Source organism: Sciurus carolinensis, chromosome X, assembly GCF_902686445.1.
Source record: "Sciurus carolinensis chromosome X, mSciCar1.2, whole genome shotgun sequence".
In the NCBI taxonomy this organism is placed as follows: domain Eukaryota; kingdom Metazoa; phylum Chordata; class Mammalia; order Rodentia; family Sciuridae; genus Sciurus; species Sciurus carolinensis.
Genome location: NC_062232.1, coordinates 118,681,174 through 118,825,352, shown reverse-complemented (window position 1 = coordinate 118,825,352; position 144,179 = coordinate 118,681,174). Strand labels below are relative to the sequence as shown.

Below are 144,179 nucleotides of genomic sequence, written 5' to 3'. Positions count from 1 at the left end.
TTGTTATTATTTTATCTCACACTTCTTCTTAGCACTTGTCTCGGTCATACTTTTATATTTTCTTCCTTGTCAAGTTCCATAAGAGCAAAGACTACACTTGTCTTCATTCATCATTCTGTTCTGGGTGGATGGCAGCCTGTAACACACTAGCCACTGAAGCCAGGTGTGGGAGCAACACCTGTAGGCCCAGCCACTTAGGAGGCTGAGGCAGGAGGATAACTTGAGTCCAGGAGTTTGAGGCCAGTCTGGGTAACACAGTGAGACAGCATCTTGAATGAATGAATGAATAAATGAATAAATGAACGAAAGTCTAAAACAATCACACATTCTCATCCAAATACCTCTGTAGTCCCATTCTGTCAAATCCAAGCTTAACAACCTTCCTTCCTTCCTTCCTTCCTTCCTTCCTTCCTTCCTTCCTTCCTTCCTTCCTTTCCTTCCTTCCTTCCTTCCCTTCTTCATCCATTAAATAGGCAGTTTTCTAGCTGGAGCAGCCTGATGAAGTCACTGATTCACACTTATCAAAGGGATGTTTGGTCACACCCTTAGTATTCTTTCCTGAATATGCTCTTTTTTTTTCAATTTTGATAGGCTGAGAATTTTTTGCATCTTTAAGTTTGGTTACCTTTTTGCTTAACACTTCTTTAAGTCATTTTTCTCTTCTTGCCTTTTATTAGAAGCAGTCAGGAGGAGCCAAGCCTCACCTTCAACACTTTGTTAAAAATAGCTTTAGCCAAGTATCTGATTTCCTTGCTTATAAGTTTTAGCTCCACACAAAACTAGAACATGAATACAAACCAGTCAACTTCTTTGCCACTTTTTAATAAGGCTTCTCTTTCTTCCAGTTTCCATAGCATTTTTTGTTTCCGAGTTCTCATCAGAATGACTTTTATTGTTCTTTATTTCCACCAACATTTTGTTAATGATTACTTAGGTATTTTCTATGAAGATTGAGGTTTTTCTCTACAGATTTCCTTTTTTCTATCTGCACTCTCAACAGAATTATTCTTCATTGTCTGTTCATGGCAATGTAGGATTTTTCTAGCCTGGTCTTCCAAATTCTTCTAGCCTCTACCCATAACTCAGTTTTAAAGCCAGGCCCATATTTGTAGGTTATCTGCTGTAACCACACCCCCACTTCCCAATACCAATTTCTGCCTTAGTCCATTTAGGCTATGACAAACTACCTTAGATTATTAGGTGGCTTTCTAAATAACGGTAATTTATTTCTTAAAGTTTGGAAGATTGGGAAGATCAAGATTAAAGTGCTTGCAGGTTTGGTGTCTGGTGAGGGCCCACCTGTGGTTCATAGATGACCATCTTACTGCATCCTCACATGGTAGAAGGTATAAAGGTACTTTCTAGAGTGCGGAAGGTATCTGAATTCTCTTTGGTAAGGGCACCAATCTTATGTATGAGGACTCCATCTGTGGGCCCTTATCACCCACCAAAGGCCCCAACTCCTGATACTATTAAACTGGAGGTGAGAATTTCAACATATGAATTCTGAAGATACACATTCAGTCTACGGCACTTTCACACTACAATCCCACGTGCATTTTATAAACCAGCTATCTCAAATTGTCAAAGATTGTCCCCATATGTACCTTTTGATTGCTAAGCCTCCATCTGGAATGCTTCCTCCCTGCCTGCTCCTCAATTGTCCCCATGCCTTTCTCACCATATCCACCTCTAGAAGTCCTACTTAGTCCCTATAGCCCAACTCAAACCATGCTTCCTTTTGCAGACCTCTCTAAATCTTGCTAGCCACCAGTCACCTTCCCAGTTTTCTTAGTCTCATTAGGCTCTACAACTCACAATTCTTCATACATATATGTTGTACATGTCTGTGGCTTTTTTTCCCCAGGCATTGGGGACTGAACTCAGGGCCTCACAGGATACACAAGTACTCTACCACTGAGTTACATTCCTAGACTGAGACCAGTATTTTTAAAGTATGTATCAGAATTACCTGGTGTTCAAATGTAGAATAAAATATATAGCTTTCATTAACATCTACTACATTAGAAAAAGTAGTCTGTGTATCAATTCTTAATCAGAATGAGAATAATGTTCTTGCCCTTCATCCCTGTAGCTTTTAATATCTGTACACTATATTTAATCATCTGAGCCCCTTGATTTCCTGACATTTCATTGATCTCAAATTAGATTTCCTGGAGCACTGTTCCAAATAAGTAACTTTAAAAATATAATGTAGAGTCTTATTAGTTGCTAACTATGCTGCTGGTTGCCACATGATTTTTCTGCACCTTCCTGAAAACTGGCTCTATATAAAGAATTTTCTTTCAATTTTGCCACATCTGTATAACTATTTAACCAACAGATTTTACACATCTTAGCCATAATGATATCAAGAAAATGTGACATAACAAATAAGAGACTTTTATTTATTTATTTATTCTGTTGTTATAGATGGACAGAATACCTTTATTTTATTTGTTTATTTTTATGTGGTGCTAAGGATCAATCCCAGTGCCTCACACATGCTAGGCAAGTGCTCTACCACTGAGCTAAAGCCCCAGTCCCAAGAGATTCTTAATCTTTAGTATTGAATAGATTCAAACACTCTAAATACAGATGTATTGGTTTGTACATGAGGTGTCCTCCCAAAGTTCCTGTGTTAATGCAGTAATGTTTGGAGGTAAAATTATTAGATTATGAGAGCTATAATCTAAACAGTCCATCCTGGTTTGAATGGACTGACTGGATGGTAACTAGGCTGGTAGAGCATAGCTGGAGGAGCTGGGCCACTGTGGGCATGCCCTGGAAGGATTCATCTTCCTTGTGACCCTTCTTGCCCACTTCCTGGCAACCATAAGCTGAACAGCTTTCCTCCATTATGCCCATCTGCTTTGATGTTCTGCCTTATGTTAGGCCCAAAGCAATGGAGTCAGTTAACAATGAACTGAGCCTCTGAAACCATGAGCTAAAATAAATTTTTTCTCCTCTAAGTTGTTCTCGTTGGATATTTTAGTCACAGTGATGAACAGCTGACTAACACAGAAATTGGTACCAAGAGGTGGGGTTGTTACTGAGACTAACCTGACTATATGGTTCAGAAATCTTTGGAGCTGGTTTGCAGGAAGAATTTGGAAAAATTTGGAGATAGAGACTGGAGAAGTCTTAGAATGTTGTAAGCAGATCTTCATGGGTGATTCCAGTAGGAGCTCTGAGGACCAGAATGCTGACAGTAAAGACTGGGCTCATGAGGTTTCAGGGAGGAGTGAGGTCTCTACTGGAACTCGAATAGAAACCACTCATGTTACATTCTCACAAAGAAATTGTCTACATTTTACCCATGACCTGAGACTTGGTGTGAAGCTGAATTCAAAAGTGATGACATAATTATTCTGGTAGAGGAAATTTCAAGGCACTATGGCACTCAGGAAGTGGCATGGATTTTGCTGGCATCTTTTAGCCAGGCTTACAATAAGAATCAGGATCAGAAAGCAGAGTTGAAGGATTTTTAAAACTTGGACTTTGACCAGAAAAGTGTAAATAAAATTGGGGCCAAAGAAGGTGTGATTGCTGAAGAGATCATAGCTACTAAAGAGAAGCTAAGTATTTTGCACAAAGACAACAGGAAAGATACCTTGAGGGCATCTCAGGAATCAGAAAAACCACACCCATCACAAGCTCAAGGATATAGAAGTTAAAACTCATTTAAGAGACCTTGGGGGCACCCTACTTGCACAGGGGTTCCTAGAATGCTATTTACCCGGGATTTGTTTCAACCATGCTCAGCTACTCAGGAACTCAGAAGCCACTGCAGTTATGGTCAAATAAATCCTGGCTATAGATGGTGGCAGACCTTGGCATCATCTGTGTGGCACTGGTTCTGCAGGAATATATGATGTTTGAGTTATGGGGTCCAGAGACTACCACTAACATTTCAAAGGAAGGTATGGGAAACCAGGCAATGTGTAGTAAGGTTGCAGTCCCTGTGGACAGTCTCTGAAAGGATGATACATGAAGCTGTGAAGGTGAAATTGGTATATCCATCATAGAGGGGAAAACCTAGCTAACGCTATAGATAATAGCATTCTTTTTTATATTTCTACTGTATTACATTTGGTCCTTAAAACATCCCTTTGATGCTGATAGAGGTACTATTATTCAGTTTTGTTTTTTGGTACCAGGGATTGAACACAGGGGTGCTTAATCACTGAGCCACATCCCCATCCCTTTTTTATATTTCATTTAGAGACAGGGTCTTGTTGAGTGCTTAGGGCCTTGCTAAGTTGCTCAGGTTGACTTTGAACTCACAATCCTCCTGCCTCAGCTACCCAGGTCGCTGGGATTACAGACATGGGCCACCACACCCAGTCTATTATTCAGTTTTATAGATGAAAACATGGGTTGTAGATAAGTCATGTGATTTCACCCAAAGCACACCATCAGAACCTAAACGCCCATCTTATGAAACCACAGTTCATTCTACTATATCAAGAGCCTTCCAACTTTGTGGAGTTCAACATTTATCCCTAATTTCTAACTATCCACCTATCCCCACCAACTCAAGACACCACTGATCACATACTGACAAACTGTGATCATTCCAATTCCCTATGAGTGCCTTTCAGTGAGATCACGTAGTACAGGTAGCACTTAATTAATATCCGTGCAAAGTCAGGCCAGCCTAGACTCCCAATTGGAAAAGGATGGCAGGGTACAAGTTTTAGTTAGATGCTAAGCCTACAGCTTTATTTCCATTCCTACAAAGGTGGCATGTATGAACCGTTACCTGTGAAGAAGATTACCACTGAAAGGGATGGTGCCTGATTATTTATTTATTGAAGATTATATGGTCCCATAAAACTTGGAGATTCCACCTGACAGCTCATTAACATTCAATACATTGGGATCCAAGATGGCGGACTAGAGGGTGACTGCATCTCCTGCCGCTCCAGAACCCAGGATTCAAGAAGGGGAGGCATTGAGAGACTCAGACCAACATAGAGCTGTGGGGTGAGTCTCTCCCACTGCGTGAAGCTCAGCCTGGGTGGCAGGCTCTGACAGGGGCAGCTTCTCGGAGCACAACAGGGCAGCTAGAGTCTTTCCCAAGCAGCCCTGCTTTCTCCAGCAGCAGGCTCAATCCACAGCCAGCTACTAGGAGGAGGCCTGCCCAATGAGAGCTTTTCCGCACACAACCAACCCCAAGCCCTGAACCCAACAGCGGGCCCCGGCCTATAGGCGGCTTCTCGGAGCAGGGCAGGGTAGCCGGAGACTTCCCCAAGCAGTCCTGCTCCCTCCAGCGGCAGGATCGATCCACAGCCAGCTTCTTGGAGCAGGCTGCCCAGTGAGAGCTTTTCCACACAGAGCCAACTCCAAGCCCCGGACCCAGAGGCAGGCACTGACTCACAGGCAGCTTCTGGGACCAGGGCAGGGCAGCCAGAGATTTCCCCAAGCAGCCCTGCTCCCTCCAGTGGCAGGTGGGGTTCACAGCCAGCTTCCTGGATCAGGCCTGCCCAGTGAGAGCCTTTCTGCACAGAGCCAACCCCAAGTCCTGAACCCAGCGGCGGGCCCCAGCTCACAGGCGGCTTCTGGGACCAAGGCAGGACAGGGAAAGGCTTTCCCCTAGCAGCCTGGCTCCCTCAGGCAGGGGTAGGCCCTGTCTATAGCCAGCTTCTAGGAGCAGGACCGCCCAGTGAGAGGATTTCCACGCAGAACCAGCCCCCAGCCCTGGACGGAGTAGTGGGCTAGGGGCAGCTTTCTTCGGAAGCACTGCATTATCAAGTTCCTCCAAGACTTCAGGCTACTGAAGGCTGGGAGGTGATATACTGGAAATCTACAGGGACACTATAAGCCAATAGAGGAAATCTGCAATATCTCAGAGTCCCACTGACAGCTGACCAATATGAGAAAACAAGGGAAGAAAATGTCCCAGACAAACCTAGACACTATATCAATAACACCCAATGACAGCACAGCAGAAGAAATGTCAGAAAGGGAGTTCAGAATGTGCATAATTAAAACAATCAGGGAAGCGAATGAGGAGACGAAAGAGCAAATGCAGGCATTGAAGGAGGAGATGAAAGAGCAAATGCAGGCATTAAATGATCACACCATCAACAGTTAAAAGAGCAAATACGGGAAGCAAAAGATCATTTCAATAAAGAGTTAGAGATGCTGGAAAAAAAAAACTGAAATACTTGAAATGAAGGAAAAAATGAACCAAGTTAAAAACTCCATAGAAAGCATAACCAATAGGATAGAACACCTGGAAGACAGAACCTCAGACATTGAAGACAAAATATTTAATCTTGAAAACAAAGTTGGCCAAACAGAGAAGATGGTAAGAAATCATGAACAGAATCTACAAGAATTATGGGATATCATGAAAAGGCCAAATTTAAAAATTATTGGGATGGAGGAAGGCTTAGAGAAACAAACCAAAGGAATAAACAATCTATTCAATGATATAATATCAGAAAATTTCCCAGATCTGAAGAATGAAATGGAAAACCAAGTACAAGAGGCTTATAGGACTCCAAATACACAAAATTACAACAGACCCACACCAAGGTACATTATAAAGAAAATACCTAACATACAAAATAAAGACAGAATTTTAAAGGCCACGAGAGAAAAGAATCAAATTACATTCAGGGGAGAACCAATAAGAATATCAGCAGATTTTTCAATCCAGACCCTAAAAGCTAGAAGGGCCTGGAACAACATTTACCAAGCCCTGAAAGAAAACAGACGCCAACCAAGAATCTTATACCCAGCAAAACTTACCTTCAAATTTGACGACGAAATAAGATCCTTCCATGATAAACAAAAGCTAAAGGAATTTACAAAAAGAAAGCCAGCATTACAGAACATTCTCAGCAAAATATTCCATGAGGAAGAGATGAAAAACAACGATGCAAATCAGCAACGGGAGGAACTAGCCTAAAGGAATAGCCAAATAAAGGAGAAACCAAATCATGTCAAAAAACAAAAATGAGTCAAATGACTGGGAATACAAGTCATATCACAATAATAACCCTGAATGTTAATGGCCTGAACTCATCAATCAAAAGACATAGACTGGCAGATTGGATTAAAAAGGAAAATCCAACAATATGCTGCCTGCAAGAGATTCATTTCATAGAAAGAGATACCCATAGACTAAAGGTGAAAGGATGGGGAAAAACATACCATGCACACGGACACAGCAAAAGAGCTAGAGTATCCATCCTCATTTCAGATAATGTGGCCCTCAAGCCAAAACTAGTTAGAAGGGATAAAGAAGGACATTACATACTGCTTAAGGGAAGCATAAATCAGCAAGACATAACAATCATAAATATCTATGCCCCGAACATTGGCTCATCCATGTACATCAAACAAATCCTTCTCATTTCCAGAAATCAAACAGACCACAACACAATAATACCAGGTGATTTTAACACACCTCTCTCACCACTGGATAGATCTTCCAAACAAAAATTGAATAAAGAAACCATAGATCACAATAACACAATCAACAATTTAGACTTAACAGACATTTATAGAATATACCATCCAACAAAGAACGAATACACTTTCTTCTCAGCAGTACATGGATCCTTCTCTAAAATAGACCATATTTTATGCCACAAAGCTACTGTTAGCAAACACAAGAAGATAAAGATACTATCTTGTACTCTATCAGATCATAATGGATTGAAATTAGAAATAAATGACAGAATAAAAAACAGAAACTTCTCCAATACCTGGAGATTAAATAATACACTATTATATGATGAATGGATAACAGACGACATCAGGAGGGAAATAAAAAAATTCTTAGAAGTAAACGAGAACAAAGACACATCATATCAAAATCTCTGGGACACTATGAAAGCAGTACTTAGAGGAAGATTTATTTCATGGGGTGCATTCAAAAAAAGAAGTAGAAATCAACAAATAAATGACTTAACACTACAGCTCAAAGCCCTAGAAAAAGAAGAGCAGACCAACACCAAAAGTAGTAGAAGACAGGAAATAGTTAAAATCAGAGCCGAAATCAACGAAATTGAAACAAAATAAACAATCGGAAAAATTAACAAAATAAATAGTTGGTTCTTTGAAAAAAATAAACAAAATTGACAAACCCTTAGCCACACTAACAAAGAGAAAGAGTGAGAAAACTCAAATTACTAAAATTCAGAATGAACAAGGAAATATCAAAACAGACAGGAGTGAAATACAAAAAATAATTAGAAGCTATTTCGAAAATCTATAGTCCAACAAAACAGAAAACCTCGAAGACATCAACAAGTTTCTAGAGACATATGAACTACCTAAACTGAACGAGGAGGACATACACAACTTAAATAAATCAATTTCAAGCAATGAAATAGAAGAGGTCATCAAAAGCCTACCAACAAAGAAAAGTCCGGGACCAGATGGGTTCTCAGCCGAGTTCTACAAAACTTTTAAAGAAGAGCTCATTCCAATATTCCTCAAAGTATTCCATGAAATAGAAGAGGAGGGAACCCTCCCAAACTCATTCTATGAAGCCAACATCACCCTGATACCTAAACCAGACAGAGACACATCGAGGAAAGAAAATTTCAGACCAATATCCCTAATGAACATCGATGCAAAAATTGTCAACAAAATTTTAGCAAATAATATACAAAAATATATTAAAAAGATAGTGCATCACGATCAAGCACGTTTTATCCCAGGGATACAAGGTTGGTTCAACATCTGGAAATCAATAAATGTCATTCACCATATCAACAGACTTAAAGTTAAGAATCACATGATTATTTCGATAGATGCAGAAAAAGCTTTCAATAAAATACAGATAACATACAGATAAAATAAAATTCAGATCACTAGAAAAAATAGGGATAGTGGGAACATTACTTAACATTGTAAAGGCCATCTACGCTAAGCCCATGGCCAATATCATTCTAAATGGTGAAAAACTGAAAGTATTCCTCCTAAAAACTGGAACAAGGCAGGGATGCCCTCTTTCACCACTTCTATTCAACATCGTCCTTGAAACTCTAGCCAGAGCAATTAGACAGACCAAGGAAATTAAAGGGATATGAATAGGAAAAGAAGAACTCAAACTATCCCGATTTGCTGATGATATGATTATATATTTAGAGGAACTAGGAAATTCCACCAGAAAACTTTTAGAACTCATAAGTGAATTCAGTAAAGTAGCAGGTTACAAGATCAATGCTCATAAATCCTATGCATTTTCATACATAAGTGACGAATTTTTAGAAAGAGAAGTTAGGAAAACTACCCCATTCACAATAGCCTCGAAAAAAATAAAATACTTGGGAATCAATCTCACAAAAGAGGTGAAAGACCTCTACAATGAGAACTACAGAACACTAAAGAAAGAAATTAAAGAAAACCTTAGAAGATGGAAAGATCTCCCATGTTCCTGGATAGGCAGAACTAATATTATCAAAATGGCCATACTACCAAAAGTGCTATACAGATTCAATGCAATTCCAATTAAAATTCCAATGACGTACCTTACAGAAATAGAGCAAGAAATTATGAAATTCATCTGGAAGAATAAGAAACCCAGAATCGCTAAAGCAATCCTTAGCAGAAAGAGTGAAGCAGGGGGTATCACAATACCAGATCTTCAACTCTACTACAAAGCAATAGTAACAAAAACAGCATGGTATTGGTACTAAAATAGACAGGTAGATCAATGGTACAGAATAGAGGATATGGACACAAACCCAAATAAATACAATTTTCTCATATTAGACAAAGGGGCCAAAAATATGCAATGGAGAAAGGATAGCCTCTTCAACAAATGGTGCTGGGAAAACTGGAAATCCATATGCAACAGAATGAAACTAAACCCGTATCTCTCACCCTGCACAAAACTCAACTCAAAATGGATCAAGGACCTGGGAATCAGACCAGAGACCCTGCATCTTATAGAAGAAAAAGTAGGTCCAAATCTTCAACCTACTTAGGCTTAGGATCAGATTTCCTTAACAGGACTCCCATAGCACAAGAAATAAAAGCAAGAATCAATAACTGGGATAGATTCAAACTAAAAAGCTTTCTCTCAGCAAAGGAAACTATCAGTAATGTGAAGAGAGAGCCTACAGAGTGGGAGAAAATCTTTCCCACTCATACTTCAGATAGAGCACTAATTTCCAGAATCTATAAAGAATTCAAAAACTCTACACCAAGAATACAAATTATCCAATCAACAAATGGGCTAAGGAAATGAACAGACACTTCACAGAAGAAGATGTACAAGCAATCAACAGATACATGAAAAAATGTTCAACATCTCTAGTAATAAGAGAAATGCAAATCAAAACTACCCCAAGATTCCATCTCACCCCAACTAGAATGGCGATTATCAAGAACACAAGCAACAATAGGTGTTGGCAAAGATGTGGGTAAAATGGTACACTCATACATTGCTGGTGGGGTTGCAAATTAGTGCTGCCACTCTGGAAAGCAGTGTGGAGTTTCCTTAGAAAACTTGGAATGGAACTACCATTTGACCCATCTATCCCACTCCTTGGCCTATACCCAAAGGACTTAAAATCAGCATACTACAGAGATACAGCCACATCAATGTTCATAGCTGCTCAATTCACCATAGCCAGATTGTGGAACCAACCTAGATGCCCTTCAGTTGATGAATGGATAAAGAAACTGTGGCATATATATAGAATGAATATTACTCTGCAATGAAGAGTGATAAAATTATGGCATTTGCAGGCAAATGGATGAAATTGGAGAATATCATGCTAAGTGAGATAAGCCAATCTCAAAAAACTAAAGGACGAATGATCTCGCTGATAAGCGGATGAGGACATATAATGGGGAGTGGGAGGGGTTAGTGTTAGGGTTAGGGTTAGGTTTAGGGTTAGTGATACGGAGGGTGGTAAGAATGGAGGAAGGAAGGACTGTGTAGAGGGAAAACAGGGTTGGGAGGGGTAGGGGAGAAGGGAAAAAAATAACAGAATGAATCAAACAACATTATCCTATGTAAATTTATGATTACACAAATGGTATGCTGTTACTCCATGTACAAACAGAGAAACAACATGTATCCCATTTGTTTACAATTAAAGAAAAGATAGAATTCTCATTCCTATATGAAGGAGACAGGTTGTTTGTAAAGAGGACATTTAATAAAACCCTTACCTATTAAAAAAAAAGATTCAATACATTAAGTATTCAAAAGGAAACCTTTCCTACTCTTTTTTATCCTAAACACAGTGACTAATACAGAGGGGTGGTGTCAAGTCAAGTAGGGGGACTTTTAAGAAAATTACCTTGGAAAGTCAGATGGTGGATCAGAGGCACCATACACTCACCTGTTTGTCTAAGACAGAATCAAAACAACACGTATGTAGCTGCATGTTTAGGTGGGGGACATAAGAAAGTGCTGGAATTCAATAGTAGAATGTCAGGTGCCAGATGAAATCTGGAAATATTAGGTAGTAGTATCAAATAGTAAGAGAAACAAAGTGCCCCAGTACTGAATGGTTGGTAGCTTGGTGGGACGGGGGGAGAAGTATTCCCTTAGTGGGGGCAGAGGTGCAAAAGAGAATCCTGGCAATCTCCCCAAGTACAGAATTCAGTATCTTGCAGAATATAGTCTACATGGACACAAGACCTGGGATCTGCATAGGGAGTTGAAGTTAGAGAAAAAGTTCTCTGTATTTTCCAGGACATTTATATGATGCCATAATTGGGAGCCATCTTGAGAAAGGTCCTACTGTTTAAGCTTGCTGCCTAAGAGACCAGAAGCCCATGCATTTGTCTATCTCCAAGACCCAGTGGTCTCTTCTCTACACTGGCTCAGCAGGTGCTGTGCCAGGAGATGGTTTTGGCCCAGGGTGTGGGGGAATGGCACAAACGCTCTGAGAACTCTATGTGGTTGGAAGTGCAGACCAAAGTGCAGAGGGAAAAAGTTGGTTCCTTTTAAAATCTGTGGTTCAGGAGATCTGGTATTAGAGCCCAGGGGAGAGAACAATTTTATGTAATTTTGTGTGGAATCAAATTTGAGCGTTCTGGGATCATGGGTAGTGGATTACACAGAACTTTCTACCCACCTCCCAGCACAGATCTTTGTGGTCCTGTGACCAAACCCTACACAGGCAGGAGCAGGAGGGTGCAGGGGCATGCCCCAGTATTTGTCCTGCTTTGACAGCAAGCAGCCAAGGGTACTTCAGGAAAACAACAACAAACTTTCCCCAGCAAGCTCAACATTCCATGCTAGCTCATTAACACACGACAGCATAGGCTTAGGCCCTGTCCTCAGGGCTCACAGACCAAGAGACTACAGAGAAAATCATTACCCAGTGAGTTCCACATTCTGCACTCATCCCAATGTGCAGGGCAACTAAGAGGAACTCTAAAAATCTTCAGCCACAACTCACTCCTGCCAGTCTCATGGTAAACACCACCAAAGAAAGCGTTTGGGGGTGAATAACACCTACCCATCGCTCTCTTTTATCTTTTCCTCCTTTTTGTCCTTTTTTTTTCTGAGGTACCAGGGATTGAACTCAGGGGCACTCGACCACTGAGCCACATCCCCAGTCCTATTTTGTATTTTATTTAGAGACAGGGTCTCACTAAGTTGCTTAGCAACTCACTTTTGCTGAGACTGGCTTTGAACTTGCCATTCTCCTGCCTCAGCCTCCTGAGCTGCTGGGATTACAGGCGGGCCACACTGCACCCAGCTTATCTGTTCTCTTTTTAATTGGTAGGTTTTTTTCTCTTTCACTTCTCTTCCTTTTTCACTTAAAAATTTTTCTCCTGCTTCCTTAACCCTTTTGTATCTTATTTTATTTTACATTTTCTTACCATTTCTTGTTTGTTGTTGTCATTACTAATGTTATTGTTTCTTATTTCTTTTTTTGTTTTTATTTTGTTATTCTATATGAATATATATATATATATATATATATTATTTTTTTTTTTTTACTTTTTTTCTCTTGTTGTTGATGCTACTGTTGTTTGATTGTTTTATCTTTTCCCTGTGTGCGTGAATGGAGCTGGGGATGAAGTCCAGGACACAGCACCCGCTGGGCAGATGCTGTGCCACTAAGCTATGCTCCCAGCCCCACTAAGAGGAATTGCACCTAGCTTCAGCCACACTCAGTCCTGCCTAAACCTTGGTGAATATGTCAACCTTCAAAAGAGAGGGTACCAAAGCCCAGGGCCAATGATACACCCATAAGTGGGCACAGATGAATGGGTCTGACATCCCATTGCCAGACAATGAATCCCACAGTAACAGCAAAGAGAAATAATATGACTTTTATGGACACCAAACTTATAAGGTCCTCAACATAAGCCACTCTCACACCCTATCAAATTGCACATTACTGACAAGACATAAAACACCAGGCAGTGCAACAGAGGTGCAGAGTGAGACCTAGCCGAAGCAGCCTCCAGAAAGGGTGTCCACAGAGTCACACACAGTTAATAAGCTGGGGTTTATTAGAAACAGAGTAGAGATGCTGAGGGCGGAGACTGAATGAGCCACCTCAGGGAGGTTGCCATAGGCCTTACAGAGTTGAGGTTTTAAAAACTGAACTTGGAAGCCCCCCCCCCCCCCGCCACCGGAACTGGAAGATGCAGATGCTGGCCGCAGGAAGTCCCGCTCCGTATGTCAGGATAAGGAAGACTCCTGGTACTCTGAGGAGTTAAAACCTTTGAAATTGCTGGAAGTGCAAACCTGTTGGAATATCTCTAGAGAGCATTAGGGCTTAGCTTCCTTCCTCCCCAGGTCAGTGTTAGAGCTGCTCAGTAATAGTTTCTTTTTGCCAGTTCTGAGAGTTTTCTATTATCTCCAATCCTGTGACCCACAGACTCCCTGCAAGTTACTGTCCTTTACTGTCCTTCCGCTATCCACCAGTTCACAGTTGACTAACCTATCTAACAACAGTGTCTAAACAGAGGATAAAAGCTTTAGGCCCTTCACCATAATTAGAAGAACCAATATCAGAACTGTTTCCAAGTAACAGAGCCAATACCAGGAGTGCCAACTGAAATCCCCATCACCTAACAGGGGCTGCTACTCCCACTGGAGAAGTAACCACAGGGGATGTACCTCAGATGCTCTGCTGTCTACAGCACACCTGCCAGAATTATAAGAGGGACCCTACTCCTGTACCTACAGAGAAAGTGGGTCCTGCAGGTTCCTATATGGTATACGCTAAGCCCTAAATCACCAAGTAGAGCAAAAGAAGTCACAGGATGAAGCCCAACTGGGATTAAATTCAACACTATGCAACAAACTGATACCTCAAGACACATCATTAAAGGAAGCCCATTTATCAGGAAGGGCCTCCCATTAAAGTGGAAGAGATGTCCATCTCTAAACACGTACAAATCTCTATACAGAAATTCAAGAAATATGAAAACAAGGCAATGTGACACTTCCTAAAGCTTATAATTTTATGTAACAAATTCTAAAAATATCAAAATGTATGACATGCCAAGTAAAGAACTCAAATGATTTTTTCAAAGTTGAATGAATTTCAAGAGAATAAAGATAAACCATTAATTGAATTAAAGGAAGACAATAGAGAACATGAATGAGACATCAAATAAAGAAAACATTTTTAAAAGAACCAAACAGAAACCTTGGAAATGAAAAGTCGAACAAATGAGATGAAAATCTCAGTAGAAAGTCTCACCAATAAACTAGATAAGCAGAAAAAAAGAATATCAGAGCTTCAAGATAAGTGTAACAGCTGAGTGTGGCAGCACACGCCTGTAATCCCAGCAGCTCAGGAGGCTGAGGCAGGCAAGTTCAAGGCCAGCCTCAGCAACTTAGTGAGACCCTGTCTCAAAATGAAAAAGCAAAATAAAAAAGGGCTGGGGAGGTGGTTCAGTGGTTAAGCACCTGTGGGTTCAATCCCCAGTACCAAAAAAGAAAAAGTGTGACAAAATATCATATCCTAAAAAAATAATGCAAGAATGAACAGAATACACAATCTCTGGGACACCCTTAAAAAAAACAAACTCATGCAAAAGTGTAACAGGTGAAGAAGCACTACAGGGCAAAGGCGGAGAAAACCTACTCAATGCAACAACAGCAGAAAATGCCCCAAATTTTGGGAATGACACAGATATTGAGTATGGGAGGCATTTAGAACTGAAAACAGACATGACCAAAAAAGAATCTCTTCACAACATTATAGGTAAATTGCCAAAAATACATGACAAAGCAATAATATTAAAATCTGCAAGAGTGTTGCATCAAGTCACATTTAAAGTTAAAGCCATGAGACTAAGAGCAGATTTCTCAGTAGAAACTTTAATGTCCAGGAGGGCATGAAATGACATATTTCAAGTCCTGAAAAAAAAAAAAAGCTGCTAACCAAAGCCGCTATGTTCACCAAGGTTATCCTTCAGAATTGAAGGAGAGAATTAGGGGTGTAGCTTAGTGGACACCTAGCATGCACAAGGCCCTGGGTTTGATCCCCACCATTGGGGAAAAATGGAAAAATAAAGACTTGCTAAGATAAAAACTAAGGTAATTCATTACGAGGTCATTATTACCGAAGATATTTGAAAGAGCCCTGAACCTAGAAGGGAAATAAAGATGAACACAATGATGAGAACATGTGGAAGAAAAAAAATCCCACTGGAAGAGTAGACCCACAAAGGAGAAACAGGAAAGAATCAAATACTATCCATACAATAAACCATCAAACGTGTACGATGAATTAGAAAGTGAGAAACACAGAATATTCAAAACAACCAGAAGGAAAACAACAATATGCAGTGTTAGCCAGCTTTTTGTCATATAAGTTGTTACATAAACAACTTAAAGAAGGAAAGATTTATCTTGGCTCATGGTTTTAAAGGTTTCATTCTATAGTAAGCCCGCTCCATTACTCTGGGCCCAAGGTGGGCCAGAGCATCATGGTGGAAGGGTGTGATGAAAGAAGACTGTTCACATGGCAGCCCCAGCAGGAGGCGGGCGGGGGGGAGAGAATGAATATAGGAGAGAAGGAAAGGGGCAAGGAATACTATTAATATGCCCTTCCAGATCATGCCACCAATGACCTATTTCCTCCAACTAGGCCACACCTTCTAAAGTTTCCACCATTAGTAACGTCATCAAATTATTAATACATCAGTGGATTAATCCACTGGTGAGGTCAGATCCCTCATGATCCAATCACTTCCCCAAAAGCCTCACCTCTGAGCATTGCTGCATTGGGTTCCAAGCCTTCACCACATGAGTCCTTTGGGGCCATTCCAGATCCAAACCATAGCATTCCACCCCTGGCCCCAGAGGCTCACGCCCATGTCACAATGCAAAATGCATTTGGTCCATTTCCAGGTGGCCCCACTGTCTTAACAGTTCCAGCCTTGCTCAAAAGTCCAGGTCCAAACTCTCCTCTTATATGGGGGTCTGAGGATGTCTCCAAGATGGGAGGAGACCTCCATTTAGACTTTCCAGCTTCTTGACAACATCATAGTAGAGAATTTAAGAATGCATCAGATAGAAGTAGCAGAGAAAAAGATTTATTATAGAGAGGAAAGTACATACTGGAGAGTGGGACTGCGGAAGATCTCAGAGAGGTGTACTGCCTTGTCGTGGTCTGAGGTTTTAAGGCTACAGAGGAATAGGAGCTAGGGGCCTGAACTGGAGGCAGAGTCAGGGTGGGGTTACACAATTTCACTCCACTTTGCCCTGTGCTTGTGCTTTGCCCCAGCATATTCTAGTCAAGTTACTTCTTACATCGCACGTCTCATTGGCATCCTAAATCTCCACCGAGTGTGTTTTACTTTTATGAAGAGGCTAGGGTCATTTCTTGGCCCCTACAGCCTTTAATGCACATACTCCCTAAAGGGGTGGCTCCTCCAGATGCCTTGTGGTTATCTCGCAGATTTGTTGCTTTTTCATCAGCCATCAGCAAGCTGCGGGCAAGGATGCAGGCTATGTTGCTTACAAGTGGTTCTGCGTTCCCATAGTTTATGGGTATTTCTCTTTTGAGACTGTGCTCTTTCTATATCCTTGAATTCCTATTTTACTCTGAGACTCCAGAAAAATGCAGCTGTGAGCTCCTGTAAAAATAGCCAAGCTACAGACTTCCAACATATCGTGGCACAGAGTAAACATTCCCATCCCCAAAGGGAAGAATGGGAGAACACCAAGGAAGGACTGAACCACAGCAAGATTGAAACTCAGCAGAGCGAGCACAAAATCTTGCAGCTCCATATCTGGCATGCAAGACACATGGTGGTGAGATGTGGGCTAAAAAATGGCTTGGGGAGCACTTCTCATGGCCTTGCCCATTGATGCACACGTGGCTTCTTACGCTGGCTCCACACACGGCCTGCAGCATCCCTCCACAGATGTCCCTTATTCCTGGCATCTCTAACTGGGCTGTCCACTGCAGCTCTGGCTTCCCTCTTACAGCTTCATGCATTGCCCTGTCAGGGCTGCCCATGGCAATTCCAACCCTGTCACAGACTGCTAGAAGGGAGGAGAGAAGCTTTAAATTGAAACACTCAAGTTCTGTTTTTTAACCGACTCGGCTTTTTAGTACTTCAGTCTGAGATTATTCATTTAGAACTGTTAGCCACTGACAAAGCTAAGGATTCAGCATGAGATCTGTCCACAAGCAGGAAGGGAAACATTCTAGAATGAGCTTGAACGTCACTATTGTGAGAAATTAAAGTGTTTTCATGATTTCATCCCACTGAGCCCAGCCTGGTTAACAAACTAGTCATACAGGTCACACCACAGTTTTCCTCTGTCTGTGGCTCATTGTTCTATGACATTCAGTTTTGGAGATGATTGCTGTTGCCTTCTGTTCATCTCCATAGGAAGACACGCAGTGATTCAGTGATGCTGCCGAACTCCAAACATGTCTGTCACTCATTTCAATGAGCCTTCAGAAGCATTCCCTCACTGGTTCATTTATTTCTCCTCATCGATGGCCAGTCTTCATTCTGTGAACCCTTTTTTCATTTCTGAAATATTTAAAAATGAATCAATCAGATCTACTAAAGTGGATCACAGTTCTCAGTCTGATATGCACTTGAAAGTAAATAATAATGTTCTCAATTCAATGTGAATTTTCAAGTAAAGTTATAAGAAAAATATCCTCATCTGATAATATAACTGTCTCTAAAAGGAAAAATTCCGAATGTACTTTGAGCAATGCCAGGGTCCTTAGGATGAAATGATATTCTCATTTGGATACCTAAGTTCTGATATGTATGTTTTCCAAGCATCATCTATCTTGAATTATAAATTGCATTAGTATTTTATAGATAACTCAGGAAAGCTATAAAGATGGGAGGTGATTTCCCAGTACTGCACACTGACAATCATGCCAGAAGAATTGCAAAGAAAGTGTGACGAACGGAAAAGAGTCTCACACTGGGCTCTACATCAGGTAACCTCTGTTAGTTATCACGTTGCCTAAAATAGGTATTTGGGGACGTGTTATATTTATGCAATTGGAACACATAAAATATCACCCCCATTCTCACCTCTAGCGTGTACACTTGTATTACAAAATATAGAAAACTTCTTATAAGTCATGGCAGATGTTCATTTCAGAAAGTCACAAAAAGGAATATGGGCGGGAAATCATTTTCCATGCATTAGCAAGAGTACAGCTCAAGTCCCAACAAACCAGCAGCTTTGAGCATTGTGAGCCAGAAGGAGTTGGCTGAACTGATGACCAGACAAATAGTTCCTTTCACTCCTCTTTCCCTTGGGGGACTTAGAAGACCTAAACACCATCCATCTTCCTATTGCCCTCAAATATCAGCCCAGTACACAGGGAAGTTAACAAATGAAAGAATGAATAACCATGCACCTTTCCCCGGAGCACACACAGTTTACAACAGGTTGGACTCAAGCTGAAGCTAAGGGCCTGTGTCTATTAGGAAAAAAAACAAGCATGGGGCAAATTTTTAACATATCAGTATGGAGCTTGGGGTTGGACAAATCTGACATCAGAATGAGAAAAATGAACACAGTTCCATTTTTCCTCTACCTAGAAAACAGCAAGGTTTTACAAAGCAACCACACTGGGTCTGGCACTGCAGTTAGCACTGCAGGGAATAGAAAAATGAATGAGATGTGAACTGTGCCCTTGAAAAACTTAGCTCCAAAGGGGAAGGTAGACACATAAATAATTATGGTACAGTGTGATACATGGTCGAATGGCCCCCTAATAGTTGTCATCACAACTGTATTTAATAAAGCATTAGGGAGCAATGTTGTAGATACACCATTGACACCACCAGTTCAGAACCATGACTGGTTTGATCTTGTGTCTACTCACAAGTTGTGGTATAGTCCTACAGTACCCCTAGATGGATCACTCCTGGACTCAAAGTGCTTTGCTTCATTAGAAGACCACATTGTTGGGGCTAGGGTTGTGGCTCAGTGGCAAAGTGCTCGCCTAGGACACATGAGGTACTGGGTTCGAACCTCAGCACCACATAAAAATATATAAAATAAAGGTATTATGTCTACATACAACTAAAAATATATAAAAAAAGACTGCATTGTTTTTCAAAGTAAAGTATAACATTATTTTTTAAATCTCCATAATGTACCCAAAGTTTTTAAAGAGACCTCAAAGATGATCTTATATTAGCTAGTTGTAGAAATATCTGAGACATAATTTGGAAATAAATAGCTTGTGACAAAGAAAGAAAAGGAGGGTAATGTTTGTTTCTAACAAAAATGTGACAGTGATACATCACCCTTGTGGGGCAGGAAAGCTAATGTATTAGTTTAAAAGGAAATGAAATCAAAATGCTACCACTTTCATAATTTTGTCTAATTGTTCATCAGTTAAAATAAAAAATAAAATATACAGAAGGTGAAACACATATAGGTTTCAGCCACTTATCTCCCTCAACTCTGATACTATACTTTTGAATAACAAATTTATTTATTGTACCTTCTGAAAGAAAATCACAATCTTAATCAAAAACTCATTTCTTGACATTTCTGCAATGTAGTTCTTATTGGATATCTCAGTAGGAAAATCTGGAGGGAGCAGAGTATCCTGAACAATCCTGTAGGTAGTTACAGTGAAATCTGAGTGAACAATTTCAACAGAAACTCTCTAGGGTAGAAGTGATGGGCATTCCTTTCAAACTCAACTAAATGGATTTCTTTTATGTGCTATGTAATGACTGTAAAAAATATGTGAGTCTTATTTCCAAGCCTCAGCACAGATAGAGACTCACAAAAGGAATCTTCTCACTTCTCACCACACAATTCTAGATTCCAGCCTGGGGAAGGTGCTAACCGTGCTAATGTAGAAACTTCCCAGGCAACACAGCTGTCCAATAGCTTCCAACATAGTTGTGAAAGCTACTTAGAAGCTTGCTCTAACCGGCATCATGTTTAAATAATCCACATCCTATCCAACTGTACAGAAAGCTAGGCTTAAACAGGTGATGCAAGGGAGTGAGGAAGGACGGCCCGTTCTTCCAGGATTTCTTAGAACACGAGTTCAATATAGCTGATATTTAGCCCTGCAAAGCTTCTTTATGAAAGCATGTTCATAGCATAGAGTCAGGCCACCCCACCCCACCCACAACGTAATGGCATCCTAACATTAATCCACAGCTCTACTTTGGCTCTATCTTTTTAACATCTTTTGCAGTTTGTATCATTCTAGCTTTGACCCCTGTGACTTTCTGTGCTGTGCTACTTACAGTCTCACCTCACATCTTGGAACTAAAACTTGGTAAATTTTTCCAGCTCCAAAGTCTTTTTCTCAGCTATGATTTAGCTCTACCCTCTGATTCTGCTACTTCAGAAACTCTGGGTAACAGCATGGTCCATGTTGACTCTGAACTTCACATAGGAGAGCCCTTTAATGGTGCTAGGGATCGAACTCAGGGCCTTGTGCATGCTAGGCAAGAGCTCTACAACTGAGCCACATCCCTGTTGGGAGAAATCCTAGTTCTTGGCTGGCAGCAGTGAACGTCTCAAGGGTGTAAACTTGCAGGGAGGAGCATTCCGCTTTGGCTACCTAGGAAAGTAAACAATTGCCCCAAGCTGACTCAGTGTTACCAAGGGAACCCATATAGGAGCCTGATGGTCTGATCCCCTGTGGCACATTGTGATTGGGCAAGAAACCTATAAAATGTATAGCTGTTCCTGCAATAAATGAGTTTGCAAGTTGCTCGCCACAAGCCTGCTTCCACCCAACTCCTGGAGTCTGGGTCTTGACTCTGTGTCCTTACCAGCGTCTGAGCTAGCGTGGCACAAACTACACATCCCCAGTCCAAATAATGCAATTTGTCTGTAACACACATACATGCACACAAACAAAATATATCATGACCTGGTCCACCTTATGGCTTTAGGTAACAAATAAACTTTTCTAGAAAGCAATTATACATCATTTATTGTCCAAAGTCAAATTAGGCTGAAACTTTGTTATAGGCAAAGTGACTTATCTAACTGATAATATGGAATGCTCAAGTTTGGTTCTGTTCTTTTCCTCCAGGCTTCTAGCTGCTCTTTGCTCCTACAGGGATTCTGCCTCTTTAAGAGGGAGGGAAACTATCAGGGCTTAGTGTTGCTGTGGCTGAATGGACAAAACTGCCTAGTTTAGGGGTTTTGTATTAGCAAGCCTAGTTTGCTAACAGACCTGAAGCCACATCTTCCAAACTGGCCTCCAAAGGTAACAAAGACAATAATTTGATATTACTCACCATATCTTGTTCTTGCAGTTGTTCTGAAATAGGTGGGGAAGCAGGGTGTTTTCTTAAAGACCTTAAAAAACATCATTGTATAAGACCCAGGAGTTTGCTCTTCTTCACTGTTGTTATGTGTCTAGCATAGTAGATTAGTTAACAGATTTACCGGCTGGTGAAGTGTGAGCGGAAGGCTCCTGAGAGGTTTCTGGGAAAGACCTCTTCACCCTTAAGAAGAAGCTTAAGGAAGGAGCTTTGTCTTCCAGTTTTGCATGATGCCTTGTGGGATGACAATTCTTGAAGCCATAGACACCCCCTTTCCAAGATGACAGGTCAACCCTGAGGCTGAAGATGACCAAATGGACAGATGTAAATGACCTGAGTCCTTGTTAGTATGGCTGAGATGCTACTATAACCAGTTCTGTAACTTGGCCCCCGGACTTTGCAGTGTACAGTAGCAAATCCCCTCAAGCTAAGTCCTTTAAACTGGGACCTCTATTGCTTGACTTGGAAACCTCTAAGGAAAAAAGCAGTGACCAGCTACTCCTCATACTCTACCTCTGGCTTTCCTGATGGCAAATGGGACTGCTTGGCTAATCATGTGAGCCCATTCCCAGGAGACAGATGTATTAAAATACATAAACGCGCACCTTCATATATATACTTATCTCCGTCTTAGTAGGTCTGTTTCTCTGGAGAATTCTGTCTAAGGCATATTCTACTGTAGCACTTTCCATAGGTTTAGCAGGACTAGCAGGAAACATTCAGTATCTAGTTCAAGGGGTCACCTGCTCTTTGAAGCCATTGTCTAGTGTCCCATCCTCAACAATCACTCACTCCTCTGAACTCCTCTATCCCTTAATGTTGGCATCACTGGCTGGTCCCTGGGATTTCTGGGTCTCACTTCATATACATATCTTCTTTCCCCAAAAGGATAGTGCTTCCTTAACACTTGAAAGTCTACACGGCATACTTCATGGTATGCCTGCCTTTATGAAGGGCTTAATTTGTATTTGTTGTTAGCAATTATACCAATGCATATACTATAAGCAAACTCATTGTTTTAGTCAGCTTGACCAAGTAGTGATCAAAAGACCAGACAGGAACAACTGGAGGAGAAAAAGATTATTTGAGGCTCACGGCTCAGAGGTCTCAGTCCACAGATGGGATGAAGGTAAGGTAGAACATCGTGGTGGAAGAGTGTGGCAGATGAAAATGGTTCAGGACAAAATGATCAAGAAACAGAGGGAGAGGGGGGGAGAGAGAGAGAGAGAGAGAGAGAGAGAGAGAGAGAGAGAGAGAGAGAGAGAGAGAGAGACTAAGCTCAGCTCTCAAAATATATACTGCAAAGATATGTCCCCAAGGACTCACCTCCTCCAGTCACACCCTACCTGCCTGAAGTCACCATTCAGTTAATCACTATCAGGGGATTAATACACTGATTAGGTTAAGGTTTTAATAACCCAATTATTTCACCTCTAAACCTTCTTGCATTGTCGCACACATGAGCTTTTGGGGGATATCTCACATCTAAATTATAACACACAATCTTTGTATATATTTGTTAATGATAAGACAAGTGACCTAATTTCCTTAAGAGTTACTTTATGGTTAAGTGATAGCAACATTTTTCTATATCTAAAAATATCAGTGTGTGATACTAGGATTAAAACATATGACATGTCATATATAAAATAATATACCAGGAGCCAAACAGCAGAATGCAGATTCTGTATATGAACTGTGCAAATGTTTTATTAAAGAAGAACAAACAAGTTGTCATGGAAATTGTTCTAATTTGAGACTTACTTGGTACACTGAGATTTTATTTGTGAATCTGTCACATCTCCTGAAATCTAAGACATGCTGCTTGATAGGGACTAAAAATTTTGCTGTGGAATGTAATATGTTAGGTCTAGACCTTTATAATGACTAGAAGAAGAAAAAGCATAAGCCAAACTATATTTCTTTTTCACTAAAATTAGAACCTACATTTTCCAATAGATTATGGGGGGTTTTGTTGTTATTTGGGGGATTTGTTTTTGGGTACCAGGAATTGAACCCAAGGGCACTTAATCACTAAGCCACATCCCCAGCCCTTTTAAAAAATATTTTATTTAGAGACAGGGTCTCGCTGTTATGGAGCACAACTTAAGAACAGACCAATCACCACTGAGAAGTCCAAATTTGAGAGTCTTTATTAAGCTGGCTGGCTGACTGTCTCACACAATGCCCCAAATAATGGCTATTGGGAGAACAGCCCCGACCACAGGGTTTTAGGGGTTCTTACACCAAAAATCATATTAATTATAAGTGTCTGTTGCTATGATTCAAAGTTACACATTAACATCATGAGATCATCAACAAAGGGGGAAGTGGGTCAAACTGACCCTTACCTAGGTACAAACTGAAGAATGATTACTAACATCCACACAATCACTGTTCACAAGGTACATTGGTTAAGAGCAATAGAGATCAAAAGAGAGCAATTTTTCTTTACATAGGAAATATCATTCTGTATTTGTTAAACGTGTCATGCTAAGTAACTGATGATGGGCACAGAGGCGGGGTGTTCCCATGGGAGAAGCTTATCTCCTACATAAAATGGTGTCTCAGAGCAAAATGGAGTCTGTTTAGTCATTTCCCTTAGAGTCTGGCCCATAGCATTCTCATGGAGCCAGATCTGTCAGCCCATCACATCGCTAAGTTGGACTGTGTTGTTTTCAAGAAGTGAAAATATGGTGCCATATAACAATTTACATCCTCGGTATTCCTTCCATAGTGCTGGGCCTTCTTAAAATTGCCTATGAGCGACTGTTGGAATAAATTGAAACTGCAAGAATAAGTATCTCCTCCATCCTCTTTACCTGCCAATATCGGAAATAAAGAGAATGAGCACTAACCTGAGCCCTTACAAGGAATAAGTAATCCCAAAGTTTTTACAATCTTTTTCAGCTAAGAGAGGTCACCAAGAACTATATGACTCAGCAATGGGCTGCTTTCTTACTGTTAGTAAGTCTAAATGGGAATCATACGACAACTGAGAATGAAGAAAAGCATATTGTTGATGACAAAATTCATAAAAACACACCAACCGTAACTTAAAACTTAAAATTCAAGAAACTAGCCACAATAAACCACAACCCTCTCAGGACAACTTTGAAAATGAACTGTTATTAAAATGTTTCCTGCAAACCATGAGAACTCCAACAGCTGGCTGTGTGTGAATATATACTATGGGAACCTTGTAATTCTGAATTTGAGTGTTCAGCAAACCTAAGCAATGTACTGATTTTAGTTTAGGAATATCAAGTTTTGGAAACTTTCAAACTATCCAAGTATGTTAACGGTATAGGATAACGGTTAAGAACAGGGACTTCAGAGTCAGACTGCTAGTAACTCTGCCACTTACTAGCTCTTGGCCTTGGGCAAATTACCTAATTTTTCTGTACCTCAGCTTTTCATCTATAAAATTACCTAATGGTTCTTGTGAGGGCCAAATAGGTTTACTAGGTATTTGTAAATCGCTTAGAGCAGTATTGGGCATAGAGCACTCTGAGTGTTAAAAAGTAGATTCTTCTACTTTTTGTACATAAAACGACAGTCTCTGGAATTGTGTGCCATTTGCCTGAAACAATGGAGGAAAGAACTCATACTTTTAGATTCATTTATAATCCACCAGGTGGACATTTATTACCCAGCAGTGGAACATATTCTGAGAATCCCTTAAGGGCCTTTGGTCTAATATATATGTGTTGAAAACAAAGAACTTTAGGGCCACAGCAGAGAAGGGATTTGCCCCAAGTAACAATGGCTAAACTGTAGCAGAGTTAAGAATAGAAGCCAAGTCACTGCTGTTATAGCTGCCTCTCTGCTTTCCTAGGCCTGCTTCGAATATATCTTGTGAGGAACTTATTATGTATAATCTTGGAAAAAATTCATACAAGATGGTATTTACACCAACAGTCCAAGTAAATCATGTGCTTAGTGCACTAGAATCACATTATGTGTGAGACTGTGCTTATCAGTGTCATTGCTATTACTTAACTCATAAACATTTTACCAGTATAGTTCTCTCTTTTTCTATGTGACTAAATGTTGTAGTCAGCTTTTTTTCTGCTCTGACTAAAAAAAACACCTGACCAAAACAATTATAAAAGAGGAAAAGTTTATTTGGGGGCTCACGGTTTTAGAGGTCCCAGTTCATGGAGAGCAGGCTCCATTCCTTGGGGTTCAAGATGAGGCAGGACATCATGGTGAAAGAGTGTGGTAGAGGGAAGCAGCTCACATGGTGATCAGAAAGGAGAGAGAGAGAGAGAGAGAGAGAGAGAGAGAGAGAGAGAGAGAGAGAGAGAGACTCCACTCACCAGCCAGATGCAAAATATACACCCAAAAGGCATGCCCCCAGTGACCCACCTCCTCCAGCCACACCCTACCTGCCTCTAGTTACCATTCAGTTAATCCCTATTAGGAGATTAATTCACTGATTAGGTTAATGGGCCATAACCCAGTCATTTGTCCTTTAAACCTTCTTGCATTGTCTCACACATGAGCTTTTCGGGACACCTCACACCCAAACCATAACACTAAATTAAGTCACAAGATTAACATTTCTATTGCACATTCAAAAACAATGCTTTTATAGTGAAACTAAACCTGCTGAAAGAAAAACCCTAAGGCAATTTTATTCCTAACACTAACACATCAAAAGCTCTCTAATGACTGACTCAGACAGTGGTTTAATTCCAATTTTGATTTCCCATATTAGAATGTCTGCCTCTTTTTAGCTCTATTATACTTCAAATATTAAATTATTAAAAATGTATATAGCATGAGAATTAAACGAGAAAGCAAGCTTAGAGGCAATGAAGTATAAAACCAAAAATTGCTTCTTAATTCCTTTGTCAATTAAAGACAAATTTAAAAAAAATTAAAGATTGCAGCCCTATAGGTTTTAAAGACATTTCTGAAAGTCAGGACTGTGAATCTACATCCTGTATTCCAAATACACAGGGATCCTTTACAAGGTCTATTTACTCAAAACCAAAGTAGAAATTTGGGCTACACTTTTGAAAGAAAAGCTACTGCTTTGCATATTTGCTTTTAATTTTTATTTAGATAAAAACTCAGTGAGTCAACATTTATAAACATAAAACATCCAATAGCAAACTCATCAATTCCAAGGCAGAACATGACTACCTGTTTGGATTAAAGCCCTATCCAACACTCCTTCCCAGGAAGTAGCAATTGAGACTTATCCAAACAATGAACTGCAGCAATCATACATTTCCTCCTCTGGGTTTAGGTAACCTTGATATTGGGCACTACTTGAGTAATGAATGCTACAGTTCAATGAGATAGCAAGAGGACAGTATGCAGTAAACATGTTCCTTCTGAGGAACTACCAGATTTTCCAAAACAGGTTAATGCATTGTGGTCCATTCTGGAAATCTGATTCAGTATGTCAACCCCCACAACTCAAAGGCAAGGAAATGATAATTTAGATCAGAGCCAGGAATCCTCTGGGTTCCTGTTAGTACTCTTCCAATTTGGGGGTCTGTTTTTTGTGTTTGTTTTTGCTTGAGCTTCAATAAGCATGTTCCCCATATGGGGGCCACATCAATTTGGTTAATTTCAAAATTTTCTCTGAAGCAAATCATGGTCTAAACCAGGGTTCAATAAAAACAATTCCTGTTTATGAAGATTAACTTAACCGGCTATTAATTTATGTAGTTCTTCATCCATGAGATATATATATTTGGAAAAAAAAAAAAGAAATGTAATTAGAGAGAACCTCCACATTATTGGCATTTTCCACTACTCATAAACACGATTTTTCATGTTTCTTCTTGAATTTATGTTAAACTGTTACATACCAAGAAATTAGCTATAGAGTCATTTCCGTGGTCTTCTAAAGACAAACTATATCAGCTAATTTATTTTAGGAAGACTAAGAAACTAGGCAAATTGAGAAAATTTGTCTTAAAAATGGAACTGTACAACAATGACAAGTGCATGAATCTTTTTAGTGACTTTTTCCAGACCGACTGCCACAATATAACTTTCTAAACTTTCAAGAGCACATAATATAATCTTATAGTGGCTACTGAAACTAGTTTTCTGATTTGGACTCAGCAGGTCTTCAGACACGATGCTTTCCTTCAGGGGCACCTCAGCCTTGTATAATCCCTCCCTAAAATGTTACACGGTGCTCAATAAACCATGACCAAGCTCCACGCCGCAGGATGCCTCACAGCCTTATCAATTGACCCTCTAACTCGCTGCTGTTGCTCTGCTGCCCGCCCTCACTTGCTCAGCAGACTCACTTGCCCACTCAACAGATTTCATCTTGGAGTGGAATGGAGAGGAGTGTTCCATGTGAATTCCCTTGGGGGAGAGCTGGAAGCTATCAGACCGCTCAGCTACTCTCTGCAGTTGGCTTCTCAGCAATAGGGTATCTACCACTCATGTAGCCTGTCATCTGTCCCTCCTGAGGGACAAGCAAAATGGGGAACTGACACTGTCTATCTTGTCTGAATCTATCTGGGCTAATGGTGTGTGTTTGTTTATCAGCCACATCTCTTTGGGCCGCAGTGGCAAAGACAGCAAGCTACAGAGCCAGATGACCTGAATTTATAGCCCAAATGCTATGGCTTGAATGTTTGTTCCCTCCAAACATTCATGTTGAAAGTTAATAGCCATTGCAACAGTATTACAAGGTGGGACATTTGGAAGGGGATTAGTCCATGAGGGCTCCACCTTCATGGGTGGTATTAGCGCTGTTAAAAAAAAAAAAGTAAGCTCACTCTCCTGCACTCTTGTCCTTCCACCTTCTACCTTATGACCATGCATCAAAAAGGCCCTTGCCAGATGCTGCCACCTTGATCTTGAACTTAGCATCCAGAACTACCAGACAGTAAGTTTCTGCTCAGTATAAATTATCCTTTTTCTCAACTGGCATTCTGTTTTAGCAGCACAAAAAGGATCGAGACACCAACCCTTGCACTTTTAAGCTGTGTGATCTTGGGCAACATACGTATAACCTTTTTGTGCCTTGATTTCCTGATGTTATCTATTATTATCTAAACCTCCAGAAACAGCAAAAGAGCAAGTTTACTGTCAAATAACCAGTCCAGACAGTATCATAAAATGAACTATACTACTTTTTTCACTATCACATATTACTTTAGTGACTATTTCACACTAAGCATTATAGACAATACAATGATTTTTAAGACAGAACCCTTCTACCTAAAACTACACAGTTGGAAATACTAGAATAAGGACATGCTAGATGAGGCCAAAGTATAAATATGACTTATATATCTTCTCTATTTAATCCTCAATGCTTCAGCAAAGCAAAAGTTGTTTTCCCTAACTACTCCAGAAACATATCAACCATCCTATATCTAAAGAGAAAGAAAACCAATGATTTCAAGCATCAACATTGCAATGATAAATAATTCCGGAAATGCTGAACCCTCCCACATTTAAAGGGTTAAGTCAACAATTTCAGGCACCAACTTTGGAATGATAAGCTCATAAATTACATGGCACAATACGTAAGTTCCATGTTTTTGTTTATCTTATGAAACTCACTTTCATTAGGAAATTTTATACACTCATTAAGGAAGTCTAAAGAAATCGAAAGTATATAGAAAAGATTTTCAAAGCCATCCATAATTACCAATAGCATTTTGGCACATTTTCTCCCATTTTTTTTCTATGCATGTTAACACTGTTGAACTAATACTGCATAATTGGCTTGTAAATGGCATTTTATTTCTTTCTATTCAAAATATATAATAAAGGCAACAAAAATTATCCATAACCCTACTATCAGTTAACCCCACATAACACTTTTTTAAAAGTTATACATATGGTTAGAAAATTCAGGCAGGCTGGGTGCAGTGGTACATGCCTGTAATCCCAGCAGCTTGGGAGGCTGAGGCAGGAGGATCAAGCATTCAAGGCCAGTCTCAGCAACTTAGCAAGACCCTAAGCAACTTAGCAAGACCATGTCTCAAAATAAAAAATAAAAAGGGCTGGGAGGGCTGGGGATACAGTTCAGTTGGTAGAGTGCTTGCCTCACAGGCACAAGGCCCTGGGTTCAATCCCCAGAACCACAAAAAAAAAAATGGCTGGGGATGTGGCTCAGAGGTTAAGTGGTTAAGTGCCCCTGGGTTCAATCCCCAGAACCCAAATAAATAAATAAATAAATAAATTCAGACAGTATAAACGTGCATCCTTTCACCGCACATATCAAAATATATGCTATAGAATACATCAAAATATTTTAAATTTGATTTTCAATTGTTCTAAATCATAAACAATATTGTGTTATCAAAACGTATCAATATCACATGCAAATGACTAGATGTATTTTCACCAAATTTGTAAAGTCTGTTTAGAATAGTCTCTCAAAATATAAGCTAAATAAGATACATGAGCTTACCCTCGGGAGCTAGACAGAAAACACTCAACAATATGCTCCAGATCGGTTATAGCTGAGGTGCAGCAGGAGATCTCTACGACTGCTGATCAGAAAAATCCCTGCCACATGCATTAAGATGCTAATGAGACAAAAATCAAACAGTGCTTAAACACGAGCCCCCTTTTTAAAATCACAAGGTCAGATACTATGAATGACAATAATTCAAATGGTAAGTATTGACTTTCTATTAAACTGTTTCTCAAACAAAGATCTTGGGGTTACGTGATCCACAGTGAAAGACAACCAGAGTAGTATTTCTATTTTGGTCACTGGTGATTAATTGAAGCAACTGAGGAGGTAAGATGAAAAATAAGATTGCCCATTACATGAAGGGAATGAACAGTATGAAAAGTGATGTAAAACTGAAGAAATTAACCCCAAAGGATGAATGAAAGAAACAAAAGAAAACTTAAAAAAAAAAAAAAACAGAAAGATTCAAGAGAATATTGTATCCATAAAAGAATAGAACAAGCTATTGTGAAATAAAGGTGCAATTATAAAAGGACACAGTTTTGGGATAATATATAATATAGTCATATATACGGATAATTTCCAGATTAAAAAAGAAAAATTCCCTAGAAAGAAGGTCTAAATAGAGAAGGAACACAATTGGGAATCAAATTAGAAATGTGGAAGTATGCAGTAAAGTAGAATGCTTTTAGAATGTTTTGAGGGTAATAACAGCAAAGCTAAAAAACAGTTGGTGAGCTATGGAACTATAGGTAAGTCAATATTGGTATAATATGGGTTCTAAATGATGAAAGTGAGAAAGGAGAGATGGGAAAACATAATTGAAGGAGTAACAGAAGATATACTTCCCTGTCTAAAGACGTAGTCTTTAGACCATTGCTCTGAAGTGACGCGCTATGGCATTTGCTTGAAAGAAAAGCCACAAGTACTCCCTTCCCATTATCCATCCGCTTTGCAATGTGACTGAAACCCCTTCTATTAAAAGTGGCATGTATTTCCCCACCACTTGAATCTAGGTTGACCTTGTGACTTTCTTTGGTCAACAGAATATGGTACAAGTAACACCGTGCTAGTTCTAAGCTGTCTCAAGAAATTGATACCAAAAGCTTGGTCCTTGTCCCCATTACCAATCCAATAATGAGGACAAGATTTTGAAAAAAGGAAAAAGAAGTTTTATTGATTTGCTATCAAATGAGAAAAGCAGCAGGCTAAGATCACAAAAGCTGCGGTTCCAACTGCCAGGGGGAACAGAGGGCTTTAAAAAGGGGAACACAAAGGCTGGGATCCAAGTATTACTACAGTAGATAAAATTGATGACAAACTTCTGTCCTTGGCAGTAGCCAGGCCTGGAGTTTCTTTATTCTTATGGGCAGTGAAGGACACAATAGCCTAGCCTGCAAAGGCAAAAATGTTTGTCTTATTTCCCCTGATGTTTAGGGAGGAGAAGGAGAGAAGAAGGAAAAAAAAAAAAAAGGAAAAAACCATGTAAGGTTTATACTCAAAGCATGAAAAGGATTCCTGTTACAAAAGCTTGCATGCTTCTATACTTGCTTGGAACTCTCTGACTATTTTGTGAACAGGCCCAGGCTAGTCTGGTGGGTTGAAAAGTCATGTGGAACAGACACAAGCTATTACATCTGATGTCTTCCTAGTACCCAGCTGAACTATCAGGTGATCCTAGTCAGATGAATGACTCTGGCAAGACCAAAATAATTGCCAAGCTGAGATCTAGCTAAATTGCTGACTCACAGACTTGAAGAAGCCAAAGGAACTAGTTACATGGATATGTGACAGAAAAGACCAGGCACAGGGATCAGCAGGTATAAAGGTCTTGAGGTGAGAGCATACCTGCCATTTCTGTGGAAAAGCAATGCCATTTAGGATGAAGGGAGGATCCGAGGAAGAAGAACGTGGTAGATTACAAAAATGGTTAACCATTCTTCCCTTTCTCCATGTTTGCTTTTGCAATATGATCTTTCAGGTCCTTCTATCAAGTATAATCTAGTTCTCCACTCCCCGGATCTGGGTTGGCAATGTGACTTGCTTTGGCCAAGAGGATATTAGCAAATATGATGGAAGTACAAGCTTGAAAATAAAGCACTTGCACAGTGAAGTTTGTTCCCTTGCTGTTCCTGAAACCCCTACCATGTAAGTCCAGGCTAGTGTTCTGGATTATGAGATCTAGACATTCTTGTCATTCTGGATGACACCCAGTCAATTCCTAGACAGGCAAGGCCATTTACTATAGCTAACTGAAAGTGCATGAAAAATAGAAGATTAGCAGAAAAGCTGCCCAGTTGAGCTCAGCCCAAACTGCCAAGCCATAGAATTTTCATGGAACTGTACAATAAAAAACTAATGGATTAACATGCTTTGTAAATTATAAGAATAAAGACAAAAACCATGTTAAATTTCAGAGAGGGTATAAAAGGGTAGCCCAATATGAACAGTGCCTGAGAAAATAGCACTTCATAGGGCTTCCATACCCATTTGAGGATTAACAGAGGGTGCAGCCCACATACTCTTCTGTGTACACCACTTCTGCCAGAATTACAAGAAGGACCTTACTCTTGGGAGACCTACAGAGAAAGTGGGTCCCTTAGGTTCCCTTATGGTACACACTCTGTAAAAATAAATTAACTGCAGTCAAAGAATCCATAGGAAGATTACACTATGAAGCCCAACTGGAATTAAATTCAACACTGTATAACAAATAAGAGCCCAAGACCAGATGGATTCACTGCTGAATTTTACTAGACTTGTAAAGAAGAACTAACATTAGTGCTCAAATCATTCCATAAAATAAAAAGAACCCTTATGTTTTTATTAACACATTATAGGTATACACATAGCGAGGCTCATTCTGACATAAGCATACATGTTTGGAATATAATTTGCTCCACTACAGTTCCCAGGACTTGGTCTTTCCCTCCCCTTCTCCTTCTGTTCTCCTTCCTCTATTCTAATGGCCTTTGTCCTACTTGTACTGCCTAAAATTTCTAGTAGCATATTAAGAGTAGTGAGAGTGTTTTGAAAAAGTATATGCCAATAAACTGGAAAATCTAGAAGAAATGGACACATATGACCTAGAAAATTGAACCATCAGGATATAAGTTACTCAAATAAAAGGCATATGAATATAAAAGGAAAAGTCAAGTTATCCGTATCCCTGTATGCTGATGGTATGATTATATACGTAGAAAATCCAAGAGACTTCACCAAAAGATTTTAGAACTAGAACTGATAAAAAAAAAATTCAGTAAAGTAGCCAGATACAAAATCAACATAGAAAAAAATCAGTAGTTTTTCTATGCACTGATAATAAATTTTCCAAGAAAGAAATCAGGGAAGAAATCCCATTCACAACAGCCACACAAGCACACATACGTACATACATATAATAAATAAACGAAATAACTAGGAATAAACCAAATTAAGAATGTGAAAGATTTCTACAATGAAAATTTGAAACGCTGAAGAAAGAAATTGGAGAAGACACTAGAAAATGGAATGACCTCTCATATTCATAGATTGGGAGAATCAATATTGTTAAAACGACAATACTACTCACACTGATTTACAAATTTGATACAATCCTCATCAAAAAATATTCTTCACAGAACTAGAGAAAACAATCCTCAAATTCACATGGATGTACATAAGACCCCCAAAACCAAAGGAATTGTGAACAAAAAGAGGAATGCTCATTTTAAAACATACTACAGAACCACAGGAACAAAAACAAACACATAAACCAGTGGAACCAAATAGTGGAACCAGAAATAAATCCATGCATCTACACCTAAGTGATTCTTAACAAAGATGCCAAAAACATACACTGGAGAAAAGACAGCTTTGTCAACAAATGGAGCTGGCAAAACTAGGTGTCTACATGTAGAAGACTGAAACTAGACTCCCATCTCTCACCTGTATAAAAATGAACTCAAGGTTGGAGGGACCAAGATGGGGGTGCAATAGAGGAGGTCACTTTCCAGGCTGCTTTGTGGTGTGAAACCAAGAGAGCAGGTAGGCAGCTTCTCAGTAAGATGGGTGGGGGGAAAAAAAGGGGACTTTACTGGGAATTACTATTGGACAGTCAAAGCAGATGGGGGACTTAGGAAGTTGGATATAATAGAATAAGGAAGAAATTCCTTGCCCCTCTGCTGGCACCTGCTGGAGCAGTCCCTTGGCAGTCAAAGTGGAGGGATAGTGGAATAAAGGACACCCACATTTTTAGGAGGCCTGTGGCAGAAAAGATCAGACATCAAAGACACTGCCAGTCTGACCTAGAAGGTGTGCTGAATGATACTCTCTGTGGGAAAGGAGCCGAGTCTCTCTCAGCAGCCATCTTGCAGCTGTGCAGTGGGGCCTTCGGCTATGGGAGCCAAGTCCTGGCAAACCCAAGCTGGGTCGGAAAAAACAGGCTTGACAAACCCACGCAGCATGCCATAGAGTGTGCCTAAGCGGCCAGGAGAAATTCACACTGTAGAGGGGCTTACTTGTGGCACCCGCCTGGCTCCCCCCAACCCATTGAGTCCTGAAGTTCAAGGACTGGCTGGGAGAGACACACCCAGCATGGAATTTGAAAGGGTGGGGTGGGAGTGTCTCAGTTTGGGGACTGAATCTGAAAGTCCAGGAAAGGCAGGGTCCATAATGGAGGAGGCAAAGGATTGGTTCCTCGGATGCATGAGTGGAACCCAGGGAGATTGTGGATGTATTCCCCCAGCATGGATCAACAACTAACTGCTGGGTCCTGGAGGTGTGCCGATTTAAAATCTTCAGACCAATCACCATTCAACAAAGAACCTGGAGCTGGCCTAAGCCTAAACCCTGCCTCCAGAAACTCTGGAATTTCCTCTTATACTTGAGCAAACCCACCCTGAGGGTGGACCAGGCGTCACACTCCAGCCCACCCCACCTAGCATGGGTAAGGAGGGAAGTCAAGAATTTTTGAACTCCAATGGAAACCATTCTTTAACTTTTCATTGGAAACTTTGGTTTTTCTTTTCTCTGTTTAATTTGACCTGAAGTGTTCATGGACACTTATACATAAGACATATTTATCTCCTTTTTCTCATTTCTAGTATTTTTATAATTATTTTTTATTTTTACAGACTGCATTTTGATTCATTGTACACAAATAGGGTACATCTTTTCGTTTCTATGGTTGTACACGATGTAGATTCATACCAACATGTAATCTTACATGTACATAGGGCAATGATGTCTGTCTCATTCCACCATTTTTCATTACCTGCCACCCTCCCTCCACATTTCTAGTATTTCTTGAAGGCAGTTATTTTTCATGACTTGGTCTTTTGAGGGTTAAGATGTTTCATTAATATATTTTGGTTATGTTTTGTATTTTTTTCTCTCACTTAGCTGTTTCCCTGGATTCTCTTTCTTTTCTTCTGCCAACAGCCAAACTCTAGTGTTCTTTCACTCTTCCTGTGATTTTTTACTTCTATATTCAATCCTCCCTCATAATCATCACATCCTACACCTCCTCTGTTCTCTCTCTGTCCACCATTTGAAATTGCAAACCCTTTTGCAAACTTACTGTTTTTACTGTGGGCAATAGCTGATCATATTATTTCTGTTTATAGTGACAACTAAAATTGTAGATGTCATAGCAGGAACTATTTGGTTTAATGTGGTATATTGTTTGCATTGGTTATTGTTATTATTCATCTCCCCCTAAACAGTGAGGTACTGGAAACCTTCAGGTACACTGTAATTCCACAGGTAGAAATTCTACGGCCTCAGATCCATACTGCTAGATGGGCAGACACAGAAACAACATGAAAAAGCAAGGGAACAAATCGCCCCAAACAAACCAAAATACTCCAATAACAGAATCTATTGACACCACAGTGTAAGAAAGGTCAGAGAAGGAATTTAGAAAGTTCACAGATAAACTGATCTTTGAGGTAAAAGATGATGCAAGAAGTGAAATCAGAGAAAACACAAAGTGAAAGATCACTTCAATATAGATATATATTTCATATATAGATAGAGATTCTGAAAAAAAAACAAATGAAAATCCTTGAAATGAAGGAATCAATAAACCAAATTAAAAATTCAATGAAAAGCATCACCAGCAGACTAGACAACTCAGAAGATAGTTTCAGGCAAAGAAGACAAAATATATAATCTTAGAAATAAAGTTGACCATGGAAAAAGATGTTAAGAGACCATGAATAGAACTTTCAAGAAATATGGGATAACATAAAAAGACCAAATTTAGGAGTTATCAGGATAGATGAATGCTTGGAAATACAAACCAAAGTAATGCACAATTTTTGCAATGAAATAATATTAGAAAATTTCCCAAACCTTCAGAATGAAATGGAAAATCAAAGGAGGCTTACAGGACTCCAAATACAACAGACCCACACCAAGGCACATTATTATGAAAAATGCCAAACATACAGAATAAGGATAGAATTTTAAAGGCTGCAAGAGAAAAATGACAGGTCACATTTAGAGGTAAACCAACCTGGATTTAGGAGATCTTGGAATAATATATACCAAACTCTGAAAGAAAATGGATGCCAACCAAGAATATTATAACCAGCAATAATAAGCTTCAGTTTTGAGGATGACATAAAAAACCTTCCACCACAAAAGTTAAAAGAATTCACAACTAGAAATCCTGCACTACAAAACATACTCAATAAAATATTTCATGAAGAAGAAATAAAAAATAAATTTGAAAACCAGCAAGGGGAACAACAACACTAGAAGAATAGTCAGTCGAAGAAGAAACTCATACAAACTAAAAACCAGAAATAAATCAAAGTGACAGGGTATAAAATTATTTCTTAATAATAACATTGACTGTAAATGGCCTGAACTCATCAATCAAAAGACATGCACAGGTAAACTCATCCTATGAAGCTAGTATCACCTGATACCAAAACAAGGCAAAGATACATCAAGGAAATAAAACTTCAGATCAATATCCCTGATGAATACAGATGCAAAAATTCTTAATAAAATACTGGCAAATTGCATACAAAAACATATTAAAAAGATATTGTACCACAATCAAGTGGGGTTCATCCCAGGAATGCAAAGATGATTCAACATATGGAAAAAAAAATGTAATTCACCAGATCAATAGGATTAAAGACAAGAATCACATGATTATCTCAATAGATGCAGAGAAATATTTGACAAAATACAGCACCCCTTCATGTTGAAAACACTAGAAAAAATAGGGCTAGTAGGTACATACCTTGACATTGTAAAATTTGTATATGCTAAACCCAAGGTCAACATCATTCTAAATGGAGAAAAATTAAAAGCATTCCCTCTAAAAACTAGAATAAGACAGGGATGCCCTCTTTCACACTTCTATTCAACATCATCCTTGAAACTCTAGCCAGAGCATTAGACAAAAGAGAGAAATTAAAAGGACACAAATAGGAAAAGAAGAACTCAAATTATCATTATTTGCCAATGATATGATCCTATATTTAGAAGACCCAAAAACACCACCAGAAAACTTCTAGAACTAATAAATGAATTCAGCAAAGTAGCAGGATATAAAATAAACACTCATAAATCAAATGTGTTCCTATACACCAATGATGAATTGACAGAAAGAGAAATTAGAAAAACTGCCCATTCATAAAAACCTCAAAAAAAAAAAAAAAAAAAAACACTTGGGAATCAATCTAATAAAAGAGGTGATAGACCTCTACAACGAAAACAACTGGGAAGTGCTCAAAGGGCATAGGTCCTTTGGCAATCACCAACGATTATGGAAGAGAAGGGATATCTAGTATGTTCTCAGAGGGCAGAGCCAACGTCCATGGAGAACAACAAACAGTGCCAGTGCCACCTCTTACTGTGACCAGAACCAGGCTGTAGTCAAGGAACATGTCTGTCCCCTAGCATCCTTGTTCTGAGATACTGGAATCATTATAGACCAGTGACTTTTTTTTTTTTTTGGTGCTGGGAATTGAACCCAGGGCCTTGTGCATGCAAGGCAAGCACTCTACCAACTGAGCTACATCCCCAGCCCCAACCAGTGACTATTGCATGCCTTGCATTCTTCTTTTTGAATGCAAGGATTGATTGATTGTGATTGTCTTGGAAGGAGACTGTATTTTGTGAATGGGACAGGTGTGCTTAATTGGGGCAGAGGGAAAACTGTGGTGGATTAAGTGCATTGATGGCCTGTTGCGATGTGACCTTGAAGTTCTTCCCATTAAAGGGTGCAGTTTAGTTCACCACACCTTGAATCTGCGGTGGCATTGTGCCTTGCTTTGACCAACTGAATATTGCAGAAGCAATGGCATGCCAGTTCCATCTACTGGCCTTAAAAGGCCTTGTGTGCTTATACACCTGTTCTCCCTGTGAGAGTTTTGCCACGCCTTGAGAACAAGCCTAGATCAGTCTGATGGAGGAAGAGGGACCATGTGATGGGGACCCTGATTCTCTCAGCAAACTTAGATCAACAGAGCTTCCTACCTTACCCAAAGCTGACTACAGACACAGTGAGTTTAGCCAAAAGAAGAAATGCCCAGCTGATGTATGGACTCATAAGCAAAACTAAGGGTTATTGACTTAAGCCACTGAAATGAGAACTGGGTTATTACAGTGTAATAGGTGTTACAAGTCCTAGCAGTCAAATAACCTAGAAAAAGGTAGCTTTGTATTTCTTTTCTGGGATGACCATTAAGTCACCACTGAACTCAAAATTGGGCTTGTAGAGGTGGTATATCTTAATTCACAAAAGGGATCAATCTTTGCACTAAAACTTTAAATGTCTGGTTTGTCCTTGTTCTTATAAGAAACCCATGTAAAGAACACCACTACCTGGCTTGATGAGCGTGGTGAGAGAGGAAGAAAAGGGCGGGTAAGAGCTGGAGTCTGAATGTTTGTGTCCTCCCGAAACAGTATATGTGCCCTTTTAAGGGAGGTTCCACAGAGCATCTAACCTTTGCCACTATGTGAGGATGCAGTGAGAGGGTGCCATAGGAACCAGAAAGCAGACCCTCTCCAGATAGCCAATCTGCCTTGATCTTGAAATTCACAACCTCCAGATCTATGAGAAAAATATACTGTGGTTTATTGACCACTCAGTTCATATTATTTTGTTATGGCAGACTGAATGGAGATGGTTAAGTAAATGTGACTTGAACATAAAATTCCTACTGAAGTGTGCAATCTTAATTTCTGATGTTTTATAAGTTGATACTTACAATAAACAATATTATGAATTATGCAAGTGTACAGAAAGAACCTAACTGCAAGACTGTACTTGAAACTTCTAGATAAAAAAATAATGTCTGACAATTTTGGACATTAATATGGCTAGATTTTCTGCTATTTTTAATTGCTACTTGCAAAGATGAAACAGTATGGCACTGAGATAAAAATATTTGCAATTATCTCAGGACTTTTGAGGAGTTGAAGTTCAATATTAAAGCTAAATTTGTGTGATTAAAACAACACTAGTTGTGTGCTGGTCAGCTTTCCATCTCTGTGACAATATACCTGAGAAATCTAACTTAGAGGATGAAAGATTTATTTTGGTTCATGTTTTCAGTCCATGGTCACTTGACACCATTACTCTGGGTTTGTGTGGGGCAGATCACCTCATGGCAGCAGATAAGCAGCGGGAGAGAGCCAGAGAAAGGGACTGGGGAAAAGATATAGTCCCCAAGAACACACTCCCAAATTAGCCCCCACCCCCTTCAGTTTCCACCACTTCCCAATAGTCCATTCAGCTGTGAATCCATCAATGGAATGATGGATGATGACAGAGTCCTCATGATTCAATCCCTTCCCAGAAGTCTCACCTCTGAACACTGCTGCATTGGGGACCAAATCTTCATCACGTCAGTCTTTGGGGAACACTTCATACCAAACTATAACACGTTCCCTTTTAAGTGAAGTATTAATAGGGAACTTTTAGATAACTGTATAATCTTTTGAGCTACCCATGTCTGTTTTGTATTTCCTGAAGGAGTTTGGGGATTTTCCTTTGCAGATAATTGGGGTTTGAGTGATAATTAGTAGTAATGGAGATAGTTTAAAGTTACACAATTTTTGGTCACTTTCAAGAAACAAGCTAATAGAGACAAAGGTAAAAAAATTGGAGGCTGCTAAATTTCGAGTGAGGAGGGTAACATATAGTATGGTTTCACAGCACACAGCATGGTACAATAAAGTCAACATAAAAACAAAAGCTGGCAGCATAAAAACACAAATGAGAGTCTGGATTAATAAACTCTCACTAAAGCAGTTAAACAGAAGCAGTAACTTCAAAGCAACCATGCAAATGTGTGGGATGTTTTTAGAAAAATTATCCTTTTGCTCCATCATAGAAGTGAACAATAGCTGCTGTGTTAGCCAACTCCACTCCAGCATACACGTGAAATATTTTGTACTCCTAACATCCTGAATTATGTCTCTCAAATTTTCACCAAAAAGAAACTGGGGTGCTTACAACATAGCACACTTGAAATTGTCCTAAAATATCTTGCTCTTAGGAGGAGGCAAGGATACTTTCAAAGATGTCTGGAAGTTGTTATGAAAGAGCCAACTTAAAATCCCTCCCACGGGTCTATAAAATTTATTTTTTATTTTTTTACTTATCTTTTAATTTTTTAAGACTGCATTTTGAGTCACTGTACACAAATGGGGTACATCATTTCATTTCTATGGTTGTACATGATGTAGATTCACACCATTAAATTTGAACTTTTGAAAAAAGGGATTATGGTCACCTGGCACCAGTTGTCTATGAAAGCCCCAAATTCCATAATGATGCTTAAGAGGAAATGAGTAAGACACACATTTCATATAATGTCATTAAATTGGGACAGAAGTACAAGTCATTGTAACTACATAACCCACTAAGGGTCAAAAAGGACTGGACTGTGGAAAACGCACAGTCCTGAGACAAACCTATCAGTTCCACCAAGTTTGGCTATTAAATCAGAGCCGTGTACTTCTTCCGTTGGGAACTTGGGGGTCAGCTATTTCATGGGCATTTGGATCGCACCTCATTTTTCATTTTGCTGATGAGGAAATGACCTTTTTGAGGTTGAGTTTGGTTCAAAATGGAGGCACATATATTGTGTGGGTTCTTTCTGAACAGTGACATTAGGCCCACATGACAAAAGGTGATGGTGCAGCAGTGAGTTCAGGTGAGTCAGGACCCCATCCTGTGCGGACATGTGCAGCTACACAGCCCAGGAATCCTAGGTACTAAAATAAGCTTTTTTGAAATATGAAAAATTCAGACTTTATACCACCATTTTGAGAAAAAAATGAGAAGAAGTGCATACAAGCAGAAGATGCAGTGATAACAGTGGTAACCAGGAAAAGTGTCTCAGTAATTTCTGGTAGTGTGGCTTGGAAATTAAGAAAATGATGAGGCAAAAGTCCTAAAATAGAAAAGCCACAATATAAAACAATAAAATTTTAAAATCTAGAAAAAGGGTGGTAGTTCATCAAGAATTCAGTTTTGAGCCAGGCATGGTGGCACACACCTGTAATCCCAGTGACTCTCCTGCAATCCCTATGACTCAAGAGGCTGAGGTAGGAGGATCATAAACTGGAGGCCAGCCTTGGTCTTTTAGCAAGACCCTGCATCAAAATAAAACAATAAATTAAAAGGGCCAAAGGAGTAGCCCAGTGGTAAGAAAGCCCATGAATTGAATCCCCAGTCACAAATTAGAGAAAAGAATTTAGTTTTGCTGGTCCAGCACAATTCCACTACCAGGACAGAACTACTTGCAGCTGAACCTGCTGTAGGAAATTTGAGAACACAGCCCTCTGGAGAAGATGGCAGGGAAAGAAGTAAAGTATATGAAAGATTTTGTATTATTGGGTAGAATTGTTTTAGATCAATTCATTATATTGGCAAGAAAATATAAGTGTTTTCAGTGCCTATAGTTCTTGGGCCCATTCCTAGTTCCATTCCAGAAATTGACTGAAATGAAATAAAAAGGCTCTGTTGGGGACTCAGGCCTGGAGCAGGTGATAAAAACTTCCAGAGGAGCACAAGGTCATGGACAAAAGGCTGATATGATCCACCAAGAGTGAGACCGAATCTTCTGTGCTACAGAGGATTCAGAGGACACAAATGGAGGAAAGATTTAAAGGAGGTGATGGTGACCAGCACTATTGCTAACTACAGGTGTAAGGCAATCTTTGGTCTGGTGTGAGGAGTTGATATAAATCCCAACTTTAAATCACTTTAGGATATGTCATAATGTAGCTTTTTCAAAAAACATCAAATGCTTAAAGGCATCAGGGTCATAAAGGAATTCTGTCCTCACAGGTTATGACTAGAATGTTCCCTGAAAATGCAGGTGTTCTCTGATGGAAAAACATTAGGACGCCATAACAAATCTGAGACCAGTGTTCAGATTCACTCAGGAGTTGTGGAGAACCCAGGAAAAAACAGAAAAAGTGTGAAGACCAAAATGAGTGAAAGCAGAGGAGGAACAATTGCTGATGAATGAGGTGGTGAGCAGATCAAGGGGACTGGAGGGGACAGTCAGCATGCAAGCAGAGAACAGAGATGGTGGCTAGGAAGGTGGCAGGGAACTTGGATGTCAGGTATAGAAGTTTAGGGTTAACTGGGAAATTGGAAGTGTCTGTTTTGAATGATATGAGGAAAACGATAATTAAGGACATTAATCTGGTATCAATAAATAGGATAGCCAGGAGAAGTGAGAGAATGGGAGATCCGTGGAAGGATCTTAAATTTACACAGCGATGGGCTGTGGCTGTGGCTCAGTGGCAGTGTGCTTACCTAGCATGTGTGAGGCACTGGGTTTGATCCTCATCACCACATAAAAATAAACAAATAAAATAAAGGTATCATGTCCATCTACAACAAAAATTTTTTAAAAAATTTATACAGCAAGAGCGTCCAAGGGGACAGAGAAAGGAACCAATACTAGACACATTTAAAAGCAGGGTTTTTTTCTCTATTTTTTATTACAAAGATATTCCATGCTCACCATCAAAGTTACAACAGTACAAAAGTATACTTTATGTATATACATATATATGCATATATATACACATATATATACACACAGATATATATATATAGGTATAATCATGATTAGAATAGAAGTGATGTCTCAAACTTCTAAATAAGTATAGGAAAGGGGGGTACACATGCTTTGACAAATCCAGCAAGAAGAGAAAAACATAATAAAACTCCAGAAAAATGAATAGTACCAAACTGTAATAAATATGAAAACTTTCTGAATTTAAAGACAGAGTTAAAAAAATCCCCTTATGTGTTATTTTGAAAAGATGCACCTAAAACAAAGCAACAGAGAAAAGTTGATAATATTGGAAAGGATAAAGAAATACCAGGCAAATGCTAACAGAAACCAAGCAGAGGTACAAAGAAAGGTCGAGGCAAAAGGCATTGGATGGGTCACAGAAGAGACCTTTACATTGTAAACTAAGATGATTCAGTGAGACGACCATGAAACTTCATGCACTGAAGAACTTTGAATATGTAAAGCAAAATGATTAGAAATAGGAGTCTGTGACAAAATAATGAAGTAGGAGGGTTTACATACTTTCATCAGAAAATTTAGATCAAGCAGACAAAATAGAAAATTTGAATAACAATGGACCAACTTGGTTTAACATTTAGAAACATGACATAATATTACCCCAACAAAAAAGAAAATACATATTTGCTTTAATAGCACATGGAACATATATAAAGAATTGATTACATACAGGATATAAGGAAAATATTCCAAAAATGTATAAGTCACACACAAAACATTCTCCAGGTATGAGACAGTATGCATAGTAATGGCTGGGGTGGGAAGGACAGAAGTACATCAACTAAAGCCTAACCATGCTGAGATACATACACTTCTCAATAACTCTTGGATTTAAAAGGAAAACAAAACTTGAAGTAAGGTGACTAAACAAAGACTATGAAAACACTGCATGTGAACACTATGGGATCCAATCAAAGATATATTTAGGAGCAATTTATAATCTATATTAATTAAAAAATAGAAAAGATCAAAAATAAACTAAGCATTACCTAAAGAATCCAGAAAGAGATCAAACAGAACCTAAGAATACAAAAAGAAGGAATTAACAAAAGTAGAAACTGATATTTTAAAAATGCTTGCTATTAAAAACAGATAACTGATAATATACAAACCTATGGAAAGTCATATCAAAGAAAAGAATTTAAATGGTATATTGTCATACATATGCAAATTAAGACACATTAGAAAATACGGCGTACACTTCTAGTAATACATTTGGCAATCTAGATGAAAAGGACAGGTCTTTACCAGATTGACTCCAGAAGAGGTAGAAAACTAATAAGCATAGAAGAAATGGAAAGATTTAAACTTCTAGCCCCCAAACAAGTACCAGGACAAAATGGTTTTATTGATATTACCAATTGTTTAAGGAGTAGTTTGTGTCTAAGTTACACTGTAGAAAATGAGGGGAAAAAAGTCGATTCACAAGGGGAATGTAATTCTGATATCAAATCAGGAGTACCACACAATGAAAGCAGTAAATGAGTTTCTGAAGTGTGTCTTGGCACAGTGGTACGGGTGTGCTGTGATTTTGATCTCCTAAGGCATTGGGACAGCCAAGCAATACCTAAGAAGCCAGTTGCCTCTGGCCTGAGTCACCTTGTCTACCTACCCAGTATATAGTGAAGTGAAAAGTTTAAGGAGGCACTTGTTAACATGGAGTTTCATGCCTAAAGGAAATAATGACATCAAAACACCACGACCAAGTCAGATTTATTACAGGACTACAAGACTAGATCACCATTTGGTAATTAACTAACATTAATGAAGACAACAACCATGTTACCTTCTTGTTATCATCTAGACAGATGCCAGGAAAGGCATTTTGGTAACATTCTATCCCCATCCCTGAAAAAATTATAAGTCAATCAAGAATAAAGAGGCATTTCCATTAACTTGAAAAAGGGCACACATCAGAATGGCAGTCATATTTTAGAGTGAAACACTAAGGCATTTATTTCTATTAAAGTGAAACACAAGACAAGGTTGCCCATTCTTTATTGACCAACATAAATATGCATTGTCCTGAAAGTGTATATTTAGTAATGTGCTAAAAGAAAAACAATTAAATGCAAACAGTAAGGAAAAAGCAAATACTTCATTATTTATAGCTGACAATACCATGTATCTAGGAATTCAAAATAATCAACTGAAAAAAAAAAAACACTACTTGAGCTAGGAAAAGTTTAATATGATACCTGGATACAAGATACCAGGAATGGTGGTGTGAACTGGAATCTCAGCTACTCAGGAGACTACAGCATGAGGATTTCGAGTTTGAGGTCAAGCTCAGCAACTTAATGAGACCCTGTCTCAAAACAAAAATAAGGGCTCAGTCTATGGCTTATTGGTAGAGTGGCTGCCCAGCATACACAAGGCCCAGAACCACAAAAAATAAAATAAAAGTAAAAACCAAAAAGGACTAGGGGCATATCTTGCTGGTAGGACACCCCTGGGTTCAATCTCCACCATGACCCCCAAAATCAATGACTTTTCTATGCGCTATTCATAATGAATTTTGAAAATGCAATTATAGCACTATTAGCAGTAACAAAGATATAAAATTAACCTGGCTGTCCATCAATGGGTAAATGCATAAACAAACAGCATACACACACACACACACACACACACACACACACACACATACACACCACACACACACACACACACACAATGGAGTATTATTTGGCCATAGAAAAGAATGAAATTCTGTTATTTGCAATGTGGATGGAACTGAGGGATAGTTTGTCTAGTTGAAATAGATCAGATACACAAGGACAAGAACCATATGATCTCACTTATATGTACAATATCTAAAAAGTTGATCTCATAGAAACAGTAGAGCAGAGGTTGGGGACAGTGAGGGGAGAGGGAGAGATGGGGAGAGGTTGATCACTGGGTACGAAAATACAATTAAGAGGAATCAGTTCTTGTGTTCTATAGCACAACAGGGTAAATATAGTATACAGTAATTTATTATATATTTCAAAATAACCAGAAGAGAAGAATTCAAAGGCTCCCAAAATGAATGATAAATATTGGAAGAGATAGAAATGCTAATTACCAGGGCTGGGGCTATATAGCTCAGTTGGTAGAGTGCTTTCCTCACATGTACAAGGCCCTGGGTTCAATCCCCAGCACCACAAGGAAAAAAAAAAAAAAGAAATGCTAATTACCTGGTTTGATCATTACACATCGTATCCATGTGTCAAATTATCATACTATACCCCTCAAATACATATAAATATTAGTTGCCAATTAAAAATTAATATGTATAATAAAAACAGTACCATTCACATTAGCACAATAAGCACTATAAAATAACAAAGAAAAGGCCTAACATTCACATTAGCACAATAAGCACTGTAAAATAACAAAGAAAAGGCCTAACAATTGTTTAATATCTAAATGAGGACCATAATAAAATTAAATCATTTAAGAAAATCACCATATTCCCAAAGGTAATACTTATTACTCAAAAGGTCTCGGGTATTTCTAAGAGATTTTTTTAATGGAAGTTAATTCTAAAATTCATCTAGGAAAGAAAATGCACAAAAATAGCTGAGAATACTCTGAAAAAATGAATAATGAAGGTAGAACAGTCAGATCATATTCTAAAATGTGCTACAGAAATTAAAGCAGTGAGGTACTTAGATAAAAATTATCAATTGAACAGAAAAGAAACATACCTATATAGTATGTGACAGAAAGGAACTTCCAAATCAGTATAATTCAGTATAGATTTCTATTTTTCACCATACATAGACACACAAAAGAAAAACCAATTCCAGAGAGACTTAAGCACTAAGCAATAAGAATATATAAAATATTAGAAGAAAATACAGGAGATTATTTTTATAATCTTGGCATATAGAAGCCTAACTATGAGATAAAACCAAGAAACTATAAAAGATTAAAATGTTTCTCTATTTACATAATTAAATATTTTTTTTTTTGGTATGGGGGATTGAACCGAGCAATACTTAACCTCTGAACCACATCCCAGCCCTTTTTGAGTCTCAGTGAGTTGCTGTGGGCCTTGTTAAATTGCTGAGGTTGGCCTCGAACTTGCGATCCTCCTGCCTCCCAAATTGCTGGGATTATAGTAGTGCGCCAAACCACCCGGCCATTAAATCTTCTTTATGGCAAACAGAATCACATACCAATTTAGAAGACACATGATAGACATTTGCAATGTACATGGGACAAAAGGACACCAGCTCTAATATCCAGAGACCTCTCACAAATTAATAAGGAAAAGAAACAAATGACAGAACAAAAGAATAGGAACAGGATAAGAACAAGGAGTTCCCAATAGAAGCAATACAAATGACTAACAAACACACGATAAGATGATGACCTTACTAGCTATTGGGGAAAATAGTTTAAAGGATTAAAATTGAATTTGCCATCCAAAATATTGACAAAAATTTCAAAGAATGATAATGTCCAGCATGCAGGAAATTACACTAAAAATTTATACAGTATATAGTATACTGTATAAATTACTGTATACTAAAATACTTTGATGTAGAAGTCTAATTCTAAGGTCCTAGCTTATAAAAATCCTTGTAAAAGGGCAACATGTAGATGTAAAAGGATACTTTTAGAGTATTATCTATAAAAGCAACAAACTGTTAACAATGTGAAGATCTATCGTGTGAAAAGAACTGAATAAATTATGTAGTACATGCTACTATGCAATACCCTGGAGCTATTTTTAAAATGACCTTCTATTGAGGAGGAAAAAAAGCAAGTTGTAGAATAATACATGTAGGATGATTTCATTTTGTAAAACATACAAGACCATATGCACGTTAAAGGAAAAATTACCAGGAAAATGCAAAACAAATAACTATGGTTACCCCTGAGCAATGGGATTAAGAGACCGATATTTTCAATTTTTACTTTATGTACTACTGCCTTTTTTTACTGTTTACAGTAAAAAATACAGCATGTACTATTTTTGTAACAAAAAATAACAAATATAAGTTCACCCTCTAACATCTGGACTTTACATCTAAATATTTATATAGAAATATATATGCTAAATCTGTGTGTGTGTGTGTGTGTGTGTGTGTGTGTGTGTGTGTAAGCAGAAAAAAAATGTGGAAATCTCATTACACATAGGTAATTATTATTAACTTGTCCACATTTTTCAGGCCCTGTTATGCATTTTAAACATATCTTAGACATCACTCTATGTTTATGAGTATAATATTGTGTTTTCTTATATGATTAAAACTTTAATATGAAGTTTAAACTGAATTTAGTTTTAAAATGTTTCAAAATAGAAACTTGAGAATAAAGAACAAAAAGAATGAAAATCACGTGTTTCCACCTCTCAAAAAAAAATAAAAAGTCCATTGCCCAGAATAATTCTTAGATTTTGCATACTATCTCATTGATCCACGCATGACTTATTTTTATCCATTAACTTGTTCTTTTATTTAACTTTGATAATTATTAAATAATCAATAATGATTTTAATTAAATACTGACATCCAGTCATCTACTCAACAGACCAGAGTGATGGAATATTGATAAGTTTAAATCCATTTATATAATCTCTCCCTATTCTGACTCTAATACTGATGATCATCATCCCCAATTTTTTGAGTAATACTCTTTTGCCTTTTAATAAATTATTGGTATGCCATATATATGTAGCTCTAAATACACAGCATTTAGCTATTCTTATTTTTGAATATAAAAAAGATATCCTATCCCAGCAACTTGGGAGGCTGAGGCAGGAGGATCACAAGTTCAAAGCCAGGCTCAGTGACTTGGTGAGGTCCTAAGCAGCTTAGCAAGGCCCTGTCTCAAAAAATAAAAAGGGGGGAGGGCTGGGGCACAGTGGTTAAGCACCCCTAAGTTCAATCTCTGGTCCAGAAAAAAAAAAAAGATATCCAATCATATGTAGTCATTGGGGAGTTGGTAACTTAATTTTCTAGAAGTAAAATCTACTCACATTTTTATGTGTAGCTCTAGTGCATTCCTATCACTCCTATACAATACTCCAATGTGTAAATATATCATCATTTATCCTTTGTTCTTTTGGGACTTTTTAAACTAACATTGTGTATTCTTCCAAGGATATTTATATAGTTTCCCTTGTACAAAATATGAATACCAGGCACACTTGCATGTGACCTATTCCTCACACTGATGATACCTTACAAACATATTCCCGTTTTAGTAAATACTCTTCTATGGTACAGCTTCAGATGGCTGGAAAGTATCCCATTATAGAGCTGTAATTTTTAAATCACCCCCCATTGTTGGACATCTGAACCGCTTGTTTTTTTTTTTTCCTGTGATAAGCATCAGGTTGTGCATGGTCTTTGGCAAAGTACCCCTCCTTTTAGTTATTTATACTAAGTAATATCTGAACAACTTGGATCAAGTATGTACCGGGCCACCATGCATGACTTTTACAACATACATGCTCATCACATCAAGTTTTTACAATATTAGAAACCTGAAAGAAACTTCATGTCCACTAACAGGAGATGGAATAAGTCAATTATATGCTAAAATTGGAACATAACAGCACCGTTACCAACATGAAATTTGCTTACAATTTGTTGTTAAGAGAAAGAAATAGGTTAAATCGTAGAATGACTGCACTTTGTAAAAGAAAAATAAACATACCCATGAAAGAGTCTACCCCAATATTCACCAAAATCTTAACAGTGATTATCTCTGAGTATTGAGCTTGAGAACTCTTTTTTTTCCCGCTTTGCTTACTTACATTTTGAAGTGTTTTCAAAAGCAAACGTGATTAAATATACAAGTAAAAGGATAAATTAATAATGAATTTTGTACACAATTGTTTCAAACATTTTTCCTGAATAGTAAATACCTTCACGTTGTAAGGACTTTGGGGAAAAAAATAAGAATCTAAAGAAGCAATCATACATAATCCTGCTCACCCAGTGATAATTAGTTCACAATCGCCACTGTATTTACTTCTAATCTTTTGTCTCTTATTATATATTTTAAGTAGTTTGCAGCCACACTTTATATCATCTGGTTTTTCACTTAACATTATATAATGAACATGCCATAAATATTTTAATTGAAGAATATTACATCAGATGTAAACAGCACACATTAATCATTTCCTTAAAGCTAGACTCTTGGGTGTTTGTTTTTTGCTATACCAAATAAGTATGTGAGGAACAGCTTTGTGCATGAATTAGCCACATTTTAAATAATGTCCTTTGATAGGTTCCTTGAAGCGAAAGTACTAAGTTAAAAAATACAGTTTTATATTCCTCAATTAAGGCAGAATGTGCCAGTAAAAGAAAAAGAAAAAAAAAAAAAGAGGTCCAAACAACACCCGGATCCCATGCCCATCGTCATTACTCTGATTAGGTAAAGCTGATATAAAAACACGTCTTATCTAAGTCACAGCTTATTGGGATAACCAAATGAGAAACTAGATCCTTCAGAGTCACCAGGAACGTTCCTTCCTGAGGAGTGCTTTCCTTGACTTTCCAAACTCTCACAGCAGCCTATGTTACTTTTCCTTCATGGCTTTACCACAAGTGATAAATAACTGTTCAATTATCTGTACACTGTACTCCCCCAGCCGATTTTAGGTTCCATCAGAATAAGCCTGGCAAACAGCTGGCGCTCAATAAATATTTGTTGAATGAATGAATGGATGAAGAATGAAGTGATAGCTCTGTGTAAACTGTAATTCAGATGATACTGCTATTTTAATTATTATTGTTGTTCCTGTTTATTACCATGTAGATGATTCTAAATCTTTATAGTGATTACTTGCCTAACTGTAACTTCATTGTGTGGCTTTCATGTTGTTCATAGCAGCCAGAGGCATGGGTAGCAACATTGCTGCAAGTGCCTGGTGAGAGCTGAGACTTGGAGAACCAAGTAGTTAGTTCTCTAGGTCAGCATGCTGGGATTTAAGGAGCTGTAGTTACCATTAGTTGCATACAAGGCTGTGATCAGGAACCCAGGAGGTCAGTGATATTTGAAGAAGCAGGTAGATCCTGGAGGTCAGAAACAAACTAATGGTAAGTGGTCTGGATAGGAAGGTTCAAACTGGGGAATGGTCAGTGATAAGGGATGAAAGTAGCTTGGAAAGTTAAAGATGAAGCCCTGGTACCCACAGCATGAAGCTGGGAATATGATTTTAAAGCAAAGGGTACTTGGGCTCAGTAGCCCCTTGTATGCTTCCTGTCAACACTGAAAATGGTATCAGGAAATGTTTGCTCCTACTTCCAGTACCCATGAGCAAGGGAATGGTAGTAGCTGGTTGAGGAATGAAAGTCGTGAATATAAATAGGTTCTGAGAGTGACAAGATAAACGAGATTTTGTACAAAAGATTTTATGATATTTGACACATAATATGGGAGCAATCAATGTCTAGATCCCATAATTCTCATCTTGATTCTCAAAAGCAGATATTATGGCAAAGTGGTTAGGTCATGGACTCTGGAAACAGGCTAGCTGGGTTCAAATCCCAGTTTTATTATTTACTAACCGATATGTCCAAAGATAGTTACTTTACCTCTGTGTGCCAATTTCCTCATCTGCAAAACGGGGATGATGGTAATACCTACCTCAACCGGTTATGGCGAAGACTGAATGAGTGAATGCATGTAAGGACCTTAGAACAGTGCCTGGACACAGCAAATGCTATAGCTATTGCCATTATCATCATCATCATCATCATCATCAAGTTACATAAGACCAAATAAAAATTGATGGTATTAAAAATTGGACAAATACACTAGATGTTAACTTCATCTAAAATAAGCCTCTAAACATGAATTTTTCTTATTGAAATAAAGATTTCACTTGCACCTTAGCATGTTGACTATAAAAACCACAAGCAATGGGAATGAAGTCAATTCACTGTGACAATCCTATCTGCTTATTCTGTAAATTTTTTCCTGATCACTATCTTAGAAAGTTATAGAGAATAAACACACGTTTCCTAATAATGAAAAAGACTTAAATCAGTACAGTTGGTCCATAAAATATGGGCTATAAGAAGGAATCCCATAAATTTTTTGAAGCTAATTTTTATGGGAGCAGAAATACCAGAGTTGGGATATCTGTCTGTGGAAAGATCTGAACATGGGAAGGCTTGGACAGAGGAAGACTAAATATGAAAAAGACTCAACCTGGGGGAAGGCTGGAAGACCTGGACTTTAGAAAATGTTAGAATACCTGGATATTGCAGACACTGGAAGACTTGGATGTTAGAAGACCGGCACTGGAGACATTGGAAGACGTAGATATTCAGCCCGCTGATGGAAGACTGGATAGCTGTAGGAAGACCTGAGGATGTTGGAAGACATGAAGACGCTGGAAGATGAGGAGATGCTGGAAGCCCTGGAGATGCTGGAAGACCTGGAGGTGAAGGAAGACGTGGATTTCCTGGAAGACGCGGATTTCCTGGAAGACGCGGATTTCCTGGAAGACGCGGATTTCCTGGAAGACGCGGATTTCCTGGAAGACGCGGATTTCCTGGAAGACGCGGCTTTGTTGGAAGACATGGATTTTTCTGGAAGACATGGATTTTTCTGGAAGACATAGCTTTGTCGGAAGACGTAGGTAGGCTGGAAGACGTGGATTTCCTGGAAGACGTGGATTTCCTGGAAGACGTGGATTTCCTGGAAGACGTGGATTTCCTGGAAGACGTGGATTTCCTGGAAGGCGTGGATTAGCTGGAAGACGTGGATTTCCTGGAAGACGTGGATTAGCTGGAAGACGTGGATCAGCTGGAAGACATGGATTTTCCGGAAGCTATGGATTTGATGGAAGACGAAGATTTTCTGGAAGACATGGATAGACTGGAAGACCTGGAAGTCAATTGGAAGACATGGATCTTCTGGAAGACATGGCTTTTTGGGAAGACGTGGATTTTCAGGAAGACCTTAATTGTCTGGAAGACCTGGATTGTTTGGAAGACACAGATTTGCTGGAAGACTGTGAGGTTACCGGAAGACATGGATTTTCTGGAAGATGTGGATATTCAGGAAGACATATATTGGCTGGAAGACCTTGACATTATTGGAAGACATGAATTCTCTGGAAGACATCGCTTTACTGGAAGACCTGGATTTAGTGGAAGAAACAGATTTTATCTGGAAGACATGGGTTGACTGGAAGACTTGATTTGGTGGAAGACAGATTGGCTGGAAGATCTGGATTTTTCTGGAAGACCTGGATTGATTGGAAGACCTAGACTTAGTGGAAGACATAGATTTTTCTGGAAGACATGGACTGACTGGAAGACCTGGATTTCTTTCTGGAAGACATTGATCAATTGGAAGACCCGGATTTTTTCTGGAAGACCTGGATTGATTGGAAGACTTGAATTTGAAGGAAGACACAGATTTTTCTGGAAGACGTAGATTAGCTGGAAGACCTTGAAATTGTTGGAAGACATGGACAGATTGGAAGACCTTGAAATTATTGGAAGACATGGATTTTCTGGAAGACGTGGATTTTCCTGGAAGATCTGGATTTTGTGGAAGACCTATCACTGCTGGAAGACTGGATTTACTGGAAGACATGGAGGTTGCTGGAAGACATGGATTGTCTGGAAGACGTGGATTTTCTGGAAGACCTTCAGGTTGTTGGAAGACTTGCAGTTGCTGGAAGACCTGGAGTTGTTGGAAGACCTTGACACTGGCGCCATTGGAAACCCTGGACATTGGAAACATTGGAAGCAAAGGATGTTGGAGACATTGGAAGCCTTGGATTTTGGAGACATTGGTTACTCTGGACACTGGGATATTGGATATTGAAAGCCATAGACACTGGAAGCCCTGGATATCATACATTACAACTCCTTTACTTGGGAACCCCTAAACACTGGCAGGTATGGATAATGGAGGAGACTGGCATTTAGAAATTATAAAATCAGAAGCCCTGGATATTGATAAACATTGGAAAATCTGGATATAGACATACTCCTGATAAAAGATATAAAATTTGGAAGAATTAAGTTTTAATGATGTTGGAATTCAAGCATGCTGGAACCTGGATATTAGGAGATCTAAATGTTAAGAGATATAGCCATTCAGACATCAGAGATACTAGAACACCTGAATATTGGAAGAGCAGATTCTTAGATATTGAAAAAGACTTGGCATTGGTAGAACTGACAATAAAAAGAAATTGTAAAACCGTAAAACCAGGATTTAAGACACATTAATATATATATGGGAATTGGATGATATAAGTGCTAGAAGATATTGGAAAAGTTAGACTTGGACACTATGAAATACACAGATTCTAGAAGACCTATATTTAGGAAATACTGAAGGATTGGGTCCACAGAAGCGCTGGAAGTTAGAAATCTGGACCCTAAAAGAGACAGACAATACATGGACCTTAAAGACTGAAGACAATATTGGAAGACCTAGACTTTTAATGACTATTATTGAGATTAGAAAATGTGGGCACCAGAGATGCTACAGGAGATGCTTGAAGACAAGGACATTGTAATATGGGAGGACCCGGCAATTTGAGATGTTGTGAATCTGTGGAGATTGGAAGATCTGAGTGAGAGACAACAAAGACTGGAAAGGCCTAACCTTAGGGATGTTTGAAGGTCACATTTAGAGATATTGTCCATATTGACAGACTTGTACATTAGGGCTAAGACATTACATTAAAAGACAGGCATAATTTTTGACTGCAGCATTTCTTCTATTGGAAAGTCAAACACAGAGGAAGGACATTGTAAGCAGATGCCAAATAGGAAGTAGGGAAATTCAAGTAAAAATAAGTCATCTGCATGGGTTGGAACCTATCTTCAGAGTCTCAATGAACTGATCTGCTGGGCCTCTGTGGGTAGACAGGACAGGAATGGGGAATTACCAAAGAACAAGCAGATCCAGGCAAGGGAAACTACTTGGCTCTATTCCAAGATTCAGCAAAGAGTTTCTGTAAAGGATTAGACAGTAAATATTTAAGGCTTTGCAGGCCACAAGGCTTCTTTTTCAACTATTTAACTCTGCTATTATAGTGCAGTTTTAGATACTAAGTCACCGAGCAAGGATGGCTGTACTGCAATAAAACTTTAAAAAAATAACTGTTGGGTTGAATTTGGCCCAATGGTCTTAGTTTTCCAAACCTGCTCAAGATGCCAAATCTATGGTATAAGTACATCCCAGGCTAGCATTCACATGCAAGAGAAAAACATGGAGCATTCTGAAGTCCAGCTAAATGAAAATACCATGATATGATGTACTCAGAGAGAAGGCTGACAGGAACCCAAGGAGGGAGTCTAGATCTCTCACTAACTGTTTCAGCTTTATGGACAGAAGCCTTGCACTCAGAGCCAAAATTAAATGGGTTGCATTCAGGGTCCCAAGCAGGGGGCTGAAGGGCACTGAAGATGTCCTAATTTAGTAGCCTGGAGGCTTAAGAAACCCACATCTAGGAACTGGGCATATATGGAGGGGGGCAGGAAAGAGATTATAGGTTGATGGGCTCATCTCAGGCACCCTGGCTTCAAGTCATGCAAGTCGTTTCTGCTCTTATCCACCAGAGGTTATATGCCAAACTTAAGGGATCAGAGTGGGAAGATGAACTGAAGGTCCTTAGTCCTTACACAAGGCTGAGAAAGGGACTTCACACATATGACATGAAAGAGAACACAGGCAATCAAAAGTGGTAAGGTCCTCTGGGACTGGTCATGATTTCAAGATCAAGCAGTAGAATATACAGACAATGGACAGTCATTGCAAGTTTTTGAACAAGGAAGTATCTGGAAGATCTATACAGAAGGAAAGCTACTTAAGCAGCAAGGCAGTGAAATACTAAAGACTACTAGATATGTACACTAGGATACCAAATACTCCAAGTTAGAACACGTAAAGGGTTGGGATGTGAAGCCATTGCAGTAATACTGGAAAGGGGTTTGAATGAAGGCAGTGACAGTTCTCTCATTCAGCAGATACAGCACCAGAGTCAGAAGAATATTCAGCATTCCGAATGTCAGCACTTTCAAGTTCTTGCATGGCATGGCAAATAGATGAAATACAAAGAAGTTCAGATGCTAGTTATGAGAAATGTCCTCACCTAGCAAGATGAATTAGATTTACACAACTTCTCTCAAAGACAGTGGAGCCAAAAACTTGAAGCCCAGCAAAGTAGGTTCTACATAGCTTTATCTTCGTGCACTGCATCAACCAGAGTGACTTCATTATCTTTAAAGTGGAATTAAGGGGCTGGATTATTTTCTAGAGAATGGGAATGTATCCATGTCAAAAAAGCCATCACCTCCAACCATCATATAAATATCATGTAATGATAACCACATTATAAATATAGCACAAAGAATCACTGTAGGCCAAAGAGTATCTTAGAAAGAAAGGGAATATTTTTTCAGGTATCTGTCATAAGGAAAAAAAATATTAATATGCATTTCTTATTCCTTCTCTTAATACCATCATACCTTATTATGAGGGAAATTGAATATTAAATTATTGCCAGGACAGAAGTAAACATTCTAGTTAGATAATGTTTATGTTATGATAATAATAATAGCAATGATTTATTGAGCACTTACTATGTGCCAGGCACTGCACTAAGCATCTCATATACTCTCAAAGCAACCCTAATAATGCAAGTATTTATGACCCCGTTTTACAGATTAGAAACTGCCCAGTCACACAGCTGGTAACTGGGAGGGGTAGGATTTGAAAGCAGGTTTGTCTGATTCCAAAGCCCAGGCTCCATGCTGATTCCCGACACTCCTAAATCCCAAAAGTTATACTGCTAGGACTGAGCACCACTCACTGAAAGAGAGGGAGGCCCCAACTCCAAGCAGACAAGAAGTCAGTCAAAGCCCTCACTCTAAGTCCCATGTCCTCATTTTGATGCTCATCATACTACTGCCAAGAAGTCAAGAGCCAACTCTAGGTGTTTGCCATGATGGTTAGCAGTGCAAGGAAGATGGAGTGGATGTCTCACGTGCACTATGTTCACATGTGATTTCTCAACATTTGGTATTCATGCTTGAGATGTTTCACTTCTTTCATCTATTTTCTGTTTGATTTTATGGTTAACCATATGTATATATTCTATTCACAGCAAATTTCTTTCCAAATTCCTAACCCACCATAACCCACTGACATCAAAGACCATTAAATGCTAATAATACTATGAAAAGTTCAGTGACCAGCATAGTTCACATCACAACTATTGTTCACAGAAGCTATCAGCCTGAACACCGTGGAGACCCTCGCCTGGCATTCAGGTGGCAGCACCTGTGATCCAAATGTCATTTAAAGAGCTGTCTCTGCATTGAACTTAAGCTGAACTTTAGAAGATTTTAAACAAAAAGATCTTTTAAAATGCAATGCCAGTTTTTAAACATATTGTCCTATTTCTGCCCTTTCTCCCCACCTTCTTTTTTGCCAGAGGATTGAAATATATCTACAAAGAAGGAAGCTTCCATGTGCTTCTTTTTTTCTTACATGTTTTTTGTAGTTGTAGATGGACAGCATGCCTTTGCTTTATTTGCTTATTTTTGTACGTGGCACTGAGGGTTGAACCCAGGGTCTCACACGTGCTAGGCAAGCGCTCTGCCACTGAGCCCCAACCCCAGCCCCATGTGCTTCTTAATATCAGGTCAAGAACTCCCCCAAATCATTTGACAACAGAAAAGGCCTTTCTACTCAAAGAACTCAAAGAAATGTCAGCATAAACCTACTCAAAGAAATGTTAAAAAAAAAAAAAAAAAAAAAAAAAAAAAAAAAAAAAAAAGACCTGCTAGCTTTTCAGTTTGGGGACGATGCTTCACTTAAAGAAGAATATCTGTTTACATTGTAGTGCTATCTTGAAGTTCTATTGCTACCATTTAGCCAATACCACTTTCACATCCTCCTGTGAGTTCTATGGACTTGTCAAAGTCAACTACATTAAAACATTCCATTATTTACCCTCATCAGTGATACTTCTTAGATTATTTTAACTGGATGTCATCTTAAATAAGAACTAGATTCATCCTAACATTTATTTCAAATGATCTGGGTCCTAGACAAATGTTTCCAACAAACAAGGTCCCCAACAAACAAAACCACACAATGTTCAATTTCTTGCTGGATGTGGGGTGCACACCTGTAATCCCAGCAGCTCAGGAGGCTGAGGTAGGAGGATCACAAGTTTAAAGCCAGCCTAAGCAACTTAGTGAGACCCTGTCTCTAAATAAAAAATAAAAAGGGTTAGGGATGTGGCTCAGTGATTAAGCACCCCTGGGTTCAATCCTGGGTACTAAGAAACACTCCCCCCCAAAACAAACAAACAAAACCCATGTAATGTATCCTAGTGGATGCAATTCAATTTAAAATTTGATTTTCCTAATTCTAATCCTTGATTTTTGTAATTAAGAGAAACAAGAGCCAAGGAAGTAATTTCAATGAATGCTACATGATTAGGAAAGCTTATTCTTTAAAGGCATATGAAAGCACAGGTTATAAAAAATACACTGATTAAAAAAGAATCACTGGCTTAAAAATATTTACTCCTAGGCATAATTAAGAATAAGCAAATTACCCATGGAAACTTGAAATGTTTACTACAGAGACTTTTCCACTTAGGTTTATGGAAACAATAGATGTAAAGTTTTAAGATGCTTTATACACTAATATTTATGCATTATTTTACCTAAATCCTATAACTCAGAAGAAAACAACTAAGTATCATGGGAGGTACTTTCTATTTTTCTTTCCCAGAAATTGATGCTATGTTTGCCTTTGTTTTCTTTGGCACCTATGCCTAACTTTCTATTCTGGAAGGGACTAAAATGTGAATCACTTGAATCACAATTCCTAAAATAAGAAAGTGCAATAATATTGCTACTTACCTTAGTCTCTAAAAAAGGGCTTAGGTACTCCCAAGATCAACCAATGAGGCTGATGAACCTCTCTCTCAAAAATACCTGTCTGGGGGCTGGGGAGATAGCTCAGTTGGTAGAGTGCTTGCCTTGTAAGTACAAGGCCCTGGGTTTCATCCCCAGCACCCCCCCCCAAAAAAAAATACCTGTCATCTCAAATAACCATGCAGGCAAGCCCTTTCAGCCTTTATCTTCCCCCTTTCTCCTGATTACTTCAAACTCAGTTATGGGGGCCTATCATTCAGACCTCCAGACTGGGGAGAAAATTACTGGATTCCTCCATTGCTAATCACAACTCAAGTGGGTTCCTTCCATGTTTCCTATAAGAGCAAATTGAATTTACTCTGGGTGCCATTTTTATACTGTTGCTCAAGGGCAGCATTTATTTGACTACTGCACATAAATTTCATCATTCCAGGTTGTCTTTATGGTTTTCAGCTACATAAGTTCCTTTTTGGCAACTGCATGCTGAAGAGTTATCTTTCATCCTTTTCCTATTCAGGATTTTTCCTCTTCATCATTAGATGTAATTGTGGCGCCATTAAAGCGATGCTGGCCCAGACAGCAGTTAAGAGAGAAGAAACAATGCTATTCAGACTTCCTGTCTCTCTGGTCCCTGGAGTAACTGACCAGCTGAGTTCAAAATGGACATCAGATGACAATGTGTCCAAGTAGCCAAGGGAACAAGTGGGTTCCTCATGGCTTTGCTAAGAATTCTTAGAAAAACACATTAGCTTCATCTCTCTGGCTTTCTGACTTATTTTTCCCCTCTGTTAAATCTGCCTGGAGAATTCCAAGCATCCAAAATTGAAACAATGACTTTTATAAAAACAATTGAGCTGAATAACATAAACATAAGAGATTACAGAGGGAATAAAACATGTTCAATCTGGAAATGAATTCTCCAGCACAGGAAGTATCAGTATTCCCTTTTGGGGGCACATTTTACTGTTCAAATCACTGGGAGGCCAGATTTGAGAACAGAGAGGAACCACAGAAATGAAGTGTACCAGTTCTTCCTCCTTTGTTAGGTGCCAATGCAAATCCAGGAATTCTGCACAAAAGGACTGCCTTTCGAGACCAGCCAAAAGCTAAGTTATGGAAGCACTACTAAACAAATGAACTTAGACCAAACTAGTCCCTTCTGGGAAGAGAGCAAGTTAGGCTTAATCAGAATTGAAACAACACTCAGGATCAGGAATACAAAAATCACACTGTCAAATCAAATATACCAGCCCCCTCCCTAGGGTTGACTTCCTGAAATCCTCACACTCTCTATGCTGTAGACATTTAAGACCTTTTAGGGAAAAAAGAGAGGGGAGGGAGCAGAGACTATTGTGGAAGCCAAGATGATTGGTTTGTTCGCCGAAATAAAACACTAAAGTAATCTCAGTGATATTTTACACATTTAACATTAGCGATAGTGGTTACTGGGCAATGAATTTCTATTTCTCTCTGACCTCAGGGTAAGGATGATAATGCCCAAAGAAATGCTGGTCATGGCAGTACTGACAGGGAAAGAAAAGAAAATAGGAATTGGTCTGTAGAGAAGTAAGTTCAGTCTTCTGCTCCAGTTTCATCCCCAGCACATGGATCACCACATCGCCAGAGTCATCAGAGTCTAGACCCCAAGATCCAAATGTCCTGTGTGCGGTGCTGCGTGTGAAATGGGTCTGAATGGCATGACAGATGGTCCAGATTCTTCTTCCCTGTTAAACGAGCAGAGAGAAAAGACTTAATGACCTTTGTTTGCAGGTTTCCTATTACTCTTTATAGGGTTATGGGTAATCAATTAAGCCTCGCCTGAAGGTCATGTACTCCCCTGCAGGATCTCTCTTTTCTGAATTGTCACAACAATGTGACTTGCAGAGTAGGAGCCTCCACGTTCTTTACATTCTGGATGCTAACCCACAGCAGCATCTTTCATCAGCATCTGGTATAATCACATCTCTGAAATAGTTCTCAGCTACCTTCTCAGGGTGAGAATCACTTAGGGCAATGTCACTTAACCTAATCTCTTCAAATCCTCTACCACTCAACTGTTTTTGCACACGTTACAACATTTTCGATTTCTTCTACCACTGGAAGGAGGCCTTCAGTATCAGTTATAACCTCATTCCAAATTTCTGCCAGATTCCATTAAGGGTTATTATTTTCTTTCTCACTTATTTGTCAACAATTTTTAAAAATTTTTTTTATTTTTTCAGGGCCAAGGATCAAACTCAGGGCCTTGTGCATGCTAGGCAAGCACTCTGCCACTGAGCTAAAACCCCAACCCCTGTCTACTATTGCTAAGCCATTACAAATGGAGAAATTTTGCCAAGCTACTTCCACGGTGCTGCGCAGAGTATATGGTGAACATCTTTAGTACTCCCTGACGTGGGAGGTGAAGGTGAGGGGCTGCACAGGGGTCATTGCAAATGAGCATCCCCAGTCACACTTTTATCAGTGGCAGCAGTGGCCAGGCCAGCAACACTTTCCATACGAGACTGTTTTCATTTAAATATTAACCTCAGGAACAAAACACTTCAAAGACGAGTTCCAAACGAGTTTCTCAGTGATCCATCTTTTATGACTTCCCTTCACATAGACAGAAAATTGTTTCTGGCACTCTCTTTCAAGAGGCAAGGATTTCAGAACTTGTGAAGCAACCTGGGATTGAGAAGGAAGTCACGAGAATCAATGGAACAAAGCAGGATGTCGAGCCTGTCTTTTCCAGGTTTGAAGCCTCCGGTTCTCTGGTCATCCTTTGTAGAGGATGTGCAACTTGGCGTGCACTTCCAGAACAGGCCCATCATTCATCAGCCCACAGCCATTTCCTCCATCAGTCTCTTCAGTTATTCGGATACTCTGTGGCAACCTCATGACCTGCTTCCTGCCAGTCACCTCTTTTCCTACAGGTCATAACATTTCTAACCAGCCATTACTTGTTGTGATGAGTGTCATTAACTTTTTGACCAGAATGAAAATTAAACTTGCTTTTGTGATGCTCATTGGAGGACGACACGTACAGCAGAGAGGCCTCTTCAGGCGTGTGTTTTTAGAGACCATAACTGCACATTGACTTTCATCTTCTCTATTTTGGCATTTCAAGTTAAGCCTGATTTTCCCAATGACTCTGGTGCACGCCTTGATGCACTAACTGCTTCCTCAGTTTTCTTTATTGTACAAATTATAGATTCATTAACGCCACAAAGTTCCCTCTGGAGTTCTTGCTTTCCCCATTATGATCACTGAAGAATTCTCCTTTTGCTTGACATCAACTTACCTTTCTCACCCTTTGCAGTCTCTGCATTCCTATCATCTCTCTTACTTGGAGACCATTCTTACCCTAACTCAGGCAAATTGACAATGAGCGACAGTTTTGCACCATTGAGCAGAATACAGTAGTACTTTGTGATACGATAGTTACATGCTCAGATTCACAAGACACATAAAAAGAGCTAAACAGTTTCTGTGCGACAACACATGTGTGATCAGTGGCTACAAGGGAGCAACAACGGACAGAAGAAAAGGATAGAAGCAAGCAACCTAAATGTTGGTCTTGTCACAGGAGACAGCAAGATGACATGATAGTGACTTGAATCTGCATATTGTTCTCAAGCTCTCAAAGATGTAGACAAGCTGAATTCAAATGTTGCATGAGAATGTCTTGCAGTTGCAAAGGGATCATGGAACTCAGGGGTCGCGGTCAGGCTACGAGACTGAGGCGAGAATCACAAGCCCCACCACCTAGGAGACACAGACACACACAAAAAGGAAATTAAGTCAGGAACAGAGGTAAATTTTTAAAAAATGTTTTAGTTGTAGATGGACACAATACCTTTATTTTATTCATTTATTTATATGTGGTGCCGAGGATCAAGCCCAGTGCCTCACATATGCTAGGCAAGTGCTCTACCACTGAGCCACAACCCCAGCCCCAGGAACAGAGGTAATTTGAATGAACAGTTCACAAGGTAATGAGGACAGAAGTTTGTTCTAATATGCCATATTGCCCTTACAGAGCTTGTACCAACTTGCATGCACACTAACAATGGATGAGAGTGCCTTTCCCTTTGTGTGCTCACCAACATTGTTGACCTGTGGGATCTGTGACAATTAGAAGGTTAATAACAAAGTATCCCCTTTTTTAAATTTTTTGGTAGCAGGGATTGAACCCAGGAGTACTTACAACTAAGTCACATCCTCAGCTCTTTTTTATATTTTATTTAAAGATAGGTTCTCACTGAGTTGCTCAGGGCCTCACTAAACTGCTGAGACTAACTTTGAACTTGTGATCCTCCTGCCTCAGCCTCCTGAGCTCTGGGATTACAGGCATGCACCACCATGCCTGGTTTCATTTTACTTTTCATTTTTACTTCTTTAGTTGTCTTTCCATATGGTGATCTGTTTCTATTCATCTTTAGTTTCCTCTTCAAATCCTTTCTCCACTTGAAAACTTCTGTCTTACTGATTTGCAGGTATTGTTGGCATTTTAGGGAACTCTTATTTTTCATGCTATGGGACAAATATTTTCTCCAAGACTATCATTTACTTTTAAATTTTACTTAGTCTTTTACTAAGTCTTTTACTAAATTTTACTTTGCCATAAAAATGTTTTATACCCTGCTTTGAAAAGCCTCCCCCTTGTTAAGATTAGAGAAATATATTAACTTTACTTCCTTTTAGTGGTTTTAAAGCTCTATGGTGGTATTTTAAGGCATTAAGGAAAAAGATGGACTACTCAAAAAACAAAAGGCATTGAAATAAATGACTCCATCTACAACCATCTGGAGGTCTTGCTCAGTGAATTCCTTGTTGTGTAGAGCCAGTGGGTTACCAATGGTTACAGAGCTTCAAGATGGCCAGCTGGGGCTCATACTGATCCAAGTTAATCCTTCAGTTTCAAGGACCAATTTTACTGAGTGGGGTAGCCTGGGGATGGAAACATTTCCAAATGAATAATTACTGTGCATTTTGTGGGCTTCAGTTGTGTTCTTTTGCCAATCCATATTCCGGACTCCCATCAACCGAGTATCAAGTCCTCAGGTCTCTGATCATTTCCTAAAATCTTTATAAATAGCAATAAATAGTTATGGTTTGGGAAGAACTGGAGAAATTGAACATGAGTTGCCTCTTAGACATCATTAAATAACTGCTATTGACCCTACTAGGGGCCATGAAAGGGACTGTGGTAATATAGGCAAGCATCCATTTTTGGGGAGGAGAACTGGAACAAATACATACAGTATGTTAGCAGTAATTTGTTTCATGAAAAAAAATATTCATTTTTAAATTCACAGGGTTGATAAGTGGGCATTCACTGCACTATTCCCTATAGGCTTGAAATTTTTCCTAAAAACTTGTGTGTCCCTGTGTGCATGCATGGAGAGCAATATATGTTTCTTGGCCACATTTTGGGCACTGTTACATATGTATCAGTGGCAACTCGTTAAATGCACAATGGAGAGGTAGAACTAAAGAACTGACCAATGGAGGGAAATCACTTTAAAGGAAATGTTCTCTTCATTTTAGGTAATTAGATTAAATGCTAAGGCAATGCGAAGCCTGAATCCCATCATCAACTTAAATGTGAGACTCGGGACTCAGGGTGGAGCTCTGGGGTGCAGCCCTCACCTGGCATTAGCAAGACCCTGGATTTGATCCCTAGAACTGCAAAAGTATAAATAAAAAGTAAGAGACTCAATTTCCAAGTCTTCTCTTACTCTACTAATGTGTGTGTGTGTGTTTGTGCGTGTGTATAAAGGATGGAGCCCTGGGCCTTGCATGTGCTAGGCAGCACTCTGCCACTGAGCTAGATCCCCAGTCACTCTCTACTAATTAAAAAAAAAAAAAATGTATGGTAATTTTACCAGAAACCATTTTATTTGAACATGGGGACAGTTCAACCTCATAACACTAATAACAGCTAATTTTTTATGCCATATGATAGAAATTCATAAAAGGGGAAAAGGAGCAAGCGCTGGGAGGGGGAGGGCAAATGACAGGCAAATGTTAAACTAAATTACCGGGTAAAGTTCCATTCCACCAGTTTCCAAATGACACAATCTAAGATAGACTTTGGGTCAGTTTCATCCTACGTTTTCTGTCCTTGCTAAGGATATGTCACTATTGTAAGATGCTGGAGCTCAGTTAGTGTGAAGACCAAAGTCCCCCAAATAAACGTCCTATGTTACCCTTGTGTTCTTCAAGCTATAAAGAGACTTGAAATTGGTAGGGTGCTAATAAATAAGGCTGCAATCAAGGATGCTTGTTCTCAAGGTATTTTTCCAAAGTACATTAGTCTACAGGGTTGAGAGAATAACATCATTCTTCCGATCCTTGCGACTCCAAGAATCCCTGTCGTCCTCTGGAAAAGGCTGGCTAGTGGATGGCACTAGTCAGGAGCTGGAGCTTTGGTTCAAGTGTTCAGAGGGGCAGGAGGATCCCAGGATGCTTTTTCTCTCCACATTTCAACAAACAACAAAGACTTTTTTTGAAAAGCCACATCCTCAGAGGGTTTGAATGGGCAAACAGGGCTGAGTTAGCTGCAACTTGTTAAGAAAGAACATTTGGTCTCAAGGGGTCTACCTGGATACAAAACACCTGTGTACGAACTGAGAAAACTCCTGACACATTTGAGTGGTAGGCTTAAAAAGCACAGGCCGTGAGGAATCATTTGACATTTTAAAGTATAATGCCCAGGCCAGGCATGGTGGTGCACACCTGTAATCCCAATGGCTTGGGAGGCTGAGGCAAGAGGGTCATAGGTTCAAAGCCAGCCTCAGCAATACAGCGAAACCTGTCTCTAAATAAAATATTTTTAAAAAAAGGGCTGGGGTGCCTCACACATGTGATGTACTGGGTTTGATCCTCGGCACCACAAAAAAATAAGTAAACAAAGATACTGTGGAAAAAAGACATTGTGTCCATCTATAACTAAAATAGGTATATTGTGGGATATAAAAGGGCTGGGGGTGTGGCTCTATCACCCACTGGGCCCCATGACAAAAGGCTAAAAGAAACAGGGAGTGTCAGCCTTCCCTGGTCACCCTTTCCACTTAGTCCTTGGTCGCTATTCTCTCTGCATTAGAGAGCTCGGCTTAAGCGACTTCAACCATCCCTTCTCTGCAGAGTCCCTGGCCTGGTTCCAAATGATCAGTGTCCAATAAACAACTCAACTCAATGGTATAAAGAATACAAAGCAACACCAGCTCTGCCTAAGGCAGCTCTTGAGCACTCACTGATGGTTCCAGGGAACTATTCCCTGTTGTTTAGACCCAGCTTTTTGGCTGCTGTGACTAAAAGACCTGAGCAGAACAACTATAAAGGAGGAAAGGTTTATTTGAGGGCTCACAGTTTCAGAGGTCTTAGTCCACAGAAGACCAGCTCCATTCCTTGCTGCTCAAGGTGAGGCTGAACATCACGGTGGAAGAGTGTAACAGAAGGAAACAGCTCACATGATGATCAGAAAGCAGAGAGAGACAGACTCCACTCTCCAGATACAAAATATATACCCATAGCCACGCCCCCAATGAACCACTTCCTCCAGCCACAGCCCACCTGCCTCCAGTTACCACTCAGCTAATCCCGTCAGGGATTAATTTTCTGATTAGGTTAAAGCTGTCACAACCTGATCAGTTCTCCTCCAAACCCTCTTGCATTGTCTCACATGAGTTTTTGGGGGACACCTCACATCCAAACCATAACACCTGTGAAATTATACCAGGGTTGGGTTTTCTAGCTTTAAGAAGACACATCACAAACACAAATACACCATCTTGTAAAGGAACTCGATGTTTGCATTTCAGGCTGCTATAAGATTATTTCTCCATTGCCCCAAAAGGCAGATATAGAACCCCCAGATGGGTAATAATAGCTATGTAATACGGACTGGGCTGTCGCATTAAGGTGTGAGATGTGTGACACTGAAAGTGCCAGATGTGAGGGGTCTGATCAAGAAGGTTCCCTTAAAGGTACAAAGCGAGAGATGGTCCCTGGGCAGCCAACTTTGATTCTGCATCTGCGCTCTAGCCTTTGCCGATGTCCCTGTGTGTAAGCAGTTACCAAGAGCTAGTCTCCCCTTTGTCAAATATATTCTACCTTTCTTCTCCAACTTCAAGTAAAGTTCTCGTTCCAACCTAAGACATTTTATAAGATTCTCAATGGCTTTGGCTATATCCAAAGCCACTCTCACAGACACTAGCTTGTTGGTCTCCCAAATGGTACTTCTGTTAATACTGCTCTCTTGCTCAGAAAGCCTTCAATGGCTCTCCAAAACCTTACAGGACACATTCAAACTCCTTGGCCTAAACAGTGCCACATTTTGATTCTTGGTTCATGTTTCAGTGGGCACTACATTGTACTTTCCTCAAAAAAGGTTGTCTAGGAACACTGGTCTGCTCACTAGCCCCAAACCAAAACCACATCTGCACCTATGATCCCACTCTTTCCTTAGGCTGGAATTTGACATTTCATACAGTCATATGTCCTAGGTATTATTATTACTATTAGTCCTATTTTATAGATGAGGACACTGAATCTCACAAAGGCTAAGTAGTCTGACAAGGTCACATGTTTATTAAGTGGCAAAGCCCAATGTTTATTTATTTAGGTGCTGGGGATTGAACCCAGGGCCTTGTACATGCTAAGCAAGTGCTCTATCAACTTAACTACACGATGAACTTGAACCTAATTAACTTCAGCATTGGAGATGTCTCTGTAGAAAACTAAATCACAAATCATTAAGATCACATGACTATTCATAAACCAGTTTGCATTTGTCCAAATGAATAATAGCAAATTACATAAACTTTCTGGATCTGAAAAGTCAAATATCATCTCTATAGGCAAAAGTCCTATTTATGCTAAAAATAACTTAGTGGTATAATGATATTTATTACACATTGCTTGTTTTTTCTTGTTATATTAATCTTTGATAACAAGGACAGTTATGAAACATCTTCACTTCTGTGGTCAACAGGTCACTGGTGAGACATCCATTAATTTTTAATAATAATCTATTTTTTACATTAAAATTTCATGGAAAATCGTTCATAGGCCTTACTGGATCAGAGTATTTTTTTATGGCTCTAAAATTCTCCGTCCAAAGTCAAAGATTCTTTGTAGCAATAGTGCCCTCTGCTGGCCACAGAGTGGAACAGTCAAACTTAGGCTGCCCACAAGGATGCCCACAAGGGCCTCTCTCCCCAAATTTCTTACCCCTTTAAGTTAATTAAAGTGCTGACTTAATACATTCTCAAAGGAAGCAAACTATGCTTAGCAGGCCAAGGACTGGTCAGGTGCCCCAACAAACCCTTTTGAGGAACTGGCCACACCCAAACTTCCAAAGAATGTAATTATTTTTGTTTTTTTAGAAAAGGCGCATAGAAGTCAGGCTGGTGGTGCATGCCTGTAACTCCAGGGACTCTGAAGGCTGAGGCAAGCAAGGTGAACGTTAGCCTCAGCAACTTAGGGAGACCCTGTCTCAAAGAAGTAAAAGGGCTGGGGGTGGAGTTCAGTGGTAGAGCGCCCAGGGTTCAATCCCCAGTACCTGGGAAAAAGAAAAGGCACACAGATTTCCTGATCACATCCTCCCTTAGCTCCTTCCCTTCACCTTTTCAGCTGCCAGTATAGTACAAAAGGAACAGGGAACCCAAAGCTGGCCTGAAACACAACCATGCCATCTCCTACTCCTGGGTGACATGTGCCACTTACTACCTCCTTCAGCCACAAAAGCAGCAAACAAGACTTGCATCGAATGGCTCCCGTGGATAATGAGAATTGAAAGCCCCTTTTAACCAGCCCCAGCATAGCCTCTGGCGTCTGGTCACCCGCTGGGAAGAGTTAAATAAGGTAGATGGGGAAGCACTCTAAATCAGTGAGTGTGATCCTCATTAAAGGTGTTTGCATCATTGCAAATTCAAACTGAATCAGCATATCACCAAATGCTTAAGGCAGGACAGGGTGGGGGGGCACCATTCTTTTGCAAAATAATTCCTAACATCGGTTTCTTACTACTTGTGGTTCCTTGATAGAGTTTTTATAGGCAACCCAAGTCCTGAATGGCTTCCTAACCCCTAATTAAGGGAAGGCAGCTCGGCTTCCGAGGGGTTTTGGAACGTGGGGCTGGAGTGAGCTCTCCCCTTGGGTCTCCTTCAAACTCCTATGCTCCCCCACCGCTGGAAGGGGTCGTGAGGCACAGGGTGAAAGCAGCAGTCCCTGCTTCCCAGCGCATAGCCAGGGAGGCAAACAAACCCAAAATCCCTGCCAAGGTCCAGGACTCAGCACTCAGGGGAGAGGCGTGGAGATCACTTTCGAGAGGTTTTGCAGAAGGGATTAGGGCGTGGCAAGAGAGGCCTAGTTGTTCAAGTCTTCGCAAACATTTTAAAATTTTCTCCCTTGTGGAATTTTTGACTTTGAATTTTAAAGATACTGTATGAGACTCTTTTATCCTGATTACTGATTGGCTTGATGTGTCCTTAAATTTTGTGCTGGGCAAGGACTGTGTTTGATTTGCCCCAGTTCTGGCCTTGGCGAAGGTGTGAGTAAGGGACAGGACTTTGCGGCTGGAGAGGGGTGGGCTGCAGCGCCTGGTGACGGGGAGGAGGTGGCTGAAGGGACAGGCTCCCTTGGATGCCAGGCTCAGGTAATCTGGGCAGGGCTTGAGGGAAACCAGGTGGTTGGAGCTGATTATCAGAAAGCCTTCAGCTTCATCTTTGCGGTGGCTTACTCCAACTTGTGCCCTCAGTGTCGTCTTGACCAACCTGCAGCTTCTGCAGAGACCTGACCCCATGAATAGCCGCTCCAGTGTCCCCTGACCACCCCGGCTCCCTCCCTCTCTCTACACTGGGCTGGGAGGATGGAGGACTGCAAGTTGTCACTTCCTTGGTTACACAATACCACCACCATCCTTTCTGCACTCTGTCCCCGGAAGATGCAGGGCAGAGGCACTGCAGTTAAGCATCTCAAAGACAAGAGAACCCCGAGGGCATTTGTTGTTCAATAGTGGTGACAGTGGCTGATGTGAAATCTCAAAGTTGGAAGGGATATCAGATTAGTGGAGGATTTCACATTTTGTCTTTCCTAAAAAGTCACCAAATGATTTAAATGTGGGTTAACATTTAGTACCCACAGTGAATCCTGACAGGTACCAAAAGAAATCCCGCTGAAGGAGGCCCTGCCCTATGCCAGTGCCAGTGCACACCTGCCACCTCCTTCAACAGGTAGGAAAGGCTCTTAGAGAAGGGTGGGGTCCTGGGGAAGTGGTTGAAGGAAGTCCCCAGGAAGCATCAGCCTTGGGGGACTGGGTTTGCTGTTTGCGCTCAGTCTCCTGAGGAGACCTCAAATTTCTCTCCAGGGATGCCTGTCCACTTACAAAGCATGTACTACGACCTGTCCAACCACGACGGGTAGCCTGGCATGCTCTGCCTGCAAACTGGGCTGGGAAACACTGCTGCTCATGCCACACAGCTGATTTGAAGTGTCAAAGCACTCTGAATGCTGGTGAGGTTGGTAAGGAGTGCTTGCTTAGCATGCCAGAGGCCCTGGGTTTGATTCTCGCTCAGCCCTGCAGAAGCACACAGAAAGCACCAGGGCAGGCAAGATGCATATTTCCTCCAAATCCCTAAAGAAATATTGTGCTTCCTGAGTCCTGACTTCAGACCTTTGCTTATTTCTTTAAGGCTTTAATAAACGAGGACTGAACAAAGCCTATAAGCACAAGAACAAATGTCAGATTTAGCAAATAAAAATTCAGGTCACCCAGCTCAACTGAATCAGGTGAATAGTGAGTGGTTTGGTAATTCAGCAGCCTCCCCTCGCCACCGCGTTGCTTTCTGCAGTTTCAGTTACCCGCAGTCAACTACTGTCCAAAAATACTAAATGGAAAATTCCAAAACAATTCATGAATTTCAAATTTTGCATCATTTTCTAAATAGCTCGGTGAGATCTCTTGCTGTCCTGCTCCATCCCACTGCATGAGCACGAATCATGCCTTCTTCAAGTCACTTAGTAGCCATCTCAGCCACCAGATTGACTCTTGTAGCATTATAGTCCTCACAGTCAAGTAACCCCACTTTTACTTAATAATGACCGGAAAGCACAGACATAATGCTGGCCATTTGGATGTGCCAAAGGAAAGCCGAAACGTGCTTCCTTTAAGTGAAAAAGTCTGTATGCTGAGATTGCTAACAGCTACAATAAGAACAAATTGGGAAGAAGAAAAAAGAAATTCACATTAATTTTGCCATCACATCTCAGACTGCAAAAATTACAGCCATAGTGAGCAGTTAAGATAGAAATGACATTAAATTTGTATGTGTATAAAGGAAAAACATAGAGTATAGATAGGTTTGGTGCTAGCCATGGCTTCAGGCATCTGCTTTGGGCTTGGAATGTTACTGCCCACCCCCGCCAAGAGGAAGGAAGGTACACTTTATAAGTATGTTCTATGCAACATTTGGGAAACATACTCAACTTTTCTCATTATTTAACTGAAATTCAAATTTAATTGGGTGTTCTATTTTTTTCTGAAAACTCTGTGAACAAACGCAAAGACTGAAATGTTTGTCTATGGTCTTTAAAACACTAGGCAAGAGTCAAGGTCGGCAAAAAATGCCACACAGTTTTAGTAATTTCTATATGTAAAAATATAAAGCACACTGAAATATTTAGTATGGAGGTTGTAAACACACACACACACACACACACACACACACACACACACATTAATTGAGGATACTATCACTCTGGCAGCAAAGACTCTGAAGTCTTTAATGTTAATCTGGGGGTCTGCTAAATACTACCTGCCAGCCAAATCAGGCCTACTGCCACTTCTGTATGGTCTGTGAGCAAAGGATAGTTTTTAGACTTTCTTATGTTATTAACTAACATTTCTATACTTTGCTTTTTAAAACTTTATTTCAATATAACTATGCTTATGAAAATACACTCACATTGGGTAATAGAATGCAATTTAAGTTTAATTTATCCTACGTACTTTCTACCAAAACCTTGGTACATGGTTTTAAGATTTAATAAAAAGGATTTACAAGCTGGGTGATTCTTATCTATTACAAACATATAAAAGAATCTCCATCAAATGCTGCTAAAGGAGGCAGTAAAAACCTTGAGAAATGTACCTTTGGTTTGCCTAAAAAAAAAAAACAACCCAAACAAACAGGTATTGCATTGTAAGTTTGTCAAATTCGTGCAACAAGGCATTGTGGTAATGTTAGAAATGACAGTTTAGGAGGCAGCCTCTGTGCACATGGGGACTGCCCATCTGATTTAGTTGCTTTTCCATGCAGATACGAAAGCTACACAATCCAAAATTCAGATAATTTATGAACTCTGAGTTTAACACCATCAGCTCCCTTCTTCGGTTGAGGATAACAAGGAAACTCAGTATAATAGCTTTTAGTTTTTCTAATTCATGCAAAGAAGCAGAAAATTAAGTTTCTTCTCCAGCTTTTCAGTTCAGACATGAGAGCAAACTACAGGCAATATATTCCTTCCATTTTCAATGTTCATAGGGTGACGTGTAATGAGGTCAACTTGGCTTTCAATTTGTATCAAAACAGTCCCCAAAGCTAATGACCACCTGGCTTAAAAGTGACTCTAAAAAAATAAAATGGTCCTTTCTTGGAAGACTAGAGTAAAATATCCAGTCACAGATATCGAAGTATTATCAAAACAATGCAGACCCACCTCTTTTGGGGGATGGGGAGGGCCAGTACTGGGGATTGAGGCAGGAAGCTCCCTGCCACTGACCTACATCCCCAACTCTTTTTTAAATTTTTAAATTTTGAGACAGGATCTTGTTAAATTGCTGAGAGTCTTGCTAAATTGCCAAGGTTGGCCTCAGACTTCCTATCCTCCTGCCTCAGCCTCCTCAGTAGCCAGAATTAACCAGAGTGTGCCTCAGTGCCTGGCTAGAGCCTGACTTTTAAATGGAAAAAAAAATCAAAAGAAGAATATTTTGTGCCAACTGAAAGTTATATTAATTTCAAAACTGTGTCCATAAACAAAAGCTTATAATAACTCAGCCACGCCCACTCTTTTTCATATTGACCCCTGACATTACCTGTGAAGTACTGTTACAAATAATCGTTCAGTCTGTTAGTTGTAACCAAGTGGACTAAACTTTAAAGTTTTATAGTTGTGGATGGACACAATACCTTTATTTTATTTATTTTTATGTGGTGCTGAGAATTGAAACCAGTGCCTCACATATGCTAGGCAAGCGCTCTACCACTGAGCCACAACCCCACCCCTAAACATTTGCTTTAATTTGCAGAGAGCATTTGTTTAGTTGTCCTTTTTACTCATCGTCAAATGAAAAAGACCTTATTTTCATAGACCCAACATTTTGTTAAGTTGCAAGCCAATGGTGTTTGAATGATATTTCTTTTTAATAATACAGGCTGTCTCTGCTTTTCATGACTTCTAATTCACCCCTTGACCCTTGCCTTGCTGCCTCACTAACCAGAATATTACTGTGGATTTTAGATAAGTAACCCAGTCAGTATTTTACCAAGTGGCTCGCTTGCCATCTAGTGGGGAAAGATGAGAGTGCACCATTTCATTTATTTGTCTCATTTGTTGCCAAACTGACTATCTAGGTCTAAGCTATAGGATCTTTTTTTATTATTTATTTAAGAATTTAACCTTTATTTTATTTATTTATTTTCATGTGGTGCTGAGGATGGAACCCAGTGCCTCACATGTGCTAGGCAAGCGCTCAGCCACTGAGTCACAACCCCAGCCCAAGCAATAGGATCTTGGAGAGTGATGACAGCAATAGTAATTCCTTACATTTGAATAGTCCTTTGTAATTTTCAAAGCATTTCCCAAAGTTCAGTATTTTAACTATCCTCCCTCACCATAACGCTGTGATTCTGAGTCTGAACCTCGTTCAAGGTTATAGAGGTTGGCTCTGATACAAGGCCCCCCATCTGTTTGCTGAACCTCTGAATTCAGGTCCTCTCACTTCTATGTTTCTAGTCTGTGAATGACTGTGTCTATTTGCCACAAGTACACCTTCTCTAAGGTACTTCCATGGACAATCTCAATCAACCTCTCTCTCTCTTTCCATTTCCTTCTTTTCTGCAGTGCTGGGGATCAAACCAAGGCTCTTGGGTGTGCTAGGCAAGTGCTCTACCACTGAGTCATATCCCCAGTCCCATGGACAGTCTTTTTAAGCATAAATGAGCCATCTGAAATATCCCCTCTCAAGAAAAAAATCCTAAGGAGGCAAACACAATTTTCCTAGGTTCAGATTTAATTAATGTTTATCAAAACAAAATTAGTTTAGATCCATTTTCTGATAGAAGCTGCATAACTAGGAAGAAGACACTTAAGACTTAAGCCTTGGAGAACTGTGTGTCCACTGGCAGGACACCTGTCACCACTTATCTTTAAATCCTTTTTTGATTAAGACCTATAATATCATCTTCCAATGCAATATGATTCCCTACTTTTAGGCCGACAAAAAAAATAAAAGTTTGCACAGAGCTTTGAGAGTGAAAGACACAGAGGTCTCAAAAGAGATCCATTTTAATTGCTTGGTGTCTCAGAAATTTCCAGGGGCTTGTTGTGAATCTCAATGGGACCTCTGATCATGCTGTGCAAAAGCTCATTTGGGAAGGGACATCTGTGGACTCTCGGAGTACTTACTAAGGTGCCTTTGTCTTGCAATGGTGGCCTGTGTGTGCTTAGTGATGACCAAGAAACAGATTAAATGAATCAAAGGTTAGGGCCACTCACAAGAAAGAGTCTTGCTGCTGATGACATCCATCTGTATCTGCAGTTTGGCACACAGTGACAAGGCACCAAATCATGGACCAGCTGCTAAATGTGCTGGTACTTCAGCAAATCCAAAAACACACTTTCCAGAGCTTTGCAGGTCCCCGTTCCCAGGCTGGTCCCGCTTCTTGTGAATAAGGTCTCTGAGGGAACACTTTGGGATTACTTGTAGATAACTGCAATTTCATATTAAAATTTCAACGTGAGGTGGGGCCTGAGAGCTAAGGCACCTGGGACCTGGGAATGGAATGCTTTTATCATTAGGCTTTGTGCTTGGCCTTCAGTTTAACCACAGGTGAACCCTACTGCTGCAAACTCTGCTGCTCATGCAATTTGTATCACAGATAGAGAAAGTCCCTGAAACTCTTCTCAGCTCAGACATGACCCTGGACCCCTACTCTTGAATGCCGCCATTGTCTTGGTGGTCAACATTCTGGCTCAGCCATTTCTTGCTGCTGAGGCTTGGCAATTCATGTGTCTCAACTCAGGTATACTTCGACAATTGTGTAAAGATGAGTATTGGTTATTTTAACAGCCCCTTGGGGTTCACTTCTGGTTTTCTCAGATCATCTCAAGTACGTCCCTACAAGTTCACAGCACAAGAATTTCTTGAAGTTGCAACCACTTATATCAAGACTATTACTGCTGTTACCATGAACAACAACAGACACTTAGAGATTGTGGCTTCCTGTTAAGCACTGTTGTAGTGCTTCATGTATGTGAACTGAACTAACCCTCTGACGGCACCTATAGGGTGCAATATTACTGTCATCCCCATTTGACACAGGCAGAGACTTGCTCAAGCTCACACAGCTAATAATTGCTGGGGAAACATTTGAACCCAGGCAGTCTGATTCCACAGCCCTCACTTTTAATTACTGTCAGCTGAATCCCAAAGCATGAAAAAGAAAAGACATGCCACTCCCTGCTGCCTACGCAACGAAGCCCAATGACCCATCTTGGGGATCAGCACCTTCTGTGATTTTGCTGCATCTCCTATTTTCCTCAGCGTGTGGCACTGTCCAGCAGAGTCCATTCTAGTCACTTCGAAGCACTCACCAGTAAGAGGCCACACCTCTATTCCTGTTGTTCTTTCTACTTCCCCACCCTTTCCCTGGCGAATGTCTACGCATCCTGTAGGGCCCAGCTCTAATTAGGCTGGTTTTTTGTTTTGTTTTTTATGGTTTTTTTTGTACTTGGGATTGAATCCAGGGGTGCTTTGCCACTGAGTCACAACCCCAGCCCTTTTTATTTACTTATTTTTTTTATTTTGAGACACAGGGTCTCCCTAAGTTGCTTAGGGACTTGCTAAATTGCTGAGGCTGGCCTCAAACTTACTATCCTCCTATCTCAGCCTCTAGAATTGCTGGGATTACAGGTGTGCCACCACACCTGGCAATCCAATTCAACTCTTTAATAAGTCTTTACCCAAGACTGCAGCTGGAATAAACATATTCACCCCTAAACTCATGGCCCTCTGCTTAAATTTCTCTTAGGTACTTAGCATCTTTTACCTGGTACTGGAATTATTTACGTGTATCATTAGACCATAAATGCTCTAAAGGAAACCCCGTTTAACCTCTACTTCGACCATGATACCTTTCTTGGTTTCCCCAAACACAGTGACCCCTGGGCCCCCACAGCGCTTCATTCTTATCTCAGTCGTCTTTAACACTTAACCTTATTGAGGGTAAGGTTAGTAGACTGGGGATCTGTCCCAGGGACATAAATTCCTTGAGGACAGGCAGTGTTTTATTTGTGTCTGTTTCCCAGCCTAGCACAGTCTCTTGCTTACGTACTTGTTGAATGAATCCTAAAAGAGCTAATAAGCCTTTCCTGAATGTCCCCAACTAGAAGTAATCCTTTCCTTCTCTAAGCTCCAACAGCAATTTGTTCCTCTTCATGACTTTTTAAAAAAATATCATACTTTAGAGTTACCTGTAGACAGCTTTTAGTCCCTTTTAGACTATTAGCATCTTAAGAAGGGTTGGAGCTCTGCCGTATGCATGTCCAGAGTTCCTGGTCCAGTAAAAGTGCTCCGTGAATAGTTTCTGAATGACAGATGCATCACAATGAATGTAGCCCCTGACTGATGGGCTCACAGGCGCTCCCAAAGAATGGATGAAAGAAGGTTGAGCTGGATGGGAAGCGGCCATCCAGGCTGAGGTAAACTGTGTGTGCTAGGAGGGCTGTGAGTTATAGGGCCCGTCCTCACACCTATACACACAAACAGCCATCAATTATCATTGTCAGCAGTGACATTAGAGGCCATTCATTATTGTCTGCCACTGCAGAAATTAGGAGAACAAACATCAAATGCCTTCCAAGAGAATAGGACAAAGTGATAAAAACCTATAAAGAGAGCGTTATTTTTTATATATTACTTTCACATAATAGCTGAATATATTCTAGAAAAATAAACTATGTGTTAATTTGCCAGCGCAGTCATATCCTGATCATAGTATTCCTTTCACATCCCATTTTTTCAACCCAGAGGCACTTAACCCCTGAATCTCAGTCCAGCCTTTTTAGTTTTTATTTTGAGACAGGGCCTTGCTAAGTTGCTCAGGCCTTTGCTAAATTATTGAGGCTGGCTTTGACCTTCCGATCCTCTTGCCTTAGCCTTCCGAACTGCCAGGGTTACAGGCATGTGCCACCGCACCAAGCACATATTAGATTTTAAAATAATAATTATTTAATTATCTTGGCACCTGGTTAGATAAAACAGTAACAAATTGTTTTTATTATAATGGAATGATAGAAAGGTCTCAAAAGATTATAAAAGTTAGATGAGTCTACAAATTAATAATGTTACTCCTATGCAATTAATTGATAAATAAGTAAAAATAAAATTTCTCCGAAAGAAGTGATCTTCAAAACTGAGTTCTTTACAGAACACATATCTAAGATTTATGAGAAAAGAGAAAAGGGACATTTTTCAGTCTCCACTATGTGTCAAACACTGCTCATTATCCAACTTATCCCTCTGAAAAATCATGCACAGAGAGGTTGTACAGCTAATAGACCATGTGAACTAGAACTTGATCCTAACTCTTCTCTTTCATTCTGCCCATTTTACTAAAAATTCATTGCAAGTATATCACTTCCTGACACTCCTCACTAGTACTCTTTGAGGTTATCCTTCCCACCACAAACAGAATTTGAGATGCTATGGAGGCCAGTTAATTGAATTTCAGAGATTCACTCAGTACATCTGCATCTGAGGGGTATTTCTGCCATTTAGCTCCTCTACTGTTGATGCCTATCCTGCTTCACCTTGCTTTATATTTTAAACCTGTTAAGTTCCACAGATTAGTCTTCTAATTTTTTTTAACTTCCCCAAGTCCGCAGTTTTAATAGCCTGATGACAGAAATCCAATTGTAAAATCCAAATGGGCTGGGTTCCAATAGATCAATAACTCACTTGGTGGCCTGCTGCCAAGCGGCCAATCATCATCAGACAAAATGGAGCTCAGTTCTTCTCTTGTTCTCACTGATTAATTGGCCCTGTCGTTACGTTGTCAGAAGAGCTTTTCCTTAGCAGTAGTGACAGTCCCTTCCAAGCAAGCACAGGTGTGATGGTGAGTGTGCAAACAGCAGACTGGGGAAAGCTTTCTAAAGTCTATGAAATATTTAAGTAATAAGGCATTCACTATCAGTTTTAAAAACACTAAGCACTTACCCAAATGGCACAGTTAAATTCTTTTAGATTAAATGAAAATGAAGGAAGAATAATTAGGCATGTAATTATCCATAAAAATGTTTTTAAGATTTGTAATTACAGTTAATTGCTATAAAATACCATGTTGATTTGAAAAGCTGTTAACCAAATTGAAAATAAAGCAAATGACATTGTGAATGTGTATTTCCTTATGTTCGTCCAGGCACACAGACCCCAAATGACTTAGTGACCCAGCTTACCAAGGCACCTGCTGGGCCGGCTGTCCATCCGGCCTCCCTTACTCTTACTGCACCTGTTTTTCTCTTTTTCACTTTGTCCTGTTATTCCCTGTCCCCTAACCCCACTTCACAGAGCTCCCGTGATGGAGCTGCTGAAAGAAAATGACTCATGGGATTAAAAAACAATAAAAAGAAGCTGTGGAGGTGATCTGGCTTTCTAATTGGAATTCCATTGAATCATGCCAGGGTTGCATGGCTCTCCACTTGACCTAACTTCAAAGCATGTCACTTTTATTCATCACGGCCACGACTACCTCTAAATACAATAGGTTTGCAATTTTATTTTCTCTGAAGTTTCATTCAAATGTGATGTAGGTTATGACTACAGGACTTGCAGAAAATCCATCCTGAGTGAAAAAGGACGATGTGATCGTTTTAAACATCACCTCCCAGAAATAATACTCGAAATCATGGCTCGTGTAATGTCTCTGTTGGGTCACTATCACTGTCCCTTACAGCTGTTCTTAAAGAGGAAAGTTGGGCTGCTCATTCCCCATTCGATTTGACAGGGGTGGGGAGGTTATATAAGCAGTTCAGAGAATTCTACTTTTGTTCTTCAAGCACTTAAATATACATGTTTCAATAATATATCATTTACCAATCCAACACAAGCTTGTCCATTACAATGGCTTCTTGTTTAGCATTTATGTTTCTATTTCCACACCAGCCAGCATAAGGCAATGGGTAGAAGATGGCTTCTCTAGCTCTCACTGATTAATTGGCCTTGTCATTACGTTGTCAGAAGGACTTTTCCTTAGCAGTAGTGACAGTCCCTTCCAAGCAAGCACAGGTGTGACGGTAAGTTTGCAAACATCAGATTGGGGCAAACTTCCTAAAGTCTATGAAATATTTAAGTAATAGGGCATTGGTGCCTACCATATTATCCTGTTGAAAATGCCAGGGAAATGGAGCTCTATTACATCTGACTATTTGCTAAAGAAACTGGTTAGGTTTTGGCAACCAGTTCTCAGACTAAACCCTGGTGCTTTCAGACTGATTCCCAAAGGAGGCAGCTCATCTATTTCTTCCACAAACCTTTCTTCAGCTGCTATTTCTGGGTACATCTTCTACAAGGTGTGGGAAAGACATAGAGCAATTTATGAAGTCCTCATAACAAGGATACATGGTAGATACTGTTATGATTCCTATTTTACAAGTGGAACTTAGAGAAGTTTTTTATCCAAGGTCACATAGCTAGTAAGTGGTAGAGTCACTCCCCAAATAACTCAGACAACACTTAATCTATAAAGCAGGCAAGCGCTATTTGATCTAAAATATTAGGCAGAGCATAAGACTTGAGGTACTGTGGACACAAAAGATTATTTACCCCAACTTTCACTAACTCTCAACTGCCTTGACAAGATATTACTACCACTGTCAGTGACACAAAATTTGACATTCATGATCACTGTAACTCCTCCTTTTCAAGGATCTCCATAGTCAGGAAGTTCTGTGACTTACCAGGATCCCAAGATATAATTCAGTAGAGTCTAATTTAAAGCCTGGAGTTTCATGTTGAAAATCTGTTCCAAATTCATTACTAGGACTCCAGTCTTGGTCATCCATTGAAGTTGGGAAGTTACCTACAGCTCAAGGAACCAAGAAAACTATCAGGAGATCAGTTTCCCTCTTCAGCTAAGGACCAACCTCAAGTAACTGAGGATCTAGTAAGTACACAAGATGACAGACGTCAGACAGGATGGCCTCCAGAATCTGAGGGTGAGGCTAGAAAATACAGCCTATACATCCACAGGAAATTAACAAGAGGTTGATGGCTGTTTGGTCCATTTTAGAGATCATACCATTTTCAATTAAATCATACTTTCTATGTTCCATTCTTTAGCTCCCTTAGGAGTCAAGAAATAGTCCCTCCACTAAAGAAAAATGCAAGCAATAACACAAATCTGGTAGAAGGAATTCTTTTAACCAAGGAGATATTTATGCTCCTTGAACCCTGAAAGCACTTAAGAACAGCTCTTTCACTCTTGAGGACAGTCAAGGGTCAGGGCTATTTCAGAGATGCATACCCTATTCATCCTGCAGCTCTCCAAACTAGGGCTGCATGTGTTTCTGGCATTCAGATGACCAAGTGCCATTTCTTTATGACTATATCACCCATGGCCTGTGGAAGAGATTCAGAGCTATAAGAAAGGTCTCTATAAGGGAAGTCACATAACAGGTACCAGAATAGTTAGGGAAGAGGAAAAAGTTCTAGTATTCCACAGCATGACAGGGTAACTACAGTTTACAAAAAATTATTACATATTTTATAAAGAACTAGAAGAGTTTGAAGGTTCTAACCCAAAAACATGATAAATGTTTAAGAAGATGGAATTGTTAATCATCCTGATTTGACCATTACACACTGTACACATGTATCAAATTATCACACTGTAACCCCAAAAATACATAAATTAAAAAAGAACGATCACTCAAGCTGTATTGTTGAATCAGAATCATAGGAAGGAAGGGAACACTCTTTTTTAAAACATGCCAATGCTATTCTAATGTACATCCACGGCTAAGAGCCATTAATTTAAATGGTTTCAACCTTGGGAGGTTTCTGAGTAACTGAAAGTCAGGTCACATGCAGCAGGGGTGACTTTCTAGACTAGGACCATCCAACAGAAATATCATATGAGCCATGGATATAATTTTTTTTGTACTAGGGATTGAACCCAGGGGTGCTCTACCACTGAGTCACATCCCCGGTCCTTTTTATTTTTTTTAATTTTGAGACAGGTTCTTGCTGAGTTATTCAGGGCCTCAGTTGCTGAGGCTGGCCTCGAACTCATGATTCTCCTGCCTCAGCCTCCTAAGCTGCTGTGATTAAAGGCCTGCACCTCCATGCCCAGCTAATGTCAAATATTCTGAATAGCACAAGGTAAAGGTGAAAAGTAACAGGTAAATTGATTGTTATAACATGTTTTATTTAATCAAATATATTTAAAATATTATTTTAATATGTAATCAATACAAAAATAAAAGGATAGTTTATATTTTTCATACTAAGTCTTGGAAATCTGCTGCATATTTTACTTGTAGAGTACCTTCTCTATACTGGAGAGTGCTGCTCTGGAAGCTAAGGCAATATGCTCACAGGAATTCCCCCCAAATGAGTGTGACCCTTCCATCCCTATTGGCTACCACTCTGAAATGACAGGATGTTTAATGGAGTTGCAGACACTTAGAGCTGGGAGGGCCCAAGGATATTTGGCCTCACTTCTTTATCTAGTAATGAGGTGATAGAGGCCCAAGGAGGCAGGCTTGTCCCAGATTAGACTGATAATTAGTGACAACCTAAAGACTCAGGAATCTTAGGCTATTCTCACTATCCTGAAAGAGATGGGTGGTTGAAAAGGTAGCATCTGCCCTAATTTTCCCTTTTCTTGGTTAGCAAGGAAGTATTTTCTCTAATGATGCAAAAAAAATCAAAGAAATTCATCTTTTCCTGATCTATGTCACCAGCAATTCAAATTTGTGTCATTCAGTTAAATATTTATCAGAAGCTTTTCATTTTATGTTAAAATAACTAATTTTCACTTTTTTTTTTCTTTTTGTATTAGCAGCGGCTTTGGACAGATTATTTGATGCCTCCTCAACCATTAATTTCAGCATACAAAGAATAAGGTAGTGAAAAGACCAAATTAACTCAGGAGGTTCCCAGTTGAATGGAGTGATTGATTTCTCTGAAACAATCCACACATCTGGTAGGAACAATCAGATGCCCTATTAACAGAGTTCTATTAAACAAAAGAGTATCTGGGGTGTGACAGGACTCTGGTTGGTTACACAACCTCTTTAGTCTATCATCTGTTTTTTTGAGGAAACAAGAGTCAGTAAAGGTCACTTAAACACAAATAGCCACCTGCCTTTTATTCAGGAGCCTGTGGTAACTAAAAAGCCTTAAGAAAAAAAAGATGCTTAGGAACTATTAGCATGTGCCTCCTTAAAGTGCAGTTCTGTGTACCAGACAGAGCTGTGGGTCAATGTGGTGGATTCCTTCTTTGTTTCTTTAACCATTCTCCTCAGTGGTTTGTTGGTGTTAACCTGGAGACAGTTCTGTCCTACTTAAAGATGGCTTATCTTTTGCTTGACAGTGTTAACTGTCAAACAGCCAACCTATGGACACCTACCAACATATACACGCTGATGGATTCACACATTCAGTCATTGGCTGGACACCCATACCAGCACTGTGCTAGGCCCTCTGAGGGACACAAAAATGAAGGAGACACAACTTCTACCCTCAGGATGCCTGGACACATGCAGACGGGAACATACAAATAGCTGAAACAAATGACAAAATCTTGGTGTTCAAAGGCATGCATTATGAAAGACAAGGCTTTTAAGTGAATTTATAACTGTATAATTCATTATCAGAACACTATGGCCAGATGTATGTGAGAAATGGATACATAGGTTATAGAGGGAGAAGACAACTTTGGTAAACTCCAGCACTTGGAATCATGGCTTAAAGATGTAAGCTACAATCTTATCAGTTGTCACAAAAAAGAGTTTTTTCTTTAACCCACTTTAGTTTCACAGTAATGAGAAAATCCCCATTTACCCAGAAGAGTACTGCTTCTTGTTTGTCCAACTTGACAATATGACAATATGAGTTCGATGTGAATTTTATACAAAAAAGTGAAAGCCTTCCCAATCTGTGATGCACTAACAGACACTGAAGTATCTGCACACAGGATGCAAGGGAATTTTTCTCATGGGCTTGCATACAGCTTGGTTAATCTAGCAGTATTCATGCACTATATTTTGAAGACAGCAAGGGAAGGCCATTTGTTCCCCACAGTTGGGTCCACAGACACAGTGGAGAACTGTTGATGTTAAGGACAGAGACGCCCTTTGCCATAAGGATGTCTAGGGGCTTCATTCCCTCCAACTTCTCCTTCTGACCTTGGTTGGGATTGATAGGATTTTGAAGTTTTGATACTGACATCAATAGCCGAAATCACTGAAGACTTTGTTTCTCCTTTGTGGTGGAAGGGATTACAGGGATGCAATGGAAATGAGTCTTGGAGGATGGGACAAGTTTGGGACTGCTGAATTGAGGAAAAAGAGCATGGTGGGCCAAAACAGCAGCAAACAAGGAAGGGTGGAAGCAAAGCCTACAGAACTGAGAAGCCAGAGTGATGATCAGCAGAGAGGATGAGTTCAAGATCCTCTTGGGGATGATTACAATGCCCTGTCCCTAAAATAGCCATCACTTAGGGATCCAAGAAATGGGGGAAGAGGATCACGTGGCAAAGGTGAAGGAATAACTACAAACATTTCTCTTCCTTTTGACCAAGTTCCTCTCCCAAAGCTGTTTCAGTTGCCCCTGTCTTTCTTGGCCCTCGTGTAACTAGGAGGACTTTAGGTAGATGTGTAGAAGGCCTTAGCCTGCAGAGAACTGAATAATGAAGCTTTGCAAACAAGGCACTTTAAAACTCCTTAATTCTAAGAAGTTTAATAATATTCACAAACACAAGTTTCAATGAAAATCTTGAAAAGCAAAAACTGTCTGCTACATTAATAAAAGCATTAGTGGACTGTAATAAGGTTTTGAATTAATCTCTTTAATACCCTGAATCAAAGACAAAGCTAATCTTGCTTCCCTTGAAATTCCACCTCAGCAAATTGTTCAGCCAGCCATGGAAAGACACTGAGGGCTCTTCAAGATTTAGTCTTCCCACTGACAAACCAGGTCGGGCTTTCAGGTCTTATTTTCTATCACGCATCTCACTTTGGACTCAGAGTGCTTATTTCCTAAATAGTACTCCTATGGATTTATTTTCAATTCATTTTTTATAATTGACAAAAACATTGTGTATATTTATGATGTACAACCTGGTGTTTCCAAACATGTTTTTATCGTGGAAGTCTGAATGGAACCAACTAACGTACATTATCTCACATTCTTATCACTTTTTGAGAGAACGCTGAAAGATCTACATTATGTTATTAACTGTAGTGACCATGTTGTACAATAGATCCCCAGGACTTACTCTTCCTAATTGAAACTCAGAACCCTTTGACTAACACCTCTTCATCCTCCCTCCTCCCCAGCCTCTGTTAATCACCACTCTACCCTGATGTCCTTGAGTTTAATTTCTTTAATGTAAGTTAGATCAGGCAGTATTTGTCCTTTCCTGCCCAGCTTCTTTCACTTCACAAAATGTTCTCCAGGTTCATCATAGTGTCACAAATGACAGAATCTCCTTACTTTCCATGGCTAAATAGCATTGCAGTGTGTATATATGTATACACGCACGCACACACACACACACACACACACACACACATATACATATACATACCAATTTTCTTTATACGTGCATTGGCCGATGGACACTTAGAACATGCTTTAAAAGCTGTAAAACTTAAAATATTTTCCAAGGAGTGTCTCTTTTTCCCTCCATTGCTCTCTTTCCTTGTCCCCTACTTCTTTCTTTGTTCCCTACTGCCAGAGTAACTGGACTTTGTGTAAGCCCCATGATACAGATTCTCTAGCATCCATTGTACAAATATTTAAATATCTCGTAAGTGTATCGTAGATTGGGAAGGCTTTCACTTTTTTTGTAAAAATTCACATTCAACTCATATTGGATAACATTAAAAACTGGACAAACAAGATGCATTATTATTCTGAATAAGTGGGGACTGTCTCACCACTGTGAAATTAAAGCAGAATAAAGAGAAAAAAATCCCTCCTCCTTGTGGAAGCTGTTAATAAGATTGTCACTTCCATCTTTAAGCTGATTCCAAGTGCTGGAGTTATAGAAACTGTAATCTTTGTGTCCCTTTCCCACACATGTCAAGTCAAAATGATCTACTAACAAGTACCTGACATTTTGCCAATACAAATATCCATCTCTCTCCATATACCACCATCCACCATGGGGGTGAAATATTCTTTCAGATATTCATTGAGTGCTTTGTCAGCTCAAGGTCACACTGATTGCTTTCTGCATGAGATTTTAGGGGGATATCTTGTGTAGGAATTTCCTGCCTATGTCAATGTGAACAAATACCAGGATATAGAACCACTGCCTGAATATATCTCTGTGTGGGATTTAAACAGTTCACTTATTTCTTCACTTGCAAAAGAGGCCATGTTTCAACAGGGGAGGAAATGATATAGAAAAAGAGAGTTAAGAAATTTTCTATTTGCTGGGATGCAGAAAAAAGGAAAGTGTTTCTTTCTTTTCTTTAAGTACTCTGGATTTAACATACAAATCCAAGAGCAAATCTCAAATGACTGAATTAATTATACTTACTTTGCCCAATAGGAAATTCACGTACTGCAAGATTTTGACCTTCCTCTGTCACAGAAATCCTACCAGTGTACCCCACCCTAGTCCAGCTAAATGCCCTTCTGTGTAATTGGTGGATTTTCAACATATTCAGGATAGGGCCTCTTAATAAGTCCTGCTAAATAATTTAAATTATAATAAAATACATACTATGAGTACCTCTGGAAAAATTTTCTTTGGGTAAAATACAACCTATATATTCAGTTTTTACTTATTATAAAAATGGACCAGAAATTCCCTACTGATATAAAGGTATAGTGAGGTTAAAGTGATTCCCTGGGCCTGATAGGGTTGAGAAAAAGGGAGGGACTTTCTGTCAGTAATGTAAAAGGGATAAGTGAAATACAGCAAGCTGTCAATTGCTGGCTCTCATCAGGAACAGGGAATGATTGTCAAGGTGATCTGTAAATATCGTTCTGATGGCATTTTTACGATCTCATTTTAAGTACTATTTTTATTTCTCCTACTGCGTTTTATCACAAACCCCTACAGTTGTTTAAATAAGAGCCTCAGGATGTACCAAGGAGGGAATCTCTAGGCATTCTTTTGGTTTCCCCCTGATACTGGGGACTGAGCCCAGGGCCTTGTGCATATGCTAGACAGGCGTCCACCACTGAGCTACAAGCCTAGCCCTGCATTTTGCATGCTTTAAAGCCATCTGGTATTTCCGGACTTCCTCTGAGGCTCTAGTTTTGGGTTTTCCCCTACATCCAAAAAAAAAAAAAAAAAAAAAAGTTCCTTCACACATCAGAAGCACAAGTTTCTTTTCCTCAGGTAACAGCAACTTTGCATACAATTCTCCTCCGGGCAACAAGAACACTTCTGTCTGAAGTGACTGGCACTCTTGGCAATTCCTTTTCCAACTCTGAGGCCCCACAGTACTTGTGACTGTGTTTCAGGGGCTCACAGTACTTTTCCAGGCTGCACTTCCTCTCCTCTCTTCCCAGCCCCCTAATCATGTCTGCATTTCTGCCATTTCTATCCCAGGTACCTGAACTCAGATCTTTGAGAACAGTGAGATGCCTTACTTGGGCTTCTGAGATTTTGAAGGAACTGATTTTTGGTTCTAGGATCTTTTGGAAGATCCTAGATCTGCAGTCATGGACCACAGTAGCATCACTGTGGAGACCAACAAGGCTCCCAGGATCCTAGGCAGGTGGTTTCCACCCAGAGTCTGTGCTTCGAAGAGGAATTTATCATCTTTTACATCTGTTTCAACCTTTAAAGAACTCAAAGTAACTTCCATGGGAATTTCAGTCTTATCCTAACAATTGGACTTATCATTTGGGGTTAAGTAGAGCAAGTGTATAATGCCTTTGGCATTTTACAGATGAGAGTACAAAGACATTAAAGATGTCCCAGGTCATATCATGAACACATGGGGAGTTGATATAAAGTACTGTTATACTCTATAATCATACAAAGTAAGGAAATTGTTATCTGGGTCTGGAAACCTGGAAATACCTGGATCCGCATGGAAAAGTGACCACCTCAAAGAATGGAGGTGAGGACCAAAAGAACCCCTCCCTGACAACCCCCTAGCAATGGCCTAACTGCAAAAATTCCCCCACTGGCTCAGGCCTCTTCATCTACCTCAGGCTGAAAGCGGAAGACGGGTCTCAGTCTCCTCTGGGCCCCCTCTGCAGCTTTGTCTTGAATAGACAGACCTGTGTTACTGCTGAGCCGCCTGCCCTCTCTGTTTCCTTCATCTGCTTCTTTCCTTATAAACATCACAAAGGCACTGCTTCAAATTTAATTTTGAAACTTCAGTGAATTAGTCAATGAAAAATACCTCCTCTTGAACAGCATCAGCTACATAATTTGTGGAGTCTAGTATAATATGCAAATGTGGGGCTCTTTCCTCAAAACTTTTTAAATATTTCAAGTCAGTGATAGCCCACTATTAAACCAATCATAGAGACCTTCTAAGCACAGGGCCTAGGTCACAAGCCCATAAAGTTGGCCATGTTGCTAAGTCTTAGTGTAATGTTCAACTGTAGGGATAAGGGACAGAAGGTGTCATCTGTTCTTTTATTCTCATTTCATGAAAATTTTGGTTTTGTTAGCTCTTATAAATCTCTCGCATCAAGAGTACTATGAGAATCAGAGATGCGTCACAATTCTCGGATGACAAATCTGTTTTTTATTTAATTGATTTGGAAGATAACATACTTCCTGGAATCCTGATATATCTTGCTGCCCCTCTCAAATACTATATAAAACAAAAGAAGGAAGGCAGCTCAATCTCCATCCCTTCCCCGCTTAGGCCCTTCAGTTGAGAAAGAATACATTGATGGTGCTAAGAGCACGCTAAGCCATGACAAGAAAAAAGGCTCCCTTTGTCAGCCCACTTACGAAGAACAAACAGCCACTGAAGGCACAGCCTCCCACAAGACTGTGCTAAGTGGTCCTCATGCAGAGACGCTAGGCATTTTCAGAGTGGAAGAATCCAGTCTGTGTCCAGCCATCCCCATTGTTCTAGAGCCCTCCCACTTCCCAGCCAGGAAACCAGTAACAGAATGCTGGCAAAACCATCAAAGATGAAATGTATATGTAATGCTATTTAAGAGGTCTGTGATGACATTTTAAAAGACAGCCATGTTTTGTTTTTTTCTAAATACAATATTCAGGAAGGATATTTTTGCTGATGTCTGCTGATGTCCAAACTCCAATGCTGGGATGCCTTGGAGTTTGGTTTTCTGCCTTCCATGATCCTTTTGTCTTGACAAATGACTTACTGTACTTAATCGATTCTAAGATGCAGATTTTTTCATCTTTTCATATCTCTGAAATAAGAATCAACGGCATTCTGCAGTCACCATGGGCCAAAAGGCAGCTGGATGGGAACTGTCACTGTCTATGTATGCTTAGATTTGGCCATGGTTATTGTAACATCATGAAACATGATAAACATATATGTATAAATAAGTGCTTTCTGTGAGTATAAAATTAGAACTCTATGGACATGAAAGCATTACATAATAGTTTTTCTGGAAGTGTATTTTTTTCTCAGTGTTACATAAAAAGAATTACATTAAAAAAATCTCAGGTGATGAAATACATACAATAGCCACCATTGGGAATTATGAAGAGTTTGAAAAGCTGCAAGGCAACCACTGAGATGCTTCCTAAAGTTCATACTAGGAAAATTTCTAGGTACTAATTAAAGATTCTTTTTCAAATATCATTAACAGAATATTGCTTTGTTTTTACTTTTTCCTGATCACAACTAGAAATTCTCCAACATGAAAACCAAAACACCAGTAAAAGATACTGGTTATATCCGAATACTAATATACTAGACTAGATTAATGGATAAATCAATTTTTTCCCTACTTGGGGCTTTAAAGGAAGTTAGAGATTTTTCAAAAGCAGTTCTATACCAGTGCTATCTTATAACACATCTAATGTGAACCACACACATAATTTTCAGTTTTCATGTTGCAATATTTTAAAGTTTAAAAACCAAGTGAAATTAATTTTAATGTCATTTACTATTTAGCTCAACATATCCAAAATATTATCAACTTGTAACCAATATAAAATACTAACCAAATACTTTACCTATGTTTGCCCTGTCTTTGAAATCTACTGTGTATTTACACTGACAGCATATCTCAATTAATACCAGCCATATTTCAAACCAGCCATATTTCAATAGCTGCATGTGACTTGTGGTTCCCAAACTGGATAACTTAGGTCTAGTCAATATATGCATTTATCAACAAACTAATCCCTTCCAGAATACTTTGCTCAAACATGATGAACCATACAAGCAATTGGCAGAAATTCAAAAGTGGCAGCTACGTCCATCCACTGCAATAAATCCACCCTTGTAAATATGAGCTACCACAAACTTGTTATTCCAACAAAGGCAATAATACATTGCTCAGAAACAATCCTGCTGGGTATAGTCTAGCACAATGGTCTTCAAACTAGGCTACTGGTACATGAAATCTTTTAAGAAGTATGTGAGTAGGGCCAGGTGCAGTGGGAGGATCTCGAATTCAAAGCCAGTCTCAGCAACTCAGGGAGACCCTGTCTCTAAATAAAATATAAAAAGGACTGTGGATGTGGCTCAGTGGTTAAATGTCCCTGGGTTCAATCCCTGGTACCCAAAAACAAAAGAAAAAAAAGTATATGAGTAGGGACAGGATCAGGGGGTCCACTTTCTGATTCTCAATTTTCATGTGTATTTGCTCTTAAAATTAATTTGCCCAGGGACAACTTTACTGCCCATCCCCCACAAGTTTAAAATTAAGCATTATTTTCCAGTTATTCTCAATTCTAAGCACTAAAATGTGTCATCAATGAAAAAGAAAAGTACCTCCTGGCTAATAGCAGTATGCACTGTTGATGCTGATTCTTTTAACTATAACTAGATTATTTTCCTGCACTAAAAATGTTTACACTGGTAAAATGTATGCATAGAAACTGTATGTGCTTTCTTTCAGATACGGTACATCATCAGTGAAACTAATTAAAACCCATTTTTTTTTCAAACTGTATCTTGAAATATCTTTTCGAATTAGAACCAATCCTCATTTTGTTTTATAAACAACTTTTTTTACCTCACGTTATCAAAAATAAAATGAAGTGCTAGTTTCCAGACCAGTTATTTTTAGCAATTATACTTTCTTCTTTCATAAAATATGGCTGAAAAGTTTGATTCCGTGTTCTAACAAAATTCATGGATTTAAAATATTTTATGTGTGATGAATTATTCCCAGAAACCCAACACTAGTGTTCTAAAAACATGTGTTTATATATTTACCAAATGAAACTACTTGCCATCAGATTCCTTGTTTCATCTGCCTTATAATGTCTGCTAAATATTTTACAGTTTAATTTAAAATTAAGTACTAGGGACGGGGGCTGTAGCTCAGTGCTGGAATGTTTGCCTAGTATGTGTGAGGCCCTGGGTTTGATCTCCAGCACCACAAAAATAAACAAACAAATAAAATTACATGCCAGAAATAAAATTAGTATTTAATTTCTTAATTTACTTTGAAGTGGATAAACACCTCATTATTATTTTAATCTTATATTTACTTTATTCATTTAACATGATATAGTCCCTATTTGACTTCTCTGTGGTTTTAACACTGAGCATCAAATGCATCTTGATATAGTTTCATTTAAAAAATAAAGCCAGATTTTCTTCTAAAAATAAATCTGACTTGGCTGATTATTTTGACATGAACATAGACTTTGTCAATTAAATTGTAAATATTTTCTATAATACTATTGATTCTAATCTGTACCAAGTTTTTATACTTAAAGAATGCCATAAATCAAAACCATTTTATCAAAATTCTTGTATTGGCAAATACATATTGATCTAAGTATTTTGATCTTCCTAACCTTTTGTAAGTATAGTGGACCGAACATACTGCCTCAAAGTGAAAGTATAACAGACATAATGGCCATTTGGTAAATGTTAGTGAAGCCATTCTGGTAAACTTCCTGGAAACTGAAAATGTAAAAGGCTCTGCAGCAAATCCTTTAGTAAGTGAGAGGGCTTCCTTGCTTTCATGGAATTAAAGGTGGACCTAATCAAGCTGCCCGTTAAGCTTTAACATTAAAACTTACTCTATTTTATTTTTTGGCACTGGGGATTAAACCCAGGAGTGCTTTACCACTGAGTTGTTACATCCCCAGTCCTTTTTTATTTTGGGGGACAGGGTCTTGCTAAGTTGCTGAAGCTGGCCTGGAACCTGTGAACCTCCTATATCAAACTCCCTGGTCACTGGGATTACAAGCACACGCCACAGCACCCAGAGAAAAATTATTTTTGATGATAGGTCACACTGGGATTTTTGACCTATGACTTAGACACTCATTACTTTTCTTTCTACTTATTTGTAAGAACAAAGTTATCTGAGTTCTATCTGTAAAAATGAAAAATAATAAAAAATACTGCATTCTGTCTTATTAGAAATAACAGTCATTCTCAGAGTCATGAAATTGGGAAAAATAAGGTCATAGTTACTTAAGAGATGCTTTCCCAATCACTTCTGCTTTTCATTTTACTAATTACATACCAAAATGTATAATATCTTATGCTCTTCTGATCAACTGTCTGCTACTAATAATTTAATGGTAAAAGTTTTAATACTTAGAGGCTTAGAGTCAAAGGGAAATTTATTTCAATCCTTATATATTTCCTGCAGGAGATATATTATAGGGAGACCATTAAAAGGCCTTTTAACATAAAAATATATTACCTTAGAATAAATTACGTGAAGAAGTTGAATGGAATGGTTATTTCAAGGATATGGAAAAATAATGTAAATTTCTGACTACTAAAGCTGACCTAGTTCCCTGTATTTTTTCTTTAAACCAACAATGATGAAATTTAAATTAATATGGCATTTATATTTCATTGAATAATGGAACATGTCATGAAATCATTTTATTTAAAACCGTATGTAGTTACAATATGATAGAAATTATAACTTTGCAGATGTTTAAATTTATAATAAATTTCAGGTGTTAACTTTAAGGCAAGAGTTTAGTGGGGTACGTGGTTTCTTGAAATGATTTTAGGTGAAAATAATTAGAAAATGTAAAATCACTGCTATAGAACATATTGCCTGTGAAGCGCAAATGAAAATTTGGGGCATGTGGGGGGAATGGAATGAGATTTTCAAAGAAGTTCCTTTTTATTATTATTTTTAAATTTCGGGATATAAAAGAAACCACGATAATGTGATGTATCCTGCTTATCCACCAGAATGGTTACATAACCTTTGACAGTTCAGAGCAACAAACAAATAGTGTACTTACTCGATATGGTCACTAGGTGGCAAGTGTGCACTGGGCACAAAGCCCCCTGTCTCCCACTCTGCTCTCTCAATCTTCCCGCTTCTGCAAGAAGGAAAAGAATGCTAAAGACGGTAATAACAACAATAAATAATAGGAACAGGAAATAATTGTTTCATGTCTTTCCATTTTCCAAGGGATAGTAAGAAACCCTTATCACCTTTGAGAATTTCAGAAATGATCTTGTTTGTGAATATAATGTATTCTTTACTAATACATTAAAAATTATTCTTTATTAGAACATTTACAAATAAAGTTAATTTAAAAAACAATATAATAAAATCATGCAGTTTGACCATAAAAATCAAATTCTATCTAGATAAGCAGTTTGGCTCCAGCAAAATAAAAAATAGCAGCAGCGGCGACACCTGTGGCATTCCGAGTAGTAAGGCCAATGTCTTTATTTCACTGAAACTTCAAACAACTCTGAATGATAGGTGCCAAGATTATCCCTATTTACCTGTGAGAAAGCAATAAAATGACCCCAAATCAATGAGGCAGTAAGTGACAGTACTGGGATGAAAATGTTTTGCATTTAATAGCTATGTATTTAAGTATTAAATTAAAAGTGTGACATTTCAGCACTGTTTGTGCATGTATGTGTGTGAACTTATCTTTCTGTATTTGGCTATGTACTGGTTGATATTTCTGTGCTTCCATGTGATCTCTCATTCTGTTTACGTGGAACTACCTATGCATGTGCATGTGGGTGTGTGTGCAACACTCATGCACTCAATCTTTCTGATCTACTTTTATACAGTGTAGTCAGCTTAGGGGGCTTGACAATTTTCCGTTTCTCTTTAAGATCCTAAGACAAACACTCATTAAAAGTCACAGCTTCCTTTAAAAAATATTTGTGTCTTCTTCCATGTGATTGGATATTTGTGTTTTCATAAGTATAAATCTGCATGTGTCTGTACATGTAAGTCTGTGTTTCTGTTTTGAGCACCTATATACCTATGCTGGCACATGTAAATCTAGGTGTGCTTTCATATATTTAACATGCATTTAGAACTTGTGTACCATTAAAGCATACGAGTAGATCTATGGATCATTGTGTATGACTGTGTGTCTGTGTGTATGTTGGCATGTGAATGTGTATGCCTGTATGTATGGATGTTTGTATGTGCACACTTTCAAATGTGTTTAGGTATGCATTATGTACAGACATATATGTATGTCTCTTCTGTGCTGAGAATGTGATCTACCCTGGTCTTTCTGAGAGAAGGCATGGCATGTGAGTATACATCTGCATGTGCATCTGAGTGTCTATATGCAAGTGTATTTACAGAGCTCTGTGTGCATATGTCTGCAAGAGGTTTTGAATGCATCACTATGTAAGAGGGTGAGTACATATGTAAATCTGTAGGGCTGTACCTATATTTATCTAGTGCTGAATCCCCACATGTAAGATGGCATCTGTATCTGTGTAGACATGTTTGATCCCCATTAAATGGCTGCAAATATTCATCTGTGTGAGTCTCTGTGTGTCTATGTATCTGTGTGTACATAATGTGTATGTCTGGGCGTGAGTCTCCACATCTTTACCTTTATATTCTTGCCTGTAATTCTCTTTATGTCTGGGAGCATCTATATTCACATGTGTAAGCTTTGGTGTTCATCCACGTGTTCATCCACCTGTTTGTGTGTGTATGCCTGTGTGACCATCTGCTATCTCCAAGGGGGTGTGTGTTTGAATATAAATCTGTCTGCATGCAAATTAATGTCTTCCGAGAGTCTCTGAATGAGTGCATCTATGTGTAGTTAGCATATTGCTGTGCATGTGAGGACTCAGTGCATGTGGGAATTGTGATCTGTGGTACATACATAGCTCTCTGCCCTGGGGTTTATTTGTGCATGCCTCTGTTATGTATGCCCATCTACATTTGCATGTGTATGTATGAGATACACACAAGTGTGAACCAGTACGTGTCTGTGAATGTATGTTGAGCTTTTTCACTGTGGGTGCACATGCTTCCGCACCTTTGAGCGCAGGCCAACAGACTCGCATGTGTCTCTGTGTATATTTATATAGTAAATATTTATGTGTCTCCATGTGTGTGTGTGCATCCATGTGGTAGTCTGCATATTAAAAAATCCGTATGATTCTGATGCATCTGTACAAGTCTCTGTGTCCACCTCCAAGTGAGTATGCATGGGTACAGGTATGTGTACGTGTCTTGTCTCTGTGCACATGCCTGTGCCTCTGTGAATATATCTGTCTCTCTAGACAGTCACATAACTTGGCATTCTCCTCTTGTGTATCTGAGTGAGTAAGTGTGACAATATATATGTGTTTGCCTATGTATATCTTTGTGTGTGTCTTTGGGTCTGTTTCTCTATGTAGAAGTGGATGATTCTGTGAGCAAGGATCTGCATATATATGCGATTATGCTAAACGTCCCTCTCTTTATCTAAGCATAGATGTGTATGCTCATATGTATATGCCACTATGTCTGTGTGTGAACGGACAGATCTCTTCATCAGTTTGTTTTGTGTCTGTGTGTGCATGCACATGTCTCCATGCGCATGTGTGTATTCATATGTTTAACAGTGAACATAAACCCTTGTGTTATGTATGTGGGAATGAGTATGCTTATGCATGTGTAATAAGTTATATCTCTGTGTATATCTATGTGACTGTGAGCATATGTGCATGTACATATTTAAAACTGTATTAGTCCCCATCTGTATCACTTATGCATCAGTGTTTATATAAATGTCTCTGTGTATCAGTAGAGACACATATACCTGTATCTACATATGAATGACTCTATGCATCTGCCTACAGGTATGTGTGCACACGCACAAATACATACGTGCCCATGTGGGTTCAGGTGTGCTTGTCCACATTTCCATGTAAACCTTTGGGAGTTTCTGAGAATGTATCTGCTTCGTGCCTCAAGGTGTATCAACATGTTTTTATGTGTTTTGTGTGCACATGTTTTTTCATCTTAGAGATCAGGAGTAAGCAAACACATCCTCTGGATGCCTAAGTCTGCATACATTGGTCTCTGTGAGCTTCCCTGTGTCTGTGTGAGTCTGGTGTATACAGACTACACATTGCTATATGCCTACATAAGACATTATGGGACTCTGTGTATCTCTGTATTACACATGCGTATCTCGTGTACCTCACATGTCCCCTGTTGGTACTCTGGATTTTATGTTCATATTTGCGTAAACATGTCTTTTGGTTGTAGCTGTGTGAATGCATGGTATATGGGGTTAAGATTGTTTGTTTGTCTTTGTGTAGACGTGTCAGTGTAAACATCTGTGGTACTACTGGTGTGGTGTGTGTGTGTGTGTGTGTGTGTGTGTGTATTTTCTAGGGTATATGTACTTGTCTATGATGAATGAATATGAGTGGATGGGGGTACCTTCTTCCAAGAAGACTGTTCTGGTCATTTATGTACCTGTTTTTCTAGAGTATAACCAGCAGAAGGGGCTCAAATATTTCTTCCTTTTCTTGACATAATCAGCAAAATAAAAATACAGCCTCCTCTGAAAAACACTAATTATTGAATATAGTGACTAATCTAATAATACAAGATTTTTATTATCTAAAGACAAAAAACAAGTAGCTGCCCAGATATTGAAATTGCTGTCGGGGCACTTCTGGTGAAGACGCCAGCACGCACCTGGCTTCTTCCTCGCCTTGGGCAGTAGGCAGGGCCTACACGCTACCTCCTGCTTTGCGGGGCTTGCCTGTTAAAAGGGCTCCGAAGTTACTGCTTCTGCCCTCCCCACTCTACTGTCCTTTGACTGAAAATTAAGATTAAGCTGCCAGGTGTTATTTAACCTAGATGACAGTCTAGGAGGCGGGAACCAGCATCATCCTGTCTGCAAATGAGGAACTGAGAATCAGAGAATTAGAGCGCCTCAGCTGAGGTCATAAGGCCAGTAAGTGGCAGAGACTGAAGTCAAACCGGGTCTGACTTCACCCAACCCACAGTCCTCATATTCTACTATGGATGATTCCAACTACCTAACAGCTGCCAGCACCGGGAAGCGGTGGGGCCAGGATGGGAGGCAGGCGTGTCTGCCTGCAAAGGCTGTGTTCTGAACCTTCGTCCTTTCCTGAAACAATCTCGATTAATCCTTAATAGCATAAAGATTTCATACATGGTGGCAAATGGGCAAACAGACTCAAGGAAGTGAAATCGCTTGCCAAAGCTCTGTGTGAGCACGTGTTCAGATCCTATGCAGTAATATGGCTGGTCATTTAGGAGTCAATATAGGACTGAGTTTGGTGTCATGAAGTGAATTAATGTTGGAGCATGAACATGCACATCACACTCTTCCCTAGGTATTGATTGGCCTTTTGAGCACTCTAGTAAGTCTGGGTGTCACAAAATGTGGGGTAAGTCTACTTGCTGTCGGGTGAGTATGATGTGTGTTATGTCTCCCTGTGGGTAGCTCTTCTCTGCATCATGATGTAGTCTAGGGTTTGAGTCTCTGAAGACTATGGGGCTAATCTGAATTCTCTGGTGCTAATTTCTGTGTTAAATGGCATGTCTTTATATCGTGGTGCAAAGCTAGATGTGGTAAGGTGAGTCTAGCGAGGTCAATCTGCTTGTGATGGAGATAATCTTTCTGGTTAAAAGGAAGTCTCTGCATTAGGGGTTGACTCTGCGCATTTGGGGGTGAGTCTGATAAGAAAGTGGCTCTAAGCGTTACTGGTAAGTATGTGGGCAGCTTGAAGTGTGTGCGTGCATTGTGCTGCTGTTTTCTGCATTCAAAGAGGCAAACACAGATGGCATGAGGTGAAGCAGTGGTAGGTTATCTCTATGAATCTTGTGCCTGTGAGTTCTGGGGCAGTTGATTTGGGGTGAATGTGGTTTGTGGGAGTGATTTGGGGTGCCATGATTTTTATTATTATAATATTTGGGATGCACACATGTGCAACCCTAGGGAGTTTAGGATTGTGAACAGTCCTCACATTGCAGGGCAGGTCTAGATACTGTGGTTCACACAGTGAAGTCTGTATATTGCAGGAAATGGCTTCAAGTCACAGGGTAAGACTATGCTTCATAGATTGATTTCAGAGATTCCATAGTAAATCTGCATAATATTACTTATTTTTGCAATTAAAGTATGTTTGTGCTTTATGGGGAATCCACATTTTTGAGGGGTGAAATCCCTCCAGTGCAAGGTTCTGGCTGTACATAGTATAGTACTTCCAGAGGTTGTGGTCCAATTCTATGCATCATGGGGTGAGTACGTATGATATAGGCTAATTCCAGATGTGGTATGGGTTATGTTTTATTGTTACAAAGAAAGTTTGGGTCATTAGGCACAAGCCTGGGATGTGATGGAGCTTGTGTTTGTACTGTGGGACCACTCTGTGCCTTGTAGGTCCAGTCTGCGTTAAGATGCAATTCTAGCTAGGTGCAGTGGTGCAGTTCTGTAATCCCAGCAACTTGGGAGGCTGAGGCAGGAGGATCACAAGTTCAAGGCCAGCCTCAGCAACTTAGTAAGGTCCTGTCTCAAAATAAAAAAATAAAAAGGGCTGGGATGTAGCTCAGAAGTAAAGCACCCCTGAGTTCAATCCCCAATACCCTGCTGCCCCCACCAAAAAAGACTCTGTGTGTTGTGAGGTATACCATTATGTAACTGAGTGTATCTTGGTTGAGTCTTTGTAGTGAGGGACAGTTTATTCTGAAGGCAGGTTTTTGAACCACAGGGTGTCTCTGAGCGTTTGGGGCCAAGTCTGTACATTGTGAGCCTTGTTACATATTGTTTTCACGTACATTTTTGTGTATTGTGGGTCATGTTTGGATGTTGTGGGGTGATGTGAGTTTGGGATCAGATTCTGGGTGCCATAGGAGTCAGTGTTGTGGAGCATAGTAGTGTGTCGTGGGGAGAATCTAATATGGGTTGAGTCTGTATGCCATGACTGAATTCTAGGTGTTTTGGAGCAAGTCTGCACTTGGCGGAAGTCTCAAAATGCCATGGCAATTCAGGGACTGTGGGGAGTATCCATAAAATTTCAAGGTATGTTGTGCAGTGCAGGATGCATCCTTTCATTGGAGAGTTTGCTGAGGTGCTGCTGAGGTGAGGATGTATACTGTAGACTGTATCTAGGGGTCAGCTGAGGTGGCTTATGGGGTGAGAACTGGCTGTAAAACACATGTCTGGTGAGGAAAGTATCTGTACAATATAGGGTAGGTCTTGATTCCGCAGGCCAAGTCTATCAGTCCTAGAGTAATTCTGGGTGTTGGGGGGTATGTGTGTATGTGTTTTCTTTGAGGGGTATTTGCACTGCAGAGTGATTGTAGGCATTTTGAGGCAATTTAGTGTTTGTGAGAAAGTCTTCCTGTCACAGGGGACATCTGCCTATCATAAGCTGTATCTACCTACTGTGGAGCTAGTTTGTGCACCCTAAGATGTGTCTTAGTATTGTGTGGCAAGACAATTTGGGGGTGTGGCTGGATGTTTGGGATCTGTTCTTGCCACAATGGGGTAATTGGAGGTTTTAGAGTGAAGCTGTGCACTATAGAGAGATTTTTTTGTCATCGCGGAACTTATCTGTAGGTTGTAGGTCACCGCCTGGTATTTGAGTCCAAGCAATGTGGAGCGAGTGTTTTGATTATGAGTTCACTGTAGGCACTGGGAGGCCCTTCTGTAGTATTCTGGTACAAGACTCATTTCTGAGGCAAACCTAAGTGTTATGGTAATAGGATGCATTCTAGGATGAGTTTGCGCATTTTGTGAATTTTTGCATCATGAAGTGGAGTTGTACATTATGATCGGAGTCTATGGCCTACACTGGGCATCTTATGTCATGAAGCATGTGGGACATCTTAGGTTGGTCCAGGTACTCTGTGGTTGGTGTGGAGTAATGGGAGAGTCTGAGAACTGTAGGGGTCCTACAGAAGCTGTGGGGTGTTTCTTGACACTGTGGAGCATGTCTGTGTTTGGGGTAATATCTGGTGGTTGTGGTGCATTGCAACATAAAGTAACTTCTCACTTCTATGCTAGAAGTGAGCATATTATTTGTTTTGTGGGGAAGTCTGCATTGTAGGCTCACACTGTTTTGTTTACTGGGGAAGTCTGCACTGTAGGCTCACACTGTGCATGGAAGCAAAAGTCTGGGCATTGGAGAATAAATTTGGAAGCTAGGAAAAATCCATATGTTGGTGGGACAAGTCCGTTTTCTGTGGTATGTCTTAGAGCTGCTGGCCAAGACTATACTGGCCAGGTTAGGAGGCCAGTCTGTGTGTTTGAGGATGTAACTGCATACCATATGTCTATCCCCATGACTGTCTGTTCTGAGAAACATCTGTAAGTTGCTGTACAATCCTGTGCCTCTGAGGCACCAACATCATTGTAAGAGATCTTGAGGAGTGAGTGGTAGGAGAAGTTATATATTTTGGATTGAGTGTGTGTTTTGATGCAATTTGTGGTGCTATGAGGATGGTCTGGACATAATAGGGAGAACTCTGTGTTATGCAATTCTCTGAATCATTTGGGGAGGGTCTCAGTTCTGAGGGTTGTCTCTACATTGTAAGGCGTGTCTGGGTGCTATGGAGGAAATGCTTGTTTACGCTGGTTGTGTGTGTATGTTGGGGAGTAATCGGTGCTACCAGGTGAGTAGGAGTGCCCCAGTGTGAGTGTTGTGCAACAAGTCTGGGTCCTGTGGGCATGTCTCTTGTGTGACTTGTATGGGCTGCCCATCCTTCCTGTGTTCTCCAAGGTAAGCCTTGGTGTAATGAAGGCAGGGCTTGTCTTGGGGACGTGTCAGTGCTGTTAGGTCAGTCTCTGTGATCCAGGGTGAGTAGGGCTTCATGAGCCAAGTCTGTATGTCATGGGGCAAGTGTGGATATTGTGCCAACAAGTTTTCAACTAATGGAGCATTTATGGACAGTATAGGATTTGCTGATTTGCATCAGCATTTACATGTGCTATAAATCAAAACTGCTTGTTGTGGAGGTCCCAAAACATTCTGTTGGGTTAATATGTGTGTTATGGGGACTGCCTGGGTCTTTGTAGGCATGTCCATGTGTGGGGGGATATGTCTGTGTACTGCGGGGCCAGTATGGATCTTGCTGTGTGACACTGTAATATGAAGTGAGTAGTGGCATCTATCTGTGAATTGAGAGATTTTTCTGTTTCCAATCCTTACCGTGTGTTGTGAGGCAAGTCTTTGTGTTTGACAGTCAAGAAGTTGTTATATAGTATGTATGTGCATTGTGGGTTTGTTTCTGTAGGTTGTAAGATCAGAGGAAAATGTATTGCAAAAGAAAGATCTTTGCAGGGCTGATGTGTGTGGGGAGAGTATGTTATGGAGAATGTAATTTGTGCCAAGAGTCCAATCTGGGTAGCTGGGACCTTGGGAGTTGGGAGAGCATGGATTGTTCTGTGGCAAGTCAGGATGTGTAGAGTGGAACCGAGTGACATTTATGTCTGTTAGGGGCTTTGTCTCTGTATTTTCCAGCACCACAGACTTATGCTGTGAAACACAGCTTGGTAGCATAGAAGTAAGAAGTTACTTTATGTAGCTGGTCTGGCGCTGTGTGTCCTGAGACAAGTTCTGTCCTTGTGTAATATATATGGATGATGAGTGTTCTGCCTGATGATTTTCATTGCATTTCTCAGTTCTGTGAAGCTAGCATTTCTGTTGTAGTAGCAAAAGAGGCATTATGGGGTGTGTATGTTGTGGAAACAGTTCATAGATTTCAGAGGATATATGTGTACTATGGGGATTATCTCTGTGTTACTGGGCCAGTCGTGCAGTGAGTCTGGGGACTGTGAGGTACCCCATGCACTGGTGGGTGTTCTGTTTTGTTCACCTTCTGCGGCTGAGAGGCAAGTCTTGATATAGCAAAGGCAAAAAGGATAGGGTGTTTTTATGGCCAGCCTATGGAATGGGAAGATTCTTTTGACTGTGGGCCATTATTATGCGATGTGGGACCAGTCTGAGTGTGGTGAAGTCAGTCCAGGTGTTTGGGGGTGAATCTAGTTGTCACAGGTACAATATGAGTCTTACGAGGTAAGTTTGAATGTTGTTGAACACATCCCTTGCTTGGTGTGTGAGATTCTGTGTTATTCAACATTCCTATGTGTGCTGAGGCACGTCTTAATCTGTGTATTCTGGAGCATGCCACATGGCATGAGGTACAGACTGGCATTGCAAGGCACGTGTGCTTGTGTTGGTGTATTTTGGGTTTATTTAGGGTCATTGTGGGTGGTGTGGAAATCTGGGAGCTATGGGGGCAGGTCCTATTGTTGCAGGTTTTATCTTTCCCGCATTTCTGTGTGCTGTGAGGAAAGTCTCAGTATTGTGGAGACAAGCAAACACTGTGGGGAGTCTTTCTATGTGTTTTGTGGACAATCTAGATATTGCCATGTCAGTCTGGTTGATATGGGACAAGTCAGGTTGTTATAGGTCCAGCTTGGCTCCTCCGAGGTAAGTCTGGTTGACGTAGTGCACTCAGGTTTTGTGGAACAGGTCTGGATCACACGTGCTGGCCTGTCTTAGGCAAGTCCCCGGCATGGCGTGCTGCAGTGAGACTGTAAAGGAGTGACTCTGGGGTTGGGCATGTCTAAGCATTGTGGGGTTTTATATGTATTTTGCTCAACATTTCCATGTGGTCTCATCTAAGTCTTGGTGCTATGGAATAAAAAATCTGTTTTTCAGGACCAGTCTATGTTGCCTGAGGATTATATGTATTATGGGATATATCCATGTACTTAGGGGAAGGCCTAGGTGTCACAGCGTGAGTTCAGTTCTCATGGGGTGATTCTGTTAGGCTAGGGGCATGTGTGAGTGTATCTCAGCAAGTCTTTGTATTGCAAGTAATATCTGTTATTACAGAAAGTGCCTGCATATCATTCATCATTTCTATCTGCTTGAAGGCCAGCGTTGGTGTTGTGGAGAAAGAAGGTGTTCTGTGAGATCAGTCATTATTTTGTGGGAAGAATCTGAAGGTATGTGTGTATTCTATGGCTCCTGTTTGGGTGTTCTGGAGCCAGTCTGGGTGATGGTGGGCCATTTTGTGTCTGGAAGGATGAATCTGTGTGCTTCAGATGAGTCTCGGTGCCATGGGGCGAGGTTGGTGGAAGTGGGGTGTGTTTTTCGACATTTCTTCTACACTAGTCTAGGTTTTGTACAGACAAGGAAGTATTCCAAGAAGCCCATCTGTGCTGGGAGTAGAGTCTGTGGATGCCCACGTGTTGTGAGATGCACCGGTGCTCATGGTTTGTCCATGCCTTTTGGGGCATGACTACTGATTGGTGGGCTAGTGTGGCATTTGGAGAAGTCTGTACATTGCAAAGTGGATTCGACTGCTCCAGGGCCAGTCTCAGTCTGCGGTAAGCCTGCGTGTAGCAGAGCATATCTGTGCAGTATGTTTTGCTGTGTGTGAAACACCCTTTGTGGGACATGCTGCTGGGATGGAGGTTGTATCAGGAAGGAGGTATTTTGTGTGGCCAGTCTGTGTGTGGTAGGGACAGACTGTTTTCCGAGGCTATTGCTGCATGCTGTGGGGTCAGTCTGTAGTTGTGAGTCAAGCCTAGATGGCATGTAGGTTTCTGTGTGTGTCAGAGCAAGTCTGTGTGTTATGGGGCGAATCTGTGCATTGGGAGATATTTAATGCTTATTGTCGAACATGTCTGTGTTCACAAGGCAAGTCTTGGTGTTGGGTAGGTAACATGGTATTTGATTGAACCAGTATGTATGTTACAGGGAGAATCTGTGACGGAGGACACATCCTGGTTTCTTGTGCTGTGAAGCTGGTGTGTTCATTGAAGCCAAGTTTATGTATTATGATATGCTTCTGTGTTTTGGAGAAGTTGTTGTGCTGTAGATTGTTTCTAGGGATTTCAAAGTGAATTCTTTGTGTCATGGAGCCAATATGGTGTTCTGGGGTGAGCATGTATATTGTGGAGTGTTTTGTTGAACTGGTATGAGTTTTACATGGATGAGTTTCTGTAATATGGCTTTGTGCTCTGTAGTATGTGTCTAATTGTGTGATGAGCCTAGATGTTGTGCAGAGGCTGTGTGGTAAATGCTCATAGGTGCTATAGGCTAAGTGCAGTCAACAGGAAAGAGGGGTGACAGTATGAGTTGATGTGATTCTGGGATTTATGGGGAACACTCTATGCAGAAGGATGTTTCCAGTTGTTTGAGATTGAGTCTTACCATTATGGTCCAGCTCCATGTGCACGAAGGATGGCAGTAAGAAGATCAGCTAACATCAATAATGCTAATTCTTTATCAGGTATCATGCTAAACACTTTGGATGGCAGTAAGAAGATCAGCTAACATCAATAACGCTAATTCTTTATCAGGTATCATGCTAAACACTTTATAGGCATTCACTCACTTCTTCCTCTTAACAGTTGTACGACATAGGTGCCCTTATCGCTAATTTATAGATGAAAAAAGTAAGGCACAAAGAGGTCAAGAAACGTTTTCAAGGTCACAAAATTTGTAATGATGTGAGATTGGAAGCCAGGCAGCTTCAGTTCTGAGTATGAGTTTTCCACCACAGAGAGAGTCTAAGTGTTGTGGGCCAAGTTTTGTATAATGTAGGTTGATTTAAGGTGAGTTGAGACTAGTCTGTGCCTTGTGCCAGTCTGAGCACTGCACCTGCCTGGCTTTGCTTTGTGCAAGCGTAGGTGTTTCAGTGCAATTCTGTAAGTTGTGGGATGAGTTCGTGCATACATTGTGATGTGATACTGTGCACTTAGGAGGGGCTTGTGTCTTGGGGGTATCTCTGCATGGTACAGCATGGCAGATTTGGATGGTGTGGGGCATGTGGTTGTATGTTTTGTAGTGTCAGACTTTATGGGCAAGTTAGTACATGTAGGGTACAGTTATTCATGTGTCAAGCATGATACTGGAGGAAGTAAATGTGTTACAGGACTGGGTTCTGTGTTATAATGCAATGCTGTAAATTTAGGAGTATGAACTTAGGAACATTTGGTGAAAATCGGGGAATCCACATTATGGGACAAAAAGCTGGCAGCAGGAGAGTGTGTTTGTGTGATACAGGGTATGACTGTGAGTTTAGGGGTGTGCTATGTTGGGGGTCTTTGCCTCCGTGAGGTGAGGCTGAGTGCTGTGTGTGCACATGCTATGAGCTGTGTGTGTGCATAGTACAGTCAGCCTGTGTGCTGGTAAGGCAAATTTCTAAATTTCAGTGCAATTCTGGACATTGTGAGTGGCTCCTGGTTCAGGGTTCTGCTTGTGTTCCACAGGGTGTATGGATGTTATGGTGAGTGATCTGCGTGCTGTAGTGTTTTTAGATGCTCCGGGGCTAGTCTATGTATTATGTGGTTAATGTTTGTACTGTCAGATGATGGTAGCCATTTGGAGTAGGCCCTTTTTGCTTTACTAGTGATGGTGGTGGTGGAAGGGGTAGTGACTATAACATAAGGTAACAACTCTAACTGTTCCTATGTACCAGGCACTGGACTAGGCACTTAACATATCTTCATTCATTTATTATTCACAATCGACCTTTGAAGTAGGCATTACTGTTATCTTGGTTTTACAGACAAGTAATCAAAGAACAAATAAATATACTTACCCATGGTGACACAATTAGCAAGAATGGGGATCTGGATTCAAACCCAGGTGATCTGGGTCCACAGGCCTTGCTCTTAACCATTACACAAGTCGCATCCCTGTTGTAGGAGGCATGATATGTGTACCAGGTATGTATGCAGTGGGAAATGCTTCTGCCTTGTGGGTTTTGCACTCTGGAGTGACAGTGCATGGTGAAGCAAACGCGTTTACAGGCATGCCTGGGAATTTTAAGGCAGGTCTGAGTGTAGTATGTGTGACCGAGCATGGAATGGGGTAAGTAGGTCTCAAAGGGCTTGTGTGTGCATTTGGGTGGGTCCCAGTGCTCAGCAGTGCCTGCGTCAGCCAGGAGGCAAGTACGGACATTGATGGGGGATCCGCAGAGCACAGTGGTACATGTCTTGTTTGTGTAGGCATTAGTATGAGCAGTGAAACCAGTCTGGGTGCTCTGTGGTAAATCTGGGTCACCTGGCAAATGGTTTCATGTGTTTGGGGCCATGTATTCTGTGTAACTACTATAGGAAATATGGTTTGTGACATGAAGCTGTACAGCAGGTATATGGGGGTGGGGTATCGTGTTGGGGGAGGTGTCTGCGTGGTGTAGGTTTTTTCGTCTGTGCTGTGGGCTGAGCAGAGTGACGGTACCATGGGTCACACCTGTGATGGTGCCCTGAATGCTTTAGAGAAAGGTGAGGCGTTGTGGCACGAGTGTCCAGTTTGCATGCTGTGGTGCAAATGGTGCATTGTGATGTATGTTCATGTATCTCACTGTAGTTGAGGAACTAGGCCACATTTTGGTGGCACAGGGCCACAATGTGTGTCTTGTGGTAACTCAGTGTGGAGGGAGGTCCTTGTTGTGGGGCAGATGAGTGCCTATCAGGCAAGTGCAGATGCTGTATGGTTGGCACGTCTGTTATGGAATGCATGGGTGCGCTGGAGAACACGTTTGTGTGCTGTGGCGCAATGCTGTGCATCGAGGTGTACTGTAGCATCTGCACAGTGAGAGAAGCCTGCAACATGGGTTTATTCTGTGTTGCTGGGGGAAGCACACATAATTGAGGGAGTGCCTGCTTAGTGTACAATGAGTCTGTGTCCTTTTGGGGCAGTCTGTGTTATGTGTGCATGGGTGAGGCTTTCTGCCACAGGAATCTTTCATGTCATGGGGTGGCTCTTGGAACTGTGTCATGAGTTTGTGTTCTGAGGGGAAGTCTGCATTCTGTGGAGAGACTGTGGGCTCTGGAGTGATTGTGTGTGCTGTGGGCAGTGTCCGGTTCTGGGGTGAGTTTCCATGATGCGGGGAGAGCCCATACGCTGGGGGTAGAGTTGCATGGCCTTGCGAGGGCCAGTCAGTGGGTCATGCACAGGAGAACTGTGTATCATGAAGGGACTCTGTATGTCGCAGGGGAATCTGTGTTCTTTGAGTTGAGTCTATGTGCCCTGGGAAGGGTCTAGTGATGTGGAGACAGTCTCTAGTGTTGGGATTGTCTGTGTGTCGTGAGTAGAGTCTTAACGGTGGCAGAAGTCTGTCATGTGGGCAGGTCAGTGTCCCTTAGTTGGGTCTCTGTATTGATAACATGAGTGCCTCTGGAAGAGTCTAGTGAAATGGAAAGTGTCCCTGTGCTATGGGGCAAGTCCTCCTACTGTGGTTCTACTGCTGTGCCTCGGGGTGTGTCTGGATGCTACTGAGGAGTCTGCATGCTGCAGGGCTGAATGTGTGCTCTTTGGCCAGTTGTAGGCATTAGAGGGATAGTTGGACACGCAGGCACAAGTCTGTTTCCAGATAAGTCTCCCTTAATATCTACGAATAACAACAGACAGCACTTTTTTAATGGTTACTGTGTACCAGATACTGTCCTAAAGGCGCTATTATTATCCCCATTTTACTTCTGGGAAAACTAAGGCAGGAAGATTAAGTAACTGCCCCATGGTCATACAACCAACAAATGGTCAAGCTTTGAAATCAGGCAGTCTGTTCTTGTACCCACACTATACGGATCCCCTGGGGCCTTGAGGGCATGGGGATATTAGAGAGACTTTGTGGTCACTGGTGAAAATTCTGAACGCAGCTAATTTGGGAGGAAGTAAAAGGGAGAGGCTCAAAGCTTTCTGAGGATTTTTTGTTTTTTAATGTAATTCTGTGTACGCAATAACGATGGCACTTCAGCACAGAAAAACTGACGTCATGTCTGCGGAATAACTCCTTCACCAGTCGCTGCCCCTAAGACCCCTCCCCTGGCCCCACAGCCGCATTCTGCTACTGCAGAGGAGTGAATGCGCATGCCCTGGCGAGCTCCCGTTGCCAGGGAAACCAGCCACCAGTCATAAACAAATCACAGCCTAATGCGGCAAGTCGGGAAATGACTGAGGCTGTGTCTATGAGGCAAAGTTCCTTGCCATAAAGGTGGGCAAGGCAACCTCCCACTCACCCCACTCTTTCTTCCAGGCAGTAAAGTCTAGAGGCCAGGGCCAGAAGGCAACAGAAAAAGAAGGCTATGTTGGAGGCAGGGGATGCAGCAGGAGGTAGCAGCTGATTTTTTTTTTAACTGTCAAATATTTCTACAGCAATATTTAACCCATCTTCTACTAAAAGCCTCCATGTTTTATGTCTTGAGCCTTCACCTGCAGTGAAAAGAAGTGGATTATTGGGGTGCCTCCCTGCCTTGAAGAGATGGTAACAGTGGTAGCATGGATGAGAACTCACCCTCCATCCTTTGACTCCCTAGAGCATACTACTGCCAGCAACAGGCTGGTGAGCATTGTTATTTCTGCTCCTCATACATTTCTTACTTTTTCCTCTGATACCATTCTAGAAAATTCCAGGCACTGAATCCAGACATCTTTAACTCTCCGAGTACCTGAGAAGTAGAAAAAGAGGTTGAAAGGAGGAGACAAAAGTAGCACTACCATGCCCCTCACCCCCACCAAGGTATTTCTTTTTAAACACACAACTGGGATATTAGTTGTGTCCAAGGGGAATAGCACATCTGGAGCAGTAGTTTTATACAGTTGGATTCCTCAATTTTTAATGTAAAAAACATGTCACAAACATAAAATTTTTAAATATTTAAAATAAACAAGAAATCCTATTTGAAAACCACTGTCCTAAATTACTTGTGCCTAGGACTCTTGAAAAGCAGAAGCACAAACATGCTTTAGGATGCTGCCAGGCGCTTCGAGAAGGTAGTACACTGTGGATGGTAACCATCTTGGGTAAAGAGAAAATGGCCGACCTGTGGAAAGCTACACCCTATCTAATGGGAGAACAGCTGTTGATATATCAAATCAGTGGAAGAAGGTTGGATTATTCAATAAATAATGCTGATACAATTGGCGACCTATTTGGAAAAGAAACAAAATTAGACCCTACTTTATACCATTTATCAAAATGAATTCTAGATGGATTAAAGAGTTAATTATTAAAAAATGAAGAAATTCAGTTTCTAGGGGAAAGTACAGGTAGATACGTATACAGGTGAATGCTTCACAGGAAATGACTCACAAAATCAAAAATTGACAGATGTACATTTCTAAAATCATAAAGCTGCAAAATGCCAAAACACCACCACAATAAATGATAGGAATCAATGAGCAAACAATGACTGTAAAATAACACTTTTGCCACATATGATAAATAAATTAGGTAGTATGTCTTGGGTCAGGGGAAGAAACCTTAAACTGGTTCATACCATTTGATCCAGGAATTCCACGTCTGAATTTATCCTAGGGGAAGAAAACCAGAAAAGCACACAGACATTTATATGGAAAAATGTTCCTTAAATTATTTATAACAGCAAAATAATACACATATATACATTGTATATATTGTAATACACATATATACAATTGGACATTTAGTGAGATTCCTATATGATCCAAAATTATGCTTCCAAACAACATCACACTCTTGAGGGATATTTTAAAATATGGGCAATTGTTCCCAAGATATATTTAATGAATGAATAAAGCAGAATATAAACTGCATGTACATGATCTTCATCTTATATATAATATATATTTTTATGAATATATTTGCATATACTTGGAGAAAACTGATAGTAATTAGGTTAATAGAAGTTACCTCTGGGTTATAGGATTTGGGGTAATTTTTATAGTCTTTGCATTTTTACAAGTTTTCTGCAAAAATATTTTCTACAATAAAGGGCAAAAAACAGCATTTTAACAAGCATATAAAAGCTCTGAGAGTGCAGAGAAAAAAGTCTAGGAACAAAGACAATACAGTAAAGATCAAACACCAATGTCAACCAGTGGAAGATTACACAAGATGAACTCACTATGCGCCACAGCAAGATTTTAGCATTATTTGTGTGTGAGTATGTATAGAATTTCTTATACAAGATGGAGTCCTGGAAATTTTTCTTCACTACACCAGAGAACAGTCACATGTCCCTAGATGCGTCAGTCACTCTCTTTGCCGCAGTGCTCTGCTGATGCCCCCCACCCCCGCCTTCAATCCACTCTCTCCCTTCCACTGCAAAACATGCTACCAGCAGACATGTTCAACTTGGGACACGGCCTGTCTTGTGGACTTCCTAATAAGCTTTGCCATTCTTATTTTTCTTCTGACTGCTGCTCTGTCATCTAACTTTAATCCAATGCGATCTATTTTTTCTCCTTTCTTCCTGTTGAAGTGTCAAAACAATCCAAATTCCAAAGAAATGTTTAAAACTACTACTTCACTGTTTTTTCTTTTTTTTCTGGCAGAAATCAGGCTATGAAAACATAAACAAACATAAAAGCTGTGTTGTTAGGAATCTCTGCTACCCTACTCATCCATTTTCAAAAAAAAAGAAGCACGGAGAACATTCTGTCCTTTACTGTACAAACTGACGTCCAAATATATAAATGACTTTTTCCAATGAAGGGACACTCACAATACTAGTCATTTTTTCCAGGATTTTTCATCCTAAAGTTGAATTCTAATCTTTGCAGTTCAACACACGTTCATCTGTCACATGAAGCAATCAATCTTAATGTTATTACAGGCTGCCCTCTCCCTCATTCTCTCTCCCATACAGACAGCTCGTCACACAATTTCCTTAATTAAAAAAAGGAGGCATCATCGCATCCTTTTCTCCAGTGCAAAATAATATTTTTCTCATGTTCTCCACACACCGAGAAAAGAAACCAGACCTGAGAACATCTTGATACGTAACCCGTTTCATCATGTCTAAGCCAAACATCATAGAGCCGAGATACCTTTCTGAAGGCAATTTCCCATTTTAGTGATATCTTCATTAAATCTTATTGGGGGAAGTATCTTACCGGAATCATGGGGAGAAGGTTCTTTATTTCCTTCTAACAACTCATTCACCATTCAAGAAACAAGCTTTAAACTAGAAAAAGCGACTACAGAATATCTGTAATGTAATCCAGCTTCTTAGTGCCACTGACTTGAGAAATTCCTATACAGTTCTGTATTTTTCTATTGCATCAAAACACGTCAGTAGCTTTGAAAAGCAGAGCCCCGGTGACTATTTTACAAATGCGTTCTCAGCTACTTACCGGTTGCGTGCTCTCTGTCTCTCCACCAGCTCTGAGGCTGTCGCACTGAAGGGGTGGGGGAAAGCAGCAACGCAACAGCCACTTGAAAATGAGCTGTGCTCTGGAAAAGGGATTAGCCCACTGCGAAGAAATGAAATGCCTTAAGATTATCCTCACAAACCCTCCCCAAATATAAAATCACACTAAACATTATATGCTAAAACATGCACGTTCACTGAAGAACAGAGTTGAATGGTTAAACCTCCGATACAAAACATACTTAAATCATCTTGATTTCCAGTGGAACCCCTACAAGACCATGGGCTTTTGTCTCTTCCGTCTCCTAGCAACATTCTCATTAATATTTTTTTTCCTGCAGTAGTCCTACTAGGCATCAGAGAACACTGACAAGGTCTGGTCTCTGATGAGAAGCATTACCATTTTGATATTCAATATACATTTTCCCCAGGTAAGGAATAAGGAAAGTTAGGAATGCAATAACAAGCTATCCAGAGGAAAGTGTATAATTCAAAGGACATTCCACCAGAAAAAGCAGAGATGGTTTTTGACCCCTCTCTTGGTGCAGTGCTCAGTGGACCTTTGCTGTAATGCAAATATGTGAATGTATTTAAGGTCACTGAACTTGAAAATCATTCAAATGATAAATTCTATGGTATGTATATTTTGCTAAAATAAAAAGAGCCATTCATCGACCCTACAGATATATGAATCTCACCACTATGAAAATACTGTGCTGAGGGTAGGGATTCTAAAAGTGAATCCAACACAGTCCACTCCCCCTTTGAAAATGTCATAATCTAATAATCTGCACATGTTGCAACGTAGAAGTATTTTGTATAATTTATCTTTTTCCTTCATCAACTTTGAGTAACATTTGCAAGAAAGACTGTTACATGATTGGACCCAAATAATAAACCAGTAAGTGGATGAAATAAAAATAATTAATTTTTAAATATGCTAATATATATATTGTATATCAGTTGACAATGTGCATTTACCTTTACAATGCAGTTTTAATAATAGGTTGGCTTATTTTCACAAACCCAAACTATCTAGTACGTTAACCTGCTTTTTGAAAATTAATTTTTACTAGATAGGAAATACCTGACAATCCAGTTTAAGACCTTATACTAAAATAAAAAAGAAGAAGAAGAAATTTTAGAGATTAAGTAACAGAATGGGGATATCAGCAGCCTTTCTTACCCATGTTCTTAATCACTATGTGTTGTTGGTTTTTTTCCTTTAATTTTTTTCTTTCTTTCTTTCTTTCTTTCTTTTTTTTTTTTTTTTGGTCCTGAGGATTGAACCCAGGGGCACTTTAAACACTGGGCCATATCCCCAGCCCTTTTTATTTTTGATTTTGAGACAGGATCTCGCTAAGTACTCAAGGCTGGCCTTGAACTTTCACTACATGTTCTGAATCACAACATTGCTCATAGCATCACAAACATCAGAGTGTTTGAAGTGTTAATTTTTTAAAATGAGGATTACAAGGACCTATTCCCAAGGATTCTTCACTGGTAGATTTGGAGCAAGCTCAGATATCTGCACTTTCAATAAATATCACCATTTGGTCCTGAGCAAAAATTTAAATACAATCTTTGTTATCGGTAATGTTATCAGGGAAGTAAATTCTAAAACTATGCAAAATAAGATACACACATATATACATAGATGCTGGATATGTATTACAGTATGACAAGAGCAAACTAATAAATTGATTGACTTTTTTTAGAAGCAGAGTTCTACCTCTGGGGGAAAGGAGATATAAATATAGAACCTGACAGAATTAAGAGAATCCTGAAGACATGTGTGGAGACAGATTTGAATTGGAAGTATTAGTATGAACTCACGATTTTCTAAAATGTATATTACTAGGCCCCTCTACTTAAAGGAGGCAGTGCCATCTCAGTAGCACTAAGTTTGACACAGCTATAATAATGAATACATTTAATGCCTTCATGTTGCTTTCTAAATAGTTTGTTCCCCACTGAAAGAAACCATAGTTTACTGAAGAAATAGCTGATTCTATATCTGGTACAGAAAGTATAAGATGAACTTGAAACATATCATATAGTAAAGAACCAGTTAAGGATGGAAACACACCAAAGGACACAGGAGATGGATTGAAAGGGCTCCTGATAGCCAAATTGAGTTCAATTTTAACATAAAAAATAAAAATGATAGTAGTTAATTATAAAACATTGAATAAAAAAATCCATGAGTTCACAGTGATAGCAAAAAAAAAAAAGTGATGATGGGGAGGTAAGTCACTTCATATAAAATGATAACAGTTTACAAATTTATAAGGAATGGGGAAATTAGTATATGAACATTTAGAAAACATCAGTGAATACTTGATTTAGGCAAGGATCTTCAATGCACACCAAAAATACGGGGTGACATATTAAGGAACGAAAAATTCACAGGATTTTACAATATTACCCAGAAGTTATTTAATTATAAAAGAGGAAAACTTTATTTTCAATGGCTCTTCAGTTGGCAGATACCAACTTAATAAACTAATTAAACTTCATATTACCAATGATAGCGTGAGCTATCTGTGAGCTGCCTGCTGTGATAAAATGAAAAACACCCATCACCTAGGTAAGTTCTTGTCAACAATATGTAATCTGACTCTCACAATGAAGAAAAAATCAGAAAAATTCAGATTGTACAACATTCTAGAAGGCAACTGGCCTGAACCTTGCAAAATGTGATTGCCGTATTTTTAAAAAGGGGAAGGGGCAGGAAAACTTCTAGATTAATGATTAAAGAGATATGACAACTGAATAGAATGTGTGATTCTTGATTGCATCCTGGATAGAAAAAAAAAGACATTTAAGGGACAATTGGGGCCATTGGAATATAGATTATATACTAGATAATATTGGATCAATATAAAAGTTCTTTGGTATGATAATATAGGTAGGATGATGGACTTGTTCTTATGAGGCACATGTTGAAGAACTGGGAAACAAAAGACTAATGTGTACAAATTAGATCTTAAATACTTTAGAAAAAATCATGGAGACATGATAATTGTTCAATCTAGGTCAAGTATACACATTCGCTATATTTTGAACTTCTCTGTAGGTTTCAAATATTTTAAACGAAAAACATTTTAAACAGTAAATTCAGAAAACAAAAGGCTTTGAGAAAAATAATTACCGCACGATAATTATATTTAAAGGCAAAACTTTTCTACATCTTGGAATTAACGACAATCAGGTTTGTAATGCCTCAGAGCTTTTCGTACTCACCAACTGGATGAATATCTGTCATGCGCCATCTAGTGGTAAAATTCTGACTTACCATGACTAAAGGATTTCTAATGAACACTGAATGACCAATGAACCATTAAGTAGTACTATGATTCTTATTAAAATAAATAAATATGAATTTTGCATTACCATCTACCAATAGAGATAAAAGGCATTCCCTAAATTTTCCATACGAGTTCTTGGAGACAAGGACTGCATCTGCTGAGATGTCCTGACGACCTGGTGCATCGCACAAAAGGAATAAACAAGGCCCAGCTGCAAGCTGACCTAAATATTGGCCAAAAGTCCTGTGATCATCCCTGGGACCCTGTGAGATAAGCAGTCTTGTGAGGACTGTTTCTCGCTACTTCTCTATCTGGTGGGAGCTGCCAGGAGGCAGTTTCTCACCAACCTTCCTCACTCTAGTGAGGCATGGGGATTTCCATCTTGCTTCCTCCCTTAGGGTCCAAGTTCAAGTTATAGAATGGTTTAGATATACTATTTGGAAACAGTTCCTTTGTGACAGAGTGACCCACTGCTCATGTCATCTGTCATCTGGCCCCTCTGATTCACTGCCTTCCTGGGGGACTAAGGATGTGGGGAGCTGACCCCATGATATTCTTGCTTATGTCATCTGTTAGCAATGAACTTCTGCATCTATTTTAGGCTTAGCATATTCTTGCTGGCTCAATCTATGACTGGGTGGTGAGCCCACCCTAGCAGTTCCTGCTGATTACAGACTGCGTGATTGCTTGACAAGGGATTTTTCCTCCTCAGAAATGAAAGAGACAGATTAGAATGTCTTAGCCTTTTCTGATTTGAGAACCCTTTAAACAGTAATATAACCCTGGTTTTAAAAATCATTTTTGTAACTTTTATGTGACTTGTAATAACATTTCTGAAGTACAGTGCTAATGATTTGTTTACATTTGTAACCACCTGAAAATGTATATGAAATTTATCTGAAAATTTAAATTATATGTAAAAAAGTTGACCTTTATCCCATAATGAGCAATATACATAATAGAAAAAAAACAGTTAAAAACCTGTATAATGGTCAAAACGAACACAGTTAACTCCCAGCCCTCAGCAGAGTAATAAAACACTTGAGTGACTGAGTTATGGGTATCAGTTGATCTCTACTAGCCACCCTACAAAACATATTCCAGGCACCAAAATGGTTGTTTTATCAAAGGGAAAGAGTTTAGTTGATTTGTTAAATGAAAAGTGGATGTAATTATCACCTTGATGGTTTAGATTAAAATAGTCACCCAAGATATAGCTGCTGGATTCCATAATTATTGCACTGTTCACGGTACAACATGTAATATAGGTAAATTTACCTCCAGTAAGTCTACTTACTCTTTTAACACCTCTAGTCTAAACTACCACCATCTCTGGCCTAAAAAATCCCTACAGCCTCCTACTTGGGCTGTGACCTCTGCCAACATGTTCTTCCCACAGAAGCCAGAATGATTTCTTTATCATGGTTTTATCGCAGCATAATTTTCATAGAGTGAAACGCACAGATTGAAATGCATGATTTACTGAGTTTTGAAAAATGCACAGAAATATGAAGATATACAACACAGCATCATCCCCAAAAGGTCCCTGTGAATATCACTGAAAATGGCAGAATGGGAACTGGAGGGCTCCGTCACTCCACAAAAGTAACTAATGAGCTGGTAAAAACTATCAGAATCAACTTCTTGGAGAACTCTGGAATCTAGTAAAAAAATTAGAACAACCTGGGAAAAACAGGGTGAAGAAAGAAGTTGCTGCTTTGCCCAGCTTAGTGGCCCCGCGAGGTCAGCCCACACTCCTGGTGTGCACTACTAGAGGAAACAACAGGAACCTTCTTCCCAGGGAATTGTGCTGGGGGGTTCAGACCCATTGGCAGTGTTCTGAAGTGTTCACTGACCCAGAATATTCCCTGGGCTGGGGCAAATTCCAGAGAGGCAGGTAGAAGAATCAGGGTTTTTAAAAGTTACCTAAAATTGACAGAATTGAAGGGAGAAACTGACAATTCTCTTCCACATATTGTACTGCAACAACTGGGGATCCATATGCAAAAGATTGAAATCCACACAGCATACAAAAATTAATTCAAAATGAGTCAAATCCTAAATGTAAGAGCCAATACTATAAAACTCTTAGAAGACAAGTTAGAGATAGAGCTTCATGACCACAGACTTGGCATAGATATGACCCCCAAAACACTAGCAACCAAAGAAAGCATAGGCGAATTAATTTCTCAAAATTAAAAACTTTCATGCTTCAAAAGACACTATAAAGAATGTGAAAACACAACCTATAGAATGGGAGAAAATGGTATAGATCATGTATCTAGTAACAGTTTAGTATTAGGGAAATCAAAGAAGGCTTACGACTCCACAATTAAAACATGGGCAAAAGACTTAAGCAGGCATTTCTCCAAAGAAGATAAATAGCCCAGAAGCATATGAAAAGACATGCAACATCATTAGTCATTAGGGAAATGCAAAGTAAAACCACAATAACTCTTCACAGCATTAAGATGGTTATAATATTAAAAAATGAAAAACATTGTTGGTTAGAATATGGAGAAATCAGATCTCTTTCCATTGCTGGTGGGAGTGTAAAATGGCACCGCTACTGTTGAAAACACTCTGGCAGTCCCTCAAAAAGTTAAGACTACCCTATGACCCAACATTTTCATTCCTGGTTATAAACCTCCAAAACTTGAATCTAGGCATGCCTAGTTGTCTGGCTGCATTTTGAATGGACTACACTTCTACACTGTTTAAGGTTATTTCAAATGCTATTTAAGCTTACACTAACTAGAAATCATTACATTTCATTATGTAGTAACCTTGATTTGCGAGATACACAGCAGAACACCATCTAATTAATCATTCTATCCAAAGTGGACATGGGAGGAGGGATAGTGAGAGATCAGATAACAAACACAGAAGAAATAAGTTTTAGGGTTCTAGAGAAGAGTGGAAAGACTATGCTCACGATAAGCTATTGCATTTTTCATGAATAACTAGAAGAGAGGAACTTGGAAGTTCCAAACACAAAGTAATGATAAGGACATGGAAATGGTAATTACCATGATTTGATCAGCACATATCATACACATGTATTGAAATATCACACTATATAAATATGTGCAATTATTGCATGTTAATAAAAAATTTAAATGTTTAAAGAGATGAAAATGTTAACTACCCTGATTTGATCATTACATGCTATATCCATGTATGGAATTATCACATGGCATGCCATAACTTCATAAAATTTAAATCATAATTTTAAAACATATTTTTAAAAATCATATATAACTTCTTTTGACATGAATAAGTTACCTAAACCTGTTTTCTCCCATCCATAACAACTAGCCTTTCATGTAATGCTAAATTCACATTTCTCAGGTTTCTCACTTGGCAGGTGTTTAGGTCCTACTAACTCATGTATCCAAATCAGTTGATCTAAAGGGTTCTTTTGCTAAGAGTTGCATTTGTTCTCCAGACCACAAAATGACTCCCCCAGGAACAGTAAAATATAACATGGAGTTTAGAAGAGGCCTGGAGTCAAATCCTGACTCATTTTATGTAAGGTTCACTTCCTTATAAAATCTAGTTATCTTTTTTGTTTGGGTGCTGGGGATCGAACCCAGGGCCTTGTGCTTACAAGGCAAGTACTCTACCAACTGAGCTATCTCCCCAGCCAAAAATCTAGTTGTCTTGAAAATTAAATGTACATAACACATGGTAGACAGTCAAAAATATTTTAATTTCTACGGCCTTTCATCTTGTATCTATTTCACACAGAGGTCATGCCACTTTACAACTTACTAGCAGTGTATGCAATTTCTGTTACATGATATCCTGGCCAATACTTGGTATTGTTAGACTCTTCAATTTTGCCAATCTGGGAGTATAGAATGGTATTTATTGTGGTTTGAATTTTCATTTTCCTGATTAATAATGAGGCTTAATATTATCATCATAATCATTATTGAGTTCTTTGTGATGTAATGTGGTTATTAGGAGCTATTCTCATTTTTCCATTGGGTTGTATTTTTTGTACATTCTGGATACCAGTGCTTTGCTGGTTATCAGTATTACATCTACCTTCTACTTTGTGGTTTATGTTTTCCTTTTCTTTATGATAGCTGTTAATAAACAGAATTGATCAACTTTACTGTAGTCAGATTTACCAATCTTTTCATTTATGGTTAACAATTTTTGTTTCTTGAAAGCCGTTCCCTACCCCAAGATCACAAATATAATTTATGTTTTCTTCTAAAACATATAAAGTTGCCTTTTACATTTAAGTCTAAAAGACATCTGTAATTTTTGCATATGGTGAAGTTACGGGACCAATTTCACATTTTCTCACATAGATCAATTATCTAGCAACACTGATTAAAAATCCATCCTTTCCTACTCTGCCACATATCATGAGCCCATAAATGGGACGTTCTCCTCTGAGGCCTCTTCTGATTCACTGTTTGGTCTATCCCGGTGCCAATATCACACTCTCTTAATTACTATCACTTTCAAAGAAGATGTGACAGTTCCTGTTTTGCTTTTCTCCAAAGCACAGACTTTGGCCTGGGGTTGCATTATGTTGACTCTATGAATCAATTTGAAGATAACTGCTACCTTTAAAATATTGGGTCTTCTTATTTAGATCTTTAACCTCTCTCAAAGTTATCTGTACTCAGCCTTATATTTTCTAAGTCTATAATCACATCATCTGCAAACAATGACGATTTTATCACTTATTTCCCAATACTTACACCTTTACATTTTTTTTCCTACATTACTGTACTGGCAAGGATCAGTAGCAAAGTGGTAGTAACAGACAACCTTGTCTCACTCCTAAAATGAAAGGAAGATCTTCATAATTTCACAACTAAGTATTATGCCTAGAAGAGGTTTTTAACTTTGAGGTAGGGCAGAAATACCTTACTAGATTAAGGAAGCCCATGTTACTCCTAGTTTGATAAGTTTTTTTTTTAATATGCATGAGTAGATGTTGAATTTTGTCAATTTTTATTCTGAAACTTTTAATATGGTCATGTTTTTCTCCATTTGGTTGGTTAGTGTGACAAATTATAATTGATTTTTAAATGTTGTTTTGGATAAATCTATCTTGGATAATGTATTATCTATTTTATATGTTGTATGTGTATGTTTGTGTTTGAGACAGGATCTCTCTACATTGCCCAGGCTGGCCTTGAACTCCAGGGTTCAAGTGATCCTCCAGCTTCAATTGCTTGAACAGTTAGAACTTCAACCACATGCCACCAAACTCATTTTTAAAAAACTGTGCTGGGAATAGAACCCAGGTCCTCGCCCATGCAAAGCAAGTACTCTACCACTAAGCTACACCCTCAACCCAATGCAGTTATATTTGATTTGGTGATATTTCACTTTGTATAAATGACATAAAAAAGTAATTTTCTTTTTTTGTTCTATCCTGATTGATTTTGATATTGAGGTTACTCTGAGACAGGAGGATTTTGAGTTCAAAGTCAGCAAAAGTGAGGCGCTAAGCAACTTGGTTAGACCATATCTGTAAATCAAATACAAAATAGGGCTGGGAATGTGGCTCAGTGGTCAAGTGCCCCTGAGTTCAATCCCTGGTACCCATGCCCCGACCCCCCAAAAAAAGAAATTATGGGTTTTATCTTTATGTTAGCCAGTTAACTTTGTCCAGGGGACTATATATCATATACACTGAATTCCAGGCTGTAGGGGAACACAGGGAAGCTCCTCATTATCTGAAAAACAATCAAAGCACATAATAACTAAGGTCAATATGGTGGTATCATATCAATAATGCTGTGGTGTGCCAGACATGAGAAATTTTAGATCTTATTTAATCTTTGCTGCAACATTTCAAAGTAAATACTACTCACCCCATTTCTTCTCTAGGGGGAAACTGAGGTCAAACAAAGTAAGTAACCAGCAAAGGCTACAAGACAGGAAATGACAAGAACCAAGAGTCCAACCAAGATCTGTATTTATCCCAAAGTCACATTCCTTCTACCAATTCCTACTGCCTTTTGTCTTCATACATGAACAAGCTGGGTATAATACATCAAATTAGATATGCAATGAAGCATAGCCTCACAGGAATGGGACCTCAAATAAATTATGTACAAATGAAAGAAAAATCTCTGGAGTTCCTACTAGTGCCAGTTACTATGCCAGGTTCTTTCATGTGCATTTTCTCATGTTAGTTCTTTTAATTACTTTATGAGGGGACTTTCATCAAATTCCAGCTTCTTTTAGTTCTCCCTTAATAGATGAAAGTACATTTCAAAGGTGGGATAACTTTCTCAGGGGCATACAAGTAACTGGTAAGTGACCTAAAGTGAAGTAATCTCTAAGGAACCATGCCTCAGAAAAGTATTTACCCTCACAAAAGGAAAAATGCCAATGATGTGTTGTTATCTGTAGCTGATGACTTGCTTTTTATTCATGCATCTTGAGTTTCTTTCACCTGCACTGGGATGTCTGTATGATGGAATTTCAGAGCCAGAAGCAAGTAGTTATTCCTAAATGAAAGAGAGGCAACAAATTGTATAGAAATAACATGGGTTTTGGACTCATGCTTGGGTTGGCTCTGTCCTTCCACTTACTTGCTCTACCTGTCCAAATTCGACCTCTCATTTCTCAATAGGAATTTGCTGAAAAGAAGTACTTAAAAGATTGAGGGGTGGTTCTGCGTGTTGGCCTCTTCCTTCCCTAGCTCTGCTCAGTGGGAGTCACCTGCTGACACCTGCAGGCATACCAGTCCTCTCCCACCATGCTCATTATCTCCTCTTCACAAATCCTAGAACTCATGGACACTTGGTGACTGTTTGTGCAGTGATTGAACAGTCAAAGTATTGCACAATATTGGTTGAATGCTTCCTGTAAGCCAATCCTTATACCAGGGATATAGAGAAGAAGAAAAATAGAATCCCTGCCTTCAAGGAGCTCCAAGTCAAATAGACAAAAAAGAGAACAAATCTGTAGATTGTAGTAAGCAATGTAGTCAATGTAGTGAGGAATTGTGGAGGAGATTGGTAAGAGCTACCAAAAGGGGCAGGGAGGATGGCTGAGACGCTTCCAGGCTAGTTGAACCCAAGTTGAATATTGAAAGATGACTGAGCCTTACTCAGAACAGTTGAGGAGTAGGGAGAGCATTTCAGACAGGAAGAGTAAAAAGTTTAATCAGGGCCTGGGGCTGTGGCTCAGTGGTAGAGAGCTTGCTTAGCATGTGTGAGGCACTGGGTTTGATTCTCAGCGCCACATATAAATAAACAAAATAAAGGTCCATCAACAACGAAACAAATATTTTTTTAAAAGTTTAATAAAAAAACATGCTCACGTCAATAATAGAGGGAAAAAGTAACAATAAAATTCAATATTCATTCATAGTAAAACTCCTGGAAAATTAGGTATAATTAAGAAATTTCCTTAATCTGAGAAAAGGTGCTGGGAAATCCGGCAATCTTATATGTCTCCACATAGGTCACATAGGCCAGGTCCAACCATAGTCTGACCAAAGTGTCAGTAGAATGCCCTGTGACCTTCAAGAGGACAGCAAAATAGGCAAACTTGTGAGGAGCTGTCACAAGGTCATTTCTCACTCACCCCCCTATCCTTTTTGTTTTGCAGTACTGGGGATTGAACCTGGGCCTTGTGTATGCTAGGCAAACAGCTCTACCACTGAGTCACATCCCCAGCCCTCAGTTCCCTATCTTTAGAGAGGCTGGGGCTGGGGGATTCTCAACCACTACCCTGTTCTGGCGAGCTGAAGACTTTCTACTAGCTCTGCACCTCCACCCTCCTGCCAAGGGCCCAGCTTCAGCTGTAGGCTGGTCTATGATGGAGTGACCTGCTGCTCCTGTCATCTGTTATCTGGCCCCTCTGGTTCATTTTCATTCTGTGGGACTGGAGATGTGGGGAGCAGACATCCAGTGGCTCTTGACCTGTCAGCATAATGAGCTTCCAAAAGAATACTGCAATGACTATAATGCCTTAAATATATAAATATAATTAACACCTCTTCCCCAAATCACTGGTTACCACTAGTAGTTGCTAGGATAACAACCCCTTATTCTGAAATTGATAAGTAAAGGGAAATATTCAAGCATTTGTCTTAACTCTCCTGGGCAGATTGCAGGTGAACATAATCAAGCAACTGATTAGGGGAAGCTCTTCTTTTTAGAAAAATTTCAACTAATGCAGAAGGAATAAGAGAATTAGAAAAGAATCACTAGTTTGCAACACTTGGTAAAAGAATGGATCCAGAAAACAGTCTTTAATAGCTGCCAGAAATATTTAGCACATGATTGACAAGGAACTTCATTTCAAACAATTAAAAATATCTTCCTGGGCCCAACCTCCTCAATATCTTTTAAAATGCTAGTATAATTGTGACATCAACTCTGAGAAAGGATAGCAAGAAAAGGGAAAATTATAGGTTCCATCTTGTGTTCCAGAGTGCTACTACTTTTAAATAAGACACAAATATTTTCACTAATGTGTTCTGGTAATAATATTTATACCAAAGAAGTGGCTCTGTTCTAGGCCTGACTTAAATTATTCCTGTATTAAAATGCAACCAATTTTAGGGCTGGGGATGGGGTTCAATGGCAGAGCACTTGCCTGGCCTACATGAGGCCCTGGGTTTGAGCCCAAGCACAAAAAAAAATTGAACTAAATTAAATATTTGAAATTGAATAAACTGCGTATGGAGGATGCTCAAAGGTGGTCATCTGGGACTCATCAATGGTACTGCTTTTGTGAGACCACTGTGATTTTGGAGTTGACCCTTGGATCCCCATTTGGGACAAGGAGAATAGTACCAGTGAGCCACAGTGAGTACAATAACAGGTTCAATTGAGTCACACACTAAAGCAAGGTATGATACTCAGACCTATTTTACTGGGGAAATAGGAACCAGTCTCTAGAGAAGGACAGGAAGAATAAGTTCATTCGTCAAAAAACTGAGTTAACACCACATTCTGCTGAGGTTGTATCCTGAGCTGTTGATGTTCCCATGCCTTGTGTTACTAACAAAAATAACTCTATTTTAAGCCAGATGATAAAGAAAAGGAGGGCTGGGAGATAAAGGTTTTGCAAGCTAATGCTAAATCTGAGAATATAATGAATTTAAGTATTTTACATAAAAGAAGAGTCAATGGAATGTTCCAGCCATTTGCATCCATGAGAACACAGCCTGTACAGTGGCACTGAACCAGTCAGTACAGCATAAATAACTCACAGAAGGTCACCCAGGAAGCTCAACTTTCCCACCAAGAATTTTGACAAAATCTTATTTCCATATGAATTCGAAGTCTTTCATTGTAAGGAGAAAATAAGGCTCAGAACTAAGACTTTCCTTAACCCAACTAGCAGCATCAGTACTAAAAATTGGGGAGAGAGCAAGAGAGCACAAATGAGCAAAAGAATAATAAAATAGTGATGAACTTGAGATAGCTGTCTTTATTCTGCTCCTTTTCAGATGAAACAGGTACATTTCATGACCTTGTCCTCATATGATATGTTTCAAAATTTTCACCATTCTGAACATCCTCCTCTGGAGATTTCTAGTGTATCTTTCAGAGAATGGTACTAAAAAGTTATCAAAATAGTCCAAGTTTCAGCTGAAGAACACAGAAAGACTAGATTAATTACTTCTGATTATCAAAAATACTTCTGGATACTGTGTAGCAAAGCATTGTGGGGGTAGGGTAGAGCCGCCATTACACTGGATGCTGATGCACAAAAGCAAGTAAGACAGGTGAGATCCAGGACTCAAAGGAGCTTATGAATTCAATGGAGAAAACAGACTGATAACGAGGGATAAAATGAGTAATAAGAATGTAAGACAGCGATGAACTCTACCAATGAAATCAAACAGTAATGTGACAGCGCATCCTATGTGTGACATTCAAAGTGAGACCTAAATGAAAAGAAACAAACCAAGGAACTATTTGTGGAAGCAATTCTCGAGCTGAAGAACAACTGGCGCAAAGGTCCTGAGACTGAATGAACGTGACACGTTCATTATAGGAGATAAGGCCAAAAAGGCAGACAAAGGCTAGACCATGTAGGGGCCTATTGGCAAGGTAAATGAACCTAATTGCAGTGCAAAGCTATTGCAGGATCTCTAGGCAAGGAAATGTATGACGTGAAATTATTTTAAATTTTGGTACTGTGCTGAAAATGGATTGTAATCTGGCAAGTGTAGAAACGGGGAGAGCTGGAAAGAGACTCTTTCAAGAGTCTAAGCAAAACACATTGATGGCTTGATTCAGGTGGAAGTCGAATAGGTGGAAACCAGGGTTCAAATTCAGGACATATTTTAGAGGTAGAGTCAACAGGCTATCATTGCTGTAATAAAGGAAATGAAGTCTAGCAGGACTGTTAGTTTATGGGCCTAAACAAGTAGGCCCATAGCAGTGCCAGGTAATGGATGAGGAGAGAGGAGGAGGAACAGATTTGAAGCAGGAAAGCAGATATAAGAAGTTGTGTTTGGAAATATTGAATTTGAGACTCTTTTTTAATTTTATTTTTACAGACTGCATTTTGATTCATTGTATGCAAATGGGGTACAACTTTTCATTTCTATGGTTGTACCCAAAGTAGATTCACACCATTCATGTAATCATACATGTACATAGGGTACTGCTGTCTGCCTCAGTCTACTATCTTTCCTTCCCCCACCCCTCCTACCCCATTTTCCTCTACACTATCCAAAGTTCCTCCATTCTTCTTGTCCTCCCTGCCACCCCAACCCCTGTTATGTATCATCATCCACTTATCAGAGAAAAAATTCAGCATTTGCTTTTGTGGGATTGGCTTATTTCACTTAGCATGATATTTTCCAACTCCATCCATTGATCAGCAAATGCCATAATTTTGTTTTTCTTTATGGCTGAGTAATATTCCATTGTGTATATATACCACAGTTTCTTTATTCATTCATCAACTGAAGGACATTTAGGTTGGTTCCACAATCTAGCTATTGTGAATTGAGCAGCTATGAACACTGATGTGGCTGCATTACTGTAGTATGCTGATCTTAAGTCCTTTGGGTATAAACTAAGGAGTGGGATGCTGGGTCAAATGCTGGGTCTATTCCAAGTTTTCTAAGGAATCTCCATACTGCTTTCCAGAGTGGCTGCACCAATTTGCAACTCCACCAGCAATGTATGAGTGTACCTTTGGAGATACCGTATAGGAGGCTAGATATAGTTTTGCGTGAGAGATCTGAACTACAGATATAAACTGGGAGGACTGAGTGGTATTTAGAGCAGTGGGAGTGTAGCAGATACTACAGAGTTGGATATATAGCATCATCCAAGTCAGTGCACCTCACTGAACACCAATCTTTGTCTATAAAACAGATAATATCCATTAATGTTTGTGCTATACTGAGTTATTGCAAGGATTAAACAAAAATGATATAGCCTAGAAATGTTTAAAGTTTTTTCAGTAGCTCTGCTAAAGGGCTGGTATGTGTTTAACTCAAATTTCCAGGTCTTTTCACCTTTCACTCTCCTGTTCAGAAATCCTCCTCCACTTGTATAAGCATAATTGATTTCTTCCATTAAAATGCACCTTTTCTATCCCTGGCCTCACTCTTAGGACAGAAGTGCTGGATCCCCTTTCCTACAAGCTACATCTGCTGTGAGTGCATTCTATTATGCTTCTTGTCTATGACTTCCCTACTCAGGCCACAGAATGAACCAGAGTTCAAAGAAACAGCTGGCTATAGTAGGCTCACTCGTGGTCAGCAAAAAGCATTAATTCTAGAAATAATACCCAATCTCATAGCAACTCAGTTAGGCACAACTATAATCAGTATTATCCCCCAAAACAATGTAAGGGACAAGGATTACAGAAGGAAATGTAAGGGTATCAGTGACTAAAAGAGGGTGCAAGTCAGACTACAGAGACATCAAGAGCAGGGAATCAAGGAAATAGGAAAGATAATACGATTAGGGAGGAAAAAGTAATGACTAGGTCCAGCCATAGGAACTTTGGTTCATTGACAGGGCTCTAGTGAAAAAAGGAAGATTTTCGGGAATAAGGCAGAACCCTAGTCCTGAAAGTAGGGAACCAAGGAAAGGGATTCTATTAGTACCACAAGGAACAAGGTACAAGGTCAGTTAAAATAGCTAGAGTTTATGGTCAAATGCAGAATTGTAACAATACTGGTAGTATTGACCCTGAGCACAAGATCCTTTCTGGAGGCTAGACTGCTCCCAGGTTCTAGAGTGGAGCTCATCTTGTTCGTGGGAGGATATAGCTTGACTGGAGAGATGAAAAGAATGGAAAATGAGCAATTAATCTTATGACAGAGAAGAAACCCTCAAGTGGATCCTTTGTCAGAAACAAGGGAAGCATTTTTAAAGAAAGAATGGATAAGCTGCACAGATCAGTTCAGAGATTATTCTAAGAATTTGATTATCAGTACACCCAGGGGCCAGACCATGTCAGCAGTTTTCAAAACTAATCTCCAATCAGAATTACCAGAGGAAATTTTGTTCAAACACAAATATTCAGTATCCTACCCTGCCCTCAAATATACCAAATCATTTGGGGAATGGTACCTGGGAATCTATATTTTTAAAGTTTTCTTAGGGGGACTAGGATATAGAGGTAGGTTTAGAAATCACTAGTCTACAAGATTCCCAACCTTCTATTACCTGAAACACACTAATATATCACCAATACTGCACAAATTCTCAAGCCTAATTATTCAATAAAAACCTCCCCAAAATAAGGAGATAGTCACTTAGCTAGGTCTCTGAATATTACCCCTGAGGTTGGAGGTATATTAAGTTGTTGATTTGCTATGCATGTAGATATTACCATATATAACAGCTGACATGTTTGATATATAGAGATGTATTTTTTTATTTGTAACATATGTATATATAGACATACACACACACGCACACACACACACACACACACACACACACATATATACATGATAGCTGATGTTTGTTCAGTGCCAGACACTGCCCTATGAACATCAACTCTCTTATTAAACCATCACAATAATCCTGAGAGATACTATTTATTTTTATAATTTATTTTTCTGCTTTTTTAAAAAAACATTTTTTAAAAACATTTTGAGATAGGGTCTTACTATGTTGCCCAGGCTGGCCTGGATCTTGCAATCCTCCTGCTTCAGCCTCCAGAGTTGTTGGGACTACAGGCATGTACCACCATAGTACCTGACTGAGAGGTACTATTTATTAATTCCATTTTACAGGCGAGGAAACTTAGGCTCAGAAAGCAGGTAACATGCTCAAAATCAACAAGGTGCAACATTGGACTCTAGACATTTCATCCACAGAATCCACTCCTCTTTACATTACACTGCCTCCTCTGTTTCTTTCGAGTGTGTGCACATGCATGCACATGTGCCAGGATTGAACCCAGGGCCTTGAGCATGCCAAGCAGACTCTACCACTGGGGTATACTCCCAGACCCTCTATTTGCTTCTTGTGATGTAAGTCACTTGAACTAAGGGACTGCCTTCTATGACTGAACCACAACCTCCCTGTGGGCAAGGACCTACTATCTGCAAACCCAACATGATTCCTAAGCGACCCTCCTGCCCTCTTGTCTCCTCAATCATTCCATTGGCTGCTTGGTTTTATGAAGTAAGAGCATTATGGTGATATATGCTGATGTCATATCAGTAGCTCCACCTTAGCATCCTAAAGGGAGCAGAGTGTGTTAGTTCACAGGCTAGAGAAAGGGCAGATAGCTGGACTACAGTTACACTTTACCTTCTGTCCATATGACAAAAGAATTAAACATATTTGATTGATGGACAAAATTTCAGAGTTCTCTTGTTTTCTTAGTCTTGTGTTTGTAGTGGAATGCCAACTTCTTTTACATGTGGTTTATTCAGGTGGGTGAAAATTAACAGGACAACTAATAGGCTTAATGAGTAATATTAGCCATTAGTGAAGTAAACATTATATCTAGGAGTAATTCTATTTCACCACTAATGGCTCTCAAGACAATAAATTCTCACAAATATATTGCAGCACCCATAAAATTCAATGCATCACCATCTAGATCAAATGATGAAAACAGAGCACATGGAGAAAATGGAAATCTCTCCAGGTATTCAGGTAAAACAATGCATGATTCACATTCAATTAGATTCTAGTTATTTCAAAAGACAATAGCCGGGCATGGTGGCACATGCCTGTAAGCTCAGGGGCCCAAGAGGCTGAGGCAGGAAGATCATGAGTTCAAAGCCAGGCTCAGCAAGTTAGCAAGGCCCTAAGCAACTCAGTGAGACCCTTTCTCTACATTAAAAAAAAAAAAGGGTGGGGGACAGGTGCTGGGGATGTGACTCAGTGGTTAAGTGCCCCTGGTCTCAATTCATAGTACCAGAAAAAAAAGAAAAGAAAAGAGGCTAGGGCTTCTTTTGTATGCTAAGTGATTCTGTCTCTGTTTGTGGATTGGTTATCAGCACTTTCCATAAAATAACTGAATGGGCATTTGCTCAGAAATGAAATGCTATAATCTTTTCTATCTAAAAACTGATCATTCCCTTTAGGGATTGTTGCTTTCTTCTCTTCTGTTTATTTTTGGTTAACATTCACAAAACCCTTAATACCAACCAGATAATACAACTGTGGCTGTATGACTTCAAGTGTAATTTGATGCATGCATTTTGTTGGTAGAGAAAATTAGTCTAGATGTAGACAATTTATAAGTGAACAGTGCTCTTTAAAGTTGTGTTCTGTTTGGTTTTACTTTCTTTTGTTTGAATGCTAGTGGGAATTCTGGTAATCTCAAAAGACAGTCTGTAAAGTCAGGAAATAAATCTTCATTGTAGATCTATTTTATGCAAAATGATTCACTTTCTTAAAAAGAAAAGTAAGTCTACACAATATAACATTTAATTTGTATAGCTCCTCATCCTTCCCTGACACTGGCTTTCTGACCTTCTAATAAAAACATAGGTCCTCAACCCAGGAAGAAGCTTCCCAATGTGTACTATAACAAGAGCAGACCAGAAACCAAGTGGAATTGATTCTCTCCGTTCCACATTAATAATGACAAATATTTAATGTGAATTGTCATTCGTAATTGCAAGTACAGAAAATTATCCTACTAAACTTTCAAATACATTAATTTTACTAACATTTAACTACACCTCAGTTTCCTCATATAATATCAAGTTATTACCTTATCTCCCTAAATCTAGTATCTGTCTTTAACCTGTTTCCACCCTGTGATCTCTCTTCACAGACTTCTACCTGGGATCCTTACCTCCAGTCATTTCATACAATTCCTGGACCATCACAGAAAGCCAAAGACCTTGGAAGAGCAGGTGGGAAACCCTAGCCAATGCCAGCAGTACTGTGCAGCGACTTCAGAAGGTATGAGTGTGGCTACCACTAGCCTACACGGCACCTTCATGCAAGTAAGAGAAAGGTGCCCCATCTGGACAAATGGATTAGAAAAAGATACCTCTTTGGGTTAGCGAATTAGCAAAGCACCCTTCTTGTGGGACACATTAGAAACAGATTTGTTGGCTCACTGCATAGCAAAGAAGGTGCAGGCTGAATTCCAGGCCCCACTACCCACTCTCGCCCCTCAGGACCCTGGTGCAGCATACAACTTGCACATACACAGCAGTTCCATAAGGCCAACTTGTAGCAGGTTTTTCTTCTCTCTTGGCTTTCTCTTCAGGAACCGGAAAGACACCATTGTGGCTTGTAGCTTTCTCTCTTCCCAGAAAGGGTCCTTTTTCTTTCTCTTTAATGTATTCACTAGATGCCTGCTTGACTGAGCCACTGCCCCTCACCCATCCTCATCCATCATAGAAACTCAGGTTTATTCGTCTTTCTAAAGGTCACACACAAATTCCTCATTTCTTGCCTGCCCAAAACCTTTGTGTTACCCAAGCGTCAAGCATAGAGTTTGTGTGGATACATACACTCACAAATGATTTAAATGCCTCAGAAATGACATAAAAATTATGTACATATGATTCTCTGGGATCTAACATTATCATAATTTTAGTTCTTTTTTCTGTAATTGTAAAATTATGGAAATGGTATATGACACAGCGAAAAGAACAACAGGCTAGAAAAACTGGTCCTGGCTCTTGTAACTAGCAGCTGTGCAAGCCTGGGCAGGGTCCATTCGCTATCTGGGACTCACTTTTTTAACATGGAAAAACAAGAGGGTTGGATTAGATTATCCCTAACCCCCCTTTAATCTCCAAATGTGACTTTGTAGACAATCCACACATTCTCACTTCAAGCAATGGAATTACATCACATATACCCTTAAGTGACCACAAGGTGTCAGAATGTGTTCATCTAACACATAGATTCCCAATTAACAATTCTACTTATTTTGCATTAGACTAGAAGACTAATTTTCACATATTTCATACATTTCAAGAACCTTCATAATAGCCCTATCAAGGAGGTGAGGCGAGTATTATCAGAAAATTTATCCTGGAGATAATAGGGAGCCATCTATACAGATTTTCTACCCAATAATTAACCTTCACCTCCCCCAGACACTACGTGCTTATTTTCTTCACCAAGTCTTTGCTTGTTCGATTTTTGTTCTCCAAATCCAAATTTATTCATTATTCAAAAGGCAGCTCTACTTTTTTACAATGGCGAAAATAACAGTAATATTATATTATTATTTTAATTATTATTAATGAATTATCACACAGTACCCCATTATATTAGTCAGCTTTCCATTATTATAATGGATAACTAAGATATTCAACTTTTGAAGAGAAATGGTTTATTTTGTCTCACAGTTTGTAGGTTTCAGTCCACAACCGATTGGCCCCTTGCTTTGGGGTCTGCAGCAAGGGAAGCACATCATGACACCACATCATGGCAACAGCATGTGGTGGAACAAAGCTACTCACCTCATGGCCAGGATGTCAAAAGAGAGAAACCGGAAGGGGCTGGGGGTCCCATTATCCCCTTCAAGGGCATGCCCCAATAACCAGAAGACCTCCCACAGGCCCCACCTGTAAAGATGCCACTGCCTCCCAATAGCACCAGTTTGGGGCTCAAGCATTTAACATATCAGCCTTTGGGAAACAGTCCACATCCAAGCTATGGTATCCATTAAAATGTATAATCAACACATGTAAATAAAAATAAAATTTAAAAAATAATAATAATCTACAGAAAAAAATTTAAGAGGAAATGCATGAGTCTCACTTGAATGCAATTATATTACTTTACTCAAGAATATGAAAGGTGGTAAGGATAAACGAAGGGCCATACCATGCTCTGAAAAAGTTAGTTCTCTACAGGTTAATTTAAGTCCAATGTCATTTTCCCCCATAAAACTTGAAAATATCAGTCTAATCATTCATGGAGAACAGATGGGCAAGAATAGCCCAGATACTTTTAGCCTACAGAAAATGTTAAGAAAAAATAAAGAAGAGACACATGCCTACAAAAACACCAAATCATTTTAAATTATACTTATTGAAATAATAACACAGCAGAGTAGTGACTAGGCAGACAGGTCAATGGACCCGAATACAATGGACCCAAAGTAGATGCTGTATATATAAAATGAGTGATGAAAGGATTCAGTAGGAAGAGTGAAAGTGTAATCAAAAGAAGTTGGTTGTTAGCATGAGAAAAGGGAGAAAGAGACTCTGAGGAAACAGGTAAACAAAAGGAAAACAGAGAGAGAAAAGTAAAGAAATAAAAACTTAAAAATTTTCAAAAAAGAGAAAAGAAAAAAGAAAAAAATCTATACTATAACAGACAGTATTACCCTATAAATGAAACAGACAGTATTACCCTATCTAAAAAAATGGATTCAGTAAACCATAATTTGAGAATCAACTTTACTTGGAAAAAAAAATTAATTAAAATCCCAACTGCATATTGTAGTGAATTCTAGAAAAATGAACATATTTTGAAAAAGAAAAACTCCTAGACTGGGGTTGTGGTTCAGTGGTAGAGCAATAGCCTAGCACGGGTAAGGCCCTGGGCTCCATCCTCAGCAACACATAAAAAAAAAATAAAGATATCGTGTCCATCTACAACTGAAAATATGCTTTAAAAAAGGAAAAACTCCATAATAATAAGAACAAGTACTTTCCTTCTATGTGCCTCAGTTTCTTTTTCTGTAAAGAGATTATAATACCTATATCAGAGGGTTACTATGAATATTAAAAAGGCTAATGAATGACATAATAAGTACTGAACACAATTTAGCAGTACATAACAGAAAAATAAATTCTCAATAAATATTTAGTTAGCAAATTAAATTTTTCTTTTTTTCTTTTTACTTTTTTTCTTTTTTTTGGTACTGGGAACTGAACCCAGGGGCACTTAACCACTGATCTACATCCCCAGCCTTTTTCATTTTTTATTTTGTGACAGGATCTCGCTAAGTTGCTGGTGAGGTTGACATCGAACTTGCAATCCTCCTGAGTTGCTGGGATTACAGGCATGCTCCACCATGCCCAGCTGAATTTTTTATTAGACTGGAAAAATACAGGACTGCAGAACAACTCACTTGTTCCAGGTCATTCAGCATATAAGAAGCCACATTTAGAACTTGGATCCTCCTGAGTGTGAGCTCATTTCTTTTTGCTGTAGATTCTCTCTTTTTTTTATATTAGATCATTTTAACCCTGATGTCTTTCATTGACTTCCACATGACAGCAGTATCTGTCCATTTAGAAATTATTTACTGATCGACTGCTACTATAAATTCTGTATGTTTTTAAATCAATTTATATTTCATTAAGCATAACATTCATATACATTAAAAAACTACAGTATGTTTAAGCTCCTGAATATTATCTATTTAATCCACAGGAAATGCCTGCTGCAAGCCATAGGAGACCAGTAACTGAGCTATGGACAATACTACAAAGAAAGCAGTCAGCATAGTCAAGACTGACAAGGAACGACCACTTCTGAGTCTACGGTCCTGTGCCACCTCTCAATGGAGACTGTAGTCATATGCATAGAGAAGAAACTGAGAGCCATGTGGGGTATGCGGCTAAATCTTACAGGCTAAAGCAGCTCCATTTATGACATGAGCACAGAGGTCCGCTCTAATTACCAAAATATTCATTTCTCATACGGTATGCCAGTCTTTTAATTTCAGCTCAGAAGAGAAGCAGGGATCTAAACCTGGAAGGGGCATAACACAGCTCCTTGTACTTTGTGTACAGTGAAAAAAAAAAAAAAAAAAAAAAGAGGCGTCAGTGGCCGCAGGAGAAGCAGAGGAGATGGAAAGGTACTGGCTGAGAATCTGGGAGCAGGAGCAGGAAGAAGGTAAAGAGAAAGCAAGAAAGAGCTGAGGATCCAAGGAAAGAGATGGTGCTGTGCATGACATGCATTTCAGGAAGATTTCTCACTTTGGAATCCTTGCAGAGCTAAGTGCCTTTTTGAAGCCTTCAAAGTTTTGGGTTCTGGCTCTATTTGGATTCTGTCATGTATCAGTTCAGTGAGTTTTATGGTGTCCGTTTCCATACTTGATCATCTGTGAAATGGGTAAGTAACAACTGCGGCCTGGGCTTCACAGGCTGTTTGGGAGACTTCTCTAGACCTCCAGTGCTCTGCAGATAGAAAGACTTGGTGTGATTCAAGGCATCTGCCCATCATGGGTTAGGCAGAAACAGGAAATAAAGCCATACCTATCTTCACCTGACTCACTAAAGGATTATACTTAAGTAGCCAAGAAAAATGGCAACCCTTCTCGGTCAAACTTCTTGGCAAGCAGAAATGCAGGGATGCCCACATGACAGATGCTCAGAGAGTTCATCCAAGAACTGACCCTGACTTTCATCACACCAATTTATGATTGCTTCTGAAGTTCACAAGCAGGTAGATTATGGAGAGGGAGTTGGCAGGGGGTTTCACCTTGGGAATTCAGGAGAAAAAAAAAGGATGCAATTACATGGATTCATAAATGTAAAGAAATTTGCTTTCCATCTTTGTCAAGCATAAGTCAAATGTCTCCCATTCATTCAACTTGTCTGTACCCTAAGCCACTCCCATAATTTATAATCCCATTTCCACTCTTCTTTGAGCCTTACTTTTATGGAAAGGACCTTCTCATTATAAAACCATCCCAGCATAGATATTATTCTGAACCTCTAGGAAATTGGGAAATTCTTTGACAACAATTTTGAAAAGTTACAAAAGGACAGTGTGAAAATTCCGGGCACCCAGTTTTGAATTTGATTTGGAAAAGGTGCATGGGCGGATGACAGGCCCAGCCCATGTGCTTCTGGTACTATCTATGTGCTGCTATAGAACTTCTTTATTTCCATCCCTCAAAATTATGGTCACCTCCTTAGTAGGAGACACTCAATAAGGCCTCAAGCAAAACCACCACTGCCTTTTAAAGCAGACAGCAGAGGTCAGCAAAGCCTAGTCCACTCCCCTACTCCTGTCATGCTGCAAGTTTCAGGCCCTGTAGCAACCCAGCCTCTCTCATAAGGATCTGCAAGATAATTGAGCGAAGGTTGCTCCTAGATATAGAGAGTGCACACTAATCGTTTCAGTATTGGTATAATGAGGGCGAACAAAGCCACGGCTTTCATGATTATGTGGTAAACACAAACAACACAACAGGCTTCAGGGGACATTATTTTCAAATGAATAGGCTCCTCTCAGAATTGATCAGAGGCAGGTGATATAATGTACAAATAAACACAAAGCATATATATGATATGTATCTCTTGAATAAGAAGACTGCAATTAAGGAGAGCCATTTAAAACTATAATTGATAATTTTTAAGTAAATATACCCTTGGAACCAAATGCAGATGGCAAACCCAGTATACCGCTGACCCCTGGGCATGAAGAAGAAATAAACAGGAGGTGCATTACATGCTATTAATTATTTTCACTGCTACAGTTGTTTGCTATATAATACAGGTCAAGGGGTTACCCCGAAGCTTCTCCTAATATATTAGTAAATAAATTTGAACAGATTTTAATTTGCTAATGGAAAGGTCTGGGCCAGTTGCAAATCAGAGTAAGGCTACTTTGTCTCCCTCATTAGCATGCAACCAGTCCTATCCTCCCCATTCATACAAAATGTTACATTTCCATAAAGTGTAGTGTAATTTGTCAGAAAAAAACTCTGCAAACTATATTAGAATAAAGATAAATTCGTATCATGTGGTCATCCTCCTCATAGAGTCTTTATGATAATTGCATGTCTAACACCTGCCTCTGAATAATACTGCCTGCCAAATAATACCACTTGGGATCTTCATGGCATGTAAAAGTGACAGAGGATAAAGCAGCTATTTCTCTTAACGTATCTACACTTGGAGCTATAGCCTTTATTACTATTCACTCATGTGTCCCTGGTTTTGTTTTGTCTTGTTCAGGAGACTTGCTCTGCTTGGCAATTTTAAATACTGAATTTACACTGTGATTTATGATGTTTTCAAAAAGCTGACATTAAAATAACAAAACAAACCACTGCATGCTATGTGATGAAAGCCCTAGCTTGAGGGGAAGTGACTGTTTCAAGTTATGTATTGGTGATAATTTCATCTATGCATAGTTCAGACTTTTTGGTACCTCCTGCCCCCATCTCCCAAATTATTTGTTTGACCCACTGAAAATAAGGGAAAAGCTGATATCTGAAGTTTAGAGCTTTGAAAGAGAATTGTAAATCTCCATTCTCATTTCATTCTTCTTCTCCACCTGCACCCCTAGGAGACTGTACCCCCATCCCCACCTCAGCTTCACAGTACTCCGACAGTACTAGGCAAGTCCTCTCAGGCGTCAGGGCAAAGAAGGGCATATGGACTGGCAGTTTCCTTAGCTTAACCTTGGGGGCTCTGGAAGGGAAGACCCATATAAAAAACAGACAGTGTGGGGGCCACACAGCATGTCTCCATCAAGTAGACGAATGCACCTGAAGCTGAGGGAGAAACCCCCATATGAGGACTGTGGCTTTGTAAGGGCTGGATCCACAATTCACTGTCAGGGGAGAGACTGTTGATGAAGGTCAACGACAGGAAAAGCAAACCTGCTTATGAGAAAATCTGGAGTTCTGGCATCCGACCATTTAAAGGAGTTCAATTGACAGAAAAATTTCCTAAGACTTCTCTCAGGCTTTTATTCTTACATTTATATTGATGACTTAAATCTACATTTCCAGTCCTGGGCTCTCACACAAATAAGTCATATTGATTTACTGTTTTATGCTTTTAGAAAATGCTCTGCACTTTCTTGTTGGATTAGACATTTGCCACAGCCCTATAAGGTTGGTAGGACTCAGAGAGGTGCAATAGGACTTGCTTGAGTCGCACAGCAGGGACTGGAGTACTGATCCAGTGACTCCAAACCTCAAGCTCTTTCCACTACCCCATGCTGCATTCTACCACAGTTAAGTATCTGTGCACATGTCCACTGTCACGGAGAAGCCCAGGTGAGTGCAGGCTGACATTCTGAAATCCTTCAGAGCCACTTCCCCCATTCCTTCCTCCCTCTTGTCCTTGGCTGGGTGGAAACAAGATAGCATGCTTGGGTGGTCTTAACCTAAGAACCACTCTGGCCCAGTCCCTACAGAGTGGCAAAGATCTTTCCTGAGTTAGGGGCAAGCCCATTTGTACCAGGGATGGGAAGGAGCATGACTGTTCACAGACTCAGTTTGGGAAGCAAGTTGGAAGTGGGAAGGGACAGGTAACTATCCTGATGATTCCCTCACCTCTCAGGGGCATAGCCCAGTAGTCCAGACTGCTTGCAATGAAGCTGAAGTAAATCAAACTGAATTACTCATGTAGATGACACAGCAGATCCCTGCTATGTGATCTCCCCCCTCAAATAGAAGAGAAAGGAAATCACAATGTAAATGCCAGTCTTGATTCTCTTAAAAGGATGTGACAATTTTGGACAAGCCATCTCACTCACATCACAGGAGGTGTTTTGGTATCCTAATAAAGAACAACCCCATGATGGACCAAATTAAAAGAGAAAGAGAAGTGAAAGAATAAGATAATGATGGTGCTACTTAATAATTGCAAGAGAGACAGAAAAATTAACTAGGTCCAGGTAACAAAACACTATTCTACTCGACAAGCACAGGGCCCATTCATCACTGAGTACTCATTTTTTCACCTGTTATTTCATGCAAAAATAGAGGACCTTATTTTTAATACTCTCAATCAATACATTTCTGGAACACTGTCATCTTCATATTGAAAGAGTACAATCCCCTTTAAAAAGAAATAATTGCAGGCAACAATAGCAAAGAATACCTCTGTTTGGAGTACTGGAATCTCCTCAGTGGTAGTCCCTTCTCTATTCTAAATAGTCACTCATACCATTTCATATTAAAATAAAATGAGGAAATATCTCCCCAGCCAAGATGGGCTAATAACTCTCTTCTAAAAACTACTCCCTGCCTATTTGTAATATAGACTGTATGTTATATTATTAACCTCAAATCTTATATCTTTTTGGTGATACTTTTCTGTTTTACTCAGTACAGTGCTTCAGTAACCAGGCACAAGAAACAGCAGGAATAAGTTACGTACATTAATGCTTACTAATTTCCAATGCTTTGACTTTCTTCTGTGATGAAAAACAACAACAAAAACAAAAAAAAAAAAAGAAAAGAAAGAAACACTATTTGAAAACTGGGAGGAAAAGAGCAACATCCAAAGATATGTCCCCTTAATTATAATAATGCCTCAATGATTATTCAAATATTGACCAAAGTCGGGTATTTTTAATTCTAAGTATCTTCCCTCTTTTTTGTGATGGGAAACAGAAACAAAATAGGAGGAGGAGGAAGAGGAGGAGGAAGAAAAACAAAGAAAGAAAAGAGAAAACCAGAAACACTAGCACCTCACATTTTAAGCCATCACTTATAATAGGTCACTTTAAAATATGCAATGTTTGCTAACTGTGCATTTTTTCCTAGAAATAGAGCCAGTTATTGTGAGCTTTGCTGATATTTGTATTATACAGGTAAAATATTGAAATAAAGCTAAGAAAAACACTGAATTCACACAGCATAGCTCAATACTTCACTTCATAGCTTAGCAAAGGCAAACTTGGCTTTGACCAAGTTCAAGTTACAGTCAAGGAGGGAAGCAGGCAAAACTTTCAACCTAATAACTGAGGTAAATGTGGGATTTTCCCTCTGCTTAGTTACCTCAATTCTCCACTTAATTCTAAAAACAAGATAAAAACTATGTGATGATTTTAATAGCACTTATAAAGTTCTAAGTCTCCAGTCCATTTTTCTGCCTTTATAAAAATATGAATCAATATTCTGTCTTTGATTATCTCCCTTGCAAGAGCTATAGAAAGTATGGAAGTCCAAGAAAATGAGAAGTCTAGAAAGACAAAATAAAACATCAAATGATAAGTTTGAGATCTTGTTAGTTTATATTATTTAAAGTCTAAAAGAATTGTTCTCAAATCCTATAAATTGGATAGTTAAAACTTAAGCCAAATCCAAATAGACATGAAGACCAGTGAAACAGAAGACTCAGAGACAAACCCACACATTTACAGTCTTCTAACACTTAACAAAGATGCAAAAAGGATATGTTGGACAAAAGATAGCCTTTGTAACCAATGGTGCTGGGAAAACTGGATATCCACATGTAGAAGAATGAAACTAGATTCCTATCTCTCGATCTGCACAGAAGTCAAAGCAAAGTAGGTCTACTACTTAAGAATCAGAGCAGATTCTGAGCAGAAACCTTGCAATTGTTAGAAGAAAATATAGAGTCAACACTTCATCCTATTGGTGCAGGTAGCAGCTTCCTTAACAAGACCCCTAAAACTCAAGAAATAAAACCAGGAATCAATAAGTGGGATGCCATCAAGTTAAAAAGCTTCTGCACAGCAAAGGAAACCATTAAAAATATAAAGAGAGAGCCTATAGAATGAGAGAAAAATCTTTGCCAGTTACTTCCCTGACAGGGGATTAATATCCAGAATATATAAAAAACTCAAAAAAATATATAACACCAAAAAGAACAAATAACCAAATCAATAAATGGGCAAAAGTATAAAACAGAAATTCTGAAAAGAAACAAATGGTCAACAAATATTTGAAAAAATGTTCAACATCTCTAGCAATCAGGAAAATGCAAATGAAAACTAGACTAAGTTATGAACTGGGGATGTGGCTTAGTGGTTGAGTATCTGCCTGGCATGCGCAAGGCCCTGGGTTCGATCACCAGCACCATGCCAAAAAAAAAAAAAAAAAAAAAAAAAAAAAAAACCACAAAAAACAAACAAAAACCTACGCAAAAATTTCATCTCATTTCAGTCAGAATGGCAATTATCAAGAATATAAATAATAAAAATACTGCAAGGATGAGGGGAAAAGGGTACACTCATCCATTGTTGGTAGGACTACAAATTAGAATAATCATTCTGGAAAGCAGTATGGAGATTCCTCAAAAAAACAGGAACAGAACTACCATGATTTAGCTATTCCCCCTCCTTGATATTTATCCAAAAGAACTAAAATCAGTATACTATAGTGACATACTCACAGCAATGTTCATAGTAGCACAATTCACAATAGCCAAGTCATGGAACCAGTCCAGATACCTGCCAAAAGACGAATGAATTAAGAAAATGTGATGTACATACACACTGGTGTTTTACTCAGTCATAAAGAAGAGTGAAATGATGGCATTTGCCAGTAAATGGATGGAAACAGAAAACATGCTAAGTGAAATGAGCCAGACTCAGGAAATCAAGGGTTGAATGTTTTCTCTCATATGCACAAGCCAGAGAAAAACAAAGGAAAAGGTGGTGGGAGGGTGCGGGGGTTGATATCATAAAGATATAGGGAAGATCAGTGGAGTAGAAGAAGGAGATTGAGAGGGAGAGAGGAGAGACAGGAAAGGGGGTAATGCAGAATGAATTGAATAAAATTATGCTATGCATATATATAAGAGAATTCTACCTTTAGATATATGTAGAAAGACCCAATCAAAACTATATGAGTGAGTGAAAGGAAGATCAGAAGAATAGAGCAAGAATAGGAGGAGGGAAGAGGGAAATGGAAATGGAGTAAATCAAATTCCATGCATTTATGATTTTGTCCAAATATTATGTATAACTATAATGCACTAATAAAAGAAAAAAGATATTAATCATGATGCTCACACACTAAACAACACATTAAATTAAAAAACTCAAGCCAAATAAATTTTGCTAGTATGTTTGCCTAAACTTATGATGCAGCAGTATACAAAAACATTCAGAATAGGGAGAAATCAAAGACAACCATATACAACCAAAATACCTTCCACTGCTTTTATTGGGAAGAAAGAAAAAAAAAACTTAATGATAGGATTGAAATTGAAAGAGGACACAAGGGGCTGGGGAGATAGCTCAGTTGGTAGAGTGCTTGCTTTGCAAGCACAAGGCCCTGGGTTCAATCCCCAGCACCACAAAAAAAAAAAAAAAAAAAGAAAGAAAGTGGACACAAGGATGTTTAGATAGAATGCCCTCAGGAAGTTTATCCCATCTGCCATTTAAGTAGGCATATTTGTCAACTGTCTTTCTTATCCAAAAACGATCTGTCCAAAGAGGAAATTCATAGATACTAGTGATGTGGACAACCTGGGAAAACTGAATGCTGCTTCTTGTACTACAGATGTTGGGTTGGGGGTGTTTACAATTTCCAGGACATTAGCTGTTACCTCACTCTTTATCCCCCTCTGATGCTCAATATTCCCAAAGTGACAAATATTTGATTATGCTACAAATATCTCCATATCTTTTATAGATATGCTTAACAACTGGTCAGTCTGATGGAATGCCCCCTTCTTTGACACTGCTCTACACTGGGCAAATTATGGATATATTATTTTATCATAAAAATAAAAACATCAAATATAAGCTTTTTTTACCAAATACAACCAACCATAAAATTATAGCCAGTGTATTTACTATATTTTATCCCTATGTTTGCTCTTAAAAGAAAAGACAAAATCTGAACAGGTGGGTGCCCATCAGAGCAGGGGTTGAAGCAGCACATCCACGTAACCTCCTGGTATGGAAAAGGGCACAGAAATACTTCTTCACAGTCCCCTCATGAGAGAAAGGATTCTCTTCTTAGAGATCAACAGAGTAATAAAAAAGAAAATTATTTCAAATAATCATGATAGTAATTACATCAACACTAGCTATCATTTATTGAGAAGAGCTGAATTTTATTGGGAGCCTACCAAGTCTCTGGTATTATAATAAATACCACATACACATTATCTCATTTTAGCTTCCCACTAACACATGAGGTAAGTATTATTATTATTTCAATTTTGCAGATGGAGAAACTGAGACTTAAAGAAGTTAAATAACCTGCCCAAGATCACACATCTGCCAAGTCCCCAAATGGGATTCAAAGGAGGCCCAGAGTCCAGTCCCTCGGCACTGTCAAGCCCCTGACATCCTATGCCCTACAGCCTCTCTCATAACAAGCATGCATACAGTGTCCTATGGTTTGTAAAGCATTTTTGACAGTAAGTATTTTACATTCGCCCTTTCAATGCTCACATCATCTCTATATGCCTGCCAAGAGGTAACAGCCTGTTTCAGCACTTCTTCGGCCACAGAACCCAGAGGGGTACACTATGGAAATCCCTGGAATCTGAGGACAGACACACCTGAACTCACATCCCAGTTCTAGCATTTAATGGCTGTGTGATCTTGGGCAAATGACTTAACTTTTCTGAGTCTCCTTTTCTTTACCTGAACAATGGGTTTCACAGCCCAGCCTTGCCTTCTCCATATTGCCTCTGCTCCTAAAATAATAAGAAAGTACCTTGTTAACTGCAAAGTGTTGGAAATGAGTTCTTAAACTGGGGTCCACAAATGGACTGTGGGAGGTTTGCTGAGCCCCCTTGATATTGCCTGCAAGCTTAGATTGTACGGGTACACATGTGATTTCTCCAAGACTGACCATATTTTTCACCAGATTACTCTAAACAAGGCACCTGCTTCAGTAAATAAACTACTCATTTTGTCTTTAGGTGACTAGAGGAGATGAGAGTTTCTCTGGTAGGAGACAATGCTATCTCCCTAGAGTTTCTTCCTATTTTTATTTCTATTTGGCTTAATTTTATAAAGACAACCATATGGAAACAACCCAAGATTCACCGGTACTTTCTCCTGGCCTCCAGCCTGAAGCCCGCACTTCCCCTTCACTCACTCACTCACTCATTCATTCAGAATGCATTCAGTGACAAATATATGACACACATTGTGCCAGGTGCTAGAGACATGGCAGCGAATAGCATTCTCTGCCTCATGAGACTTAAGAGTCTGGTGGGGAAGACAGACCCTGGTCTTGAAAGTGCTAGGGAGAGGTCAAGTGCGGCATGCTATAAGAACACACGTGATTCCTGTATCTCCTTCATGCAGGGCACAGTGCAATCCTTCAGCCTAGTAGATTTTCTCTTAATGCATTTAGTTTAAGTGCTTCTTTGAAAATAAACTAGAAACGCACATAGATGCTTTCTGATCAGCATAACAAGTAACGCCTCTGTTGTTACAGAGCCTATACTTCAGTTAGCACAGCCTAACATTAAATCATTGTATTTCTTCTATTCTAAGGTCATTAACTTTTCACATTTTAACATCTCTGAAAGTGAGAAGTAACTGCATTCATTTAGTACATAATACTTTATGTTTTCCAACAAAGATTATTAGCATCAATGATATAAGTTGCAATGAATGGCATATTTACATATTTATTTGTTTGTTTGGTACTGGAGACCAAACTCAGGGCCTGGCACGTGCCAGGCAAGTGGTCTACTACAGAGCTACACCCACAGCCCACAGATGGCATCTTTAAATGGTGAAGATATGAAAATATTTCAAGCAATCACATCTTGCCTTTTTGACTTGTATATGGTAAAGCACAAGTTGCTTAAAATGTTGGATGATGCCCTCAATGATTGGACCTCTGCCCATGGTGCCAGCCTCAATTCTGTCTGCATGCTGCCTTAAATGCAATGCTCTAGGCTTCCAAGTGGCTTTCAGGTGCCAAGTGGGCATGTAGTTTCAGAGTCCTAACAGCTAACAGAAGCACATCTTACCCAGCTGAACTGTGAGCATCTGTGGGGCATGACCAACTCCCTATCTCCAGTACCTAGCTACCTTCCTACACATAGGAGGTGTTGGTAAAGTTTAATGCATATGTTTAATTCATAGTCTTAGTATTAACTAAAACTGTGACTCTGATTTTTACACAGATTACTGCTAAGCTCATCTCTTCCATCCTGTACTTGGGCAAGTGGTTTCAAGTTCTAGCTCAGATGCTACCCTGTCTAAAAAGTCTTCCCTAATTATCCCAGTCAGAAAGGACCTCTCTTCTCTGAATTCAGTTTTGACATTTTCCATGGGGCTTCACAGACTTCATGAAGCAGGCAGAAGCATGTTTCACTGGAATAGTTTTTCAGCCATTCTGTGAGCAATGAACACCAAAAAACACTGTATTTTAGACAACACACTTAAAGCAATTAAAGAGGCCAAAAATTGCCCAAAGCATGTAAATGATATTGACCTTACAATCACAATTTCTCTATATTTAGGAATACAACCACAATGACCACACAGTGTGGGACTCTGTGACTGGAACTGGTTGCAATCTTGATAGTCCGTGCCCTCTCAAATACTCTAGAAACCAAATTCTTATATGTACCAAGTACTGTACCAGCTTTCCTTAATACCAGCCTGAAATTGTGTTCTGCCCCTTGCTTCTAATTATAGCAAATAGTACTCTAGACTTCTCTCCTATCAAGTTCATGCCTTATATGGTACACCCTTCCCAGCAGTATTGAGCTTCAGTTATAG

General features: G+C 39.5%; 1 long non-coding RNA gene across 1 annotated transcript; it reads right to left on the bottom strand.

The window, feature by feature from the left end:
• Positions 1-58,863: 58,863 nt before the first annotated feature.
• Positions 58,864-111,168, bottom strand: LOC124972379 (uncharacterized). The gene is made up of 7 exons (XR_007106453.1): positions 111,048-111,168; positions 109,211-109,244; positions 108,226-108,379; positions 105,529-107,322; positions 92,954-93,034; positions 62,634-62,834; positions 58,864-60,811 (listed from the first exon to the last, which is right to left on the bottom strand). It is a non-coding gene; the product is annotated as an uncharacterized LOC124972379 (long non-coding RNA).
• Positions 111,169-144,179: the final 33,011 nt, after the last annotated feature.